This window comes from Sinohyriopsis cumingii, chromosome 19, assembly GCF_028554795.1.
Source record: "Sinohyriopsis cumingii isolate HCF-2022 chromosome 19, ASM2855479v2, whole genome shotgun sequence".
NCBI classification, from domain to species: Eukaryota; Metazoa; Mollusca; class Bivalvia; order Unionida; family Unionidae; genus Sinohyriopsis; species Sinohyriopsis cumingii.
Window position 1 is genome coordinate 10,919,941 of NC_142979.1, and position 119,384 is coordinate 11,039,324.

The window sequence follows — 119,384 nt, forward strand, 5'->3', positions numbered from 1 at the left end:
CAAGCGATTCACTTGTGCCTTATAATTTGAACTGGCTTAAATATTTTAAGCTTTTGCTTTTGGCGGTTATGAAATGTTTGTCAAACCACGGCTGATGTTATGTAAGCTTTCTTGGAGACGTCGCAGCTAGGTTTTGCTATCTAATGTCTTCACTGTGTTTGGTGCATCATAGTAAATATCAGAAACTGTTTCATTCATTGAGTTTATTATTGTTTATATCATTTCAAATCTTATTCACATTCTGAGATAATAGCTCTTTGGAATTTTGGATAACCCTTTACTGCATGATGACCAATTTTGACACCAACCCCTTTTACTGCGCAGTTAAATCTACAATCGATATTTGTAGGTAACAGCGTGGACGCCATTTGTAAACATGTGCTCTGCATCCCGCAGTTGCAATGTGAAATCGTCTTAAAGTTTGAAAAGTACAGTTCAAAGATGTTTGATAATATACTCGGGAATTTGCCATTCTAGAACCAGTCCAGATAAGTGTTATCAATGTTTCAGCAAAAAGAGGAACATAAGAGCAAATTTCAACCTTTGAAACGAGGCTACACGCTAAAAACAACTTACTCATATGTTATCACATCTTAAACTCGTATCCATCATTTCAGCAAAAATATATGACCACAAAGATACTACATGTGTTAATTTTCTTCTTAATCCACAAAATGACACTGTAAAGTCAATGATGACTTTACCATTCTTGTTCCTTTTATTACTTCTGGGTAGTGTGATTCAGACTTTGATTTGTGGGAATATTTCATTGTTTGTTGAGACATTTTCTAAAATTCATTTTATATACAGCTTAGCAGTTTTTTTATTTTTAATAATTCTTATGTTTGAATTTGGCACTAAGTACTGAAATAAGATATAAATATAGGGATGTTCCTACCATATTTGTCTCTAATGCACCCCACCCCCTCATTTGACCTATCTAGCATCACGTACACATGGGCCAGCTCACTAAAAAGCTTACTTAAAACTGTGCCATGTTCTATTGATCTTCATACATTACTGTTTAATTCAATGTATTCAAATGAGTGGAAGCTTATTTGTTCTTTATTTTTTAAAAGCAAATGTATTTTGTAGAGGTTTTATGAATAAACAATATATTTAGAAGATGAACAAACTTGGATTTAAGTGTGTTTATTTGTATGTAAACTTAAGGCATTCACCATAAATTCTGCTTGCTTCCATGATGCCAACAAAAATCCATGATTATACACAGTAATTCCCACGTGTCTAAAGTTTACATCAGCATGAAAATTTTGTAACACATTTGCATGTATGTATGTATGTATGTATGTATGTATGTATGTATCCTTTGGCGTCATAGGGTTGGTGTCCCCAAGTGCGGTAGCTCATTGTGTCACATCCATGGACCTCCTTCCTGCACAAAAATTCAAATTTTTATAGAAGTCATGTTGTAACTCATGGTGTCACCCCCCTGGACCTCCTTTCATCACAAAACTTCAAAAAATTTATAGACAGTCATTTTGGTGTCACCTCCTCTGATGGTGTCAACCGGTGCGATCTGCACCCCCACCCCCACCATATGATGCCACTGTATGTATGTATGTATGCACGCACGCACACATGCATGAATGTATGCATCATGCATGTGTGTGCCAATAAACATGCATAAAAATAATCATATTACTTTTACCCTCATGCTTTTTATGAACTGTTTGTCATTCTTCAGTTTTCTTTAAACTTTCAAAAACTTGAACACAGGCATTGTTATTTGGTATAATATCATCTCCAAGATATAATATTATCACTGCATTTTCTTTTAGTGTTACCATAGTAACCAAGCTATTTGGTATATTTTCAACTAATTAAATGCTAGACCAAAAAAATCCTTTTATATTTGAAATGTTTAAGAGCATGTGAGTACATCCTAGAGAATATAAGCCCCGAACATACAGCCAAAACTTAAGTGATTTTAAGGGTTCAATCTTAACACTCCACTGAAAATAAAATACCTATAGTGCCTGTATTTGAGGCAACTTGGACAATCCAAGCCAAATAATTAGAAATCTCACTTTTCTCAATCACTAATTGAAAAAATTCAAAGCATTACTGATCTGGCAAGAAAATAGAAAACTTTATATAAATGAATACTATGAATATGTAATTTTGTCATAATTTTTACAATTCTAGGCTGGATTAAGTTGCCATGGCAGCCAATCATATCATACCCTACATACTGAAATAATGTATGCCCAATACCCATCCAGTCTCCACAACAAAATTTTGCACTATACAAATATTATTGCACAAGAAGTAAACTCAAAAGGGATGTCAAATTATAAGATTAATGGATAAATCCTGTGCAAATCAGGAAGTTAAACCTCCTGAATGATGCACAGTAAAAGGGTGAAAGACAGACCTTCTTTACTCCATATATACTTATCTATATCGTTACCCCAGAGTCACTTACTGCTTTTTCCTCCTGTTTACATATGTAGTAACGGGAAAACAATGCGAATATGTATAAATTCCAATCTGTCATCTGTGTCAAAGAATGATATATTCTTTTTAAATATATACGTCATCTAAAACATAATCTATTGCTGAGGCAGAGTTGCGTTGAGTATTTAGATTTCATCTGTTGAATTACACAGCGCTGGTTGAAAATTTGATGTCCAATGTCGAGATTTTTTAGTGGATCTTCTGAATTACACGGTGGTTGTTGACATTTTGATGTCATATGTCGAGAGTTTCAATTTGGAATGTTGACTCACATTGATTCTGCTGAAAGTTACATTTCGTATGTTGAGTTTTTATTTTGTATCTTTTGAATTACACAGCGGTGGTTGGACATTTTATTGTGCTTGTCAGAATTGTTATTTTTATATGGTGGAATGATGTGTTGGTGTTAAAAGTAACATTACACAATTTCATCTTTACAAATTTAAAATAATGTCGAGTATTAAGATACACCATTCGTGTATTCAATTATGATGCGCCATTACATTTCATGCATTTGCAGTTTAAAAGTTACCATTGACAGGTCGAGAATTACTATGAATTTCTTCGCTATATGTAGCTCTCGTGAACCGACCGCGTTATTTTTAAACAAGGGGGTTGCTTCTTGTTGCTGTGAAATTCAAACGATGAAAAATAAATACTCGCCATATGAAATGAAACTTTCATCACAAACAGTTACATACAAGGTGTGAATTAGGAATTCTCGACATATGATATTGAAATTTCAAAAACAGCTGTGTAATTCAAAATATGCTCTATAAAATATCGACATAGGAAATAAAACTTTAAACCACCACTGTATAATTCAACATATAAAATCAAAAATCTCGATCTAGAAAATGGAACTTTAAGGACATGCAATTTGATCCAACACGTGATACTGTATTTCTCGACATACGACATCGAATTTTTTTCAACTGCAACTTTCTTATTGGACCAGCTTTTGTCCGCTACGGCGCCTCATACACAACACCAACATTTGCATGGTCGTAGAAGTTTTTCTCCATTATGAGTTATCTCCCTTACGTATTGATTAGCCCGTCTTCTGTTAAATTACATTCTTTAAGTAAGTCATTAACACAATCGTATTTGATAAAATACTAGTATAGGCATTCAAATCACCCGCAGTTATTATTTTATGGTCAGAATATTTCATTTTATGTTAGCTAACTCGTTTTCTATCCCTGCAAATACAATTTTTTCGAAATGCACAGAAGAGGAATCCAGTGACAAATAGAACGAAAGAAAAATTAGTTCCACTTCAGTATGCTAGCCTTAGATGATACAACTAACCAAATAATAATTTTGAGGCACTTTTTTATAGATATATTGAAATGCTTGAAGAGGGGTTCACGAACAAACAACTAATTCCCCCCCCCCATTTCTTTTAACTGATTTTGATTTAATTCTTGCAATATCAAAATTTTTGAAACCGTTAATACAAAACTTATCAGTAATTTCTGCCCACGTTTCAACAAAGCCTAGCATATTAAGTTTTCAACATAGTTAAAAAAAATCAGACCTTTTTTCTCTAGAAAGTTTCTCACTTAAGCCAGACATATTCCATATCAAACAACCTAACACAGAAGAGCAGTTATCATCCTACACATTTTGTAGGCTTCGGTCGGAGTCCTATCTTTTGTCTAAAATAAGAACATCATTTCTAACCTCATCAAATGCGTACGTGTAACCTTCTATTATTAGCATCATTTCTAACCTCATCAAATGCATACGTGTAACCTTCTATTATTAGCATCAATTCTACCCTCATAAAATACATACGTGTAACCTTCTATTATTAGCATCAATTCTACCCTCATAAGATACATACGTGTAACCGTCTATAATTAGCGTCATTTCTAACCTCATCAAATACATACGTGTAGCTGTCTATTATTAGCATAATTTCTAACCTCATCAAAGAGACAAGTATAACAGTCTATTATTAGCTTGTCATGTTTGTAAAATGTCTTTTTTCCTGCTTTTTTGTAGTTTTTCAATGTCGGAAGAGGTTGGCACGAGCTTTCTTCGCTCTGAATTGAAACTCTTCAGCTACAACAACAATAATAATAGTAATAATAATAACAATAATAATAATAATAATATTCATGACGATGATGGTGATGATGATGTTGATGATGATGATGATGATGATGATGGTAGTAGTAGTAGTAATAATAATAATAATAATATTCATGACGATGATGGTGATGATGATGATGATCATGATCATGATGATGATATGATGATGATGATGGTAGTAGTAGTAATAATAATAATAATAATAATAATGCTATTAATAACGAATCAAGATTTTTACGTAGGTTTGTTATATCCTTGTGAACAGGAATCACCATGAAATTTCAAACATTTAACAAAACTCATTTTTCTCGTATCTGCTTTTAATTTCTTAGAAATGTGGGCTCTTATGCTTTTTTCTTCTGTTAAGGAAATTTCTATTTCTCCTCTTTCTCTCTTTCATCATTCTCCTTTGTCGGGAAGAGACTCTGATGGCAATTAGCCTGGTTCGTGACACATAAAACATTCACACTGAATTTTGTCTCCGAACATCTGTCCTTTCGTTTTATAAGTTACACATAAAACATTCATGCTGACTTTTGTCTCCGAACCTCTTCGTTTCTTTCGTTTTATAAGTTACACATAAAACATTCGTGCTAACCTATGTCTACAAACCTCTTAGCTCCTTTCGTTTTATAAGTTACACATACAACATTCGTGCTGACTTTTGTCTCCGAACCTCTTCTCTCCTTTCGTTTTATAAGTTACACATACAACATTCATGCTGACTTTTGTCTCCGAACCTCTTCGTTCCTTTCGTTTTATAAGTTACACATACAACATTCGTGCTGACTTTTGTCTCCTAACCTCTTCGCTCCTTTCGTTTTATAAGTTATATATAAAACATTCGTGCTGACTTTTGTCTCCAAACCTCTTATCTCCTTTCGTTTTATAAATTACACATTAAACATTCGTGCTAACTTTTGTCTCCAAACCTCTTATCTCCTTTCGTTTTATAAATTACACATTAAACATTCGTGCTAACTTTTGTCTCCGAACATCTTCTCTCCTTTCGTTTTATAAGTTATACATAACACATTCATGCTGAAATTTGTCTCCGAACATCTCTCCTTTCGTTTTGTAAGTTACACATAAAACAAACATTCGTGCTAACTTTTGTCTCTGAACCTCTTCGCTCCTATCGTTTAATAAGTTACACATAAAACATTCATGTTGACTTTTATCTCCGAACCTCTTCTTTTCTTTCGTTTTATAAGTTACACATAAAACATTCGTGCTGGCTTTTGTCTCCGAACGTCTTCGTTCCTTTCTTTTTGTAAGTTACACATATAACATTCGTGCTGACTTTTGTCTCCGAACCTCTCCTCTCCTTTCGTCTTACAAGTTACACATGAAACATTTGTGCTGACTTTGTTTTCGAACCTCTTCGCTCCTTTCGTTTTATAAGTTGCACATAAAACATTCGTGCTGAATTTTGTCTCCGAACCTCTTCTCTCCTCTCATTTTATAAGTTACACATGAAACATTCGTGCTGACCTTTGTCTCTGAACTTATTCTCTCCTTTCGTTTTATAAGTTACACATAAAACATTCATGTTGACTTTTGTCTCCGAACCTCTTCTCTTCTTTCATAGTATAAACGATACATAAAACAGTCATTTAGACTTTTGCCTCAGAACATCTCTCTATTCGTGGTATAAGTTATACATAAAACATTTGTGCTGACTTTTGCCTCAGAAACTGTTCTCTGCTTTGGTAATCTAAGTGAATCATGAAACAATTATATCGACTCTTGCATCAGAACCTCTTTTTAGTGTAAGGGGTTAACTTTATTTAATGTTTTGTATATTCTGCGACCTAGCGTCTTTTCTCTTGACAGATCTAACAGGTATCTTCACTTTAATCTCAGGAGGAGCTACGATTTTAAACAGTCTAAAGAACTCATCCCCTGTCTGGGTCAACAACGTTTTTCATAAATTCGATAACATTTGTCTGAGACTCTGTTTTGTCGAAGAGCACATTTTGAATGATTTCTGTTCTCACTTCACGGCAGTGTTTTCCAAAATATGCTGTTATGTAGATCTCATCGATTTTATGCGCTTAACTTTTGTCCATGGTTGTGAATTGGAAACAATATGTTTAAATAGCTACATTGTACCCACGAAAGGAGGTAGTAAACACCATTTTTGCGAGGAAGAGTTCAATATCTGTCTTGTTTACAGTTAGACAGGTGTTACGATTCTTTGGTTTTATATTAAGTAACAGAAAAGAGCGAAAACCAAAAGTTTTGTACAATTCAACAGATAGTTTATTTCCTTAAATACAAAGTGAAAATTTGAAAATAACTAACAGTATTGTGAAGTAGGTTCCAAAAGGTTATTAAAGTTCTATCACAAGTCCAGATGTGTGAAGTTCCAACTGAATTCCAAAGGAATTCCAAAAATAAGTTCGAATATTGAATGTGTTGATTTGCCCATAGTCTCGAAAATGCTAACGTGCCAGTGGCCTGCTAAGGGATTTTTTATGTATCACAATGGCCTAATCCAAAAATGTTCCTGTCTGAATTAACTATAACGTCAAATTAATTTCCAATGAATAATAATTTGAATAATAAATCTACCCAAATGAAAAACTGTGAATCCAGTTGTGTTGCTGAAATCAGATATAATTCTAGAGGAATTGTGTGTTTAAAACATTTATATGAATTACTAAAGTGGTTTGGGGATTGGTAAAGACTACTTGAACTATTGCGAATTCATTCAAAAGTTTTCTGAATTGCATCATTGTTATATATTGGATATTCGGGACTACTGGAATTCATTCAGGACAATTTATATTTCTGGACTTTTGATTGAACATTTAGGAATACTGGAGATTTATTTCACAATGCTTTTTCTCTTGACGTTTCACTTTGTATTGTAGAGAAATAAACCCCTTGCCGATTTTACTTAAATAGTTGGTTTCACGTTCATTCTATCCCATAATTTAAGACCAAGAATCGTAACAATTCAATCCTTGAGAGACAGTAGGTTTCAGGACTCGTGTCACAACAAGAAATATCAATTTGAACTTACTCCCTAAACAATCTCATAGTTCGTGAACTAATGAAACCGGTATGCCGCTCTTGATCATAATCATAAACGGAGAAGGAGCGATATTATAATTGTAGAATTGTAGTAGTAGTTGTGTGTGCTTTTATTAGGACAGAATGTTTGAGTAAAAGTATTAAGATTGAAATTTTCTCTAAATTGTTTTAAGATTAAGTTTTCATTAAATTATATTGGAAGAAATTTTCCATTAAAATATACTGAGATTAATTTTATCTATTTGTGTAATACAACTGTATGCTATTTTATAAAGATCGCGCCTTACGAGCAGGTGCAGAAATCCATAAAATACATTTCGCTTGTATCTAAAGGTCAGCAATTTAGATTTGGTGGGAAGATACTGAACAGGCAAATTATTAAATCAATAATGGATGAGTTAAGCGAAATGATTCACACGGTTTCCGTGGGAAAGGTCGAGAGCCTTGCTCTGATCCGAAATGAGCGAAAACAACAACTGCTTATAAATAGAGAAGCAGACTTACGCATAATCAGTTCGTTCCACGAGTCAGAATGGCTCTGTCTTTTCCTTACAACGATTCCGTACCTCATTCCATAAGATGTAGCCGTATCTACACGGTTATGGGCTACAAGCTTTTAGAGAGCCTGAACTCTCTCTCTCTCTCTCTCTCTCTCTCTCTCTAACCATGGGCAAAGTCATTTATTAACTTATGAGTAATACCTTCTCATAGCAAGAGATGAGAAGAATGTTATGATACAAACCTTATCATAACATTTTGATTGTTTGCTGTTTGTTTGGAGGAGTATATTTGTTCTTGTTGTTGAGTATTGTAGTTGTTGTTAGTAATAAAACCCCTGCAATCTAAACCCTCTGTATACCGAAATCCCTTCAAGATCGAATTTTGATCCGGAATTTTGCCTTGTAAATAATTATCATTTTTTTACCTTCAGTAAACGATACTATTCTACTCCGAAAACGGAACTAATTTTCGGTCACAAATTTCAATTTACATCCCCCTAATCACCGAGAACCGAAACATGGTAATGTATTTCAGCTGCTTAATTTCATTAAATTTTAATATTTTTTTCCAGAAATAGCAGGTTATCCTGCGTCAAGTAAAAGACATTCACCTTACGGTTAGCAAAATACTGTAGTTGGCTGTCAAATTGTAAATAACGTAGAAAGAGCGAATATATATATATATATATATATATATATATATATATATATATATATATATATATATATATATATATATATATATATATATATATATATATATGACAATTAAGAAAGATTATGTTATTTTCTTATTATCGAACCTTGTCAGAACTTCTATTTTCATTTTGATCAGTAGAACTTTAATTTTGAAAAACAAATGCCAGGTCTTTAATAGCAAGGCAATTCGCATCAGATTTGATACCTTGACTACATAACAGACAAAACGGTATTAGAAAGGTTTGTTTACATCTATGTTAAAAAAGGAAACAGCTTTATTAAGTGTTTGCACTCTTAAACGAGCAGAGACATATGCATTGTCTGATCATTATGCTTTCTGTCATATAAACACCTTTCCTATTTGAGCATGTGAAAACTATTAACATCATTTTACTGTCATTTTTGTCTTACAATTTAAGGATGGTATGATAATGTGCATGTTCATGATGTGTGTGTGTGTGTGTATGTGTGTGTGTGTGTGTGTGCGTACAATGTCCGCAGTGTGGCAATCTATACTGATGTCCAGCACTGGGGCATCATGCCGCAGACATGTAACATCAAGTTCCATCCAGTCACATTATCCTAACACCAGGCAAACGAGTCCTAACACTAAACTCTTAATGCTGAGCACCATGCAAGGCAGTTGCAAATATCATTGTTATCAGCCTTTTGCATGACTCAAGCATTCGAGGCAGACGCCCTACCCAGTTAAACCACAGGAGCGGTTTAATGAATTTATACATCTAGTTTTAAACACACACACACACACACACACACAAATACATACATACATACATACATACATACATACATACATACATACATACATACATACATACATACACACATTCATGTCTGTCACACCATCCGTAAACCGAAAAATTCTAAAATCAGGAAAAGAAATTTTGCCTTGAGTGTTTTCGATTTGTATTATTATTATTCTTGATATCAACCATGGTGAAACATCGGTCAGAAAAAAAAATTCAAATTAGGTCTAACATTATGTTAAGTACGAATCCAGAGTATTTGTGGTGGCGGTATACCGGATAGAGAAAGTTAGTAAAACGAAGTATATTCTGATAAATACTTTTCAGTCAGATTTACATGAGACATAGTGTTTTAAATAGTTGTTCAATAAATGTACTTATTCTAAAAGTATGTTAGCATTTGTATTATTTAGCGACTCACAAGATTTGCAGGTATTGACATTTTTTTATAAAATTTCTTACTTATAAATTTTTTCTTTTTCTTAACAATATCAAAACTGAAAAAGAGAAATACACACTTTTCTTCCAAAACATGTATATCCAAATTTTGGCACCTTCCACTTTTTATTGAATACCTTTGATTCATTGCATGGAACATTGTTAAAATTATTTTATTCTTGTCTGGTTCAAAATTAAAAGAAGTTTTCTTTTTTACTGTTCCAGAAGTTCTACTTTTAAAGAAATTGAAATAAATTTTAGTAATTCAACTTTGAATGTATTGAATTTTTAAAGTATATTATCAGTGATCTCAGATAGAAAAAAAAACTCATACACTTAAGTATAAGATAACACTTGATTGTTGTCACCTACGCACAAAAGAACAAATAAAACCTTTGTTCAAAACCGAACAAAGTTACAAACAAACAAATGCGCGTTTTGCTGCATGGAGCATGGGGAGTTGACAGAGAATGACAATAATGGAAAAGTGTGCCCAGTAACCCAAATTAAATATGAATGACCACAAGGAAACCATCTAACGTATCAAAAAATGAAGTGATAATATCTTGGTACAACATAGTATTCACACACAATATATTCATAATGTTATTGTGAAGGGGCAAATTACTGGCAATCTATGAAGAACACATTAGTTTGAGACCAGAGAACAATTAATTAGATTTATGGGGACAGGTGCGTATCAAATCGCCATACTACCATGATCGGTAATGTCTTTTCGAGGGGAGAACTTAATTCTTAATTAAGCATTCGTTTATTTAGCCAACAGAAGACTGGCGAAGACAAAAGCTAACTTCGATTCCACTGTGTAAATATCGAAATTGAAAGATCGCAGAACACTGTTACTCAAACTACAAGGTCAAGTTGACCACGACTTTGGCGCCTATGGAAAAAGGCGGCAGATATATTTGATTCTGATTGGTTACGCTAAATAAGGGGCGTGTTTCCCACACTAAATTTCCTTGTTTTAATATCGCCACATCAAAAATTTTAATCAGTCTAAGCTTTACTGCAAGATAAAACAAGTGTAAAAGTCTTCAAAAGTAAATTTGGGAGAAATTCTCTCGTAAATCTGTGGTCCAAGAGGACTGTTGTTGAGGAAAACCGACAAACAAATTTGGCGGTAGAAGCGAGGAACGCTGAAAGCTCAAAGATATTTGTGACAATTCCATGTAATTTGTTGATGCCATATGTAATGCTTTTCTGAATTTATTTACTTATATTTGCATGAATCTATTTGCTACATTCGTAAATTAATTTGCTTTATGAAGCGTAACTGTGTTGAGTTTATGCATAGGAAGTCGTAAATTAATCTTTAGATAAGTTTGACGAATTGTTTGAATTTGTCGTCTTGTTTGCATAAGAATTAGGTTCTAAGAATTCCATGCATTACATTAGCGAATATGAGTTACGAGAATCCGTGTGAATTCACCAAATTTAGAAGATTTCAAGTATGATTAAGGTTGAGTGTGTATTGATTGAAATGACCTAGTAAGTCATATAATGCATCTCATTCATTCACTTGTGTAAACTGAGGCTGTCTCGGAACCGTTATGCCTCGTGTGGTGTTAATGTGTGGTGTTAATGCGTGATGAATTAGCCATTAAACTAACTAGGGTCATATGGGACATGTGAAGCCGACTGATAGCCTTAGCATCTGTTTAGCACCGATAGTCAGATACGATAACGAGACAGGGGATAATGCAAGCCCCTGTTATCATAAACAACAGAAAATTTAGGTTGTCTCTCTTTATATTTTTTTCAAAGGGAGAAAATAGCTTCTGCGACGTATTAACTATGAGACGTATCCTGCGACGTATTAATTCTGAGACGTATTCTTAAACGTATCCTGTGAGTATTATCTTTGAGACGTATCCTGTGACGTATCCTGAGACGTATAGTGAGACATACTTATCGTGAGATCCAGGTATCTGTGAATCTACGTGCTACGCATAGAGATGAGGACCGAAAGAAGCAAAACAGAGGGAGATTGAAGGAACAGCTACAGTAGAAGTGGAGTGGACCGGAGAAGCAGGTTATGCAATTGTACAAGGCATTGACTTCGATTGTTCACTCGATCCTGTGATGAACTAAATCTATCAGTAAAACAGATCGGCTACTTTATTTAAATATATTTGTGTTCTTTGTAATTCGGTGAAAGTTTTATTTCTAGAAGCAGAGTATATTCCTGATGTAATGAATTCTCACAGTTGTTTTATGTAATTGATTAAATTGTTGTTTACGTGTACGGGGGCTCGTGTTGGTCTGTTCTATATCTCTGCTCAGATCTCTGTGTATTCCACCTATAAGTTTCACCACTTGTATTTATATTTACTCGACTCGGGCAATAACATCGAGGGTGGTCAACCTCTAGATAACGAGAACCAAATTAAAGGGACACCTTGAAAGAAGGTACAATACGCCAACCCACAAACCTCTTGCAAGAAGAGGGGACCTTTTGAAAGGTTTCTATTAAGTGTACCGTGGGTACGCTTACAGTTATCTTAGGCACAACAACGTACAGTATTGATCAAATAAATTCATAATCTTGTCTTAGATACAACACTGTCCAGTATTGATCAAATATATTCATAACATTATCTTAGGTACAACAATATACAGCATTGGTTAGATATATTCATAATGTTATCTTAGGCACAACAACGTACAATATTGATCAAATATATTCATCATGTTATCTTATGTACAGCAACGTAGAATATTTGTCAAATATGTTCGTAAGGTTATCTTAGGCACAACAATGTATAGTACTGATTAAATATATTCGTAATGTTTTATTAGGCACAAGAATGTACAGTATTGGTCAAATATATTGGTAATGTTATCTTAGGCACAACAATGTATGTATTAGTCAAATATATTCGTAACGTTATCTTAGGCACAACAATGTACAGTATGATCAAATATATTCATAATGTTATCTGAAGCACAAAAATGTACAGTATCGCTCATATATATTCATAATGTTATCTTAGGCACAACGACGTACAGTATCGATCAAATATATTCATAATGTTATCTGAAGCACAAAAATGTACAGTATCGATCATATATATTCATAATGTTATCTTAGGCACAAAACGTACAGTACTGATCAAATATATTCATTATGTTATCTTAGGTACAAAAATGTACAGTATCGATCAAATATATTCATAATGGTACCTTAGGCACAACAACGTTCGGTTTCTTAAATATATTCCTAACTTTATCTTAAATATATTCCTAACTTTATAATAGGTACATAAATGTACAATATTGATCAAATATATTCACAGTGTTATCCTAGTTACAACAATGTACAGTATTGATTAAATATATTCACAATGTTATCTTATGCACAACAATTTACAGTATTGATCAAATAAATTCACAATGTTACCTTACATGCAACAATGTATATTTATTGATCAAATAATTTTCGTATTGTTATCTTAATTACAACAATGTACAGTATTGATCAAACATATTCATAGTGTTATCTTAGGCACAATAATTTACTGTATTGATCAAATATATTCATAATGTTATCTTAGGAACAACAATGTACACTATAGATCAAATGTATTTATAATGTTATCTTAGGCACAACAACGTACAGTATCGATCAAATATATTCATAATGTTATATTAGACACAACAACGTACAGTATCGATCAAATATATTCATAATGTTATATTCGACACAACAACGTACAGTTTCGATCAAATATTTTCCTAATGTTATCTAAGACACAACAACGTACAGTATTGATGAAATATATTCTTAATTCAGACGCGTGTGTACTTTATGCAACTGATAAGCACGGCAGCACAGGCAGACTGTATAATTCCATTACACTGCTTTTAATCAATAATGTGAACGGCTTCTCGTTGGTTAATAATAATAATAGTAATAATAATAATAATTAAAACAAAGCAAAAACAAAAGCAATAGTTTGGTTTGTTTCGGTCCAATGCGAGTTTATTTAGTGCCAAGTAATTGAAGAAAAGTGCCTTGCCCAAGAACACACCGTGGTAGTTCGACAAGGCTGCTCCGACTGTACGGTTCAGTCCCTTTCGGTGTTGTGTCCCAAGAAGAAGAAGAATGAGGCCTCTTTCGTTTGATCACTCTGGGTTTTTTTAAAAGGTAATGGCAAAAGAGTGAACATTTACTTTACCTATTCCGGACAATGACCCTTATTACACGAAGCCCGAAATAAGTATATCTTCTTTAACCAGGATATTGACCCAGTTCATCCTATTAATGTTTTACATTAAAATATTTCATACCGTAATCACTACCAGTAGATATCACCAAACGGCCATTTTTTCGGGGTTTCTTTCACGAAATACTATTTCCGTTAATCAGCCACCTCTTTTACGAGAACACCTTGCCATTAATCCAATGTTCAGATGGAGATGGTGGTTTTGCCTCAATTTATCTGTCTGTCTGTCTGTCGAACTCACCCATCTACCTGCCTGACTGTCTGCTTACCATGCTGTTTCTGTCTGTCTGCCTGTCTCTGTCTGTCTCTCTATCTCTCTCTCTCTCTCTCTCTCTCTCTCTCTCTCTCTCTATATATATATATATATATATATATATATATATATATATATATATATATGTGTGTGTGTGTGTGTGTGTGTGCGTGCGTGCGTGCGTGCGTGTGTGTGTGAATAGTTACTTTTTCCGTTTTTCTCATATTATTCTGACATTTCCTTTCTACAGTGATATAAATTTCGTTGCCTCTTGCCTGGCCATACTTCTCTTTGTTTTTCAGAAAGCTTGCTGTCCATTTTTGGATGACTTCCTGACCAACAAAAAAAACAACCTGTAAGGCAAAATATCTTACAGCAGTCCTGCCCGACGAAACCAGATAGTGTATGTTAAGAAATATACCAATAACCGTTGTATACTGACCGTTTCGACTTTTCGGAAGGAGATATAAGATACGAAGATGGTTATTTTCCAGTTCACATCTGACTTCCAATGTTGTATTATGATTAATTGATTTGGGACAAGGTTGGTAAATTCCAATTCACATCTGACTTCCAATGTTGTATTATGATTAATTGATTTGGGACAAGGTTGGTAAATTCCAATTCACATCTGACTTCCAATGTTGTATTATGATTAATTGATTTGGGACAAGGTTGGTAAATTCCAATTCACATCTGACTTCCAATGTTGTATTATGATTAATTGATTTGGGACAAGGGAAATTCACTTTGACCTAAATTAATTATCAGATTTGCATCACAGAGTCGATCGAAGAAATTCAGAATGGTTTCTCTGTTTTCTTTCCAGGTGTCATGTATATGATGACTTCATCACAACTATCTAGTCCATATTTTATCATGTTCTTTTTACGTAGGAAATTCGAAAGCGAATTTTTCATACCAAACTGTACCACGTTATGTTGATAAAGTCCATCTGAAGCAAAGTATACCGAAAATTCCTTTGCCCTCTCTGTGATTGGAATTTGCCAGAATCCTTTCAAAACATCAAAATTTGTGACATATTTTGCATTTACAATTTTGTCTTGATATTGTAAATTAATCTGTTTTGGTGACACTGTCCACTTCTCTGGAATCAGTACGCATACGGAAAGTATTATCTTGTTTTGGCACAAGAAAACATGGTAGAGTCCAATTACTTTTGTTTGGTTTTATGAAATCATATATCCAGCAAAACTTGAATATTTTTTCCCCAAGCATTCCAGTTTGACAGGATTCATCCTGTAGTGAAGTTGGGTCACAGGTGTAGAATCTACAATTTCAACGTCATGGTAAATTGTATTTGGTCGTATTGGAATATTTGGAAACAAAGGTACTCATATTCACTTAATAGCTGTTTAGTTCACTCTTTATAGTGGCAGGTTTTCTTGTCCAAATTGTTCAATATTTCTGAATTCCGAACTCTGGTTGCACCAAAGTCACTACAGTCCTTTTTCACGACATTGTTTAAATGTTCACTGTGTGAGACAGGTACAACTAAAGTGAGTGAATGACTGAATGATTAACAAGGATATCTCTAGCAACACACTCCTTTAACATAATTATATGGCAAAATTGTTTATGTTGATGCCTCCCTCGAGTGTTAATGATATGATTTAAGTCACTTACTTTCTTATCAATTGTATAAGGACCATAATACTTAGCCTGAAGAAGATTCTGTCGCATGGACAAGACAGCTTAAGTTCATCACCTGGCTGAAGACGCCTTTATTTTGTATTTTTGTCACACCTGAATTTCATTTATGACTGAGTAGAACAAAGATTAGTTCTTGCGACTTCACAAGGCTTTGACAACGTATATTTGAAATCAAAGACATAACCCACAAGATTAATTTATGAATCTTCAGTTACAAGAAATTTCTGTTTTAATAACTTAAATTCTCCACGGCAAAGATGTATAAACGATAACTCTAAAGATCTTAAACATAAAGAATCTTGAACTGATTCTCTAACAGCACCCAACAACGAATTAACACCCTCGTCCCAATCGTTTCTTGTATCAAGCAATACGACCGAATACTAGTTTTTAAAGTTTGAAGAAATCTTTCCAAAGCCCCTTAACTTTCAGGTTGAGAAGCAGAAGATTTAGACTGTTGGATGCCTAATTCCTGCATAACTAGGTGGAATATTTCTCACATAAAATTTTACCCTTTATAAAACTGGACAGATTTGGGAAGGCCAAAAAGTGTAAAAGCTTTCACTATGGTTTTACTTTTAATATTCGTCAATGGAATAGTCTCTGGAAATCTTGTGGATGCACGCATTATGCTCGACAATTATTGGTTGCCTGACATGGTCTGATATAAGAGACCGATACAGTATACCATTGTTCAACGAAATGATTTATCAAATGCAGGAATAGAATGCAGATGAGTCTTGGGTATCTTCTGATTGGGTTATCCTACCATTTGACAAGTGTGATATGAGATCTACAGTAATTAGAAACATCGTTTTTTTTGCCAATTAAAATGATTTAAGATCTTGAGATAAATCCTACTGACTACTAAATGACTAGACAATACAGTATCATAGGCTAGACTAAGAATTTCCTGCCGATATGTCTTAGGTACAACTATATAATAGCTCATACACCACTCGTTACCAACGGGCACGTCAATTTTGCTAATAGCCCTCTCAAACAAACATGTGATCTAATGATATTGTTCCTGTAATACAATTAGTGATTGTCTTTTGTCATCCAGATTAGAATTGAGAGAATGAATAGTAAAAAGAGCATCACTATGATCAACGGCTCTCGATGGATCAATACGAGGAGCAAAGGTGACCTCATCAAAAGACTGATTAATAATTGTGTAAATCTAGGAACAATTTTCTGATCATCATCCCCTGTCTGCGGCGGTTCGAGTCTAAGATTCAGCCAATGTGGGCATTGAGAAAGCTTACCAGTAGCTTCTCGAGGGTCGGTGGTTCTTTCCGGGGTTTTCCGGGTTCTTCCTCCACCATTAATACTGGCCGCCATGTATAGCCTATCGTGCTGAAAAATGGCGTTAAACCCCACAACAACATCTGCCTTCACAGAGTCCTAGAATGTGAGATGTGTGGTGTTACAGCTCATGTGTCAACTCTTGGAGTCTTCAAATTTGCGCCAGAGTTCTAATGTTACAGGTGGCGATGGCGGTGCAGTCTCTCGCTCTGATTTTATGCAAAGTACCAGTAGCACACTTGTCACCTCCGTCCTGGTGGACAACGGCAGGCGCGGTCCTTGTTGACAACAACAACAACAACTGATCATCATCATTGTAAGGAACTTTCTTTGACATAGCTCTAGAAGCATATCTCTAGAAGCATATGCTGGGCATAAAGCAGGGATTTGAAACTCTATATGAACTACATTATGATTCAAACAAGTTTTGTCAGTTACAAATGGATTAACCACAACCTTATCTCCAGCTAGGTTATAAACTAGTAGTAAATGAATACCCTCAATGGGCAAAGTCGTTTACACCCCTACAGTCACAGGTCCTGCGACTAAGTTTGATGACAAATTTACACAACGGAGAGGAACATTAACAAAGACACACACTACTCCCGTAATAAGAACACTTTCACTAGAAGAAGACTTCTCAGGAAAAAGGCAAAGTACTAGATAATACAATACTCTGCCAAACTCTTGTGTCTCTGAATATTTTAATAGGGAAAGGATTGATAAATCATCAACAAGTCAAGTGATACAGAACCTTCCGGTATGAACGGTTCAAAATTTTCCGTGATAAAATGCGACATTGGTTTGAGTGAGTACGAAAAAAAATATTATCTGACCTGTATGATAATGCTACACACACACACACACACACACACACACCGACAGATATATATATATATATATATATATATATATATATATATATATATATATATATATATATATATATATATATATATATATACAGGTAAATCACCGGTCAAAGTGACCCACTGACCCACGTGTTACTACCCTGTTTAAAGTAACTATATAGTTCAACTAAAATACCGCCAGGTAACTAAATGTCAAAGGTGGGTGCACTTAATTAGGTCTTGTTAGCAATCGCTGTTGAAACGTGATTGGGTGGTTTTTAAGTGTGGCAGATTGGTGAGAGGAGTGGCCGCACGGTCAATTAACATCGCAAACCACACAGGTAGGCCACTGAACCCTCTCTAATGATACTACTTTTAATCAGGGTAATAGTCAATGACTTTGAATCGTTTGTATGCAAACAATATAGGTTTTCCTCCTGTCTTAACCCGTAACAACATTTGTTATGATGCTATCTGGCGAGGGATGAAAGAAATTCACGGAAGCTGACCTGATAATGTGCTATTCCTAAAATTTCTGACTCGATATCAGGAAAAACAAAATTAAATAAAATACAAGTTAACGCTGGATTGTCGTATAAATAAATAAAAATAACAAGATCTTTATTTGACATTGGTCATGGCAAAAACACCCACCCAAACTAGTGGTTAAATACAAACACATTAAGAGAACGAATGAGAATTTGGATACATGAACATAGGCAATTATCAGAGAAAGGCAAGTATCAAAGAAAGACAACTATCAAAGAAAGGCAATTACCAGAGAAAGGCAATTATCAGAGAAAGGCAAGTATCAAAGAAAGATAACTATCAAAGAAAGGCAATTATCAGAGAAAGGCAATTATCAGAGAAAGGCAAGTATCAAGGAAAGACAATTATCAAAGAAAGACCGTTATCAGAGAAAGTGTGCCCAGTGTAATAAATAAATATGAATGATTAAGAAGAGACCAATTAACTTATAAAGAAAACTAATTTAAAAAATAAGGTGACATTTTCTTAGGTATAACAAAGTACCAGTATTCAGTCAACATATAGAAGATTGATATTGATTTTGAATTTGTACTTGCAACTCAAATGATAAGCACGTCAGTACATACAAAATGTTTAATTGTAAGAAGCGTGGATGGCAACTTGATAGTTGTTACTACTACTACTACTAAAATAGTACTAATATAGTACTACTACTACTACTATATTATTATTATTATTATTATTATTATTATTATAGTATACTAAATTTCAACAGATAAGGTATATTGGCATAACCTTCTCTTAAATGTGGCAGTAAAGTCCTGTTTCAAGAACATGTAATTATCTGTCTGCTTTCAATGGTTAAAATGGGTCAAAGTTGATTTAATTAATTAAGTTGATATACACATTCAGGATTCTTTAATAATACTTGAATATTTTGCGTATAAAATGTATTTAACCTTGAGTCGGAAACACTTTTACGTCCTTTTTACTGATACTAAAACACATGCCGGTCATTGGTCATTGTACAATTATTGGAGCGGATGCAATTCAAGAAAATGTGACGTTTAATGCACGAAACAATGCTGTCGTTAACCCCGAGTCACTGCGTAGAAGAAAAAAATTAATAAGTTCGGGAACCGGTCAATCACGGAAATGTTAATATATGTTGACGTACAGTATTGATTTAACGAGGACACCAGTCTTAGGCCGATTTGACCGATTTGGCCCAATCAGGCTCCGCGCTCAGACCCCTCACGTTAGTAATTTTTAAAAATATATCTATAGAGAGAAAGTAATTTTGAAGCGACGGAAGAAACTTTTAAGTTCAGTATCATATAAAACTTGTTAAAACGTTTATTTCCAAATTCCGTGCCCACAGGGTCCGCGCGCAAACATGATCCAATCGGATCTCGCGTTTGAATAGGCCGTTCCTGTACCTAATGAAATGACATAAAATTAAAAATTAGTGTACATACTTATAATCAAAGCCATATCTCTCACTATCACCCACCCTTGATGTAAGCCTCTGTGTAGAAAAAAAAACCAAAAAAAAAAAAAAAACAATAGAGCATCTATATTTTTTTTTTAAAAAAATATAAATGCTCCTCATGATATGAATAGGGGTTTATATTCGGTACTGAGTGCTAGTAACTCTGTCTGTCTATGTGCGTGAGTGTCATTTGGATTTTTGACGCAGCTTTAACAATTTTTCAGGCATATCGCCACGATGTCTGCAGTGTGGCAGTTTATAGTGCATGGGGCATCATGCTGCAGCATCATGTACCCACACAGTCACATTATCATGACACCAGGCAGACCAGTCCTAACACCGAACTCTTAATGATGAGCTACTAGCGAGGCAGCTGTTAGTACCATTTTTATAAGTCTTTGGCATGACTCAGCAGCTTCCTGCATCTGGTTAGTAACTCAAGTCTTTAAAAATACAGAAATGTCATCAATAGAACATAGTCTCTATTTTTTTTTTCTTTTTTGATTGGAAAAAGGATAGGGTTTAAAGATACTTTAAAATTTTTTTTACTTTCATTGTCAGCCAATTTTGTCCCTTACTACCTTAAAAGACGTTACTGTCTTTTGGCCAATTTCTGGACTGGTTTCCACTTTTTCATCTAATTTGTGCAGTGTACATGCAAATTATGCAACGTTGATAAAATGGCAGTCTATTAGTAATTTTGTACACGTGTTCAGAAGAACAGAATCGGTAGTGGAAGCAAGGCATGGATTTTCTTTTCCTTTCAAAATTCCAATGATCAGATTGTAAGTACAATCGTGCCCGCTCAAACAGCTATGGTGAACTACTAAACAAAAAAGGACAATTGTGCCCACTTAAGTAACTAAGGTGAACTACTTTAACAAACAAGTAACATGATATATCATAGGAGGGCTTCGATTGCTATCGTTGTGAGATGATTTCAGATTTATTTTTCATCCCTAAAGGTATTTTACCTGGACACTGACGGGAAGGCATCTATATCTGTAAGTATCACCACCCCTACTACTGCTGCTGCTAAACCAGCAATAATAATAATAATAATAATAATAATGCCTCTTTGGTTAACTCAATCTTTTTTTAAAAAGGGTAATAGTAGAAGAGCGGACCTCCAGATACCAATCTACCTTACTTATCTCAGACAATGATTTTTATTTTTTAAAAAGTTAGGATGCCTTACATAACCAAGGTATTAACCCAGTTCGACTAATTTATGTTTTATATTAAACGTTCTTCTTTCTCCTTTACCGTAATAACTCTCAGATTATTTCACCTAACAAGTTACCGGAGTCCATTCCAAAAGAGCTGTGCTTATATAAATTTTCCATGAATCAGACACCTGTCTTACGTAGACGACTTTCCATTAGCTAACGGTCGAATGTTTTTTTATTTGGTTTTTGTGGAGTTTAACACCATATTTCAGCACATTGGTAAAAAGCATATATTAAAACATGTTTAGGACGAATGTTACTTAGCTTAAACTACAAAAAAAAAAAAAAAAAAAAAAAAAAAAAAAAAAAAAAAAAAACCATGATATATTGACTTTAGCAAGTAATCACAACAAAATACGTATAGGGGCAAAGTGTTTAAAACTATTTTATTAGATACTTAATATACATACGTGTCCGCCAAGCTGGTCAGCGTAAGGAAAATTGAGGATTATGATGACGTGCCGTTAAAACATACATACATACATACATACATACATACATACATACATACATACATACTTGTCTGGGGCATGATGCCCAAGTGCTAGACATCACTATAAACTGTCACACTGCAGACATCGTAGCGATATGACAAAAAAATTATTAAAGCTACGTTAACAATCCAAATCACATACATACATACATACATACATACATACATACATACATACATACACGTGCAAACAAAGTACGCTCGTACTAAAAGTCGATTTTTTAAAAATTGCTGCAATACAAACATGTATTGTGTTATATAGACCTCATGATTAAAGGATTTCTTTTCGAGGTTTTAATGTCTGTCACGTGTCTGCAGCATTTAAGATATTCAAAGGGATAAGGTCGAATACAAAAATATTCCATCACTTCGAAACCAAGAGAGTTTGAGGAATGAGACCACCTCTCAACATCTTCACCATTAGATTATTTAACAATATGTTATTTATCTGTCCCAGGTTTGAAACCAAATATTTGTAACTCCTTTTGTGTACTATCACGTACCATTCTTGAATGCTGACGTATTTACTTAAAGACGATTTCACATTGAACAATTGCATCAAACACCGAGTTTTTGGAAATTAAATCACATGAGAACTCTTGATCCTTCTTTTCCGATTGTCATCTTTATGGTATGTTGGAATAGTGTCCATATTCGTGTCTTGAAAAATATACATAGATATTTATATGTTGTCGTCTGTACACTTGCATTTTCCATCCTTTAACTGATGCTCGTTAATATTTGTTTCAATTTTTTTAAGCCTCTCTAGTAACAGCTAACATTTTTATCTGACTCCACAATGCCGTTTGTTGATTTTTTGATGGAATAATGGAAAAGACAGTTTTATTGTAAGTAGAATTCCCGTGCATTTTATGCATGCACACAAACACACATTCACATACAAACACACAAAAACAAACTACCAATGAAAACGTGAAAAAAAGAGTTTCGTGATTTGTAGTCATTATGTGATTAGATGATATTTGTTTGTAGTATTTGCGTCTTTACGACTGTTGTCTTATGTACGTTAGAAATAGGGACAACATGGGCCTCTATCCAGACTCTTGTAGTAACACTTATGTTTAGTTATAAATATAAAAAATCGGAAAATGCGAAGTAAAACTGGAAATGAATATATTAATCATGTCTTAAACTGGAAGTGATTGTGTTAATCATGTCGTAAATTCTAAAACGCAAAAAGTAAAACTGGAAATGATTGTATTAATCATGTCTTAAACTGGAAGTGATTGTGTTAATCATGTCGTAAAGTCTAAAATGCAAAAAGTAAAACTGGAAATGATTGTATTAATCATGTCTTAAACTGGAAGTAATTGTGTTAATCATGTCGTAAAGTCTAAAATGCAAAAAGTAAAACTGGAAATGATTGTATTAATCATGTCTTAAACTGGAAGTGATTGTGTTAATCATGTCGTAAAGTCTAAAATGCAAAAAGTAAAACTGGAAATGATTGTATTAATCATGTCTTAAACTGGAAGTGATTGTGTTAATCATGTCGTAAAGTCTAAAATGCAAAAAGTAAAACTGGAAATGATTGTATTAATCATGTCTTAAACTGGAAGTGATTGTGTTAATCATGTCGTAAAGTCTAAAATGCAAAAAGTAAAACTGGAAATGATTGTATTAATCATGTCTTAAACTGGAAGGGATTGTGTTAATCATGTCGTAAAGTCTTAAACGCAAAGTAAAACTGGAAATGATTACATTAATCATGTCTTAAACTGGAAGTGATTGTGTCATTCATGTCGTAAAGTCTAAAATGCAGAGTAAAACTGGAAACGATTGTATTAATAATGTCTTAAACTGGAAGGGATTGTGTTAATCATGTCGTAAGCATAATATGCAAAGTAAAACTGGAAATGATTGCATTAATTATGACGTAAGGTCTAAAATGCAAAGTAAAACTGGAAATGATTGTATTAATCATGTCTTAAACTGGAAGTGATTGTGTTAATCATGTCGTAAACAGGAGATTATTGTGTTAATCATGTCCTAAAGTCTAAAATGCAAAGTAAAACTGGAAATGATTGTGTTAATCATGTCGTTGACTATAAATGATTTTTTAATCCTGTCGTAAACTGGAAATGATTGTGTCATTCTTGTTGTCAACTGGAAATGATTGTGTTAATCATGTCGTAGTCTAAAATGCAAAGTAAAACTGGAAATGATTGTTAATTATGTCGTAGACTAGAAATGGTTGTTTTAATCATGTCGTAAACTGGAATTGATTCTATTATTCGTGTTGTAAACAGAAAATGATCGTGTTAATCATTTCGTAAAGTCTAAAATGCAAAGTGAAACTGGAAATGATTGTGTTCAAGTTGAAAACTGAATAACAGCAACTCAGTCTGTGCATAGCGATGTTATAACATTGTTTGAAAAACTAATTTTAGATAAGGAAGGCTATGACTCAGAGCACGTTTCAGCAATATAATTAAACGTTAGACTAAAGGATGACGATAGTGGTTTTGGAATATTTGTGTTACCTACGAATGTTATTAAAAAAAATAGAACATTATGCTAAAGTAACAATTTAAAAAAAGTATGCTAAAGTAACAATAATAAACAGTATACTAAGATAACAATTTAATAAACAGTTTACTAGAGTAACAATTTAAAAAAAAACAGTTTACTAAAGTAACAATTTAATAAACAGTTTACTAAAGTAACAAGTTAAAAAACATTATACTAAAGTAATACATTTTTAAAGATTCTGCAATTATTAAACAAGGACTAAACATCGACACTGTAAATAATGGAATTCTAATAGAAAAACAGGATATCAGCAAAGTGACCGAAATCAAAATAAATGTCACAAAAACAAATATTGATCCTTTTCTTGTTAGTTGCTGCAGCTGGTTTAACTTTAAACCCCATAGATGTATTGTGTTTTAAAGGCATCGATATTACCATCATTGCTTTATCTTTTTGCTTGAATTTATTTCTGATAAAAACTGCAGCTGACAGAAGCGACATGGCTAATTAGTATATGGCCTACACGTTACTCTTTAAAGACCAAGTCTATGGCCTACACGTTGCTCTTTAAAGCCCAAGTCTATGGCCTATACTTTCTTTAAAGCCCAAGTCTATGGCCTACACGTTACTCTTTAAAGCCCAAGTCTATGGCCTACACGTTACTCTTTAAAGCCCAAGTCTATGGCCTACACGTTACTCTTTAAAGCCCAAGTCTATGGCCTACACGTTACTCTTTAAAGCCCAAGTCTATGGCCTACACGTTACTCTTTAAAGCCCAAGTCTATGGCCTACACGTTACTCTTTAAAACCCAAGTCTATGGCCTACACGTTACTCTTTAAAAACCAAGTCTATGGCCTACACGTTACTCTTTCAAGCCCAAGTCTATGGCCTACACGTTACTCTTTAAAGCCCAAGTCTATGGCCTACACGTTACTCTTTAAAGCCCAAGTCATCGCTCATAAATCTATAATTAAAACCAGAACCATCAAGATTGTTATGCCCTATACACGTATATGCCATTACTTTATGATTGCACGGACAGATCATGTGTTTTATTGCCCTATACATGTATATGCCATTACTTTATGATTACACGGACAGATCATGTGATTTATTGCCTTATACATGTATATGCCATTACTCTATGATTACACGGACAGATCATGTGTTATATTGCCTTATACATGTATATGCCATTACGCTATGATTGCACGGACAGATCACGTGTTCTCAAAATGACTTGAATATGTAACTTCAGCTATTTTGTTGTAAAGAAATAAATTAAATTGCAATTTTCAGATCCGAAATCGTGATCCTGAAAATAAGTATTAAAAGAGTAAAAATAATTTTATGGGATAGGTGAAACAGCTGCAATTATTTATAATTTCACTGTATTTCACTTTTAAACAGCTAGACTGATGTATTGTATTTTATGTTGCCAGTGAACGTTGATGCAATTCAACGACTAATAGCACAATAGCATGGTACAAAGTATATTAGCCATATTGTACTTATATCCATCATTAAACTCTAAATTTTGAAATGGAGCACGAATTTAAATATATTTGTTTCCTTTTAAACTAACCGGATAGATAAGCAATTATCAACTTATGATTCCCCCCCCCCCCCGGTCTAAAAGTGCCCATAAACAAACGTCTTGTTACAAGTCAGGGGTCTTTGCTTGACCGAGCGGTGTCAAACCCTGGACTTTCCCGCTCGAAGTCATAAGTTAACCCCAAATTTCCAAAAACTTCCATACAACTTTAGTTGTAAATTAGAAAGCCCGACGTGTCCGTTCGGTGTATAAATTTTACTTTAATCAATGCAAGACTACAGATATCACAACCTGCCAAATATCTACCAACCACACATCTGCATGGTTTCTCTTCGATAGGTTTCCGTACCACCAGCAGTTCACGCCGTAGAAATTATACAACTATCCCTTAACACAGGTAACTATTTTAACTACGCCACCTTAGGCTAGTAAAACTGGTTTCTAGGCACATTTCGCAGGTACAACTGCATCACATTTGCCACCATGGCGACATAAATCGTATCTGCCGAGTCCCTTCTTATTGATTCCATTGTGTAATTTACTGGTTTCCTACCGTAAATACTGCCACTGCAGCCACACCACCTATGTACAGAACTAGATTTTAATATGGACTTTGTTATTCCAGGGACACTCATTCGGTTTGGACATGAATTCACTACTAGTGAACCATGGCAACATGAAAACTCACTAACATTTTACTCCCTTACGTTTGCTCCTAGTAACTGGCTAATTATTTCGAGCAAATGAATATTTCCATTGCACCGAATTCCAATAATCAGTCAAGTTATCACAAAAATCTAAGAATTTCTTAAAACGGGGCGCTATAACCAAATGCGCATGCTTCAAATTTATTACAGTACAGTTACTTGTCACTTGAAATGTGACTATCGTTTTATTCTTGCGCACGTTTATTGGGTATTATGCACACTCTGAGTAAACAGACACATGGACTTTTGCTTTGGTGCCGTTTCGATGAAAGTCTGTACCGTTTCGAAATTTGGGACAACCCACCCCCAACACTTGATCTGATTCGACCCTAATCCGATATATTTTCAACCGTCGAACAATAATATTTGATATGTGGGGAATACTGTATGCCCACGCATGGTTAAAGATACAATGTTTAACCTTACTTGATCCCTATACCAGTTGTCAATTACACTAATTGAAATAAAAGATCTGATTAATTTTTTTCATATGATTGCCTAGGGCAGTATCGCATTCGTGTATGCTCTGGAGTTGATGACCGATCAGACATGATGTTGTCTTTTTTATAGTAAGAGCATGAGAAGGGGAAGCAAACATCAACAAAGATCAACATTATAGTTCACTGGATACACGAGCGTGTCCACGCTTTCATTAAGCTAAAGAGAGTCGAGTTCTAAAGTTTTGCCTGCAAATTAATTGCATTTGGAATGATTGCGTTTTTAGAGATTTTGTCCATGAATTCGACTAACTTCAAAGCTTTTTACGTGCTCAGATTGGAGAGTTTTATGAAAGTGGGCCTTTGGTTTTAATTTAAGATAACAACTCATAAAATATGATTTTGACGTCACCAGTCCACTTAGTTCGACTGACGTAAGTTATCAATATGTTATGCAAATATTTTTGTAATCAAAATATGTTATAATCAAACTTTTAGGAGAGCAGTTTGTAACATTGTTATTATAAATAACACAATATATGAAATGACAAACTACTGAACATGCAAGACTTGAAATAACTCACCTATCAGGTGCGATCAATACACTAAAGCGAGGATACAGTTTTGAGTAATCATCTAGCATTCGTCATATTTGTGTGTTTAAAATCAATAAAGTAACAGCTTTCATCAAAGCGTAACACGTCTTTTATGTTTATCATTGCAAATTTCTCACCCATGAGCTATAAATTATTCACCCACGTCAATGCGTTAAATATATTTATTTCGGAAGCTACTTCATCCCATTTGGTGCAGATGGACTCGAAATCCATTGAGACACCTGATTGGCTGAAGACATACACCGACAACCCGGTGCAGCACTCTGCACCACAGCCAGTAAGTAAGTGCCTTTGCTGACAGGCAACTCACTATCCAGACATCCTTGTTACTGTGCATGCTAGTAGTGGCTAAATAGGATTTTGAGAGCATGATTTCCGATTAGGTTTAACTCTTTCTATACCACATGACATGGCCTTCATTCAATATAGTTCTTTTTTATGACTTGCCATTGGAATCTGAAGAAAACAATCCCTTGATTGCAACACGCTAGCTTCAACATCAGGATTTTCCGATGATGGTCTTTGATTTACTAATCGAATTATAAAATACCCCATCTGATAGCAGATCAAGAAATAATATCCTGTTCTATGAGCAACAAGTATAAAGTTGCCCCTAAGATTAAACCCATCAATATTTATATGTAATACAGTAAATAGTGCAGGGTCTACTTCTGTACCAGCAATAATCAAGTTAACATTTTCCTGACAATCGTACCAGCCATGAACATGATAACAGGTTCCAAACGCTCGCAAGTTTTCCTATTCATAGATTGTTTTGTGACAACATGGGGCCTTGCATACGTCGAATTCGATTTCCGTTCATGACAAGATCTCCAGTGCTTTCATCGCTGGACTGTCTAACTTCTAGTTCTGTATTCACATCGGCTTAAACGCAACCGATATTCCAGAGCCTGATTCACTGGCTCTGGATGATTTCAGCCAGATAATTCGCGATGGATCCTCACGGCTTCAGTACATCATCGCTGAAATCCACGCTGAACGTTTAGGTTTTTCAGCTCGGCTTTCAAAACTCACAAGCCCGCCATGGCCAACACTAAGAACAAACTCAGTCAAATTGGCTTTGGTGTCAAAACTGGTCACATCCATAGAGGATCCGCCCATCGGTTCGCTGCATTCGCTATTTCGTATGGGTATACCGGCATTATGTATGTTTAAGAGTTGCTTTTTTGTTACTTTTTTTCTCGAAACGTTCATTTCCATGAGTCCAACAGCGTGTATGCGGTTCAGTAAATTGTGGATGTCCACTAATTGCTGATCCACGAGTTCGGGTTTGCAATGGCAGCATTGAATTAAACAGTGGTAGACGACTCTGTTGTCGAGTGGCAAAGCCATTGTGTAAATAATCAACGACTTCATTGTGAAGCCCGAACTAGCCAAACTATAAAAAAAATGTTATTGCGTGTGCGACCGATGAGTACTTGGTCCTGTTGACCATTCCAGTTTTCCGCTTGCAGGGAATCCTGTCTCCGATTTTATTCTGCAGGAAAACGCCCCGAAGTTCCTGATTCATTTTGTCACCGTGAGTAAATCAAAACTGGCCAACGGAAGCTACTTTTCTGTTGTCATCAACGTCAATGCCACAACCGAAAACCTCAGACGGAGGGTATTTTGTAGGTCGTTACTGGTAATCGTGGGCTTTTTCCGTTCCGAGTCACCCAGGGTAATCGATGACCTTTTCTTATTTCGAGATCTGAGCGGCCGCTACAAACGCGCTATTTTGTAGTTATCCCAGATGCGTCGCCGAGGGCCCTCAATGCATAAGGTTTTGTAACAGGAGATCCGCAGCCACCACCAGCGCTTAAATCTTCGCGAGGACTAGAAATATTCCACCGCACGTTTGCATATTGCGCCACCACTGACATTTTTGAGTTCGGGTTAGCAACACCGGTATATCTCCATTTAACCTTGCCGGAGAAAGTTTTTGTGTAAGCTTACACTCATTTCTTATTTTGCTCTGTATTTTCTTATGTTGATTTTCGCAAAGTCCAATCTTAACTTTGCGATATGAAATTATTTTTAATCGTGCTGTTCAATTACGAGTTCTGAAAAAGTTTCGAGTTTGAGAAATTTACTGGTTTTCTATAGACGCTTCGATGACTCTGATCCTGCCATCAGGTCACCCTAACTACAGATAGTTATCGGAAAGTACCATGGCAGTGCATCCATTACCGTACAGTTTCAGGTTTTCCAATAGAAAGTAATAAATCTGATACAAAGTGGTGTAGTCATGATGGAGAGTCTGCAGACGAATGTGAACGTTTTCATTCCGGAATAGCTAAGACTACGGTTTGTGATATGCACGTTTGATATGATTGTATGCGAAGTCAAGTTAAATCTCTTCTGAGGGCACGTGATGGTATTTTCCAAAACAGTCACATATCATCTTACTAAAATGTTTCCAAGTTCATCCCAGCTATGTCTTGAAGCACCACAAACAGTGCTGGCTTGTGACTAAGCGTCGTAGTCGATCTCGAATCAATTGGACCTAGTCCAAACACAGATTTTTCAACCGTTCCACGTCAGTTCGTTTGAAGTTGTCAACAACTCACATTACAACGTATTTGATGATCGGTGCTGCACGCCAGGTCAGGCCCGTGAGAATATTTGAGGCTATGAACAATTCGACGACGACATCACCAAGACCATTTCCGTAATATATCCTGTAGACGGGTTTCCTATAGTTAACAACACACATGGATGTTACATGTCCAAGTTCGACCGTCATAGTTTATCTAAAATGTCAAGTCTAATGTTTCGTCAGAGTGTACCCGCAGAGGAGTAATGTGTGCCCGTCCTGGTTCACGAGGGAATAAATGTATTAATGTTCCATGAAGGATAAATAGTTGCAGTCGGAGTAAATTAAAGACCATCACCTGGGTCTGCAATTAGGGTGAACCCGACCAATAAGTAACCCTGCGTATTAGCTGTACTGCTCAGGTTGTCGAAATCTCAATTCACCTGAGTCGCCAAGACGACACTGACATTGTCTTGCACGATTTTGTACCTGGTACCGAAGGGGGGGGGGGGGTAAAATCTTGCAGAACCGGCTCGCATTTTGGAATCTCAATATCTTCCTGACAAACTTGAACAGTTGAAAAGCGACGACCACGAATATCTACTGAGTATTGTGGAGATTGTTTGAAATGGCAGAGCTGACTGTGTGCCCGTGTTCGCTACGTAGATTTTGAATTCGCTCCTGGTCACCAAAAGTGGTACACCCTCAAATCTCATCACTGATAGATTCAATATCGTACGCTTCCCGGGAATTTCAATATCATTCCAGGTGAAGCGAGCTATCCAAGTGGAGGCCACCTAATATTCGGCCAGCTGTAATACGCGCGCAACGACTATAGTGGAATCTCAATTGTGCGAGATTCCTCTGCTGTTAATTGCGTCGAGGAAACGTGAAATTTTGATTCAAACATCATCAAGGTGATGCTCGGGGATATATTTGCAACGACACTGCATGGTGAGCTTTTGATTTCGCGGAGGATTGGTTCCAAATGGGTGTTGTATTTATCATTGATGATTTCAACCAGCTCATGTTTTGAAGCACGAAATGTATCCGGATCCATGATCTCGCCGGTGAGCAACTGTTGACATATCGTCGTGGCCTCATTCATGAGGTCTGGCGCGAACGGACCCCACGAATGTTTCCATTCGAGTCACAGTTCATGTGTCTTTTGCTGGTCAAATACACTGAGATCCCTTCCACCAAAATCTTTTCCCACACATGATTTTTGTTTGCAAACTTTATCAGTTGAGTGTCTGCGTTCAGGTTCGCTTTTTGCTTCGGGTTCAGGTGCGCATGGACGAGTTATACCGTTTCTTAGTTTATGTGCTTTCCCGCCTGTCCTTGTACCATAAATTCTTCATAAGATTTCTGACTTTTGTACAATGTCTTCAGTGCCAAATTCATAAAGCTTGCATATATAGGCTTGTGGTCATCCAGTAATCTGTCTGAATAATCACTTGTGCCATAATTTGTTCATCCCTTAATCATCGTCCGTTGCTGGTATTCTAATAAGATCTTGCTCCAATTTTGTGTTCTGTAAAAATATGTCATGTATGGGATGTTCAAGAACCTACTAACGACCTTCATCGGTAACAGTTGCGATGATTCTATCATTGACTTGCACGCGATGGTATGGTGGTGGAATATTTACAAATGCTTCTCCAAAGACTTCGCAGAGTACTTGGGTGCCTTTTGCAATGTCACCACTAGTTTCATCTAAGTCTTCTTTGAATCTCTCCATTTGCTCTGGCAAGCGTTCAATGGTCGACGTGGTTTCTCTATTAGCTTTTAAATGTTTGGCTTTCTTGACAGTTAGACCATGTTCTTTATTTGTTACCTTGATCTCGGCGGTAGTTTCTGAGATTTGCCTCACATGTTCCTCGGTTTTGAGCATGGGTTTTATCAGCAACTCAAAATTTGTTCGATGTCCACTGTGACCTGTGAGTCATTCCCGTGCCGATTGTTTCGACGCAAGCATATCTTTACTAATTTTGTGAATATATATTTTATCGCGGAGAAGTTTCAGGTTTTCGCTGACGCGCCTGCAGCGTCGGTCAACTGTCTCTGCCATGGCATCACTGGGTGGTTTTGTCATTACAGACATCACTTGATGGTAAATGACAGGAGGCTTTGGTCAAGTCGATCATAAAGAAACTATAATGGTACTGGTTGGCTTCCGCGAACATAATCTAAAACTCATCCCAGGAGTGGTTAGCGGTACACCAGGTCCAATTAATATTTCCGCTGTCGTACACGTCAACCCCACGAAATATCCACTTTTTGCAGTTGTCCCCGATCACTTGGGGCACGTTCTCCTACCGCTGTGTGACGTAGATCACGTCTGCGTTCTTGTGACGCCCCCGAGCAAACATCTTGCGGGATATTGTTTTATTTTATTGTGACCATGTAAGTAATGTGGTGGCTGTACACACGTAAAATCCCTTTGTGATATGGCCGCAAACTTTGCAATGTTTGCTTTCACTGACCTGGAAATGGAACATTTACCACAACATCATTTGATTAGCTGTTAATTGTAATACTGCTGAACAAGTCTTTCTGTGTGTGGAATGGTCCGTACTGGACTTGTCACCCCTGGGAATCCTAATATGACGGGAATGGTGCTCTGAGTTCAACTTGGAGTAATATATGTATGCACTATACAGGAAAATTAAGAGTTGTCTTAGCCGTATTTCATTTGACTAAGAAGGTGTCAATAGATGACCAATGCATCGTCATACTGTGCATTGTATGTCCATGCTAATAAGACTTATGCTTGAATGTATGTTTAAAAGAACATGTATTGTCAATCTACGATATATTCGGAAATTTCAAAATGTCACATGTATCTCGATTCTTAACACGATTTAGTCCCTAGGACGCGAATCGAGGAGTACCGATTAAATCCACAGGATCTGCATCGAGGGATAGAGGTGAGCACTGTCTTGCCAGTCATTTGTGGTCGACCTTTAATTTTCGCGTTGTTGTTGTTGTTGTAGGGCTTAACGCCATTTTTCAGCACACGATAGGCTATGCATGGCGGCCAATATTAATGGTGGAGGAAGAACCCGGAAAACCCCGGGAAGAACCACCGACCCACGAGAAGCTACTGGCAAGCTTTCTCTTATACCCACATTGGCCGAATCCTAGACTCGAACCCACGCAGACAGAGGTGAGATGGCAGTGATCCGTAACGGAGAGCTCTTTAGACCACTCGGCCATAATTTTCGCGTAAGAGACGACCTGTGAATATTTTGTTTATTTTTGAGCTAGGATTAATTTTTTTTTAAAAAATTTATAATTTAAGATTATTTTGGGAATGTTTTTCTTTAAAAAAAAATAATATAGTAGGTTGTTTGTCTATAAATATGACGAAGAATATTCAAGCTATTTGATGGCAAGAATTACTTTTTTTTAAAAATACTTCCCCCCCTCCCCAAACAGACATTTAAATCATCGGTTCCTTTTTATTGAAAAAAATCCCAGATTTTCCTCACTGATTATACTGGGTATTTAAACAAAATTAAGTCTTTCTCATAGGTATTGTTAAAATATCTTGTATCTCCCTTTGTTTGGGTGTATGATTAATTAGTGTAATTTGGATTAAAGAGCATACAGCTTGACCTTACTTCGGATTTCACCTATCAAAAAACTGATAGCCCCGCTTTGTTTATAATCACTTGCTGGATTTCAGAGGTAAATTGTAAAAACGAATAGAGCTGATAACTTTCTTTTTTTACATTATATATATATATATATATATATATATATATATATATATATATATATATATATATATATATATATATATATATATATATTTGCAATTCATTCATTGCACTTTCATAAACTGGTATTGTCTTGTCTGGCAAAATTCGTTTTCCCTATCTCAATAACTGCAAAATATAGTTGATTTTTTTTATCGTATGGGAGCAGTCATTTTGGTTAGTTGAGTACTTATTTTATGTACAGTTTCCACAAGTACACTATCTTAATAAATTGTATCCACAGTACAGGAATGTAACATAGAGGCATGCCAACATTCTCTTCTTCACTGAACATGTTGCATCTGCAAACAACTTCACTTTACACTCGTCACTCTCTCATATACGCATAACAGTGTAAGGGAGACAACTTGCAATATCTCTATATATCAGATTTCTTGTTTCGTATTAGTACCATGTCAGTTATTTAAAAAGTAATAAGAACAACTTTTTAAAAAAATCTTTAAAATTTGTTTATCGACTGCAGTTTCAACAATTTATAATGGAAACATAAAATGGCAAAGAGAAAAACGTCGTCTGTGCAATACATTAATACTAGAAATGATTCACCGTCAAAAATGGACACCAGTGATGTATTAAAACGTCCACACTTCTTATTTGGAAAAATGAAAAAAAAAAAACATCTCGTCCATCAGTTTTTCACAGCCTTGCAGATGCCAATGCCACAAAGAACCATGAAAGAAGTCCGTGATGCTTTGCGGTAAGCTATAAAAAATTAAAATAATAAAAATATATCTTCTTTCCGTCATGTTTTAATACTGCCACGAGAAAACCAGAATGCATTCGTTTCGTCATAATAACGGTGCTTGCATGTGACTAGAGCTGAGCTACATGTTCTCTTCGAGAGGTAATGAAGCATGTGCATTGATATTTTAGACATGGAGATTTCCTTATGTCCAAAAACAGAATTACGCTAAACAAGAACAGGCACTATAAATACAATTTTTTTTAAAAAATTCTGACCGTTGCGTTATCCCGCACTGCGCGTCATCAAACGACTAGAGTGACAGAAATAGATTACCTTATCTACGTCACAAACATTTTTAAAAACCAAATCACACAATTAATTGAAGTATAGATCATTTTCTTGTTGGATATACACTGTCAAACAAATAGGTAAGACCGCTAGTTCTTCTGATACCCTAAGCCCAATGTATCAAAATGGTGTACTATGATAGATGACTAATTGTTATCTCAGTATGTCATTACCCACGGTTGGATCGTTTGTCGATGTAAACTGGACCCAGTCAGATTTTGTTTTAATTACCTTCCTAATAAAAAGACCCTCAGCTAATCATTCATTCGGAACCATTTGCAATGTTTTTCCCACTTCAGTGGTGAAATATGTCCTGGTGGAAAGTAGGTATCAGTTATATGTTTGTACCTGCAAAAATACAATTAAACATCATGCAATCCAACGCTTTCTTGCTAGAAGCTATATTTGCAGCAACAGCAAACAACCCTACCCAAACAGCAATAATTTGTGAGCTTGAGCACTAAATAGAAACTGCATTATCTTTCAGGCATGGACATTATTTTATGTCATTTGACTTGCCAGTCTGCGTATTTAATAAGTTATGTCCCTTTCACGCACAAATCTCCAATGTTGTCAGGCAATATTGTAAGAAATTGGCTTAATAAATAAATAAATAAATCGATATAGATTTAAATCTCAAAAGCTTATATAACAACCTGTGTTAAAATTATCAAAGCGATAACTCTTCCACAAATCTTTATAAATGAAAACCAGTTATTTTTTCACGTAATGCCTTTCGATGATGAGTCAAGGATGGTGTGCGGTATACATACATACATACATACATACATACATACATGTATGCTATGGATAATTGCATTTTAAACTTGATCTTGTCCAAAATCAGGTTCATTTTCTACCTGACCTGAATCATTGACTTTTTTTATTATGTAAGCAACTAATAGAAAGTTAAACAAAATTCTCTATGAGTATTGGCTAACTATTAGGATTATTACATATTACCTTTGTCTGAGTCAAGGACATTATGTTATACTTTCTAATTAAAACTAAGATTTTATCCTGTAAACATGTGGAACCTTCCAAAATGAAATTTTTCATGCGGTAGTAGTTTGTGTGTGTTTTTATTTTAAATTATTCATTCGCGCTTTAACATATTGAGGCAGAATCATTGTTATGTCCAAAATTGCATTTGGGTTGGAATTTATTTATGCAAATTTAATCACTGGAAATACAAAGTGCTCATCGAAAACTAACATTCTTGGATATAGAGACCCGAATTTATAGTGACATTTGAAAAAAGGATATTTTCTTGGATATTGTTATTGTGATTCAATAAAAGACTGTTGGCACATCACAACGCCACAGGCAATCACAGCCACATCAATAATTGCAGCGTTGTTTTTTTTTTGTGGATTATCACTAAACTTTATTCAGAACTTTAATGTTTAGTATTTGTGTCATTATTCAAGGATTAATTGGGATTTAATTCGCAATACCGTGTGTTCCATTTTTGCATTTTCACTTTGTATTATAGGGAAATAATTGTTTGGTTGAATTTTAGAAAGCTTGCTACTTCTCACTCTTTTTTATTACTTGTGTTTTTTACTGAACGAATTGGTCAGGGGTTTAGCTATAATGGACACATTAAAGCAACATTTTGATAATATCCAGCCATACCAAAAGAAATCACATAAGTTTCTTCTTACTAATAGCCAGAGGGAATTCAGACATAGCCTTAATTTCATCTTGCATTGGTTTTATTTCACCGTGTCCCACATGATACCCTAAGCATGTAACACAAACGTAATCTTTACTTAAATTAATTGTCAAATTGGCATCGCTGAGTCGATCAAAGAATTTCAGACTGGTTCCCAAGTGTTCTTTTCATGTATCGCTGTGGATTATGATGCCATCTATACAGTGGAGTCACCTGGGTTGGTGTCACAAGAGCGGTAACTCCCATGGACCTCCTTCCTGAAAAAATTCAAACGTTTATAGACAGATATGTGCGGTAACTCATGGTGTCACTCCCATGGACCTCTTTCCTGCACAAAAATTCAAAATATTTGTTGAGTCATTTTGGTGTCACCCCTTCTGATGGTGTCACCTGGTGTGGTCCGCACCCCCGCTCCTCCCTAGTGATGATACTGCATCGATGTAATCGTCACAATGACCTATACCAGATGTTATCATGTTCATGAAATGTTGGAAAGTACTGCGATAATATTTCATCCCAAATGGTGTACCATATCGAATTATGATTGTTCAGTTTCGTTTGCTCTTTCCGAAAGTGGAATTTGCCAATGTCTTCTCGAAAGGTCAAACGTCCGGACATATTTGCATGCTAATTCTGTCAATGCTGACATCAATTCTGGTTATTGGAAATGAATATGTCTTGGTGACACTGTTTACATTTATTTAATCAGTACACACGCAGAAAGTATTATCTGGTTTCAGCACTAGAACACATTGTCAACTCGAATTACATTTATCTGGTTCGATGAAGTCATTCTCCAGCAAATAATACACTTCTTTCTTCAAGAAGTCTTGTTTAAGAGGATTCGTCCTGTAAGTATATTGTTTCACTGGTTTAGAGGCTACAATTTGAACATCATGGTAGATTTGGTTTGATCCTGTTTGATTACCTGGAAGCAGGTGTTCATATTCTCTTAATAGCTGTTTTAAATCACTCTTCTATTGTGGCAGCAGACGCTAAATTTGCTGGTCCAGATTGTTCAATATTTCTGAATTATAAAGACTGGTTACATCACAATCGCTACAGTCTGAGTTCACCTCCTTGTTTAAGCCTCGTTGTGTGGGACGGATACTAAAAAATTCACTAAATAAATTGCAGGGCTATCTTTATCAACATACTCATTTTGTATCTTAACATGACAAAAATGTTTCTGTTTGGACGAAAAGGAGTATTGTCAATGTAATTTATGTTACTTTTTTCTAACTTTATACGAACCATGGTATCTAAACTGAAGAGGATCATGAACCGATTCCCTGACTGGAAACAACAACAAATGAACACTCTTATGCCATTCTTTTCTTGTACTTCTGTGAAGGCCAAAATATGTGGAAAATTCTTTAGCAAAGTTTTAACTATGGTCTCAGTTTTAGAGGAATCTTGTGGAAACAAATATCATCGTCAACAAGAATTGGTTACCTAACTTGGTCTTGGGTAATGGACCGACACAGAGTAACATGTTCCTACTAAATAATGTGTCCAAAACTGCAGGAACAGGTTGCAGGTGAGCCTTAGGTATCTTCTTATTTAGTTTCCCTATCATTTGAAAAAGTATGTTTAGAAACATCCCTTAAAATAAAAACGAGCCAAGATCTTGTGATAATTCTTACTCATTCCTAAATGACCAGACAATTGTGTATTCATGGGTTAGACTAAGAATTTCCTGTCAATATGACTTAGTAACAAACATTTGATAACTTACTAACCACTCGTCACCAGCAGGTACCTCAATTGGCCTCCAGTTCCTCGTAAGGACCCAATTTTTCACATATAACAAGTTGTACTTGTGTGACTTCAGTGTTGCTAATAGCCCTCGCAAACATACAGGAGTTCGCAGTATCTTGTTCCTGCGAGACAACTAGTGATTATCTTTTGTAAGATAGAGCCTGCGTGAAGGCGGACCTGATTAGAATAGGAGTATCACTGTGATCAATACCTCTTGATTGAAACTTGAAATAAAAGTGACCTAATTAAGAGTCATTAGTATGTTGCCTAGACTTCAAAATATCAATCAGAAATAACGTGCCCTTTTTTCTTATAATAAGTGCACGTAGGAAGAGATAAGGATTTCTGATCAATCTTACCAGAAATTTGATTTCTAATAGTTGAATTATAATTACAAATGACATTATATAAAGTAGAGATATCAATAACAATATTCCTTGTTTATCCCATTGGATATCGTCAGTCGAACAACTTATAGTTTATGGTTTTTATCCTTATGGTTAGAGTCAATCGAACCCATTTTAGCTTCAAAATTAGGAAAATCTGATATCCTGACTAATTTGCTAGATCAGCGAGGGGGATATATAGCATAATATTGACAAAGATGTATTGTGAATTTGTTCTTCAGATATTTCGCGACTACGGGGCTATACAACAAAGTGAAGTTATTTTACGCCCGTCTTCACGCAGGCTCTGTTCCAGATTTAAAAGCAAATCAAATACTAGAATAAACTGCCTCAGTTAATACCGAATGAATGAAGAGCGATTTCCATTCTGAATAAATAAGCAGCCAATTGGAATTCAAGTCCTGCAATAGGACAGTTTGTTCTAGCTCAAAAGACGGCAATGAATAATCTTATTGATTGGGACTTTCCCGTATATATTCTTAAATTGTCTTTTACAGGGTGGCCTTTCTTTCATGTGTGCTTCTTTAGTGGCCTTGGTCTGATTATAATGTGTGTGTGTAAGTGAGCGTGCGTGCGTGCGTGCGTGTTTGTGAAAGATAGAGTCATTATTCAGTCTTCGTTAACATGAAAGTTAATCGAGATTACAACTGACACATTATTCAACAAGGGCTAAATTCAAATTTATATATTTGAAACTCTAAGGTCTCTCTGAACATTTTCGCATTTTGACACCGCCTTAATTTTGAAGATAGAGGGCATGAGCCTTAAAAGTGCGAGCCTTATGTTTTTAAATTCAGATATAAACTAAATCGGCAATCTGTTTCGTATGTACCTTGAGTCAGGCTTGAAAATGGATTGGGTTGTTTGGTGACTGCCTGTCAACGTTATGCTAGCATTGGAGATCAAATGCATAATTTGGGCTGCAAATGAACAGCCGACTTCGTTTATGTAATTTTGAATGTATGCTACAGCGGTAAATATATCGTAATAGAGACGACTAATGGGTTAATAAAAGCATGCCAATTTGTTATAAATACCAGTGAATATTAAGCATGCATTAGGTCCGTACTGAGTGTTTGAGCTGACTTGCAACAGGAAAATATTCAAAATAGCTACTTACAGTCAAAAATGGACAGTTTTCAAAAGGCCTGGGGTAGTGTTGGTTCAGTTTAAAAGATGTCAGTTTAAGAGGAATACATTAATTTAGATGTGACAAGTATGATTTCTTCAAAAACCATTAGTTTTAATTTGTCTTTTAACGTAGACTCATTCTCATTTTTCTGCAATCTGTCTTAGTTCGATGAAATTTAGAAAAGAATATGCCAATAAGACATTATGCTATCCATCACAGAAAGTTAGGTTATACAAGCGCTTTAATTGCCATACAAAACAAGTGTTGCAGCTCGAAAAATTAAAATTAAAAACTTTAGCTAGATCCTATTAGATCTTTTGTTCTCTAATCAAATATTTTAACAATTATCTCATACAAGATCTCGCTGATACATTTATGTCATACAAGATCTCATGGAAAAAATTATCCCATTCAAGATCTCACTGACAAATCCTATATGAGATTTGTGGATATTACGTTTAGACGCATTCATAAAGACGTATTAATAAAGACGTATCCATAAAGACATATTCGTAAAGAGGTATTCATAAAGACGTATTCATAAAGAGTATCCATAAAGACGTATTCGTAAAGATGTATTCGTAAAGAGGTATTCATAAAGACGTATCCATAAAGACGTATTCGTAAAGTGGTATTCATAAAGACGTATTCATAAAGACGTATTTGTATAGAGGTATTCATAAAGACGTATTCATAAAGACGTATCCATAAAGACGCATTCGTAAAGAGGTATTCATAAAGACGTATTCATAAAGACGTATCCATAAAGACGTATTCGTAAAGAGGTATTCATAAAGACGTATTCATAAAGGCGTATCCATAAAGACGTATTCGTAAAGAGGTATTCATAAAGACGTATTCATAAATACATATTCATAAATGTACGATTAAACTGTGATGTGTTTGAACTGCTCGCAACCAGGCATCAAATTCTATCAGAGAGAAATGCAATATACCCTATCACTCTTCACTGGTCGTCGACAATGATTAGATCGCCAAATATCCCATACGGCAAAGAAACGACCGTCTTCACCATTGGGAACCGAATATGTCATCGAATTACTGGAAATCTTATGAACTATAATATAGAGACTGCCTTGAGGAAATTTCGTCCGCACGATATGAGTGGGCCAGTATAACGACATGGTTCGTCTATACGATATTGGTGGGCCAATATAACGACGTAGTTGTCTGTACGTTACGAGTGGGGCAATATAACGACATAGTTCGTATGTACGATATGAGTAGGGTTTCATGACGACATTATAACGACATAGTTCGTCTGTACTATATGAGTGGGGCAATGTAACGACATAATTCGTCTATACAATATGAGTGGGGCAATATAACGACATAATTCGTCTGAACGATATGAGTGGGGAAATATAACCACATAGTTCGTCTGTACTATATGAGTGCGGCAATATAACGACATAGCTCGTCTGTACGATATGAGTGGGTCAATATTACAACATTGTTCGTCTGTACGATATAAGTGGGGCATTATACTGACATAGTTCGTCGGTACTATAAAAGTGGGGCATTATGACGACACAGTTCGTCTGCACGATATGAGTGGGTCAATATAACAACATTGTTCGTCTGTACGATATGAGTGGGGCATTCTAACGACGTAGTTCGTCTGTACGATATGAGTAGGGCATTATAATGACATGGTTCGGCGGTAGTATAAAAGTGGGGCATTATAACGACACAGTTCATCTGCACCATTCAGTGTAACGACATAGTTCGTCTATACGATATGAGTGGGGCAGTATAACGACATATTTCGTCCGTACGATATGAGTGGCCAATATAACTACATATCTCGAGCTCAGTCTGAAATTTCGAGCTCTCAGAATGTTATTGCATTTATGTCGAATTGCTAAGACTGCTAATGATAAATGTGCAAACTAATTCAACATTTATCACTATGGCGTGTGTGTGTGGGTTCGTGCCTGCGTGTGTGTGTGATTGTAAGTATGTGTGTGTGAGAGAGAGAGAGAGAGAGAGAGAGGAGAAAACCCGTACTTTTCTGGTCACGGGCCCAACTAATCCAACGCGTTTCTACCTTGCAAAGACTCATTCATCCTACATCGTGTCTAACATGGAATCTGAATATGCTTCATGTACATGCGTAGAAACCATTGTATTGTTTATCTTATTCAATATTTTTAGAATTGAAACATTGCTTTCATCATGATTAAAAATATAACAGTCTAAGAACGAAATTCAATAATTAAAAAAAAAGATTGTATCGCCTAAAACAGTTGTTTAATTCCTTTCCACAGAAATACTAGGATGCAGCCAGTTGACAAACTTTAAAGGTATTATCAGTTGAATATATAACCTTTACCATCCTCTATCATATCTCCATTTGTGCTTTTTATTTATCAGTGGAATCTAAAATCTTTAACGTCCTCTTTAATATATTCATTTTGTGCCAGTTTTCGTGTCTGAAAGTTATATTCATGTGCCATTATTTCTACGATGCCAATGAGCATTTTGCGCTGTTGTGATTTTTAGAAAATAAATACATGTAACAGCAGAGGATGAACAATATTCTTGATGTGGGTTTACTCTACCTTTTCCTGAACATTACGCGTATTTAAAAAAGAAATATCATAATAAAAGTACGTACGATTTACAAAGTGAGCACACTAGAAAACCTGAGTGAAATTACGGAATGCTGATTCAAAACCAGACACTAGATTAGGCTAATGGTGTTATCGTACAGCAATAACTCACTTACAAACCTGAGTACAATTTCGAACAGACTCTCTGACACATTTCAGAGCGGATCACGATTACATGTGCAAGCCAATTTGGTTTTTAACCTAGATCTACAAAATGTAATTATGACTTGAAAGTCAGACAGTAATGTCTTTTCCATTTCGACCCTTGTGAGTAAATTCAATTTCTAGTTGAACAATGTGACTTCAAATCAACAACACAAATATTTCTTTTTTCCTACACAGACTGATAGGCATGCATTTTAAGAAAGATATACATACATACATACATACATACATACATACATACATATGATGTACGTACGTACGTACAGACAGGTAGACATATGCAGCCAGCAAATGAAATATAGCTAAATATATTTTCTAGATTGAACAAAAATGGACGGGAAGCGATATGTTTTAATTCTAATAAATATATAACTATAAACGTAGGTTTTCCTTTGTGAACAAAAACGTCTTTAGGCTCCTGTTTAGACTAAAATGTCTTTAGGTTCCTGTGTGGACTAAATTGTATTTAGGTTTTTGTGTGGACTAAATTGTCTTGATGTTCTTGTCCGGACTAATTTGTCTTTAGGTTCTTGTCTGGACTAATTTGTCTTTAGGTTCTTGTGTGGACTAAATTGTATTTAGGTTCTTGTGTGGACTAAATTGTCTTTAGGTTCTTGTCTGGACTAAATTGTCTTTAAATTCCTGTGTGGACTAAATTGTATTTAGGTTCTTGTGTGGACTAAAATGTATTTAGGTTCCTGTGTGGACTAAATTGTATTTAGGTTCTTGTGTGGACTAAATTATCTTGAGGTTCCTGTGTGGACTAAATGGTCTTTAGGTTCCTGTGTAGACTAAATTGTCTTTAGATTCCTGTATGGACTAAATTTCTTTTAGGTTCATGTCTGGACTAAATTATCTTTAGGTTCCTGTGTGGACTGTAATGTATTTAGGTTCATGTGTTGACTAAATTGTCTTTAGTTTCCTGTATAGACTAAATTATCTTTAGTTTCCTGTGTGGACTAATTTTTCTTTAGGTTCTTGTGTGGACTAACTTGTCTTTAGGTTCCTGTATATACTAAATTGTCGTTAGTTTCCTGATTGAACGAAATATATTTAGGATCCTGTGTGGACTAAATTGTCTTTAGCTTTATGTGTGAGCTAAAATGTGGACCACAATGTCTTTAGGTTCATCTGGTTTGTCCGTCCAGCTTTCAAAAGCATAGTCTGTAACAAGAAGCCAGATGCCTAAAAGCAGCTAATGAAACAGAAAGAGTATCCCAGTGTACATCGTAAGTTCACATCAAGACCGAGAAGAAACAAATTTAAAAAGATAATGTCGAACGTACTTAATATGGCTTGAGTTTATGGCTTACCTTTATTTCCAAGTACCTGAACACGGCAGACCTTCTTACTGAATGGTTATTTATCGTGCTAAAACTCCATAAAATACTCTAAAGGAAACGAAGGGATGAACCATTTCGTTTTTCTTTTTGATGGAGCGCCACCTAGTTCTTGTGTTGGACTGTTATGTAGTTTCGTGCAGACTAAAAGCAGCTAAACTGGGCAAAGACTGCTCACTCCGAAGATCGAGAATTTATGTATTTGTTCAGCGTGAGAAAGAAAAGACTGGTGGATTTGCGATTACGCTAGGTTTAAGAGATTTCTTGGCCTTCTCACTTCTTATTGTGAGTGGCAATGTGGGGTTTAATCAGGGGCTCGCACGGGCAACAATTATAGGTAGTCATACGTATATCTGCCTGATGCTGGAGATATATGTGGGACTGGACAAGCCTCCTCAAACGAAGCGATGAAAGAAAATCATTGACTGTCAGATATCAGTCAAGCACTAGCAAGCATAATCCTTGAGATGAGTAAAATCAACAACACTTTCACCGTATTGAATACAAAAATCGACCAAATAAACGCTACATGCGATAACTTGAAAATTACTACCTCTGATTTGAAGGTAAACATTGATGCTCGAAAAGACATCTATAATTTAAAATGTACAAATAAAACACTGAGAGAGAGAGAGAGATAATAATAAGACAAACGCAGAACCAATTGGACAAACCTGAAGAACATTTTGCCAAAAGAATTTGCTTTTACGATGGAATTCAGGGCCCCGAGAACGAAAATTTGGATGGTGCGAATCCATGGTGACTTGCCATTGACATAGAGCATGCACACATATTGCCGTCCAGAGACAATAAGCCTGACCAAACCATCATGGCCAAATTTTATAGTTACAAGGACAGGTAAAACTAGCTGCGGAAAGCCCATGAAAACCGTGGGAGAATTTTGCCAAATTGGGCATTTGAGGACTTTTTAGAAAGTGCGAGTTATCAGGAAGGCATTAATTCCATATGTAAATGGAGAGAAAAAAAACAACATTTTTGCATTTCTGAAATATGATTTAAAAAAGATTGATGGTTCGATATATACATATGACGAGAATAGATAGTCGTGACCTGCTACATGTTGGTAAACAAAGTGCATGTGATTTTCCTCAGGCAGGTGGCAAGTGCAAGGCCGGGAGCATAGGAATGGTGTCCGAGGTCGACCACGCTTACCCACGAAACATAAATGTCACGTCTCCATTGGCTAATAGGGCCAGGAGCGGAGTAATGGACTGTGAAAGGGATGAAAATATATAGGACGTCGGCCGATGCCTATCTAAAGCTGACAAGGAAACTTCTGGTGCACCATTCACATGAAACATTGATATTTTATCATGAAGCATTGAAGGTCTTTCAAAATCCTGGCAGTTGCGTAATTTTCTTCAGTAATATTCTGAATTCGACATTGTGGGTTTATGTGAAAAAATGGGGGAGTATTAAGGATGAATTTGATAACATTCTTTTAATGGATATCAACATTTTGATAGCTTAAGAACAAAGCGTTATGTTAGAGGTAGAAACAGCTGCTGTCTCTTAATTTGTTAAAGATAAGGTACTGAAATCTGATGGTTTGAGACTTGTATTTCGTGGACTCGATAAATGTGTAATTATACATTTGAATGCAAAGTGTTACATATTGCTCAAGACACGATTCTATGTAGTGTACATGTTTCTCCAGAAGGAGCTCCTGTATATGACCAGACGTCAACAGAAAGATGGTCCTAAGTTATTTCAATCATAATTAGCGAAGGTAAGATCACTTCCTCCAGATCCGCTACTGCTTTTATCAGGCGTTTCTTTTGCACGAATGAAGGATTTCTTAGACTTTATCCCTGATGATAACATAGAATTTGTTTTTGGTGATGTACTTATGAGAGTGATTTGTTTTCACTACCAAGATAAAACAAATATTGTAACAGATCTTACAATTTTGGAAAACAAACATTGAACGGCAGGTTGGATAATGATTTTTATGGCAATTTTATCAATTATAACTATCGAAATTCGAACGTTGTCGATTAATACGGTTGCTTCCTCTAGACATGACCACGTTATAATATACTTCCATACTGAAAAAAGAAAGCGTACATTTCCAAATAAAATGCCCCTTAAGCCTTGCTCGTAGTATTTTAGAGGACAATATAAACAATGATGATATAGCGGAAGTTTGTTCTAAACATCAAAATATATATTTTAAAAGATGAATCTAAGGAATTGTTTATGACATATTTTATTGAGAGGTTCCTACTGTTGTCTTCAGAAAAATCCAAAATATCCTTCTCTATTACATTTATTTTATACTACTTCTGATTTGTTAAAATTGGATACAGTCTCTTCTATTACAAAAGTCAACTCTACCTGCAAATGAAAATAGTAAAGGTGTCAAAACTAAGTTCTTACGATGTTTTCGAGTAATTACCTCTCTAGTGAATATTGAGTTGTATAAGCGTGAAAAATAAATTCCAGTATGTTTTTAAAGAAAGAAAATTATCAGGAGAAACAAAGAAGCTTTTTTGTTTCTGTGAGAGCATCAACAGAATGTTTGGAAGGCTCATAGATCTTACGGTAACAGGGCTTATTATGGTAACAGGGCTTATTTTAGAAAATCTAACATATCTTGATCAGAGTGATATAATTATTTTAAGAAACAGTTGTTGATGATAGTAATGATAAGAAACTGTTATGTTTTGCTAAATAACAAAACATGGTTTGGTCTAACTACTTTAATGGCTAGGTTCAACTGACTCCAAACGGAGAATACCCACGCACACTAGTTTCTCACGCTAATGTTGTTTTAAGGCATATAGGGTTACAACTGAGTGAGAGCCTGGAGCTGACCCTAGGGACATGTAACTGTCAGACCATTTGCAGCAACAGAATGTTAATACCGTATATTACCACAACTTCCCCTAAAAATGAGTTTTGAGCTTTTCTTTTAAATTCACATACTCATTTCTTATTTTCTGCACACACACACACACACACACACACATATATATATATATATATATATATATATATATATATATATATATATATATATATATATATATATATATATCAAGAGTTTCTGGTGAGTTATAAAAGTTCTACTACTTGAAGTTAAAATTAAGTTCTAGCCCTATCACACTCACAATATTCTTACACTCATGAAAACAAATATATGGTGATATATTGGCATTGTCACTTAAATCTATGCTCATATTTTTTTCTTCAATCCAGTTGTTATTGCTGCATATAAATTGATGTGATATAACAGATGTATTATTATGTTCTTAAACACTTCCACTTTCTCATATTCACAAGACACAATTTTTTTTTAATTGGGAGAAATTATCGAGTCCAAGTAACAAAATCTCTGCATCTTGCAGGCTTTTTATTAGACGTACACTCCTTGTTCGAATCTCTCCTGTCGGGTTTGGCTCATTGATGACTAATAGAGTCTTGTCATTAAGTTCAGTGACCTCCTTTTTAGTATCTTCATATGTATCAAATATCTCAGGTAATGTCTCTTTCTTTGTAACAGATGTATTCGGTTTCTCCTGTATATAGCACCATCCTGGGTTTTCACATCACACGACCTTGGAGTGCTGCATTTTCTGACGACCACAGCTGGTTCCAAAAGATCTTGTCTTCTGATTCTCACTTTGTCTCCAGAAGTCAGATTTGGAAGCTCTTTCGCTGTTCTGTCATACTGTTTCTTTTGCTGATTTTTCTTTTCACCCAGTTTCCACATTAGGTTTCTCTCTTTTATAACTTCCGGATGTAGCTGTATGTTGGTAGTAGGTAAAGTCGATCGAAGTCATCGACTCATCAGTATTTGTGCCGGAGATCCTATATCATCAATTGGTGTACTTCGATACTCCAATATCGATAAATATGGATCTTTTCCATCTCCTTTTGCCTTATTGAGAATTCCTGTCACAGTTTGAATTGTTCTTTCTGCTAAACCATTAGACTGTGGATACTTGGGACTTGACGTAGTGTGTTTGAATCCCCATTTGAATCCACCTTTTCAAGAGAACTGTGGTCCATTATCACTCCTTGCTTCTCATATAGTCTATTATCAATACATAGTTGTAATTACTCCACATAAGTAAATCCGTTCCAACCATTTCCTATGGTGCAGACAACAATGTTTCTTTTTTATTTGACTTTGTATTCCTGGCAAGTAGAACAATTCGATAATGTGTCTGCAATTTGTGCATTCATGCCAGGCCAATACATAATGTCTCTTGCTCTTTGCTTTGTTTTCGCAATGCCCATATGACTTTTGTGCAACTCTTTTATCATTTCTTTCGGAAGAGCATCTGTTATTACAATCTTATTTCCAATTAGAACTAATCCGTCCATTTCTGAAAGTTCATCTCTGCAGTTCCGAAAATTTCCGATTTCAAAAGGTACAAGATGTTTGAATCATTTATCGTAATTTGGTCATTCTTTGATCACGTTTAGTTCCAATATTTATTGATTCTAACTGTGTATCTACAATCTTTATATTTGACATGATCATGTGCACATATCACTCAATTTCACTATCCATGTTCATCTCAGATGTGTATGTCTGTATGCTCTCGACAATGTATCTGCTACAATTAACTCTTTTCCTGGACAATACGTTAAGTCAAAACTGTACTTCTGCAGTCTTAAAGACATTCTCTGAAGTCTAGCCGGTGTAGCAGATAAAGGTTTCTTGAGGATTGATTCCAGAGGTTTATGATACTATTCAACTTGTACCAAATAACACAGCAAGGAGTTCTTTCTCGATCTGTGCATACCTTGTTTCTGCATCTGTCAAAGACCTTAATGTAAATGCTAACATCGAAGTATTTCAAAACAGTTTCTTTGCATAGAAACTGTTTAATCTCTTCAAATGCATGTTTCTGTGCAGTTTCCCAAACAAACTCAGTTTCACTTTTCAAAAGTACTCTGATTGGCTCTGTCACTGTATACATATTTGGGATAAATTTCACTAGGTAGTTGACTGTACTCAGAAATCTTTAAATTCCTTTCTTCTCCGTCGGAGCGGGCATTTCTGTGATTGCTATTACCTTTTCTGGGTCAGGTTTAATACCTTATGACGTCAACATGTGTCCAACGTAGCACACTTACGTTAGTCCAAATTGGCATTTCTCCAAATTCAGTGTCAGATTTATTTCCTGGCATCTCTTTAAAACATTTTTCAGTTTTCCATCATGATCTTCCTTTGAATTTCCCCATACAATTATGTCATCTATTTCAGTCTCCACCCCAGGCAGGTTCTCAAAACACTGTGCCATACGTTTCTGGAACACTTCTTGAGCAGATTTAATACGAAAAGGCATTCCCAAGTAGCAATATCTACCAAACGGGGTGTTAAATGTTGTCAATACCTGGCTTTCCTCATCCAGGGGTATTTGCCAGTAACCATGATTGGCATCTAGTTTGGAAAAAATCCTAGCTCCAGCCATTCTTGTGATTATATCTTCAATTGTAGGAAGTTGATAATGCTCTCTTTTGATATCTTGATTCAAGTTTCTCGGATCAAGACAAATTCGTAGTTTTCCCGACTTGGGTTTTTCAGCAACTATTAATGAACTGACCCATTCTGTTGGTTCATCTACTTTACGTATTACATTTTTCCATTCCATCTCTTCCTAAGTTGATTTAAGTGGTTCTTGGAAAGCTGTAGGAACCTTCCTTGGTGGATTGATGACAGGTTTCAAACTTTTGTCAATTGCGATGTTATTTCTGTTTCAGGCATCTAAGACCTTTGAACACACTGGGATATGATTGTCCTTATTCCTGTGAACATTGCAAACTACTTATATTAAGTGCAGATCATTAGATGCTTTGAACCCAAGAATAGGCGGTTGGTTTGTTTTTGTAATATAAAAATCAAGTTCTTCATTCATGCAGTTTAATTTGCATTTACCTATGATAAATATTTTGTAAACCGAGTAGCTTATGAGACATGTCTTGGTTAGTTTTACTTCAGCGTTGTCAATGTTAATTCTTTCAAAAATGTGATTTGGAATGATGTTTACTTGCGAGTGAGTATCAATTTGAAATTAGACATCAGTACCATGAAGAGTCTGAGTGACGTAGCATTCTTTGTCACTGATTTCAGTCTTTGCCTTTGTCACTGTACCTACAAAAGATGTTTCTTCCTCTTCACTTTAGTTTTCTTTCATGCCATGCACCCGTTTTGTCTTGCAGCATTTAAAAAAATGATGCTGTTTCCGACACCTGTAGCAAGTTTTTCCATAAGGTGAACACCTACCTTTTGCATGTAATTTGCCACAATTACAACAGTTGAATAATCTTTAGTCTGATTTCATATATAACATTTCCGCTTTCTTTGGTCGTGTCATGTTCTTTTCTTTTTTCTTCATTTTCACACTATGAACTTCTGATGCAGCTGCTTCAATTTGGATACTTTGAATCTGCTTTTTGAATTCTTCGTCTGCTCTACAGATAGGAAGTGATTTTTGTAATGTCAGTTGATCTTCTCGTAAAAGTCTTTCTTTTACTTTTTCAGAATTAGTCCCGCAGACAATTTTATCTCTAATCATTTCATCCTCTAGATTTTCAAATTTGCAGTTCTTTGCAATCAGTTTAAGTTCAGTTGCATATTGGCCAATGGTTTCATTCTATTTTTTTATTCTTTTATTGATTCTGTGCCTTTCTATTGTAATGTTCTGCTTCGGACTGCAATAGTCCTCAAACTTCTTGATAAGTGGAGCAATGTATTCAGCTTCACTGGCTTCAAATGTAAATGTGTTGTAAATGCCTCTACCATCCTGACCAATAATATATAGGAAATCACTGGATTTTTCTTTGTCTTCTTTACCTGCAAGCACAACATCTAAGTAAATCTGGACAGTCTGCTTCCACCTCCTCCAAGTTTCTGCTAGATGGTGGGAATTAAAGTCCATTTCAGGAGGCTGATTGAGTTTTTCCATGGTGTCACAATTAACACATACTCTTGTGCATCCAAATTTTAGTATTGTTATGGAGATATACTTCTTAATGGTATAAATCCAGCTTATTCCAAAATTTTCACTTCTGATACCATGCTATGTTCTGCTAAATAACACAAGACAAAGGTTTGCTCTAACTACTTTAATTGCTAGTTTCAACTGACTCCAAACGGAGAATACCCACGCACACTAATTCTCACGCTAATGTTATCAAAAGGCATATAGGGTTACAACTGCGTGAGACACTGGAGTTGACCTGAGGTGACCTGTTACTGTCAGTCCATTTGTAGCAACAGAATGTTAATACTGTATATTACCAATAGAACATCTATTGCAAATTCATTATGCAGATTGTGGTATTCTAAATGACCCGAATTTGATGAGAAATTGCACAGTGTACTTTTGATTAAATTTGGAAAGGCTTGCGGTCAAGAAGAGATAGGAATTTACTTTATCAAGTGCATTCTTCCGCTTATCACACCATTGGCAGTAATACTTTCTAACACAGTATTTGATACTGGCAGTTCCTAGTTCTTGGAGAGAGGGTATTATATGGTTACGATATAAAAACGGTCGTTAGGATGATCCTAATAATTTCAGAGGTATATCATAGATTCGTGCTATACGCAAGAATTTTATCTATATTTGAACCAAGAATTTATAAGAATGAACTGAAGTTAATTGCATTATTGATGAAACAAAAACTGGGTTTCGGCGGAGATATTTCCGCTACTACCAACATATTCACTACACACACACACCACACTAATAATAGCACAGTGATTCTTCTTCAGAACTACCAGATATCGCCCAATATCAGCACGAGTGCCTTGATTTCAGGGACAATTTTTTTTACTTAGAGCAAGGAATATTACCAGAAAATGCTCGTCGCGCAAAGGTTATTCCGTATGAAGCAAGTCAGCATGAACTTAACAATGGTGTCTCACATCATTTTTTCCAGCCTCGAGCAAAACACAAAAGTTCCTCAGATCAACTCACAAAACAAGTTGCTCTACCAACAAATTTGTGATACGATGTCCTTCTGTCTTATCACGATTCAAAAGCAGGTGGTTGTCATTTAGGTGTCCAAAGAACATATCAAGCTATCAAACAAAAATACTATTGGCCTAAAATGTATCAAAATGTGTATGACTACATTACATCATGCTCTCAATGTCAACTCATTAAACGGGTCACAAATGCTCGAAAGGCCCCATTGCACCCATTGCCTCCGGAAGATGTATTTTCTCGGTGGCACATGGACATTTTGTGCGAGCCAAAAAAGTAAGGAAGGTTACCAGTATATCGTATTGGTGACAGACAGTTTGTCACATTAGTGTGAAGCCTTTCCTTTGCGTTCTCAGACAGCAACGGAAATCGCGAGTGTTTTCTAGAACGAAATCTTCACACGTTATGGTGCACCGCGAACACTTGTCAGTGATCGTGGACGAAATTTTATGTCTCAAATTGTCCTTTGCAGTCTGTAACACGTCACCATACCAGTTCATATCACCCTCAAACCACGGCTGCGTGTGAGCGTTTGAATAGCACAATAAATTAATCGTTACGGGCCTACTGTAGTAAACACCAAGATGATTGGCCGTCGCTATTGTTCAGCATAATGATGGCATTGCGAATCAACCCAGCATTTAACTCAACTGGCTATTCACCTTATTACATAGTCTTTGGGACAGAAATGACTTTACCTTTAGATGTGTCTCTTACACCTCGAGAGACAGTCCAGAAACAAACACAACAATACATAGATCAGTTAATTCAAAAATTAAAAATAGTTCAAGAACTAACTAAAGCAAACACCCGCGAAGCGCAAAACACAACCAAACAGACGTTCGATCAGAAAACGAAGGAACTGTCCTTTCGCGTTGCAGATTATGCCCACCTACAATTCTCTCATATACTCGTAGGGTTATCAAAAAATCTTTACCCCGATGGGAGGGTTCGTATTACATTATTCAATTAGGTCCGAATAACACCTACAGATTACGCCGTTTTTCCGAAATGAAGAAATGAAATCACTTGTACACGCCAACAGACTTAAGCATTATAAAGATCCTAGGGATTATCGACCTTCAACACCGGATGCAGTCGACATAGTCCCTCAGTCGACTCATTCACCCGGTCAACACACAGTTACTTGGAGCATATGGTAACTCCATTCAAAGTGCAAATACGTGCATTTGTATGTGATACAAATAAAATACATTTGGAGTATTACGCTATATCAATGATATACCACTCATTGTATAATGTTTTCATTAAATGGAAATTCGGCAAGCTTCGTTTCCTTTTAATGAAAAATGTATACATCTCGTGGTATATCATTGATGCAGCGTACATACTATATATAGCCATTCACTTACCGGCGAGCATATTAAAGCGAGTGGAAATTATAATTAAAGCGAAATGACCAACCAGCAAGAAGTAATTCAAACATTAAAATGTGTTACAGTTGATCTAAGTCAGTGTTATCATTTAAATAACATTGCTACTGACCATACAATTATTTCAATCCTCCATTTATATTTTCCACTTTCTGTTGTTCCGTTTGACTACCAGATCATTTTTTTCAAATGATATAATAGATATAATTAGTTCCATGAAATCAAGAAATCGGGACAAGAATATTTTTCAAGCTATTTGGGATCCCGGATATTTGTTTGTACCACACACACAAACACACACACACACACACACACGTGCACTCACCTACAAATGAAAATGAAATGCTCGTTCCCAAAATGCCACACGTTTACCACAACTCTCACACTCTAGAATGGTTGTCATCACTTGACATTTATATGACTTATCAGTATGCAATTCTAAGTCGCAGATTGGTTTTGCAGGTTTCGTAAATCGATGAGGTTCCAGATACCTAGTACACAAATGATTCATATCTCTAATTACTACACTCTTTTAGACGAAAATAACCTTAGATAACATCTTATTAAGAGGACAATGTAAGAAACTAACCCATTCTGCCATAAAGTTCGTCTGATACGATTCAGTATGATGACTGCACCTAATAACTGGATAATTAATCGGTTTGAGAAGAATACTTCCTAACTCTGATTACCTATAATCAAACAATTAGTCACTAAAATATATGGAATCTATAAACGATGATGTATATATAAAGTGCAGATACCCTCATGACGAATGACGGCTTATTTTTTCTTTTTCCTATAATAAAAGTGATTTCTTATGAATGGTAATCCATCTCTCTCTCTCTCTCTCTCTTGGTCTACCAATCTATAAATAATATATATATATATATATATATATATATATATATATATATATATATATATATATATATATATATATATATATATATATATATATATAACTGGTATAAAAATAAAATTTAATCAGTCTATTTTTTAAATAATATACGTGAATTTTAACAAATAAATATTAAACTGTATGTAAAAATTGTTGTACTAATGATCAAACTTCACCATTTCCACATTGCCTTACAAGTTATGATACTTAATATGCCTTAATAGTTTTTTTTTGTGTGCCTGTAAATGGCCGAATAGAACCTGATAAACATACTTCTAGGAACCTCATATATTTTTGGGATGAACAGCCAATTTAGTATATGCCCATTCCTTCACATTTCTGAGTGTCACTGTGTCAAGTTTAATTTTTGTTTCCTGTGACTGTACCTTGATGGTTTTTTTTTTTATAAATCTCCATATCTAGCACATACTAACCTTATTTACCAACATCGTACTGATCTATAAGAGTAAGTGAAACATGTTATATCTTTTCAGGTCTAGCCTGGTGTCTGGAACAAGATGGAATTACTGGTTTTGAAGCTCTCCAGTAGTCAAGTGGTGATACCAATGTCTTATTGGGAAGTATCCAGTATACTTGCCTAGAGTTACCAGTGTTAATTCAAACTACCACACCGGTGGCTAAGTGGTTAGAGCGTCCGCCTCGGATGCGGGAGGTCGTGGGTTCGATCCCCGGCCGAGTCATACCAAAGACTTACAAAAATGGTACTAACAGCTGCCTCGCTTGGCGCTCAGCATTAAGAGGTTAGTGTTAGGACTGGTCGGCCCGGTGTCAGGATAATGTGACTGGGTGGGACATCATGCTACATGTCTGCGGCATGATGCCCCAGTGCTAGAAATCACTATAAACTGCCACACTGCAGACATCGTAGCGATATGACTGAAAATTTGTTAAAGCTACGTTAAAAATCAAATCACATCACCACACTGGACTTGTATTTCCTATTCCAGTGTTGCCTTTTGTGGTTATTGAGATTGAAATGCATTGCATTTTTTTCCTATAAAAGAAGGTACTGGTTCCATCAAAATTGGACATTAAAGTGCGCTATTAATTACAATAACAGTTGTATTTTCCGGTCTACAAGTCGATGCGGAGTATAAGTCGAATTCACTAATTTTGTTAATTTTCCATCCTTCGTTCATGTATAAGTCGATTCGGAGTATAAGACGAGGCCAAGTCAATAACTTGGTTTCGTATTTTACACTAGGAACTTCGGGTTTCATGAATATTAATAGTATCACTGTATGATATTCCATATTGCCGGCAATCGTGAAATTGCATCACCGATGATAGCATGCTTGTAATTTTACCCCTGTACAAGGTACTGCTATATTCTGTGAGATAAGTTGTATGATTTGTATGGGGATATTTATATGAATGATCATAGCAGAAAAGATTGATCAAAACACACCGAACTCATTAAAATGGGCCAGTACTATAATAATGAAAACAATGCCCACGGTTAAATTCATTATTTACATCCAGAGAATATCTGTTTTTCCTTTGGATCCTAATTTACTTGATATTAAAAACGGGTAGCGTAATTGATGCAGATTAATGATAAAGAACAATGGGGTACCGGAATTACGTTAATTAGTATCGGTAGCTAAAGCCAATATTAGGGTTTAAACAATTGCGGCAACTGGCTTTGATTGTTGTTGGAAACCAAATACCAATTTATCAACTACCAGCATAATCAAAGAGAAACACTGAAACGACAGCTGGTTAAAAATGAATATAGGTGGTGTGTTGACATTACAATTTGCTTTAAACTTAAATGCGAAACTAAATATGGTTCATTGCTGATCTATGAGTAGTCCATCTATATATATCCGATTTTAGTTTAGTTTAAACCATATTTTTTGGAGAAACATTGTCAAATACAATTATAAACATATGATTTGGGGGATTCAGTAGAAAGCATAATCTACGGTTTTTATAAATAATCATAGAACGCTCGAGTTAATATGAATTACTTCCCTTTGTAGGATCAATAAGATCAATTAAAAAGCTTTGCCGGTAATAGCTCACCTGTGTCCAACAGTATACTGAAAAACCAAATATCAATAAACCAGTTGCTAAGAATCAGGAAGAATGTGGCATCGTCAAAAAGGATGAATAAAACAAAGTTATTTCATATATGTTTTAGGAACAAACAATATGCTTTGAATTAGTAAAGTACACTATAGAGCATAGACCATAAGTGTGCTATGCGGCCCAGTGATTTTTTTTATAACCGGTAATTGTTTTCTTTTATTTTATGTTTGACAAATAAGAAAACACATGCAGAATGCAAACTAAATAATGACAAAACTTATAAATATAATTGCAGTCATATTAGTTTATAACAATTTATTGACATAGTAATTTAACAAGAATTTGTACTTCTATGTTACCTGTCTTCCATTATGCCGATTATAGAGCAATTTTAATAGAATACCGGGTACCTTAATCCATATGTAAGTCGATGCAGTTTCAATGACATAATCCATATCTAAGTCGATTATGCGCATAAGACGATGACCTGACTTTCAAGTCAAAAGGTATCGACTAATAGGCCGGAAAAATACGGTAAATGTGGAACATAGCTCATGTCATTGGTTTTCAAGTGTGTACAACTATACACATCTGAACAAGTATATTGCAATTTGCTAAAAACAATCACCGTGAGCTATCTTGTTTAACCACTCCTGGACAAGATGTTATAAATTGTACAAGATGTTATAAATTGTACAAGCTGCCACTTGTTTTAAATACCAATGATTAGTCACCTTTGCTGTTTCATGTTTGTCAATTTCTATTTTAAAGTTTACATGAAAATTACATTTTACGTTAAATCTAGTCTTCTAAATTTAAATGTTTATTTGGACTTTCATTAAAATGCGATTTTTCAACGTTTTTATCTTTTAAACATATTTATCAGTTAGAACGTATGTTTAGTTAAATTAAGTTTATTCGGCATAGAAAAATTTCTATAGTTAAGGATGAAAGACTTAATTTAGTTTTGGCGTCTCAAGAGCACTTGGCCTAAAATACTTGCACCATGAACAACATCAACACTACACACTTTCTGACAGCTGTCACACACATCGCTTGCCATGGAATGCAAAAGGATTTCGTGAGTAAAGCTGAAATACGTGTTACATGCAAATATAAAACTTTGACTAAAATTGGCCATAAGTAAGTTGGCCTGATAGGAATCCATTGATGCTGTTCGTGGCAACGATTAGTGTTAAATGTTTGGGTATTCGGTTGAGCGTTACAGTCGTATAAATATATTTTTAATTTCTATATATAGTGGCAGATCTTTCATCGAAAATAGAACATATTTGTAATTGTATCTTTCGTGGTATGATTATGTGTTCTGTTTTGTATTCTTTTATCTATCGATTTTTGCGAACAGTTATTATTGGTTCTTTTTGACGTTATTTGTATTGTTTGCGGGTGTTTGTATACAACTGTAGCTGTTTGGAAAATATTTACTGTGTTTGCGAAATAAATGTTATTGCTTGTTCTCGAACGTGTGCTTGCGATGATCTATCCATTGGAACGGAAAACATTTTGGAAAATGAGACTATATCGATATGCGGAATGGAATATGTATTTTGTTGTTTCTAGTAGACCAGACAAAAACGCAAATATTGTGACTGCGTCTATAACAGCTTGGCGGTGGCAGCATCTTCGGTTGTTTCTATCAGACTGTATAAAACTCCCATTTTTGTTCTCGAATGTGGATCGTTCTTTGATAGATTTTGTTCGGCGTTATCACTTTGTAGATTGTATACTTGTTTCTAGTAGACCTTTGTCGCAGGCGTTATTTGTAGATTGTATACTTGTTTCTGATAAAACGGACAAAAACCTGTTGCTCTTGGTTGTTTTTCTGATTAGTAGACTCTGTCGTTGTTGCTGGTATACATCGTTTTGTGGGTTTGTTTTCGATGGTCTCGATTTTTTGTTCTCGTGGTTCTTGTATTTCGAGACGCAAAAAATATACATAGTTGTTTGCGTACAAATACACTTTTACGGACTTTCGTTGTTGTTGCTGCTGTTGTTGTGCTATTTTGTAGATTGTATAGTTTTATCCTAGGACTTTAGGACAGGATCATGGCGGTTGGGGTTGGAAACCGTTGACCTAGATCAGTAACCTAGTATGTAGTCTCAACGAAATGCCCGTCCCGATGGCTGCTTTGTATTATCTGGCACACCTGAACTTGCAACTGATCAAATTTTGAATATATTTAAGTTGTTTAAAACATACATTAACGATAAGAGGCGTTTAAACAAATGTTTTATTTCCTTCGATTCTAAATATAAAGGGATTCTTGTTATAATCGATATTACTCTTCCTGAGACTGTACAATGACTAATTGATAGTGATACACGTGCAATACATAGTAAATACAAGTCCTTCCCAAGTTTGATAACATCATTGTTTCCTTGCCATTGATATCTATATTTTCCCCCTTTCCCGAAAGTTTATCCTTTATTTATCAGAATGCCTAATTTGTTGTTGCTTTCTTCTGCTTGATTAATTTATACCAATATATTTGCATGTGCAAAGGCTTATCAAATGTTTTAAGAGCAGGTAACTCGTCCCCCTTTTAAATCATTTGAGATTAAATATGTTTCAGCATATCAGTAATCGAAATTTCAAACCACAAAAATTACTACTACTCACCATTAATCGATATGATTCACTATTTCTAGCCTGAATGACCTCAAACAATAAAAATTACAACTCCCAGTTACTCGGTTTGATTCGCTTCTTCCAGCCTGAACGAACTGAGAATTGATACTTCCTTAAATGGTTTCTATATTAAAGCAAATCATATGTTTGTTGGAAAAGTTTTTTTTACCTGTTAAGTGATTCACCGGACATAGTTATGATCTCTCTCTCTCTTTCTCTCTCTCTCTCTCTCTCTCTCTCTCTCTCTCTCTCTCTCTCTCTCTCTCAGGGACCCGAGTAGCCGATTGGTCTAAAGCGCTCACCGCTACGGATCACTGCCGTCTCAACTCTGTCTGCGTGGGTTCGAGTCTCGGGCTCGGCCAATGTGGGTACGTGAGTAAGCTTGCCAGTAGCTTCTCTTGGGTTGATGGTTCTTTCCTCAGTTTTTTCCGGGTTCTTCCTCCACGATTGATACTGGCCGCCATGTATAGCCTATATTGTGCTGAAAAATGGCGTTAAACCCTACAACAACAACAACTCTTATCTCTCTCACGCACACATACACCGTAATTTTAATAGGTTTTTGCACCCTTCTCGCTGATTCATTATTTCTCTTTTATCCACCAACGCGAGGAGTACTCTGCTACACAGCTCGCTCAGAATCACTGACGTCATTAATCAATATTACACTTGGTAATGGCCATCTTTGGAATACCAGGTACTTGTACCCCACGGCCTGGCCATGACGTAACACTTAATAATACCGGGGAAAAAACATACGAGAAAGCCGATAAAATACTGAAAATCTCTTCTCACTCTGTTGTAAAAATAATCCATTATACGAGGACAATTAAATGGAACACACATCTATGTATAAAATATAAAAATAGGGTGAATATATCTTAAAAAATAGTTACGAAACTTTGCAGTGGCAATGTACTGCACAGACAGTAATAAAATATGCTCTCTCTCTCTCTCTCTCTCTCTCTCATCTACGTAATCTTCGGTCGAAAATGAAATACATGTGTACCAGATTTACACCACTGGAATCCGACGATGTCTCTAGACCTATAATAGGAAGACGCACAGACCAACATACCAATGGGGAGAGAGTGGAATGGAGAATGAATACAATTTTATGGTCATTGGGCTAGGGAAAGGGGCCAATAATTAGGACTTTTAAAAGCATAATACCGACTTAGATCAACTGGAAATACCTTTTCATTTTTTTAAATTTCTTGTTAGTTCGCCGTCACGCTTAGTCTATATTCCCATTCCTTTCGTTTCGTCACCGGAGATGGAATGGCTGAGCATTAGCTGTTCGAGAAGCTAGACGTGCAATGTTAGTAGTGTTCTACTACACATAAACCAGCATTCCTGTTTATGTCACAAGTGTCTTTAGTAAATTTAATTAATATGGATGAAAATAGAAACTTAAAAAAGAAGTAAATTATCGATTGCCAAAAAAAGAATTTTGTAGCGGACACACTTGGCAGAGATGCGAAGAATCCAAGCCCTCTGTAAATGCCATTTTCTGTAGTCCATCTTAACTCCGCTGGAAACGCAAATACGTGTATTTGCAAGTGGAACAATGAAACATATGTAAAGTATGTGCGCTGTGTCGTTGATAAACCTCTCGTTGTATATGTTTTACATTAAAAAGAATCGAGTCTTGAATTGTTTTCTTTTCAAGAAACATTTCTATATCTCGTGGTATATAAATGATGCAGCGTATATACTTACATATTTCTGTTATTATTTATTTTAAAACGCAACGTGCTAGATATCATCATATAACCTAAATACAATTAAATATTTACCTGATACATATCAAGCCGATGGTGTAGGAGATTGTACAGCACCAGATGCTGAAATGAAACAGTTTGTTGTGGGTTTTAAAGGCCGGCGTTCTACTATAGAAATGGAGCAGATTTCATTGAGGCTAGTCTGAACTAATACGTCATCGCTGAGGCTCAGTCTGAAATAATATGTCAGTACTGAGGTTAGTCTAAACTAATACGTCATCGCTGAGGCTCAGTCTGAACTAATATGTCAGTATTGAGGTTAGTCCGAACTAATACGTCATCGCTGAGGCTCAGTCTGAACTAATATGTCAGTATTGAGGTTCAGTCTTAATACGTCATCGCAGAGGCCCAGTCTGAAATAATATGTCAGTATTGAGGTTAGTCTGAACTAATACGTCATCGCTGAGGCTCAGTCTGAAATAATATTTCAGTATTGAGGTTCAGTCTTAACTAACACGTCATCGAGAAATTCTTGCTACTTCTTGGAATGCTTGGTTCGTGTTAATCGCCAATAAATATCAATAACCTGCAGAGGAAGGTTAACTAGTGCCCAGTCAACACCTTGTTTCATACTTGCATTTACATTTTCATAATCACCATCTTTTACCCAATCATTATTCATGGGTTCCATTACATGTTACTCGTTTCATACCAAACGGCTAGTGTAAACGTCAGGCGTTTCACCATTTTAATTTTACGGTGCGTAAGTACTCAATCCTAGTTGTAGACAAGAAGGCGGGGCACAAATAGATTTTTTTTATTGGTTCAAATCTGTACTCCCAGAAAATGTCTGACATTTTGGACTGAGTATTAGTCTATCATTGGTTTTTTCTTCTTCTCATGTTACGTTTTACGATCCACAGTCTAACCTTATTGATTTTCAGTGTTCTATCAAATATAATGTAGTTTATTTGAATTTCACGTAAATACTATTTGCCTGTTTCTATTGATACGAATTCTGTGGCTAATGAAAAGTTCATGTGCAAAAAGGAATCAGTAGTGGCATGCACGTGTAGAAAGAGTAGTCATGCATTTCCGATTACGGAGAAGATCAGGGTAAATCAAATGCCACTTGACTGTCTTACAAACTGCAGACTTCTTTAGTTATATGCTGCTTTCATATCCGAGACACAATGACAAGAAATCAGTCTACCACGTAGCCAATCACTGGCGGTCCATACAGCAACAGAGTACTTGTAAGAGGCAAGATCTGAAGCTTCCATTTGACACGTCCTCTTCCATAGAAAGTTTGCTTCCTTCTGGTGGCTTCGTCTTGGACAAAAGAGGATTTGTTTCTTTCTGAGCTCGATCTAAAAGTATACAATTTCTTTTACTTAATTTGGGTTTGAAAAACGTATTCCCCCGCAGTAGACTCGACATGTATCCCCCTCCACATTAAAGAATTTCTGGCAAAGCATGAACAATTCCTTTCATGGCATACTAATCAAATCTGATTATCTACATACCAACTTTTACTTCAAATTTTATTTGTGTGCCTATTGTTTTTCAATTTCTTTCTGCATTTAGCTAACAAGGTTTACATGAAAAGAGTATACAATTCCTATATTGGCCAGAAAATCTAATTAGGTCATTCTTATGTCTATCTATAAGTTTTGTCATTTTATCCTTGATAGAGTGTGTGTGTGTGTGTGTGTGTGTGTGTGTGTGTAGGTGATCTGGATTTTTAACGTAGCTTTAACAATTTTTCAGTCATATCGCTACGATTTCTGCAGTGTGACAGTTTATGGTGATGTCTAGCACTGGGGCATCATGCCGCAGACATGTAGCATGATGTCCCACCCAGTCACATTATCCTGACCAGTCCTAATACTAACCTCTTAATGCTGAGCGCCTAGCGAGGCAGCTGTTAGTACCATTTTTATCAGTCTTTGGTATGACTCGGCCTACCGCATACGAGGTGGACGCTCTAACCACTAGGTCACCGGAGCGGTTTCCTTGACTGTAAATTGTAGTGATTATATATAGCAAAAATTTCATGCATGGGTTCTTTGTTAAGATATTAGGAAAGTAAGATTGCGTTTGATCTGTACATAGATGCTTACGAAAGGGGTTACGGTTACTAATAATAATATTAGTAGTAAAAATGATAACAAGTTTGGAGTTGTTTCCCATTGGACAGGTCGGTCAGGTGGATTCTTTGAAGAATTAAGCTATGTCTCATTGGACGGATTAGGTCGTGTGAGTTTTGTACGATGTTGGACATTTGCAATTTGTCACGTGGTAGTAGGTTCTTGTTTTCGTTTTTACGCCTCTATTTAAATAGTTAAGGCTAGACAACTTTCTCATTCTTATTTCTTGTGTTCCTGTTCTAACATCAAGTCTGCAGACATAGTGTATGTTGTATTTAGATATTATTTGAGAGGAAACATTTGGTTGAATTATTCAGTGGAAAGAGAAAGTGCTCACAGGACTAAAATGAAATTCTGGGACCATTGTGAATTATTCAGAGGAGTTCTGGACAGTGTCATATTGATACATTATGACTGTCAGCAGATCTGTACATTCGAAGATCTGAAAATCAATCGGAACATTCGATTCCGTTGGACTTGAATAGAACTTTATAAGGTTTAGTTTGAATTCAATTGATAATACTGTAGGTTCCTGTTATGGTTTAGATAACAAGCTTTATGTCCCAGTCCGAAATGTTAAAGAATGCGAATCAATTGAAAACTTGCCGTAATGACCTGATATATAAACAAATCATTTGTATATGCATACAGAAAGGTTCACGAAAATTAATTTCTCTATTTCAGGTGTGTATTGCTTAATTTCTCTGACAACATTTGTTTCAAATAAGACTAATTTCAGAAAGATCAAGCTGTGTAAAAAAAGAAATATTATTTCAGTGATATAGACGATGGTTCAGTATAGTGCAACTTTCATTAAAATATACACACAAATATTTACGAGTTTTATTATTCGAGGTACAGAACAAACATAGCCAAAATCGAAAATTCCCATCATGCTTTACTTCTTTCAAAATTATAATCAGGATTGATTTATATAATTTTTGGAAATCACAAACCAGCACTTATTTCGAATAATGACCATTATGAGAAATATGAATTAAATCAGCTAATTTTAAACTATTAAAAGACTGGTAAATTGTTTAAGGAAACAATGTATGTATGTGTATATGTGTGTGCGTTTGTGTGTGTGTGTGTGTGTGTGTGTGTGTGTGTACTAACCAGGAGAACTTGGGACTTCGTAAGATGACTCTTTCTTTCTTTGAAACTTTTTTTGTTCGAGTCCGGATAAATTAGTTGTATTAGCCTCTTCCTGCACAAAAAAGAAAATAAAAGGTAGGTCAGTTTAAAAGTTCCTGCTTATAGTCACTATTAAGTAGGCGCGTGTCTTTATTTTATCAATATTGAAGGTGAATCTGAAAATATTTGTGCGGATGTTATTTGTTGGGCTTTGTCAATAAGATATTTAAAGGTTGTAGAGAAAATATGATAACTGATTGAATGAAAATGTCAGTGAATAAAGTTAGATGTTTATTACAAACCACATTAAAACCAGTCTGATGGATTTGAAGATAAATCTACGCACTGCCATTATATATATGTATAATGGCTTCCTCATCGATTGCATTACTTTTTTGTATTTTCATAATTAACTTTGAAATGGAAGACTGCCAATACAAACAAAACAACAAATAAACAACAAGTAAAGAAAGACAGACTAATAAAGTAAGATAGAAAACTCACAATAGTTTACTTATGTCATACGATGACATCGTTTTGATTTACAGTTCGCTTATGTTATACGATGACATCATACTTGAAATTATTAAGGTTAATTAACCCGTAGAAGAAAATATTAAAAGCATTTCAAAATATAGTACATATATATTTTTATCTAATTTAAAATGATTACATAGTTTCAAGAAATCACAAGATAGAATGCGTTTGACATTATAAGAAAGGATCACACAATGGTCTGTATGTTATTAGAACAAGTTAGTTTATGATGCTGCATTTTCATCATCAGCAAAGAAAATCGAAATATGTTTTTAGTAAAACATGTATTTTCTGGAAGACTAAATTGTGTTACCACAGTAAGTGAAGGTAAATCTAGTTCGTATTATGAGGTATCACGCTGATTTGTACTCATTCAATAACCACCTCATTTTTTTTTCAATGGGCTAATACATCTAATACACATTTTGAAAGATGTTTTAACAAATATACACCCAGTTAGAAAGACGATATCGCATAAACTTTTATCAAATTACAAAAGTCATCTCATTTAAGGAACAAAACGCTAGACAAATTATCTATACACTTTTAAAAAGCTAGCTAATAAAATTGCAGCAACATCTAAGGCACGGGATAAATTTATTTAGAATTTGGAAATTGTCTGCATTTTATCATAAAGCAATTAGTATTCTATGAATGTCAATGGTAGTACAAGGACACATTATCAGATCCATATTCTAAATGAATGCCAATTGTAGTACAAGGACGCATTATCAGATCCATTTTCTAAATGAATGTCAAAGGTAGTACAAGGACGCATTATCAAATCCATTTTCTAAATGAATGCCAATGGTAGTACAAGGACGCATTATCAAATCCATTTTCTAAATGAATGTCAATGGTAGTACAAGGATGCATTATCAAATCCATTTTCTAAATGAATGTCAAAGGTAGTACAAGGACGCATTATCAAATCCATTTTCCAAATGAATGTCAATGGTAGTACAAGGACGCATTATCAAATCCATTTTCTAAATGAATGTCAATGGTAGTACAAGGACGCATTATCAAATCCATTTTCTAAATGAATGTCAATGGTAGTACAAGGACGCATTATCAGATCCATTTTCTAAATGAATGTCAGTGGTAGTACAAGGTCACATTATCAGATCCATATTCTAAATGAATGTCAATGGTAGTACAAGGACACATTATCAGATCCATATTCTAAATGAATGTCAATGGTAGTACAAGGACGCATTATCAGATCCATATTCTAAATGAATGCCAATTGTAGTACAAGGACGCATTATCAAATCCATTTTCTAAATGAATGCCAATGGTAGTACAAGGACGCATTATCAGATCCATTTTCTAAATGAATGTCAATGGTAGTACAAGGATGCATTATCAAATCCATTTTCTAAATGAATGTCAATGGTAGTACAAGGACGCATTATCAGATCCATATTCTAAATGAATGTCAATGGTAGTACAAGGACACATTATCAGATCCATATTCTAAATGAATGTCAATGGTAGTACAAGGACGCATTATCAGATCCATATTCTAAATGAATGTCAATGGTAGTACAAGGACACATTATCAGATCCATATTCTAAATGAATGCCAATTGTAGTACAAGGACGCATTATCAAATCCATTTTCTAAATGAATGCCAATGGTAGTACAAGGACGCATTATCAAATCCATTTTCTAAATGAATGTCAATGGTAGTACAAGGATGCATTATCAAATCCATTTTCTAAATAAATGTCAAAGGTAGTACAAGGACGCATTATCAAATCCATTTTCTAAATGAATGTCAATGGTAGTACAAGGATGCATTATCATTTCCATATTCTAAATGAATGCCAATGGTAGTACAAGGATGCATTATCAAATCCATTTTCTAAATGAATGTCAAAGGTAGTACAAGGACGCATTATCAAATCCATTTTCTAAATGAATGTCAATGGTAGTACAAGGATGCATTATCAAATCCATTTTCTAAATAAATGTCAAAGGTAGTACAAGGACGCATTATCAAATCCATTTTCTAAATGAATGTCAATGGTAGTACAAGGATGCATTATCATTTCCATATTCTAAATGAATGCCAATGGTAGTACAAGGATGCATTATCAAATCCATTTTCTAAATGAATGTCAAAGGTAGTACAAGGACGCATTATCAAATCCATTTTCTAAATGAATGTCAATGGTAGTACAAGGATGCATTATCAAATCCATTTTCTAAATGAATGCCAATTGTAGTACAAGGACGCATTATCATATCCATATTCTAAATGAATGTCAGTGGTAGTACAAGGACGCATTATCATATCCATATTCTAAATGAATGTCAGTGGTAGTACAAGGACGCATTATCAGATCCATATTCTAAATGAATGTCAAAGGTAGTACAAGGATGCATTATCAGATCCATATTCTAAATGAATGTCAAAGGTAGTACAAGGATGCATTATCAGATCCATATTCTAAATGAATGTCAGTGGTATTACGAGGACACATTATCAGATCCATATTCTAAATGAATGTCAACGGTAGTACAAGAACTTGGACGCATTACGCGTATCTGGCTGTAAAATTAATTTTCGAAATACAAAATTATATCATCTGTTTACATCAACTACTTGAAACTCGGTTTGCAAGAGGTAAAGAAAAATGGCATGATTCATATTTAACGTGTATTTGTTTATGCACCGCAAGGGACTTAGTAAGATTAGTAAATAAGTTATGCGTACAAATTACTCATAAACATGTACATATCTCTTAAGATATATAGTTATGCATTTGTATATAGTTTTTGTTCGCATTTTCCGGAAAATGTTTCGATTGAATGTCCTATCAGGTTCAAAACAATTCTCCACTGATCTGTCAATGAACTTTTCAATTACAATAAAAAGCCATGACAAATGGACTTTAAGATTCTGTGCTTACGGAGTTTGTAGTGTTGTAACTTTCACTCTTTGCTACCTGACTAACCTACCCCGTTACAACAACGTCATTTCAATGCTTTTTTCGGGGTGGTGGATATAAATTTCAATTGCCTTGATAATGCATACATTTCTCCTAGCGTTTGTACGTCAATGGGTCGATATTGTCACTGGTCTCTAAAGATGGGCTAGGGAAAGGGGCCAATAATTAGGACTTTTAAAAATATGGTTAATTCTGAATAGTTTTGTTTAATTTTCTGAAGTACATTTAATTCAGTATAGCACTAACTCTATTTGCATCTTATTCATACCATTGTTCCAATATTACCTGTACGACTGGTATCCAATTTCATCTGTATTTATAGGTATCCAGTGATACATGTACGACTGGTAACCAAATCTACAGATACACTCTTGAATAAAGCAGTGAATCATTAGATCAAAAAATATAATGTTTTGTCTATATATATATATATATATATATATATATATATATATATATATATATATATATATATATGTTTACATGCATGTATGTATGTGCTCATCTATACAATTGCATCCATTTATTCTCGCATACATCAATTAATGCAGTTATGTATGTATGCATGTATGTCTGTATGTATGTATGTATGTATGTATGCATGCATGCATGCATGCATGTATGTATGTATGTATGTATGCATGTATGCATGTATGTATGTATGCATGTATGTCTGTATGTATGTATGTATGTATGTATGTATGTATGTATGTATGCATGTATGTATGTATGCATGTATGTCTGTATGTATGTATGTATGTATGGATGCATGCATGCATGCATGCATGCATGTATGTATGTATGTATGTATGTATGTATGTATGTATGTTTGAAATAGTGTTTCAGAAAATGCAACTCACCGCAAGGAACTTGTTATTCAGTTCAATTTCAGACTCTGAAAAACGATGAGACTATTAAATATGCTTGTTAACAACATCCAGTCATATGTGTAATTTTGTGTTAGTGCATTCCAATGGCATGGGTAAACTTCAATGACATGGGTAATTATGTGTTATACACTTCAATGACATGGGTAATTATGTGTTATACACTTCAATGACATGGGTAATTATGTGTTATACACTTCAATGACATGGTTAATTTTGTGTTATTCACTTCAATGACATGGGTAATTATGTGTTATACACTTCAGTGACATGGGTAATTAGGTGTTATTCACTTTGATGAGATGGGTAATTATACGTTATACACTTTAATGACATGGGTAATTCTGTGCTAACTCACTCCAGTGATATGGATAATTCTGTGCTAGCACATTCCAGTGACGTGGGTAATTCTGTGCTAGCACATTCCAGTGACGTGGGTATGACATCGATAATATTGTGTTAGTCTTGTTCAGTAAATTTGTAATTGGAGATTACAGGATGTAACCAAAAGAACGTAAAGAATTTGAAGATAATCGGATGACATAATTTTCTTTCCCTTTGATAATACGAAAATTTTAAATATATACGAATATATGGCGTACAATATTAAGTTTCAATAACAAAAAACCTAAATTATTGAATAGTCTAAGTGAATACTGTCTTGGTTCCACAGTGTGTTTTGTGTTTGTCTGTGTGTGTGATTTGGATTTTTGATGTAGGTTTAACGATTTTTCAGTCATATCACTACGATGTCTGCAGTGTGACATTTTGAAGTGATGTCTAGCACTGGGGCATCATGCTACAGACATGTAGCATTATGTCCCACCCAGTCACATTATCCTGACATCAGGCCGACCAGTCCTAACAGTGACCTCATAATGCTGAGCGCCTACCATTTTTATAAGTCTCTGGTATGACTCGACCTGGGTTCGAACCCGAGACCTCCCGCATTCGAGGCGGATGCTCTAACCACTAGGCCACCGTAGCGGTCTGGTTCAACAGTAGGTGAAAGACGAGAATAAGGAAACTAGAGAAGTTTTAAATGGAGAAATCCTCAGCTAAAATGTGTCAACATTGTGTAGAAAGTTGAAAAAAAATTGGGAGGAAAGAAAGAAGAGGAATAAATAAATAAATTAATAAATAAATTAATAAATAAATAAATGAAACGGAACAAAATAGCGAGATTCAATGTGGACATTCCTCCTTTTAGAGCAAACCGTTGCGGAAGCGATGACGAATGATTTGGAAAAATAGGGGAAATCGCTGTTTACAGCTGCTATTCATGACCCATGGAAATGCATGCGTCATAGAAATATATATTTGACTTTTCAATATATTTATAACCGGCCTGGATACACAATGATTATCTTTATACGGAAACGTTGTATCACCACACGGGAAGATATTTAAAGTTAAATTACCATGTGGTGTGAGGGATTCACACAGGAAGATATTTAAAGTTAAACTATCATGTGGTGTGAGGGACTCACACAGGAAGATATTTAAAGTTAAATTACCATGTGGTGTGAGGGACTCACACAGGAAGATATTTAAAGTTAAATTACCATGTGGTGTGAGGGACTCACACAGGAAGATATTTAAAGTTAAATTACCATGTGGTGTGAGGGACTCACACAGGAAGATATTTGAAGTTAAATTACCAACGGGTTGTGAGGGACTCACACAGGAAGATATTTGAAGTTAAATTACCATGTGGTGTGAGGGACTCACACACACAGTAAGATACGTTGTTCTGCTGATAAACGCAAGAAAGGAAGAGGTTATATCAATCTGGCTTGGTTAGATATTGCCCTCAAGTGACGGCAGTCGAGGCGCCACATTGTGCAAGAGCTTGTGTGTACTTTTTATATATCCACATCTGCAAAGAGGTGACGTTATTATATCCTTTGCAAATAAATGGGATTAAGTGAACTCCAATTTGTTCCAAGTACGGTATGAATAATTGGAAATTCCCTTATCCCTCAATCAAAGTGTCTGGGAACGATTGTCGCGAGCATTTATTATGCTCTGAAGTCTGTTTTTGACAAGTCTCAAAAGATAATATTTTCCAGTAACAAATAGCCGAATACAAAAACCAGTTGTAATAAGACTTTGTTCTAGCGTGTTCTAACTGAATAGTGTTTAAATTCCGTACGTTACAGCAAGTAATATCATTGACAACTGGTGGAATCGGATATGTGAGATAAGCAGGGCTTCAACCCGTTGCCATTTTATCAAATAAGGTATAAATCTGCGTTTTTGTCGTCTGGATTCAAGACTACTACATTTGATTTCTCGAAGTATCCCATCAATAGATACTAATTATTCTGCACCAATTAAAATTCTGTCTGACTTATTTTGTATTTCTCCGAATTCGCTTTTCTCGAGTAAAGTGCAGTTGTTCCAAACTATATTACCATATTGTGGAATGGATCATACAATTTCAATTCTTGATCTTGTCTTATTTTATAGTGTCTAATTTTTGTGTCATAAACTTTAATTGGAGAGAAATACTTAAGATAATATACATAACAAGTAAAGGTAAATATCTGCATAAAGGAAAGGCAATATAAGTATAAAAGTACAGCAAAATACGTATAAAAGGAAAGGAAATATGTGTCTAAATGGAAAGGTAAAATGCGTACAAAGGAAAGGCAAGGGTATTCCCTTTTAAAATTTCCTTTATAAATGCTACTTAACCAAAAATCACAGTTTAAGTCACTGGAAACTTGAATTTCTTTGAAAGGTGTCAGAACAAAAGATTTATTTTGACTTTGAATTGGTTGTACTTAGAGAAGAAACGATTTTGAAATCGTATGCCATCAGTAAAAAGGGGAACTAAAAGAGAAATGGTACCGAGGTCCAGTTGACACGAGGTTAATTTTCGTGAAACTTAGGTTAATATTGCAAAATGCAAAATCTTTTAGCTTCGTATGCATTACATCTGATCAAATTCAACAGGTATTTTTAATTTCAATAAAATTCCAAGTTTTCAATATTCTGAATGAAATTCTGGTTAATTAGTGACCATTAATCATCTGGAAATTGAGTTACATCCATGCTAACGATAAGAAAGTACTTAAGTAGCAATCATTATATTTCTGGGAATTTAGTTACATCCATGCCACCGTTAATGAAGAACTTAAGTAGCAATCATTACATTTCTGGGAATTTAGTTACATCCATGCCACCGTTAAGGAAATACTTAAGTAGCAATCATTACATTTCTGGGAATTTAATTATATTTAGTCCATTCTACGGATAAGGAAATATTTTATCACTGTGCCTAACGATCTAGATTTGAACATGTTCTTAACGTGAGCACTTAGCAAAACGCTCTGCATTGGGATTCGAATGAGATAAAATGTGAAGGCAATACGGACAGGAGAATAGAGTATGATAACGACATTCTCGTTGTATACCATTAAATACCGTTGTATCCCATTATACCCAGCTGCATCCTATTATAACCCGTTGTGTCCCATTGTACACCGTTGTATCCCTTTATACCCCATTATACCGCGTTGTATCCCCTTGACAAAAATATATTGGTATGCAACTCTATAATATATTAGTATGCAACTCTATAATAGCACTTGTATTTTGTTGTAGTTGGCAATAGTCATTATAAAAAAAAACAAGTAAAGGCTTAGACGAGTCTGCTAAATCTTGGTGGGGATTTTTGTGTCTTTCTTGTGGGTGGGTGGGTAGGTGTGTCTGGAAGTGACCAATTGTTTGTATCCTTGTTGAAGTCTAAGCTTGCATTTGAACAATACTTCAATCAAGAATTTTCATTAGGGAAGAAGACAGGCTTTAATTGAAGTAGAGCTGGAATACAACGGGAGAATTCGATTAATCGTGGCGATTGTAGTTGACTTAAATTGTTTCTATGGTATCCTTACAATCAGCTTTGGATATTGCAAACCTCGAGGATGGAAAGTGGACATAAAATACAGAATCATGTGATTATTCCAGAATTAAAATGGGATTAGTGTTGTTTTCCTTTCTTTCTTTCAGTAAACCTAGATTAGTTTTATTAACGCATCATCTGGGCTTTTGCATGAATTTTTAATGATTCAGTGTTATTTGTGTCGATTTCTGTTGACTTATGGCAAGTTTCTAATATATTCGATCCTCGAGTGGGTATCTCAATCGGAGCGCTGCATTATAATCTTTTTTGTGACTCTTAACTCACACTAGTGTGTACATATTCCTGGAGGTAAAGAAATAGCGGGTTTAACAGGAAAATCATAAATGACAAAGCAATAATAGGAACACAAAATGGCAAATTTGAGTGGATGCCACGAGCGTATTTAATCTCCTCTATGTGCAGGAAGCAATATTACGTCTGAAGAGCTCTTGAAATATTATTTAAATTTGTTAGAACCAGTCTGACCAGAAAACCTTTTTTTCCCGCGCAATATGTACAAAATTAGTCAAGTACATACCTATATGTCAACAAAAAGTGAGAAGGAAAGGAGATATAAGGTAGAGAAAAATAAAATGGATAAGGATGGTTAGAAAGTGTTAGCTTAATTGAGATATGCTTCGCTTAAAATACGATCGATATATATATATATATATATATATATATATATATATATATATATATATATATATATATATATATATATATATATATATATATATATATATATATATTGTAAATCAGATCCATTTTTATTGTATGAAATAGTACTTTGTCCTTTCTCACATATGTTTAGGCTTGAAAGACTACAACTATCTTTGGTCGAACCATTAATAATCTTTAAGCTGTGTTTCAAAACCTCGGTTCCTGTTCTTTTTTTTAAATCATCATATTTGTCTCATGTACATACTGCGTTTGAAAGAACAAAGCACGAGATTACAGGCGTCAATTTCAGAGAAGACAAAAATGAAATAAGTGGTATTGTCTTGTCTGAAACTGATGTCTGTCATATCGTAATGCTTGTCGTTAAACAATGGACTATAAAACGCTTAAAATACGCTAACACGAGATTTAAAATACTCGGTTTGGTCGTGTCCCTGTCAGCAGTGTGCCAGGGTGCAAATTCTATCAGACAGCAGTAACTGTGTGACATTTCGTTCTCCTTGCTTTACATTAGCGCACGAAAAAAAAAATAAACATCCTGGGGTAATGGGTTTAGCATGAAAACTATAGCTATCCAAGCAGTGATGTAGCCGGTTTAGAGATTTTGAAAGGATGTCCAGAGAATTTTAATCCTCTCTACCAGAGTCAAGTAATAATATGTTTAAAAATATTTGCTTTTAGTTAACTAAAGAAAACCCCGCATATTGTAGGAGCTTTTGAAATATAATTAGACTTCATTTAAATCGATAACCCTATAAGTGTCAACTGTTTGGGCTATATTGATCCCAATAAAGTATTCAAATACCACGGAGCTGATCCATATACGTTCATTTACATATGCATGTCTTTGTGTGCGCGTGTGTCAGTGTGCGATATACAGATACAGGTGTGTATGTGTGTGATCTATTGATGAAGTTGTATCTCTGTGTGATATATAGATACATATTATGAGCCAATATTTTGATACTAAGACAGTTTGGCATTACAGTATTTTTTTCCTGTTGGAAAAAGTTATACATCATCTGTACATCAACATCCCCTGGCCTTTACATTTTTATTGACAAAAGTGAAATAACAGGCATGTTACAACTTAAGTTACTCGTGAATAACTTAGCTTGTTTTCAGAGTTCGAAGATTAATAGACCATAAACAACAGACTACCTAGTCAATGAAAAGAATTAAAGTTGTTCATGCTTAACATTAGACTTTAAATCCCATGTCGAGTTTTAGCGATGTGAGTCTAACATAGTCTAACACAATCTAACAGAGAAAACTCACTCTCATTTTAACCGATGAAATTTCCAATTATTTCTTTCTGTAAGTGAAAGTATAATACAACAGATCATATGGTTGATTTTACGAATTTCTTATTACGATTGTTGCTGGTTGGTTTTTCACACATTATTATTCATAACATGCCGAGGAAATAGGAGCTAAGTGCCTTTCAGCACGACACCTGTACCGCTCCGGTGGCCTAGTGGTTAGAACGTCCGCCTCGGATGCGGGAGGTCGTGGGTTCGATCCTCGGCCGAGTCATACCAGAGACTTACAAAAATGGTACTAACAGCTGCCTTGCTTGGCGTTCAGCATTAAGAGGTTAGTGTTAGGACTGGTCGGCCTGGTGTCAGGATAATGTGACTGGGTGGAACATCATGCTACATGTCTGCAGCATGATGACGCAGTGCTAGACATCACTATAAACTGCCACATTGAAGACATCGTAGCGACATGACTGAAAAATTGTTAAAGCTACGTTAAAAATCAAAATCACAAATCACAGCACGACACCTTGTGTCTGGGCGGGTATCGTACCTCGTCTCCGTTTTAATAAAGAGCTCTGTTCTAGAACAAGGGTCGGCAACCTATGGCACGTGTGCCATAAGGTGGCGCGTCTAAAGGTTTTATGTGGCAAGCAAAGGGCAGACATAAATCTCGAAATAACAGTGTCACTCTCTTACTAGTGGCACGCGCTCGTTCATTTTGTAATTAATCCGGGGAAAAAGTGGCAGGCTATGTAAATTAGGTTGCCGAGTCCTGCTCTGGATGCTGGATAGTATTATGCAATTCTAAACGTAATGCCGCAAAACATAACGATACACATTTCTTTTATATTGCCCCAAAGATATGTTCCCCCTCTTCGTTTAATAAGTATATTCCAAACAAGAAAGAAAATAACAAAAAAAAAATGTGGCTCTCTGAAATATACTGTCGATTTGGAGTGAGCTTAGCATCGTCTGACTTAGCAAATGTGAATTGTACAACTCTCCAACGACCGTCGTTGTAGGCCACCATATCGTGTTTTAAATAAAACAAAATACTCAAAGTTCTTGATATTTCGCAAAACAAGACAAGTTATAAAAATATTTAAATAGTCTGCATACAAGTGTATTCAACATCTTGTGATAAAATAAGTTACTTACAATCCGATTTTGCAGCTTATCACGTGTCCTATCGAATGCACGCGTTTTTATTATTCCTTTAATAGAAACGTTGCATCCCTAATGACCTAAAGAAACATTGTTGATTACTGTCTGCTCCACTTTGTCCTTTTTACAGATATGATCATAACTTTACACGAGTTATTCTGCGACCTTTTTAAGTTAGTTCTAAAACAGATTATACAGCATGCAAGTTGTATCGCAGTTGCGTAGGAAATTGTATGAAAAGTGACCATCTTGTGGATCGAAAAGTGATTGTGCTTGGAAGAGAAAACTTGGATTCGCTCGTTCATACAGCATGAAAGGCCATGTTAGGTCACAATGGCTTTAGATGACTGGTTTAATTGGTGTTGTTTACTCATGAGAAGAGAGGAAATCTGCGCGTCCACGGATGCTAAAGAAGCGTAGCGAATTATCACCATTGGCTTGCGAACATGAATTTGATCATGATCAGAAGAAAAAAGTAAGCAGCAGAAAAGACAAAGGAATTGTATCTTAATCCCCAATATATATATATATATATATATATATATATATATATATATATATATATATATATATATATATATATATATATATATATATATATATATATATATATATATATATATTATCAGTGGACGTGGTTAAGACAAGTTCTAGCCTATTAAGTATTGCCTCTTCACTAGATGATGCTATTTCGTCTTCAGGTCGTGTCATGAGCGAGTTGTCTGTTGGAATGTTTGTGCGCTGTGCATGTATATGCGATTAGTCGATTGTTAAGTGAACTATATATAATGTTAGGTCGTTAATTACAGTATGTTCCACACAAAATAAATATGATAATTCACTGGAGTGAAATATGGTAAATATTTTCACTGCCGCGACGATATGACCAAGCCATCGGAGCTAGTTCTTGACGCGTACGTGGTATGGTCGCCTCGCATGTAAAACGAACCAAATTCAAATCTAATATTGCGCACATACTTTTTAATTTTTTTAAAGTGCTGTTTAACCGTGAATTAAGAAGAAGAATTATGTTACTACTGATATGTTCTGTGCGAAAAGACCCAAATCACGACAGAACATAAACGGTAGGTTGTTGATGTTATTTTGAGGGATGCATAGACCCGTAATATATATTGCTTGCCTATTCGTTGGAGCATAATATAACAAGAAAATTTGCTTGTCCTGAGTGAATAACGGCTATGTTTCATCTCGTGGGTGAAAAACTAAAGTATTTTCGCTCATGGCTTCATTGTTGTTATGCATTTATGATGCATTGATCTGCAATATCACTGATGCAATTAGACTTACGTAGTGACAACAACAACTACAACAACACAAGAATGAGATATCGGCAATCTACGAATGCTTCGAAAAGCAGGAAAATTCTTCTTTGGGTAATGGCAATATCCTGTCGTCAAATCTAATCAAATCACTGGCACACACTCCACAGCACAGATCATACGTATCGACCAATGCCTCATGCTGTTCAATCAGCAATGCCATCTTTGATCAGCACACTGCTGTAATGAAACCTGAACAATTATGTGTGGCCGGTTTTTCGCCGTCCTGCTGCGGCATTCGATGTCTCAGACAAGTTAATTTAATTATCACATTCACGTATTTACAACTGTATAGCTTTATTTCGTTCAAAGCGGAGCCTAGAAAATTCAAGTCGCATTCATCTCTTGCCATAATGATTAAAATTTTATTTAAATTACGCAGTTTGTGGCAGTTAGTGACACTAAGTAATGAAAAATTCATAAATCGTAATTTTAGTGACAGAAAGACATTTATCCGAAAGCTATGATAAGTTTGAAAAAGCACGTGCATTTAAGTTTCTTCTTTGACAGAAAGCTCAACCCATTTTTTCGTCCTTGAAAATTCGGTTTTGGATTTGACTTCACGGGAACTGTTGCTTTCGGAAAAAAGGTTTCTCTCTTGGTGTAAAAAGATAACTAGTATGCGAGTCAGAAATAAGGCTGGTAAGGAAATAAACACCTCATCTGAAGAATCGTTTATATTCTGGTCTAGCGAGATAAGTATAATCTGATTATTGCCTTTCCGTGATAGATGGTTTGATGAAAGATATATTAACGTTTAATTTATATTTCTATATTGTTTATTGTTGTTAGCAACATTCTACGTGAACCGTTAAACGGCAATTTGTACATGTGTGCCATTTTGGAAAATATGTTTATTATGAAGTTGGCATTTCATGTTCATCTAAGGTTTATAAATAACCAAGCTGAAATAAGGTAATTCAGTAACCTGTACTCATTTAAACGTTACTACCCTGCTTTACTTGGTATGTATTAATTTCTGATAGTCAGCACCGTCAGATTTAGTGAATCACCTATGGCCATAACGGAAAACAATCAATAGCTATGGTATAAGCATAATGGAAAACACTAGCTCTGGTATAAGCATAATGGAAAACAACCAATAATTATGGTATAAGCATAATGGCAAACAATTGTTCTGGTATAAGCATAATGGAAAACAATATCTCTGGTATAAGCATAATGGAAAACAACCAACAGTTCTGATATAAGCATAATGGCGAACAATTGTTCTGGTATAAGCATGCTGGAAAGCAATAGCTCTGGTACAAGCAAAATGGAAAAATATAGTTCTGGTATAAGCATAATGTAAAACAATTGCTCTGATATAAGCATACTGGAAAACAATCAATAGCTCTGGCATAAGCAAAATGGAAAAATATAGTTCTGGTATAAGCATAATGTAAAACAATAGCTCTGATATAAGCATACTGGAAAACAATCAATAGCTCTGGCATAAGCAAAATGGAAAAATATAGTTCTGGTATAAGCATAATGTAAAACAATAGCTCTGATATAAGCATACTGGAAAACAAACAATAGCTCTGATATAAGCATAACGGAAAACAATGAATAGCACAGGTATAAGCAGAGTAAAATAATTTTCACTGTAAATGCTTGTCATGAACAAATATTGTTGGTGAGTGTACAAACTTTGTGCTATTCTGGGGATCTTTAAAAATGAAGATTAATTAGGCATTTATATTATCCTAGTCATCTCGATATTTTGTTGCTGTTTAATTGTTGTTGTTGTTGTCGTTGCTTTTTATGTTTTTTTCCCTCGCGTCCTTTGATATAGTTAATATATCTGAATGGACGCCTCAATAAAAGCTACTTCTAATATTGGGAATGTATTATTTAAAATTTTATGTAAAAATTACTTACAACCTTCTTGAGTCCTTGACAATATAAAGAGATTTTAAATAAAATATAATGGTATACATTAATATAAAATGTGGACATAACTCCATGAGTTTTCAAAAAGCATCACCATGCTGAAGGAAATAGTCTTCGGACTTAAAAATTTACTTGAGCATCGCCTTCAGTACATTATGCTAAGATCAGACAATTCTTCGTCCTGGTAATTACCCATGATGTTTTCAGGATTTGACAGGATTGGGCTGATTCTAATGTCACGACATTACCGTATTGTTTTTATTGATACAACATGACTGTATGGATTTTAATGACACGACATCACCGTATACATTTTAATGATACGACATGACCGTATGTATTTTAGTGATACGACATCACCGTATGGGTTTTAATGATACGACATCACCTTATGGATTTTAATGGTATGGCATCCTCGTATGCTTCCATAATGGGCATATTAATTACGTGCATAAGAAAATATTCCCCAGTATTTATTGAATATAAAAGCGTAAGCAGTTCATACTGATCAAAGGAAATACATAGGAAATTAGGAAATGTCTAATAGCGTAGTTTTTAAGATTATATATATATATATATATATATATATATATATATATATATATATATATATATATATATATATATATATATATATATATATATATATATATATATATATATAGAGAGAGAGAGAGAGAGAGAGAGAGAGAGAGAGACAGACAGACAGACAGACAGACAGACAGACAGAGAGACAAAGAGAGACAGAGAGAGAGACAGAGACAGATATATAGTAGATAGATAGATACGAGTACTTGATATGTTGTCGTTTGTGTAATGTAACATTGCATGTTGGATTTGACCTTGTCCAAAATCAATTTTATTTCCTACTTCACCAAAAGCATTGCTCTTTTTAGATTCTGTAAAAAAACTAATACATAGTTAAAGAGTTTCCCTGTGAGCATAGTTTAGCTATTGTGATTATTATTTTTGCCTGAGTCAAGGACGTTGTGTTTATCACATTTGATATTTTAATAATGACTATCTTGTAAACATCAGGAACCTTCTAGAAGGTTATTTTCCATTAGGTAATAGTTTTGCTTTAAATAAAATGCTAATTGTAACCTGAGGTCAAGCAGAATACTACATAATCTTGTTTATCTAGAAATTATTAATTTATGCTTTAAGATCTGAGCAGAATCATTTGTATTATTATTGTGTCCAGTAGTCCGTTTGGGCTGGAATTTTAATTATTCAATTATTTATTCACTGGAAATTAAAATAAATTGCTCAAAAGGAAAGAGAAAAAAAATTCTTAGAAATTGAGACAAGAATTTATAGTGAAATGTCAGAATAAGGGTATATTCTTCCATTACATTATTGTAATCCAACAAAAGACTTTTGGCACATCACCACCACACAGGCCATCGCATACACATCAGCACTTCCATCGTTGGATTTAATTTGGATTTCCATTAAAGTTTTCTACGAAATGATTTGACTTACATAAATCTACATTGGAAGACGTGTATACAACATCGGCTGATATACTAATCACATTATTGTTTTTTAAGAAGGCGGTTATAACTGATTGTACATTGTATAAGATACGGGTTTCATTACGACAGACTGTATGTTGTATTAGATATGGATTTCATTACGATAGACTGTATATTGTATTACACGTGGAGTTCATTTCGACAGACTGTACACTGTATTAGATATGGAGTTGATTATGACGTACTGTAACATTTTATTAGATGCGTTCATTAAGACGCACCGTACATTTTATTAGATGTTGCAATCTTTATGAGAGACTTACACTTTATTTCATGTGACGATAATAATGACAAATTGTACATTTTATTACATGTGGTGTTCATATTGATAGACTATATATTGTATTAAATGTAGCATTCATTAAAACGGACTGTACATTTGATTAGATGTTGTATTCTTTATCAAAGACCGCTTTATTACATGTGGGGATTATAATGAGAAACTGTAAATGTTATTACATTTGGCGTTATTAATGACAGATCGTACATTTTATTTGACATGGTTTTCGTAATAAGACTGTAAATTTTATTTCATGGGGCGTTGTTAATGACAGACCGTACATTGTATTTGACGTGGCTTTCGTATTGACAAACTGTAAATTTTATTACATGTGGCGTTATTAATGACAGACTGTACATTGTATTACATGTGGCGTTATTAATGACAGACCGTACATTGTATTACATGTGGCGTTATTAATGACAGACCGTACATTGTATTACATGTGGCGTTATTAATGATAGACCGTACATTGTATTACATGTGGCGTTGTCAATGACAGACGGTACATTGTATTTGACATGGCTTTCGTAATGAGAAATACATTTTATTAAATGTGACTTTCATAATGATCTCTAACAAATTCCTCGCTTGGCGTTCAGCGTTAAGAGGTTAGTGTTAGGACTGGTCGGCATGATGTCACAATAATGTGACTGGGTGGGACATGATGCTACATGTCTGCGGCATGATGCCCCAATGCTAGACATCACTATAAACTGACACACCGCAGACATCGTAGCGATATGACTGAAAAATGTTTAGAGCTACCTTAAAAATCCAAATCACACACACACACACACACACACACACAATCACACACACACACAATCACACATACACATTCTGCAATTCTAATCGAACGCAAGATTATACAGCCTAATAGCCTTTACTGACATGCACATATTTAAATCTTGTATAGAGAATAAAGAAGAATTAAAAAATTATTTTAAAAAAAAAAAATTTTAGAAAAAAATTCGAAAAGCCAAGAACTACGCTGAATCATAAATATATCACAGTGAAATTTAGCAAGACCGAAAACCGATGGTACCAGTGACACATCGATTTGAAGGGTTTTCGTTTTACTGACGTTCTCAAATTTCAGTTTAATTATAACAATGTATGTATATTACCTAGTGCTTTATCTTATCTTTTAACACTATATCGATCTGGTTTCTTTTGATAATTAAGTGTTACAAATGTTTTTCATACTCATGCATTTGTACTTTAATGTAACGTTACATAATTTGATAAAACATGTTGCTAGTTGGCAGATATGAAGGAACATTGTTAACAATTGTTATTTTCCTGGTCTTAATCAACATTGGTAAAGTCAGGGCGTGAGTCGTTTTTAGTTCTAAAGTCACATTATTGACGATCACTTTGGGATACAGTATCTGACATAGACGATCAACAACTGAATAAAAATATATTTAGATTTGAAAAACTGCTCGTTCTATGTAACAAAAAAATATTTAACTTTGACAGCTGTCACTTTAGCAAGTCTAAAGACTACCGATTACCCTATGGCTGACAGCGGCCATAGTCTGTGCCTGGGTTTTCTGTATGGTACTCATGGTCCTAAACTACTTGCGCACCCTATGCTAACCTAGTAACTGGGATCTGGCAGGTAAATTGGCCACGTCTTGAGGAAGTAGTATAGCAAGTGATATAGGTCCCGCTCTGCCGAGGGCATTATGCGATGGCAGAACAGGTCTTATGTGGCTTGCATTAAGATCGCACTTTAAAGCGAGTACAGACGGTAAGTTTGCATTGAGAGATCATCTAAGTGGTAAACCAGTTACATACCAGTTATTTGAAGGACTTTATAATTTTCTTTAAAAAAAATAAAAACCACTTACAGGCCAGCCAGTTAATTGAAGGACTTGACAATTTGCTCAGGTCCAAAAATGTGGAATTGTAATTTACATGAGTTAGAACCTAACTGTCACTATTCACTTAACCAGTTAAACAATTCACATAAAATAAAGACATACAATTTCTTAAGTTAATCAAACTTGGCTTCTCATAAATTTTATTTGCATAAAAAACCCAGTATGAATAAGCACGCCTATTGGAGTATTATTCAATAAAGTTTACTCGAACGTGACTGATTCTCGAACAGTTATTTCTGTCATAACTGAAAATGAATATGTTTAATATAAACTGACAGAATCAGTGTGCCAGTCACAGCCTCTTACGCAATGTCTTTCATGATGCGTTCATAATAATATTAGTTTAACATTAATAAGCGTGGAAATAATGTGTATAATCGTGAATACGTTAACTGTTAATTAAATGGGATCGAAATATATATTGATTTCATTATAGGTCTCTTAGGCTTCCAAAAGTTGTCACGTCAATTTTTATTTGAATCTGAAATATTTGCCACATGGGGATATATTCCGACAGAGTTCTAACTTAAGCCTAAAGGAGTACACTGAAAGCAATTTAATTAATTTTAGTTAATTGTAAAATAACACAGTAAAATTGCCCTATTGGGTTTGCTTGTTCCTTGTGCGCAAAAACAATTACAACCTAAAACTTGTTAAATATAAATCTCAATTGAGTTAAATTCTCCAATTAGATATCAAACTTAAGACATCCACTGCTTAACAACATTTGAAATATGGAACTTCAGATTCACTCGGATTGAAGCTAAGGAATATTATTTTAGGATTTCCAATAGTTTTGTTCAACAAATACCCTTGAAAGCCACGGTCTGTACAAATGTCACTGTCATTTTCATTTATTAATTCTTCATATTACTGTTTCAAGCTATGTAGTACTATTACATGCCACATATTACTGTTACATGCTAGACAATACTTTTACATGGTATTGTTACCTGCTACATAATAGTGTTACGTTCTACATAATGCTGTCACATGCTACATAATTTTGTTACATGCTACATAGTACTATTACATGGTAGGCAATACTGTTACACGCTACATAACATTCTTACATGCTCCATAATGTTGTAGAACTGATACATGATACAGAGTACTGTTACATGCTACATAGAACTGATACATGCTACATTAAACTTGTACATGCTATATAATACAGTTACATGCTACATATAACTGGTACATGCTATATAATAATCTTATATGCTACACAGAACTGTTACATGCTACATTAAACTTGTACATGCTATATAATACAGTTACATGCTACATATAACTGGTACATGCTATATAATAATGCTATATGCTACACGGAACTGGTACATGCTATATATAAATGTTACATGTTACATAGAACTGGTACATGCTATTAAGTAATGTTAACATTAAACTTGTACATGCTCTATAATACAGTTACACGCTACATATAACTGATACATGCTATATAATAATGCTATATGCTACACAGAACTGGTACATGCTATATAATACTGTTACATGCTACATAGAACAGGTACATGCTACCGAATAGTGTTACATGCTTTTCACAATACAAGATTCCTCGTTGTGCCGGAAGTCTCTTGATTGTGTGTGCCTACAGAAGTTGTACCCGCAGAAAGAAAAATGAGCACTTTATGAGATAGAAAAATGGAAACTGCATTACCTCTAAGGCATGATTTTTCTTTTCTTTTACCGATAAAATTTACGAGAATCCGTTCGCGTCTCTATGAAGATATTTTCCCTTAATATGTTTAGATAAACGATAGACACATTGAGATCCTTTGCTGAATAGGACTTGCTTTTAGTCAGATAGGGTAAAATAGTTAACAAAAATGGCAAATATGCAATCTGTGAGAGTGTGAGTGAGGCGAATTTACGAAAAGTGGGTGGGGGTGGGGGTTTGAGGTGGGTCTGTATGTGATGAGGGTGAGATTAATCTTCTAAATTTGGGATATAATAAAATATATATTTCATCTTGTGTCCACGCACTAAAATATTACTTTTTCTTTTACCACAAGATGAACTATATTCGGTATTAAGGTAAGAAAAGAGAACATCCTCTATTATTTGTGAGAATACATTACAACAGGATAGTCTAAAGCAGTGGTTCCCAAACTTTCTCGAGCCACCGCCCCCTTGGTTATCCTCAGCGCCCCCTACCATACCCCGTAAAAAGCATTATTCATCATCAGCACCCACTCGGTAATCCCGCCGTCCTCCAGGTGGCGGTACCGCCCACTTTGGGAACGACTGGTCTAAAGTCATTCAATACAATCCTCGTAGATAATAAAATATCGATAACAGAGCAACAATCAGTAACATAAAATACTGTACTTAAAGCTATATGTATCGACATACATGCATGCAAACATACATACATACATACATACATACATACATACATGCGTACGTACGTACGTAAGTACGTACATACGTACATACACACATACATACATACATACATTTACTATTATACATGCTTAAATTCCAAAGTTCAATCGAGCCGTTGAGTGTATTGATTTTTGTCCCATATAATTCATCCAACAATACCAGTTTTGCAAATACAGGGTTATAACGGAAACTACAATTCTGTTAGCATGTCTTAATTGCTATTCCGCCCCTGAAAGCATTCTGTCCAATATTCCCTGTATAACCAAGGGGATTTATAATTAGAACAGTTTTTTTCTTCTTTTTTTTGGGGGGGGGGGGCGGGGGGATTTAGCTTGTAGGATTAAAAACACTTATCTACTTCCAAGTGTCTTGCTAATATTATTGAAATTCACATTAACACACTCTTTGGTTTCTATGTACAGTCTTTCTAGACATCATTTTTTCCAAGTCAGGGTGCAGTTCTGAATTATTCAACAATCGTTTCCATCCTTGAACCATAACATCAATTAAACACCATAGCATTTCTTCAGTTTAAATAAATTGCTGTCATTGGTGTGTTTAATACTATGGTTTGTTTGTGACAATAACACTTTTAAGATGATAAACACGGCAATAAAATGCCTCCCTCGGCCAGTATAGATCAAATGAAACATCACTTACATCGATTGATGCAAAAGTTCAGTTATTATATTGTAAACGATATTTAATTAATATATCGCGCGAATACCACTCTGTACAGTATAACAGCAATTTTTGTGTAAACATATCCTGTAGATTGGAAGTACTCCTTGGTTGAAATTGGAGTTTTGGAGACTTAGACAAGCAGCCTTCAGTCCATTTCTTTGACGTACTGATCCTGAAGGGTCTTACTTAAAACTTATATTCCTGAGCCATTAAAATATATTGAAACGTTTCATTAAAAGTTATTTCGAGACTTGAGAGGACGTAATGAACCAATTCCTTTATTTAAGTCAACAAAACGTATTACCCTGACTTTACCCTTTTTTCCTGAACTTGTTACAGCCCGTACATTAGGCAAAATTTAGAATCCTGAATGCCATACAATGGTATCGAAATGCAACAATAATCATCATTTATTAGTGGAAGATATATAGGTTTGGTTTGTACGAATCTAAGGGTTTTACGGATCTATGATATGAAACTAAGTAACAGAAAGAAGCAAAACCAACAAGTTTAATAAAGACAACAAATAATTTAGTTCTATAAGTTTTAAAGTGAAAAAGTGTGACGAAATTGTACTATTGTGAATTAAGTCCCAAAATAATCCTAAATGTTCTATCAATAGTCAAGTATAAAAATTCCGAATGAATTCCAAGTCTTGAATATGCTGATGTATCGATAGTCTTGATGTATCCCAATAATATAATCCCGAATATCTTTGAATAAATTCACCATAATCCCGAAGTAGTTTTTGGCCAAAATGTTTATGAGCACTTTGTAATTCTAATGAATAATTTAAACAAATTATATCAGAACACAAATTGAAATGATTACAGATATTGAACTTAAAACATAAAATGAATACTCCTTTTTACCTCAACTTCATATAAAAAAACATAAGAGACAATAATATGATCAGGATGTGGGTCACAAGTTCGCTTCCAGAACATTCTTAAGTTTGTAAATAAGGCTAGACATTGAACTAAAATATCAGTAAACAAGTTATATATCATCTCTATCCTCAATCGTAGTTAAATGCCAGGCAAACAATATAGATTAAATATACATAACAGGGAGAATTTAGTAAATTTACTTCCAAGATAGATTTTGTGGTAACTTATCCGTTAAAATTCAATAATGCCTGAGGCGATACGTGAGGAAGATTCATTGATTTACAAATGAATATAATAACTAGACATGAAGAGATGCACTAAATTTTTTTTTTACTAAAGGAACCATATATTTTTATATGGTGTGGGGCCATCATGGAAAATAAGCTTGAGGAAACAAAAGACTGAGGCATACGTTCTCTTAACAACATTGATTGTATTTCAGAAAACGTTCACGGTGAATTTATTACGAAGTAATATACTTTTAATATCGATTAATCTCAACGTTAATGAATATCCCGTGGAAGCCAGATTATGTTGAACGAAAAATAACCATCACTTCTGATTTGAGTGATCTGTGGATGGAAGAAGCCGGTTCAGCCTTAGACATGAGTAAGTGCATGTGGTGAACCTTTCTGGAGTCATGACTTCTATTGGGTTCTGTTCGATTTAGTTGCTAGAGCTAATTTGTATCCACTGTGGAACTATGTTTGTGTGTAGGTACACAAAATATGACCGAACATAATCAGTAAACAGCTTACATTACAATACACATCTGCTACTTAAATATTGTAAGTTAGACAAAGAGCACGTGCATACAATCAAAAGAAAAATTGCCTGTTCAGAGTGAATAGTTTATATATTTTTTCTCGTGGGTAAAAATAATCCTCTAGTATTTCACTCGGGGCCTCGGTACTACGTTTGTGCCCTGCGGACAGTTTGCGAAAAGCGAAGCAGCGGTGTGGTTAGCGTGCCTGACTTATGGTCAAAATGGTACTGGTTCGAATCCTACCATCGGACCAGTCTGCTGTGGTGTGTCCTTGATGAAGGCGTGTTACTTAAACTGCCTTGGCACTAAATAACCTACTTGTGTTGCTGTGCCGTAAAGCACCATCCGAAACCAATCCAAACCATTTTAAAAGCACCAGTATAACTTAGGAATCACTGACTCCATACAACTGACAAATTTTGAAATTGTAAAACAATGTCGATAACCAGGGTTAGTTATTATATAATGCTGGCAAATCTTTAATGTGTGAGCAGTCATGTCTGATGCTCCTACAACTAAGTGCTTGTCAGCATGCAACATAAAGGAACAAATCTCATCATGGCCGTACGAATAAAAAATTTTCAAGATTGTTAGTTAGGGTTTCAGTGTGTACATAAAAGAAATAGATACTTAAAAAATATGCTTCAAAAGGGATAAACTTCAAAAGCAAACTTTAAATTTAAAAAAAAAATATTATCTCATTGATCATTGTAATATGCATGCTGACTAGGTTTCTCATCGATGACAATTTACTACAAAATAAAACAATACAAAACATAGGTCAGCTTCTAAAGCTTCATTCAGTTATGAACAATGTCAGTTATATAGAACCGCTCAGGTGGCCTAGTAGTTAGAGCGTCCACCTCGGATGCGGGAGGTCGTGGGTTCGATCCCCGGTCGAGTCATACCAAAGATTTACAAAAATGGTACTAACAGCTGCCTCGCATGGCGCTCAGCAGTAAGAGGTTAGTGTTAGGACTGGTCGGCCTGATGTCAGGATAATGTGACTGGGTGGGACATCATGCACATGTCTGCGACATGATGCCCCAGTGCTCTGCATCACTAAAAACTGCGACAATGCAGACATCGTAGCGATATGACTGAACCATTGTTAAAACTACGTTAAAAATCTAAATCACACACACACACACACACACACACACACACACACTCAGTTATATAGGCTTTATCCCCTTCATTTTCTGCAGTATCCTTATGCCTATCTACGTAATGCCACTGACTTGTTGTTGGGATATCTTTTAAAAAATTTGCGTTTTCGTCCCTTTTGGGGATCACCCGGGATGCGTTTTACAGATTTGTGAACCACTTAGAGGAAACAGACAATTTGTTATGGCCTGTGATGACACAAAGCTGTTGGTAATGTTTCCAACCTGAAATTACAATCATACATTTCAATTTGATCAGTGTGAAAGCAAACGTCTATCACAAGATCGTTGTCATTCCAATGGGAAACCGTGAAATTCTCCTCATATTTCTTTTTTTTTTTTGTTCTAATACATAATTTTTCCGTTATGCATATGTCAGGCACCACAACTACATCAATATTTAATCAAGCCAAGCTCTCCTTTATCTTCTACTTCTATTTAAAAGATAGTGGTCTCTTCGGTTTGGATGTCCCATCTGCTATATAATAATTTGGATATGTGGCAAATGCACAGGTTTTCTATGTTTCCAATACACGGGTTTTCTATGTTTCCAATACACAGGTTTTCTATGTTTCCAATACACGGGTTTTCTATGTTTCCAATACACAGGTTTTCTATGTTTCCAATACACGGGTTTACATTTCAAAATCAAGTTTAAATAACACCTTTGTGAAGCTAATTCAATAAAAGCAAATAGTCCTGGGAAAATATTCAACCCGAATCAATTCCGAGTCGGAAATTAATTTTCCGGTGTCTTTGTAGATTTGTTGATCAAAGATCGATCGATCAGCTGAAATTAGAGTTTTATCCATGAATTCTATGGAGACGGTGAAACTAGACAACCTAAGCGTTTGACTTAACTTTGAGCAGGTCTTTGACCCTTGCAAGGAAGTGAGGTTTGACGGACTTAACACTGGGAAGATCTTTTACCCTTGCAAGGAAGGGCAGGTTGACGGAACCCACGGCATCTGAATAAATAAAATCCCATCTGTAACATAACAATTTTTTGTTTCGTTTTCCCAAGAGAATTTGTTTTGGAATTTGTAGGGTGGTTAAAACCATTAAAGAAACTATGAAAGCAAATATGCATTTTAGACAGCTATAAAGTACAGGGACCCTGTTTCAACCAAATAAGCATCAGATGTTGTTCTGATTTCAATGCTAGTGCTTACTCAACGTTAGTTTGTCTGGTATTTTTGTAGACTTTTTATGTTGTTGCGTGTTAATTGTTGCCGTCAATATCCCATTACAAGTAAACTCTTCACAGTGGACTTTAAGAAAACAAAAACCATAACAGGCAAGGCCTTCCGTTGTTTTGCATGATACATTAGTATCAGAGTAAGAGATCGCCATGCTGAAGACAGGTCTCCACAGTACACCCCCGACCCCAAAATATTCGTTGAACTTCCATATATTATCCTAGAAACAAAATCACAGGAATCTTCATTTTATGTAAGCCGGACGGAGTTTTTTTGTAAGTTTAGCAATTAGTTTAATGATTAAAGTTAGGTTGATTGCAAATAAAACATACACTCTAGTAGTTAACATACTCTCCAGTTAACATACAATCCAGCAAGTAACATATACTCCAGTAGGTAACATACACTCCAGTAGTTAACGTACACTCCAGCAGGTAATGTACATTCCAGTAGGTATCGTACACTTCAGTGGGTAACATACACTCCAGTAGGTAACATGCACTCTGGTAGGTAAAACATACAATCCAGCAGGTAAGCGTATACTCAAGCAGGTAAGCGTACACTCAAGCAGGTAAGCGTACAATGAGTCAGGTAAAATATGCATTACAGCAGGTAAACATACATTCCAGGAGGTAAACATTCACTCCAGTCGGTAAACATACACTCGAGCAGGTAAAACGTACACTCGAGTAGGTAACAATACTCCAGCAGGTAAAACGTACACTCCAGCAGGTAAAACGTACACTCCAGCAGGTAAGCTTACACTCAAGCAGATAAGCAATTGAAGTAAAAGATTATGTCTAGCTAACCATTACGAAAGTACAATATATCTGTAATACAAGAATAATTTTCCATCAAATATTTGAATGTGTTGCACATAATATAGATTTTCTCCTGGAGTTTCACGTGTCAGCAGTTGCACAGCAAAAACTGTATTTAATTGTTAAGAAACTGAAGACGAACTTATTCCTATTTTGGGAATAGTACACTATTATTAAATGGGGTTCTGCCATAAACCTTGTAATAGGTCTACAAATAATTGTAGTGACCTCAGCCTGGTAGTAACGAGTCGAGGCAAAGCTTTTAGAAAACATTAGTTTAATACTAATTTTATTTTCTTACTTTGCAGACAAAATTTTACCACAGAAACATTTTTATTTCATGAGAACCACTTATTCGGGTATTATCAGAACATATCATTTAATGATATGACAAGCTTTATAAAGAAATGCGTAACTGAATTGTGTAGGGCCTATGCGACTCTTTCTATTTAAGACAGACTTACACAAAGCCTTTGCAACTCGAACTGCTATTTAAGACAGACTCACATAGATACTTTGGAACTCGAACTACTTTCTAATTAAGACAGACTCTCATAGATACTTTGGAACTCGAACTACTTTCTGTTTAAGAGAGAGCTACAGAGAATCTATGCAAATCGAATTACTTTCTATTTATGACAGACTTACATAGAGTCTTGGGAACTCGAACTACTTTCTATTTATGACAAACTTGCATAGAGACTTTGGAACTCGAACTACTTTCTATTTATGACAAACTTAGAGTTTGGAACTCGAACTACTTTCTATTTATGACAAACTTACATAGAGACTTTGGAATTCGAACTACTTAATGTTTCAGACAGAGTTAGAGCCAGCCCATGCGACTCGAACTACTTTCTATGTTCAACAGATTTACATAGGGTCTATGCGACTCGAACTACTTTCTGACAGAGCTTCAAAGGCCCTTGTTTTGAAGCCCTGTATAAGGCTTTGTTTATACCCTGTACTGTCCTAGTTTGGTATCAATTTACTGTTTTCACTCCATTACACTGCCCTAGTTTGGTATCAATTTACTGTTTTCACTCCATTACACTGCCCTAGTTTGGTATCAATTTACTGTTTTCACTCCATTACACTGCCCTAGTTTGGTATGAATTTACTGTTTTCACTCCATTACACTGTCCTAGTTTGGTATGAATTTACTGTTTTCACTCCATTACACTGCCCTAGTTTGGTATGAATTTACTGTTTTCACTCCATTACACTGCCCTAGTTTGGTATCAATTTACTGTTTTCACTCCATTACACTGTCCTAGTTTGGTATGAATGTATTGTATTCACTGCATTAGACTGTCCTAGTTTGATTAAAATTTACTATTTTCAATGAATTACACTTTCCAACTCTTTAATGAATTTACTGTCATTACACTGTCCATGTTTGAAATGAATTTACTGTTTTCATTGCCTTACACTGTCCATGTTTGAAATGAATTTACTGTTTTCATTGCATTACACTGTCCAAGTTTGATATGAATTTATTGTTTTCAGGGGATTACACATTCCTAGTTTGAAATGAATTTACTGTTTTCAGTGGATTACACTTTCCTAGTTTTTTTTATGAATTTACTGTCATTACACTGTCCTAGTTTGAAATGAATTTACTGTTTTCATTGCATTACACTGTCCAAGTTTGATATGAATTTATTGTTTTCAGTGGACTACACTTTTCTAGTTTTTTATGAATTTACTGTCATTACACTGTCCTAGTATGAAATGAATTTACTGTTTTCATTGCATTACACTGTCCTAGCTTGGTATGAATTTACTATTTCATTCAATAACGCTGTCCTTGTTTGATATGAATTTACTGTTTTCAGTGGATTACATTTTACTAGTTTGATATGAATTTACTGTTTTCAGTGGATTACATTGTCCTAGATTGGTATAAATGTACTGTTTTAAGTGGATTACACGGTCTTAGTTTGGTATAAATGTACTGTTTTCAGTGCATAACACTGTCTTAGTTTGGTATAAATGTACTGTTTTCAGTGGATTACACTGTCTTAGTTCGGTATAAATTCACTGTTTTCAGTGCATTACACTGTCATGGTTTGGTATGAAATTACTGTTTCAATACATTCCACTGCCTCACTTTGATTTGAACTTGCAACATTCACTGCATTACACTGTCTTACTCTGGTATGAATTTACTGTTTTCAGTGGATTACACTGTTTTAGTTTGGTATTCATTGTTTTCAATGGATTACACTGTCCTAGTTTGGTATGAATTTACTGTTTTTAGTGCGTTACCCTGTCTTAGTTTGGTATAAATGTACTGTTTTCAGTGGATTACACTGTCCTAGTTTGGTATGAATTTACTGTTTTCAATGGATTACACTGTCCTAGTTTGGTATGAATTTACTGTTTTTAGTGCATTACCCTGTCTTAGTTTGGTATGAATTTACTCTTTTCAGTACATTACCCTGTCTTAGTTTGGTATAAATGTACTGTTTTCAGTGGATTACACTGTCTTAGTTTGGTATAAATTCACTGTTTTCAGTGCATTACACTGTCATGGTTTGGTATGAATTTACTGTTTTCAATACATTCCACTGCCTTGCTTTGGTTTGAACTTACAACATTCACTGCATTAGACTGTCTTACTCTGGTATGAATTTACTGTCTTCAGTGGATTACACTGTCTTAGTTTGGTATTCATTGTTTTCAATGGATTACACTTAGTTTGGTATAAATGTACTGTTTTCAGTGCATGCATAACACTGTCTTAGTTTGGTATAAATGTACTGTTTTCAGTGGATTACACTGTCTTAGTTTGGTATAAATTCACTGTTTTCAGTGCATAACACTGTCCTAGTTTGGTATAAATGTACTGTTTTCAAATCCAGCTCCAGGCCTTCACGAGTGGGGGAACCTGTCTAAACTGACTGGGGAAGGGATGACAGGCGAGAATCTGGCGCCTCAAAACCAGATGCTTCGGGCAGATGGGGCTCGTTAACCTTGGGTGGTCACCCATCTAGGAGAAGGTAAACTCCGATTCAAACCTTCGCTGCCTTGAGACTATACCCTCTCGTGGGAAAGGCTAAGGGAGTAAACCCCAACAGAAAATCCGGAGACGGAGTCCCTAAGGCGACTTGGCATTGATTTCAGTGTCATCTCGGCAACTCCTGCGACGCAGCTGGTGCCATGCCGTATCGGCTTGTCCTTTCACTTGGATCCATCAGCTGCGTGGAGAGGGGGAATCATCTGCATGGGCAACAGTTGATTCTCCATATCACCCTGCCCAGGCTTGCGCCCTGGAGAGGACACTCCAGCTTTGCTCCATAGCGTCGACACAACAGCAGCAGTTTACCGGTTATAAGTCACCGCTCGATTGGCGTAGAGCCAGACGCCAGGGGTTGCTTCTGACCGTGGGAGAGACCAACATGTTTCACTGGACAGCTACCGCCCGCCTCAAACTGGGCAGCCCCCAGCCAATAAGGTGCCGTCCCGCCACAGTTCGCCTGCCTTTCTGGGTGCTTAAGGATTAAGGTACGCGAGTACCTGACAAGCGGACTGCAACTTCTGCACCAAGAAATAACAAAATAAAAATAAAAAGAAGACTTCAATCCTCAAGCTAGGTACCTGGAATGTCCGGACCATGCTGACTGGGCTTTCAGATGATCTCCAGACAATCAGTGATATTCGTAAGACTTCAGTCATCAACGACGAACTTGCAAGGCTCCAGGTCGACATCGCCTCACTACAGGAGACACAACTACCAGATTCTGGGTCCCTCAGAGAAAAGAACTACACATTCTTCTGGCAAGGAAAGAGTGCAGATGAAGCCAGAGAGATTGGTGTTGGATTCGCTGTCAGAAACACTCTGCTGGGGATGATAGAACCCTGCCAAAAAGGAAATGAAGGACTGCTATCCCTCCGCCTCCACACTTCAAACGGGCCTGTCAACCTGATCAGCGTTTACGCTCCCACATTAAGATCCTCCACAGATTCCAAGGATGAGTTTTATGATGAGTTACACTCGCTCATCAACAAAATTCCCAAGGAAGAGAACTTGATTTTAATGGGCGACTTCAATGCTAGGGTGGGTGCCGATCATGACTCTTGGCCCTCCTGTCTTGGCAAGTTTGGCGTTGGGAAGATGAATGAGAATGGGCAGCGCTTTCTAGAGATGTGCTTGTACCACGAACTCAGCATCACCAATTCATTCTTTCAGACAAAGCCACAGCACAAAGTGTCTTGGAGGCATCCACGGTCTAAACACTGGCACCAGCTGGACTTATCATTACAAGACGGTCAGCCATGAAGGGTGTGCTTCTTACCCGTACCTTCCACAGTACTGACTGCGACACCGACCACTCGCTGGTGTGCTGAAAAATGAAGCTTCAGCCAAAGAAGATCCACCGCTCTAGGCAAGAGGGTCAACCACGCATTGATGTGAGCAAGACATCATATCCAGACAAGGCTGAGGAATTCACCTATGCTCTTTCCAAGACGTTTGACTCAGAACCCCCCAACGGCAGTGCCAAAGAAAGATGGGATCACATCAGAGAGACGGTATACAGCACAGCCACACGGATCTTTGGTAAGAAGCAATCAAAGAACAATGACTGGTTTGAGGCTAACTCTGCCACACTCATGCCAGCCATAGAAGAGCGTCGCAGTGCTCACTTGCAATACAAGCGATCCCCCTGTCAGAAGACACTACAGGCATACAGGTCTACCTGAAGCAAACTGCAGAGATTAGCACGGCAGTGTGCCAATGAATACTGGCTTCAGCTCTGTCAGAGTATCCAGTCAGCAGCAGATATTGGAAACATCAGAGGCATGTACGATGGCATAAAGAAAACAATGGGTCCCACGAAGAAACTGACAGCACCACTGAAGTCTGCCACAGGCGATACCATCCACAACAAAGGGCAAGCAGAAGGAGCGTTGGGTGAAATACTACTCCGAACTGTACTCCAAAGAGAACCACGTGACCAATGATGCCCTCAACGCCTTTGAAAACCTCCCTCTCATGACCGAATTGGATGAGAAACCTACTGTAGACGAACTAAAGAAGGCCTTAGAGAAACTGTCCCTAGGTAAAGCCCCAGGGAAGGATGGCGTCACAGCAGAACTCATCAAGTGTGGATGTAGCGTGCTGCTCACACACCTGCAGTGCTGAGACGAGGGTGCAGTGCCTCAGGACATGAGAGATGCTAACATCATAACCCTGTACAAGAACAAGGGCGACAGAAGCGACTTCAACAACTACAGGGGCATATCACTTCTCAGCATCGTGGGTAAAGTTTTCGCACGCGTCATCCTAAACAGACTGCAGACGCTTGCTGACAGAGTCTACCCAGGGTGGCAGTGCGGGTTCCGCGCAGAGAGGTCCACAGTCGACATGATCTTCTCTGTCAGGCAGCTGCAGGAAAAATGCAGAGAACAACGCAGACCCCTCTTCATGGCCTTTATAGACCTCACCAAGTCATTCGATCTGGTCAGCAGAGACGGACTCTTCACAATCCTGGCGAAAATTGGTTGCCCTCCAAAGCTGCTAAGCATGATCCAGTCCTTCCACGATGACATGAAAGGCACAGTGCAGTACGATGGCTCAACATCCGACCCCTTTGACATCCGCAGTGGAGTTAAACAGGGCTGTGTCCTTGCCCCCACACTCTTCGGCATCTTCTTCTCAGTCCTGCTAAAGCACGCCTTTGGGACGTCCACAGAAGGGATTTACCTGCACACACGATCAGACGGCAGACTGTTCAACCTGTCACGACTGAAGGCAAAGAGCCTGATGGCCCGCTTTGCTAAAGCATGTGATGAGTTTGGGTTAACCATAAGCCTAAAGAAAACAAACGTGATGGTTCAGGACGCGGACCCCCCAAGCATCATCATCAACAACTACGAACTTGAGGTGGTGAGTCAGTTCATGTACATCGGCTCTACCATTACCAACAACCTCTCGCTCGATGCTGAGCTCAACAAGCGGATCGGAAAGGCATCAACAACTCTCTCGAGGTTGTCGCAGAGAGTGTGGAACAACAGCATGCTGACCATGAACACTAAGATCACCGTGTACCGTGCATGCGTGCTAAGCACTCTACTTGTACGCCAGTGAAACCTGGACTCTGTACGCCTCACAAGAGAAAAGACTGAGCGCCTTTCACATGCGATGCCTCCGACGCATACCCGGGATCACCTGGAGCGATGGAGTAACAAACAACGAGGTGCTCGAGCGTGCCAAGATTCCCAGCATGATCACACTCCTCCGCCAACGCTGCACCAACGGCTGGGCCATGTACGTCGGATGGTTGACGGACGGATCCCCAAAGACATTCTTTATTCGGAACTCGCCTCTGGCAAAAGGTCGATCGGACGGCCACATCTCCGCTTCAAGGATGTCTGTAAGCATGACATGAAAGCCTTTGATATCGATGTCAACACCTGGGAAGAGCTCGCTCTAGACAGATCAAGCTGGCGACATGCTCTGATCACTGGTCTGAAAGCCGGAGAGGACAAGCAACGCTTGCTAGCTGATGAAAGACGATCGCAGAGGAAGAATCAGCAGCTCCAACCAACACTTGACACAACCTTCAAATGCAGCAAGTGCAGCAGGGATTGCCACTCCCGCATTGGACTACTTAGCCACAGCAGACGCTGCACAACCACCAACCGGGACATCTCTCATGGGCGCAGTTCCATCGTCTCTCGAGACTAACGGATACACTGTTTTCAGTGCATAACACTGTCTTAGTTTGGTATAAATGTACTGTTTTCAGTGCATAACACTGTCTTAGTTTGGTATAAATTCACTGTTTTCAGTGCATAACACTGTCCTAGTTTGGTATAAATGTACTGTTTTCAGTGCATAACACTGTCATAGTTTAGTATGAATTTACTGTTTTCAATGCATTACACTGTCATAGTGTGGTATGAATATTTTCAATGGGTTGCACTGTCCTAGTTTGATTCGAATTTACTGTTTTCAATGCATAACATGTTATTAATTAATAAAGGTTGCATATCGTTCGCCTCTAATTTCTATAATTCCTTTCTACTTAGAAATGTTATGGTCGTAATGTGACCTATCTAGGTTTCAAAAATGTATTGTCAAATTATGTAGCTGCCTAAGATTTGGGAAAGAATTATTCTACCCTCGGTCCTATATGGATGTGAACTGTGGTCAGGTATCACAAACTCGAATATAGAAGAACTTGAATTATGCCAGAGATATGCAGCGCTACGTATGCAAGCTTTCGATAAATATTCGCCTACGGAGGCAACGAGTAGTACCTTAGGACTCTGGTCAATGGAAGCATACATAGATAGGATGAAATTGCTCTTTTTCAACCGATTGTGTAAGGGCGATTGGACTTTTATCTGGAAAAAGATTTCATCATGCGCCTATGTCAGTATCTGAACAACCCGCTAAAACAGACGGGATTTATACCTGATATTGACAGAATAACTAAGAAATATGGTATAGGAAGTGTTCTTTTAGACTATGCAGCAAGAGTACAAACTGAAGAAAAACTCGTCTGGAATCAACATATTATTGATATTATTCAAAACCGCGAAGAAACTACCCGGAGAGCAAATATGGAACTAAGGGGTGATTTAATTCACTTCAGAAACATTCATTTGGACTTAAAACCAAGTAGTATATGGTTTCTTGGGCGTAAATTTCCACCCATGTTATGGCCTCTCTCTGAAGTAATGAAACTATATATCATGCCTGTTGGTAAAGTTATGGTATGCAAACTCTGTGGAAAAGAGACTGACGACAGAGCGAAACATCTAATTTTAGGCTGCGAAATGCTGCTTGAGGAACGAAACGTTTTCTTTGAGAGAGTGATTGACTCTTTAGAAGTGAGAGACGGGGTTAACTTATTCAATCAAGAAGACGATATATTGTTGGAGACACTTCTTGGAAGCAGGGTTGACTGCATGTCGTCTATTGATGATGACGTGTCAGATAGGCTGATGTTGGTGACCGCAAACAGCATAGCTTCATTCTACAATAAAATGTGTGCCCTACTATCAACTAACATGCCCTAACATGATATTAAAAGTAAGTAGTAAATTAACAATAAATATAAACAATTAAAGGCCAAAGTCTTCTTGTCAAATCCGCAAATTTTGTTGTATGACAGCTGTTTGTGTGTGTGTTTATGTATTTGTTTATGTATTTGTTTATGTTTATTTCCAAGAGATTTCTATATTTTTTTCTGTATTTATATATCTCATTTTGTAAATGCATTAGTTGACGATTTATATATCATGCTTGAGTTCTCGTCTATGATGTGTCTCATAATCCTATGATATGCATATGTATCTTAGCAACCTGATATACTCTTTGTTGAAGAGGTAACTAAGTCATTTAGACAGTCAGTCATAGATAAATGCATGCACGCACGCATACGCGCAAACAAGTATATATATGCATAAATACATGCGTCATATGAAGAAAAAAAAAACTACATATAGAATTACACTGTTATAAGCTTTTCATTTCATTTTCGTTACTATCTCGAACTTAATGTTAAGCACATAGCACTATAGTCGTATTAACTTTTCGAAATATTATCATCATCAAGCAACTGTTAAAAGATTAGTGCCTTGCTCCGCCAAATGACTGCAGATTTGCATATTTGCAGGCATTTGAGATATTTCGTTCTGTCAATACGGTAGCTGACACAGTATTATTATTGTATTTTTGTCAATTTTCTGTTTTATTTTATGATCTTGTATTATCATGAATTTGTTTATTCTGATGTAATCTCTTTTTTTAGAGGAAATGAAGTCAGTCAGTCAGTCAGTCAGTCAGTCAGTCATACATACATACATACATACTGCAGCTGCTTATGCGCCATTGTATGTAAACACTATGTGCTGAGTAATTAACACCTTGTTTAATCTATACGGGATTAGACCTATACTCATTTATACTGGATTAGACCTATACTCATCTATACTAGATTACATCTATACTCATCTATACTGGATTAGATCTATACTTATCTATTCTAAATTATACCTATGTTCATCTATATTCTCTCAGCGACGGAGAATGTAAGTTTTAAATAATATATTAACAAGTCCTTACTTTCGCATTTCATGAGTAGGCTAATGACATTCCAGAGACTGGGTGTTTGCATGAGTGGGTTAATAGTATTCCAGAGAACTGGTGTTTTTATGAGTGGGCTAATAGTATTCCAGGGACTGGGTGTTTTCATGATTGGGCTAAGGTATTCCAGGAACTGAGTGTTTGCATCAGTGGGCTAATGGTATTCCAGGGACTGACTGTTTGTATGAATGTACTAATGATATTTCAGGGACTGGGTGTTTGCATGACTGGGATAATGGCATTACAGTGACTGAGTGTTTGCATGAGTGAGCCAATGGTATTCCAGGGACTGAGTGTTTGCATGAGTGGGCTAAATGGTATTCCAGGGACCGAGTATTTGCATGCATGAGTGGGCTAATGCTATTCTAGGGACTGACTGTTCGCATGAAAGGGTTCGTGATATTTCAGGGACTGCGTGTTTGCATGAGTGGGCTAATGATATTCCAGGGACTTAGTATTTGCATGAGTGGGCTAATGGTATTTCAGGGACTGTATTTTTTTTTATACATAATTGATAAGAGTTTGCTATCATCTGTGAACTTAATCACAAAGATTAAACAAGAAGACAGCAGGGAATCACAGAACATATATTGTGGATATTAAACTTGTATGGAATAGATATAATAAGCTATTATAGGAGTGAAGTGAAGTCATTATATTGTCTCGTGGCAAAACAAAATAATTCCACCTCACGAGTGAAATATTTCCTTACGTCTATTAAAATACGTATTTTTTCTTCTTATTAATATATTTTAAGGCAAAACCTGTCGATTTCCATTGATATTTTTCTGCGTTCTGTGCCACTACGATTAACGGCTGTATTACTACATCGATAAAATGAAGTTCCCAAATTTTACAATAATTTTGGGACGGCAACTTTTTATCAATTTAGCTTGTAAAAATAATTCTTTACATTCTGGTCAAAATAATGACTATTCATACGAAAATGAAGATTTCTTATTCTTTTCTTTTGCTTACATATTTCTTGTGATGACTGGCAGTGCACAGTGTTGGGGTGGGTGGGTGGGGGTGGAGGTAATGTAGAAACATGACAGAGCGGTCATATCCGACAGATGTCAGAGCCTAACATCTTTAAACAAAAGATTGTGACGACTGTATGTATACTTGTAGAGGGTTTTGTTCTACATTTTGTTTATTTCTGCATCAAATGTAAATTTTGGCGTTGCCTTGGCAAGCTTGCAGTCTAATTTGATTGAAAACTCTGCATCAGAATTTTGATTCCCGTTTAATTTTGGTTTGCAGTCAACAGTCATCAGTGTCTAATTTCTCCATCGTTTTCATACATGATTATAACTGTGATGGGAATTAAACAATTTTATTACAATGTTTTATCAAGAATTGTATTATTGTTCCTACAAATGTGTACTGTTTATCTAGAGTGTGATAAGTATAGGCCTACCATATCGAATGGATGACACAATATAAAATGACAACAGGTTATATAGATTCAGTTAATGACAATGTGCATTATTTATGTAAAATACTAATCATAAAATGTTAATGACAGGAGTGTTACTATTGTTGTTTAAGAGTTTACTTACAGGGTCTACGGCCCTGACACATGTTTAGATATGTTCATCCTGAGAGACAGAGAGAGAGAGAGAAAAGAAACGAAAAATGAAGAAAAATGAAAAGGCCTAAACAATACATGTTTGAATAACATACATAAGAGCAGAAATATTTGTTAAACGGGAAAATAAAGTAGTAGAAAAAGTAATATCGCCACAATGGCGATAAAAGTGGCATCACGCATATCTTGATATAATTTTTCCACATGGATATAATAATCATCTTATTATAAAATATATAATAAAATAGAATTGCACACGTATGCCGTACAAATATATATTCCTTAACATCAATTTATTCTTTAACTTCGATATATGCCTTAACATAAATGTATACCTTAACATGAATGCATGCCTATTATAACAGCAGATGTCGATCACTGGAGAAAGTGATAAATAAAAGCAAAGATTGGTCATATATATATATATATATATATATATATATATATATATATATATATATATATATATATATATAACTGTCCTCAAATGGGCTCGAATATTTCTAATTAATGCTCGAACAATTCTAATAAATACTTGAATAAATCTGATTAGTACTTAAATAATTCTAATTAACACTGGGTGAAGCGTACCTTTATTTCTGTTTTCGCCATCCGCAGAGGTGCCTCTATAGTCTTTTGGAAACTCTGACAAATAAAGCTGTATTGCTCCTTCTATTATATTTTTCACAAATGCCTCAATTAATTCCATCTTTTGATAATTTGGCCGGTCATCATCATCACTGCATATGATTTCATCGAACTTGGCCCATTTATCCGTTCCCTTTTTGTTTTCTTCTGAACTTTTGTTCGTGTCTTCTCTTCTCGTTTTCAACCAAGATGTGTATGTGGATTCCTCCATTATGATTAATTACTGCGTTTTACGCTTTTAGATGTTTAGGGAGTCTTTCTGTTTTCAATAGAACGCACCATGCATCAATCTCGAGTGCATTTCTGTTACTGCCAAAATGTCTACTTGAAAGAAATGTAATTGTTAGATAAAATTGCAATGAACACAAGTTGATATTTCATCTCCAATACTATTTCTTCCATCCTTGAACAAGAAAAGAAACAATTCAGGCTTCGTAGTTATAACAAATATCTTTTTGAATAAATCCAATTCGTATTGTTCGGTTCCTCTTCGCTTTATTTACCTTTGCATCAATAGCAATCACACCTGCAAATAAAGAATGTATGAGCAGAAACTGAGAATGAATCCATTGATCAACTTCGTGACGGCCCCATAGTTGCAACTGAAACCACTGTCATACTGTGTCGCATCTCTGAAAATTGAGGCAGTATTGAAAATGCAAGATTGATCGTTAATGACACTACAAAATTTGATAGTAAACAGTCAGTGGGCATGGGCTCTGTCACAACAGTTTGCCGGTCGATACGTTGGCTGATGGCACGAAACCTATAAGTCTTAACGATAGGCATTCCTCATCTGCTAATTTATTGAAAACTTAGACTAGTTCAATGCTATTTTTTATGCCGAATAAAATTGAAGTAAAGCGGATTTGAGTGATACATTGGCTCTCTTTCATTCGAATATGGCTGACAGCATTGAAATAACAAGGATTTCAACGTCCAAAGACGAAAAAGAATTTGTGTATTAAAGGACATATTCTATCTATGTCATGTGACTCGCTATCACATCCAACCCATCTGTAAGTTACGTCACTGAGACAAATTAGGTGAAACAAAAAAATAAAGACTGCACCGTCAAGACCTGGACGGCCAATCGTTGCCAAAAAACATAGACGCGGCCATTATGCTGCTTAGTTATGTAAAATACTATACGTTTAAACTCCGATAATTCAATGTTTTCATTTACTGTTCTTTTATATATTTACTGAATCAATAGCTGATGTAAATTAGATTTAATAAATAATAATATATAGGCACTCAATCATTAGAATGGACACAATGGACATGGCTTGCAGGTGCGTCATCCTGTCAAATTATCTCACCTGACAAACGTTTCACATCTCTTGTCTGACACTAGCAAACGGAAATTATATTAATTGTAAGTTCGGTTATCAGAGTCGCGGATTCACTCCAGCAATAAATAAATTCAATTCAAAATCATATGCAAAAAAATTTATTTTCTGTACCATGTGTATGGGCATAGGTTTTGTGTTCTGAACAATATTTTTTGTTTGATGGAGAAAGAACGTCAGCTGTTATTGAGGCAGCAGTCATTTGTTCGAGCAAAAAGTCAAATTTGTAATGGATTATAAAGAGTCGAACGTTTAAACAAAGCAATTATTTGTCTTTATGTATGTCCATTGTATCTGTCTGTATAGAAAACTCTTTTGAGGTTTATAATGTATAAGATCCGTTTCCAAAATATCTGAGAATAGCTCCATACTTCTGACCACACTTTGCATAATCACACTGAAACAAACCCTGAACCACCGCACACAAAAATAAAACAAATCCCCAATATTCTTACATCAAGCAAGAAACCCTTACCCTAAAATAATAATTCAGCATGTCTCCGTTATTATAACTCGAACACTTCCTCTTAAAAGCAGTTTGCTGTTGTCCGGGCTAATAGTAATTAGAATCTTGTAAAAAGGTTTTTACGACAAGCATAATTAAATAGCAGCAGGTTAAAAATGCATTTGGAATCCTTGTTTGGCTTAGTTAGACCTGATGTTTTACGACACTTCAGCACGAGTAGATTTTTTAGTACCAGTCATTTGGAGCAAAGTGCCTTGCCTAACGGTGATACATGGTAGCGGACCCGTGCTGATCCAGTGAATGGTCGGATTGGAAAGCGCGCCCTTTCGGTCAAATATATAAAAAAGTAGGGTTGTTAGGAGATGTGGCATTTGAGAAATGGTGAACGATGCTGATTAAATAACAAGAAGGGAACGTCGGATCATTGCTGGACATGGTTGACGTTTGCTTAAGAACGGTAACAGGAAAGGAGGTTGTACGGTTGTACAGTTTGTTGTTGTTGTATGGTTTAACGCCATTTTTTAGCACACGATATGCTATACATGGAGGCCAGTATTAATGGCGGAGGAAGAACCCGGGGAAAACCCAGGAAAGAACCACCAACCCACGAGAAGTTACTGGCAAGCTTTCTCACATACCCACATTAGCCGAATCTGAGACTCGAACCCATGCAGACAGAGGTGAGATGGCCGTGATCCGTAACGGAGAGCGCTTTAGACCACTCGGCCACTCGGGGCCCCTGTACAGTGTGTGTGTGTGTGTGTGTGTGTTCTAAACAAAATTGAATACTTTTAACTAATCGTCCTTATAAATGCTAGCTGCCGTATCATTGTGATATTGTTGTTGTCTGAGTTTGATAATATTTTTGTTGACTTCTGCTACTGGAGATCAGGAAGCAAACTGAACTCATACTGGACAAAAGTGATGAGGAGGGATCAGGATGCAAGAATGTTTTGCTTGGAAAATATTGCACAGTGTAATCAGATTTTATATATATTACATAGATAATCTCAACTCCGGCGGTAATGGATTTTAACTTGAAAAAGGCCGCCGTGTTGCCAAAACGTAGTGTGTAATAATAAGCGTAATTGTTACATTGATTTTCAAGTCTCTATTTTACAACTTTTAATGGATCATCATCGTCGTTGTCATCATCACCGTCATCATCATCCTAAAATGCGTGCATCAGAACTTGGAATGATGGCAACTGGGAGTGGTCGGTTTAAAGTTAAAAGAAATAGTAGAAACAAGGTTTCTTACATTATACTGAATGTGTCCATGACCAGTTGAAAGGATTTCGGTGTGTTCTGGTTGATCGGGTTCTCAGAGAGGCTATTTCACATAATAACAGATTGGAGTAAGAAGCTGGTCTTGTAAACAGATGAGGTTGTTTGGAACTGTGGGTATTTTACATGATGACAGATTGGGATAAGAAGGTGATCTTGTAGACAGATGAGGTTGTTTGGAACTATGGGTATTTCACATGATGACAGATTGGGATAAGAAGGTGGTCTTGTAGACAGATGAGGTTGTTTGGAACTGTGGGAATTTCACATGATGACATATTGGGATAAGAAGGTGGTCTTGTAGACAGATGAGGTTGTTTGGAACTGTGGGTATTCCACATAATGACAGATTGTTTACGAGGCTGGTCTTGTAGATATATGAGGTTGTTTGGAACTTTGGGTATTCCACATTATGCTCTCTAGTCATAGTTGAAGTAGTTGCAAGGTTTGACTGGCAGGTATCGCAGCTGGCTGTTGGGTAATCCGGCACAGAATGGTTACTCTGGATTGTTCTTTTCCTTCAGACGCTCCCACCCCAGCTCTTTTCAACATTTAAGTTGCACTGCGTATCCGCTGTCACTGATGCTTAACAAATCTGGCTGATGTAAGTTTCTGTAATAATAGAAGCCTATTCAGGTCTGAAAGGAGGTTGGGAGTCTTGTTCCTTTGCATGTGGAGGCCTGTTTCCTATAATGAGCCTCCAGCAAGTCATGGTTGAATTGCCTTTTTGGATGATTTTATCTACGGGCTTATCCAGGACATGACACTAGAGATGATGATTCGAATATATCTCTCACTACTTGTCCAGGAATAGTATAGTTGATGAGAACTGGGCAGTGCTTCTTGGTGATCCTTAACTCACCACATATATCTGGATGAAGTCAAACTGACATTTAGATTTCCTCTTTTGGAGATGGTCAGGGTACTTCTGAATGAAAGTACATTCCTCAGTCGAACTGGTGATTTTGTACAAGAGACGTTTGTCCCCAAAAAAGCAGATTGTAGATGATGTAACACATTGGAAGATCACTGATATATTACAGGAATAGAAGTGGACCTAAAAGTGTGCCTTGAAGGAAGTTAATGTGACTGGTGTGAATGTAAACTGTGAATGTAAACTTGATATCGTATATAACAGCTTCTTGTGGGTGGTTTGAGGGGGGGGGGGTCCTCAACTTAGCTAATCGTATTGTTCCTTAGACCATCGTGACGAAGGTTCATTAAGAGGCGATGTTTTGTTGTCGAAAATCTTGAACAGATCCAATATCAGTCTACTGGTTTTATCCAAGCCCTATGCTAGGCCCTTATAGAGATGACATGTACACTAGGTTACATTTGTTTCCGAAATCCAAGTTGGCAGTAGTTAAATAAATTGTAATATTTGAAGTGTAATATGAGGTGTCTACGATGTGTTCCATTGTTACAAAAGATGGAAGCCAGGGATATCAGCATATTCTGCTAATGTGGAACAGTTTCCTTTCTTGAAGATTGGTTAACTAGGGTGCACTGGTATTTATTGCTTGATATGCTGGGCTTTCCAATTTATAGAGTATTCTTGTTGGCTTTGTTTGGTTCCCTCATTATCGCGCTGAAATTAAAATCAGTGACGACGTTCTAGTCGTCACTAGTGCAAGGAGTGGCACAGCATCAGCAATGTTTGGGAAGATACTGATAAGTGTACTACGTTCTCTAGCTGCGAAATCAACGATTGTGTTCTTACCTAACTCGCTTTTCAGATGGAGGTGTTGCTCTATAACGGGTGTTCCATACTGAATACTGGTGATCATGCTGTTCGTTAATTTATATCTGGGAAGCTGAAGTTATAAAATTTTCAAGCCTGAACGTGCGATATATTTTTTATCTGAGTCTAATAGTACTGTCTCAATAAAGATATATTTGGCAGGCCACATTTACAGCAAGTGAAGACAGTGTCAGAGCTTGAATACAGAAAATATACATCATACGTCATGGTAATGCAGTAAACAGGGAAACATGTTTCACATTCGTTGCAACAGAGAGCTTTCTGGCTCGAGGGACAACTTTTGTGGCAAATCAATGGCATATGTGCATCAATCATAGAAATATATGCAGTAATCATAGGAATATATGCAGTAATCATAAGAGTATCTGCAGTAATCATATGAATATATGCAGTAATCATAGGAATATATGCATCAATCATAGGAATATATGCAATAATCATAGGAATATATGCATCAATCATAGGAATATATGCAGTAATCATAGGAATATAGGCAGTAATCATAAGAGTATCTGCAGTAATCATAGGAATATATGCAGTAATCATAGGAATATATGCATTAATCATAGAACTATGAGCAGCATCGTAGGAACATATGCAGAAGAATACATATTCCAACGCATAGGATCAAGAGTTGCATACCAATAATTATATTCTCATATCATACGTAACACTTTCACTAACTCACAGACATTATTGAAACGTATGTTATTTTGTAATATATTGTAAAATATTGATTTGGCTCCATTAATGGTCATTGCCGATGTAGCGTGTTGAAAATCTATAAATTATTGTCAGTTGACAATCGACCATGACCGCAAGTATATGATTATTGATATTTTAATAATGATTACACTACATTGCTGATAGGCAAAGCGGCTTTTAACGATTCCAGGCTTTGATTGTCAAGATCATCAACGTCATCGCGAAAAGACCCGCACAACAAGACTATACGAGTGACTAGACATAACATGTTTTATATTGTTCTCGGTACGTGGACTCTAATAAAACTTGAAAATATGCATACCTTGATGGACAAAGAGAAAGATGACATAACCTCCAGTGCACACAAATGCGGTAGTTGAAACCGAAATATAAAGCCGATTGTAAAGTACGTAAGCAATCGAGATTTACTAGTCACCTCTTATACTTTCACCATCAAGTGACAGCTATGGGATTATGGTGTTTTCAATTAACGCGGTCGCTGACCATTTGTGAATAAATGACCAGTTTCAAAGAAATTACTATCAATCGCTACCAGAATTAAAAGACAAAACATTTATCTCTAAATAACAAATACAAATATTAATAACAAAAATTGACGTTCTCTCCAAGAATCCAGGAATTTAGTTTAGGACTAAGAAAATTTTACATTCCAATAAATTTGCAACATCTTTATTATATACCGTAAACTTCCTAAACTGACCAGCTTTTAAAGCGAGCATCCACATCAGACTGGCGAAATGTTCAAAAAGCTGAAAAGGACAACAAATAAGGTATGATATCGCTCTGTATAAACACCTGTCAAATGCCAATATGGTAATGAGACTCGAGACAGGTACAACCTTAAGATGCACGTGAGTGCTATGCACCAAGAAATAAGACTACACGGAAATGAAAACATGAACACTCGTCAGAGAGACTATAGCATGGAGAACCACGATAACTATCTACCAAAGGATCGAACTTGCAACCTCCCAAGTAAGGATATACTGGTGGTGATAGTTAAGTTAAACAGACTGGAAAGCAAAATAGACTGTCTGATGAATGAGATATTCACGGCTAATTAAACATATCGAGGAAATTAACCAAGTGTTAAATAACTTACTCTGTGAGATACACTGGTTCAGACAGTACTTCACCAATAAGGAGAGATGTGAGGCAACCAGGGACAAATCATCAGCATGTCAGTTGATTGGTCTATCGACAAATCAGTTTTACAATTCTCTCTCTCTCTCTCTCTCTCTCTCTCTCTCTCTCTCTCACACACACAATGTCTGTCACAGAACAAGTTTTTATCCTTGTGGTAGTTTACAAGTATGAAAATGGAGCAGTTTGCGGGATCCAGATATCCAACATCGAAAAGATTAATTAAAAAAAACTGCGTATTTAGGTACGTATCTGTGTGCTCGTTACACGAAGGTACACATAAATAGATCTCGATGTACACAGAAATAGATCCCGATGCACACATAAATAGATCTCGAGGTACACATAAATGAATATCGATATCTGTCACACAATACGTATCTCTCTCCAACCGTTAACGTCTTTACAGCACATCAGGAATTATAAGCTAACATAATTGTGAAATAGTATTTGCAATCCCTCTATGCCTTCATCTGTAATCATAAAGGGCGACTCTAACTACATTTAAAATTGGTACATATCTTGTTAATCACTTACATGTCTAGATAAAATACCAAAGAAAAAGGTAAATTTGTTAGGTATGTAGGTAAAGTGGTTGAATCACGTTAAAGTTAAAACTCTTCAGTAAGTATAGCGATCCAAGCGTGATTTGATAAAGCAACCATATTTATAATCTCTCACCAATGAATTAAGGGGTGGGGTGTTTTGCCCGATGTCTGACCACAGGCGATAGCTATGTCAATTGCTGTTGCATATAGTTAATATTCGTCTTTAGTATATCCCTTTCCTTGTGGAAAATGTCAGTGGCATTAAAAGTATTCAAGGTAAGGGTACAATACTATAATCTTGATTAAATTGGAGAAGATATTGTACGCTTTTGAATGATAACAAACGTATACATGTGTGTGTGTGTGTGTGTGTGTGTGTGTGTGTGTAGAGGTGTGAGTGTGTGTCAGAAAAAGTGACATGTGCCGGTTGATAAATAGACCAAAATCAACTGGATGTCAGGATGTCCTTAATTTGTTCATCCGTTATTCCCACAACGGCTTTCGCAACAGTCATGAGCGCCCTTTATGTGGATCAACGAGGATGAACATATTACTGATATTCTGTTGAATTACACAAAATATCTCAACATTGTGTACATATTGTCACCTTTATCAGCAAACATTTGTGATGGATGTAGATTATATTCATAGATTACATGTAATATTGTCAACATAAAGACTGTAATTTTCACAAATTCCTTTTTAACTTGCAATGATTCGATAGGTACAGATACATATAGGGTTTCAGTCTACGACTACTTACTAATTCCGTTGAATCCTTATTTTTGTTCAGCTTTACATCTTGTATTTCATGGCGTCGCGAATTTGTTTACGTCGTGTAGAGCTAGACGCGTTCTGATTGGTTATTTGGCATGACGTCATTCATGTGTCAAGTCAAAATCCATGCACTGAAGTAAAAATTCATTATAGCATTACTCTTGATGTCTATCTACGAACAATCTAATCTCGATCCAAAATGTTCTTATTCGTACCATAATAAGCAATTAACTCCTGACGTTTTATTTCGTACAGTTATTATACTCCTACGAAAAATCAATATTATCGTTATATTTTCTTAAGAGTTAAATAGTTAATTTTTATATTTCTCGAGCAAACTTTTGCCAACACAAGAACTATATTGCATCCATTCAATGCCAGTCTCGAGATTTTGTCATAATTACATGTTTTTTAAATAAATGTTTGCAATACGTGTAATTTACTTTGTTGGCATTGAGAAAACCGTCTTGAGAATGTTTCTTGTCGAAACCACGTGATAACGTGAGCGAGATCAATCAGCATTCAGTTCATGCAGGGTGCTGATTTTTGTAACCCGTCACTGTGCTGCAGTTAACTTTTCGGCAATTATTTGTTACAGAATGACGATATTTTACGTTGTCTTATTTGTTTAATGTGTATTTTCTTTAATTCGTGTCATCACCACCACTACCACCACCTCACATGCTTCGTTATGTTTGCAAGGACGGCATTGTTTTGAGAATTCTTTGTTAATGAGTTCGACGTGGTAGCTTCCTATTTCATTGGCCCGAAACGGAGAACTTTGGTTGCCTTCGTTGAGTATGTGTAAACATCAGAGGTTCCCGGAGAGTGTGGAGTGGATAAAATAGTTCCCAGTCCATCCGGATTTCAGACGGACAATATGTATGCCGTCAGTCGTCTGTTTCTTTTAAGATATAAATTCGGTTGAAAATCTTTACTGTTTGGGAATTTAACAACTATGACAAATTTTAATCAGGTAAAATAATTTCATTTTTACTTACTTATAATAATTTATTATAATTCTAAATTTTGGGGTTTGCGAAGGTTTCGGATTAATCCAGATTTTGAGTCACAGAGAAATTCTAACTTGTCTAAAATAACTCTAAGAAATAATATTAATAAAAATAAATAATTAAAGAAATATGTATTATTTTTCTTTATTAATATTTATAAATTTGGTTGGACAGGATTTGAGTATTTTCTAAGTAAATTAAATTCCAGTGTTCCATATTTTCGTTTGCCCAGATTTTGCAATCTCTGAAAACCTAACTGTTTAGCGTTTTCATATAAGAAGGCAGTACAAGTATGCACATAGTGGATTGCACCCTTGATTAATTAAATAATATTTAGAATCAGTTAATTGACCTCAGACAGTTATCTTCGATTAACCAACTCAATTCAGATTTGACGTAATACATTTGTAGTTTCATTGACATCGGGTATCCAATTATATAATATCATTAATTATATAATATCATTTATCGGTTACCATAATGTTATAAATAGTGTTTCGACATATTCCCGTCACTGGCACATATCGGAATTCATCTGGGTTTTTCGTTGCTTTTTATTACATCAAATTTGAATTATAAATAGTTTTATTTATGTTAGTACATTTATTTTTATATCTCCAGTACACCATTCATGTCAGTTCCTGGTTGATGAGTAGAGAAAACAAAAGCTTTAGTTGTATAAAACATTAAGACATATAAAGAAAATTTGGAAACTCGGTTTCCTGTGTATCAGGAAAAAGCTATTTTATATTTTCTTATCCGTTTAATACATGTTAACAGACAGGGAAAATAAGGTAATGCTAATTTTAGTTGAATCATACATTATTTTCCAATATCAACATTCGCAGAATCTGGAGGGTTTTTGTTTTAGCCTAATCTCAGAGGGCAAGGGTTTCAACACAACTGGAAGATATGCCTAACGTTGACATCAGAAAAAAACTTGTCATTCTTAACTAAAAAACAACTTTGGAATTTCCAGATGCAATTTAACTTTTCCACAGTGAAGGCGACTATCCGTCACGTTGGTCTGACGTCATCCGTTTCCAGGGCAGTGCGTCCGATCAGTTGTGAAGTAATCACTTGACGAATCGTAGACAATAATATACGTCTCTTATCAGAAACGCGGCAAATATTAGATGTTTGACGGGTAAAGATGTCAGTCTGATTTAAAATCAAGATTTTTTTGTCATAAGTAGATCAAACAGATAACGAGCCATGTTCTAGTGACCTTTGGATTTCCAGGTTCACTTATTTTCTTAAAATTTCGAAGAAAGCGTTGTATTCTTCGTTAAGGAAGGATTATCGGTTGAAAACCTTTGTTCCCAATGACCTTTTTTACCTTCGTGAATGTGAAAGTTGTAATTTTATTGATTTCGGAGAAAGCGCTGCATTCTTCGTTAAGGAATGATTATGGTTTGAAAACGTTTTGTTCCCAGTGACCTTTTTCACTTTCATGAATGTGAAAGTTGTAATTTTATTGATTTCGGAGAAAGCGTTGCATTCTTTGTTATGGAATGATTATCGTTTGAAAACATTTTGTTCCAAATGACTTTTTCAATTTCATGAATGTGAAAGTTGTAATTTTATTGACTTCAGAGAAAGCGTTGCATTCTTTGTTAAGGAATGATTATGGTTTGAAAACGTTTTGTTCCCAGTGACCTTTTTCACTTACATGAATGTGAAAGCTGTAATTTTATTGATTTCGGAGAAAGCGTTGCATTCTTTGTTAAGGAATGATTATCGTTTGAAAACATTTTGTTCTTAATGACCTTTTTCAATTTCATGAATGTGAAAGTTGTAATTTTATTGACTTCAGAGATAGCGTTGCATTCTTCGTTAAGGAATGATTATGGTTTGAAAACGTTTTGTTCCCAGTGACCTTTTTCACTTTCATGAATGTGAAAGTTGTAATTTTACTGATAAATCAAAATGTCAACACAACATTATCTTGTATCAGATATCCGTTATGACGAAGATGATACATAATTTAATCAGATAAGCGATCTTTATAAAGTTCTTCTGTGTCGGAAATTGCATTTAAGCAGGTAAAACAATAGAACATAGTCCATTACCTGTCTTACATTTAAAAATAATAGACTGCTACACAGATCGGAGGTAAGATATAAAGATTGATTGCTAATTTAATGTCTTTGACCAATCCCAATTTTTTACCATACATTTCAATTTAGTTGTCATCTTTAAATCGCTTTTGCCAAATAATATATTTACCACTGCACCATGACCATGGAATTTGATATATACATAACATCGCTTTTAAAGCGTTTGTATAAAGTAAACTGATATACAAGGACTGTTGATATATCAAACTGTGATCCGCCCATAGCGCATTAATACGCATAAATATTGTTTCCACAGAAAGCTATTGCTTCTATATTCTAGATCAGTGATTAATTTCTATCGGTTAATCGTTAACGACGTAACAAAATAACGAGTAAAAATAATAATCCCTGTCTCTTAACTGAATTAAATAAGAAACACGCTTTCATCAAAATTCCCTTTGCTCTCTCTCTCTCTCTCTCTCTCTCTCTGGACCATCGTAGCGGCATACCGGCTACAAGTCTTGAATATATACATCATAATCTGTTATAAGTTGGGATGTTGCCTTCTTAATGCTTGTTCAGTTTATTGATTGTATAATTGAAATGACGTGAAAGAAACGATTTTAAGTTAATACTAAAACCATGTCTTATATTTATAACTTGGCTCTAATTTAGGTTGAAATCAACTAAAATGGTCTGGGGGTGATTTATTGTTTCTTATGAAGAATGAAGGAAAAACGCTTTGTGTGACTTCCGATAAATTAGTTTCCATGGCTGCTTCATTGCCACTGGAAACAACTTTCGGGATTTGTTCTTAACACGCGTTAACGCTTTAAGGCAAATGTGGTAAAGAAAAATGATCTGTATTTAACATTTTAATTAATAATAAAGCCCCTTGCATTGCAATTTTGAGCAAGCGCTGGCAAATACATAACTGAGTTGAAATATTTCTATGTAAGTGTTAAATTATCATTCCTGATAGAGAGTGACACTTTAGCATAAATGATTGTCCACGCAAGTGCGGACATCCCTTTGACCAATACAAACGTATGGCATTATGGGAAATGTTCTTGTTCCCCTCCCACACACGCACACTTTTAGAAAAGTATTTTCAGTCGTTGCCTCGTCACTCGTTTTTCACCCAGTCGATGAATTATGCAACATATAATTCATGAAATTCTTTTCCTTCAGTAGTATATGTTGATCGCTTCCTGTGACTTTCTTACCAAGAGTGCAATCTTGCTGTTAGCCTTTCAGCCCGAGACCAGTCCTTTTTCACGTCGGATCAAGGGAAAGTCAAGTTGCCAGTCTGTAAAGGCTGCATTAAGATGCATTATTTGCTAAAAATAAAATCGGGAAAATGCAATGTTTTTTAATTCTTTTTTGTGGAGGGAAGGGCATCTAGGTCTTAAAGACATTTGTAATACATTTACTGGCTGTAATAGTGTCGAGGACATGGGGGTTATGTAATTTTGACCACAGCGAGCAGCAGAGGGGGCGAATCGGACATTTTGTCCAATCGTTATTTGGCTTAATTATTACTTTCTGCACTCAACGATCTAGTGTCGTCAGCGCCTGGTAAAAAAAAAAACGACGACGTCGTTGGGGGATCGTCGCGTCGTCATTTGGTTTAATTAACACCTTCTGCGCGCCGATCCCCAGTGTCGTCAGCGTCCGGTAAGCACATCGACGACCGCGTCGATGTCATCGCCCCCTCTGCTGCTAAGTGGTTATTTACAATGAAAATTATTTACAACTAACCGAATATTTGGTCAAGTCCGATACGATATCGTGTCCGAGGATCATGTAAATTTATCGTTATGAATCCATGTGGGGTCGACTGAGCATGACTAAAAAAGTTTCGAAAAACATTAAAGTCCATGTCACCGCCGCACCATGTCTGCCAAATATTTCGTAGCGTGTGTGTATCAACGCCGTTGAATACAGCAAGAATATTGCAGTTATCTCTGATTACTTTTGGAATCTGAGTGTATCGTTGAGTGACATATATCACGTCAGTGTTTTTATGCCTGCCTCTGGAAAATATCCTAGCTGGGTTCTTTTGATTGTCTAACATAACATCATCGTACACGACTAGATTGTTAACGTCGCCATCAATATCATCAATACCCGGTGCATCATTGATATCCGTAATAAACTCAATAACATTCTTTTTAGCGATCGCTGATGCATTCTCGTTGAAATCTTTCAACACCTCGTAGCATCGTTGATCATCTACGCTAGGAGCAACCAAATACAACTTATCCCACTTCATCCATCTCATTATTAAATTGAGTAACAATTGCGTCTTGCCGGATCCAGATGGTCCGATGATAATCATCCGGATCGAGTTTGGTAACGCTGCAACATGCTTAACTGGTTCTCTTGTTTTAGTCGCCGAAAAATCAATTATATTCATATCTCTATACATAAATTATGGATCTATATTGTGTGAAGTGTAGAGTGCGTACTGGCACAAATGATATGACAACCGTTACGACAAGAAATAACAGATCGGCGCTTACTGGTAAGTGTGTACAATGCGGTACAAAGAAATTTAGATTTATTTCTATTAGACCCGGAGATGTTTTAAAAAAAAGCGAGGAGGTGACATCGCAGCCAAATTGGCAAAACTCCCCGGAACACCGTGGGCAAAGTATCCAGGAGAAAAACACCTCCCAGGATATAACTACTGTGGCCCCGGAACACGATTAGATATTAGACTCGATGATCAAAATCAGCCCAAACCCGGTGAGTATCCAATAAACGCTATCGATAAGGCGTGTCATGCTCATGATGTTGCTTACAAAAGTAGCGATCTGCAACAGCGTCATATCGCGGATGTAAAATTAATTCACGCGCTAAATGCTATTCCTGATAAATCCGTCAAAGAAAAATTGGCCTCATGGTTGGTAAAATCGGCTATGAAAGGTAAATTAATGATTGGCGCTGGTAATTAATAACAATCATCCAAGAAAAACGATGGATTCCATCTATTATTCTCCGAGAGGATACTGGAAGGGGAAGGCCGCAATTGGTAAGCTTGCAAGCGCTGCAAAGGTAACAAAGACCACTGCGGCTAATTGGTTATCCAAACAGGCTATATGGCAAATCTATCTACCACCGCCTAAACAAATCAACTTCTCGCGCTTTGATGTCAGCGTACCTAATGAAGTTCATCAGGCTGATATACTATTTCTGCCGCATGACAACGGTTACAAATACGCGCTAACCGTAGTTGATGTTGCGAGTCGATACAAACAAGCGGAACCATTGAAAACAAAGTCAGCAACTGAAGTAGCCGATGCGTTTGAGCGGATTTATCGAAGAGGTCCTCTGCGCTGGCCAAATCTATTACAAGTTGATCCTGGTAGTGAATTTCGCGGCGCTGTTTTATCAACGCTGAAACATCATAGCGTCGCGATACGACGAGGTCATACTGCGCTACATCGTGATCAGGCAATTGTTGAACGATTCAATCGGACTCTCGCTGAACGGTTATTTGGATATCAATACGCGAAGGAATTCATCCAAGAAAAACGATCTCGTGAATGGGTTAAAAGGTTGCCAGGTGTAATTGCAGCGTTAAATAACGAGATTACCCGAGTAATCAACATGAAGCCCAGCGACGCGATTAAATACGAGTATATACCCGGAAAATTAAAAATAAATAGCGTTTCTAAGCCGATTCTTGGCGATGTCACTGTTAGATATCTATATGAACCAGGAGAGCTTGAAGGCGGTAAAAAAAGGGCTACCGATCCTATTTGGAGTGTTACCACACATAACATATCAACGATAACACGATCAACTGGTAGACCACCGATCTATAGACTGGATTCAACTGCTCCTCAGCGCGGATTTACACGCGAGCAACTACAAGTGATACCTAACGATACTCAATTACCCCCGCGTGGTCTTAACTAGCGCCGTTGCGTCTATTACACTCAAGACAGGTCAACCTCACATTGTTTTTGACATGACCGAGACTGTTATCGATCCTATCCACGGTAAATTGGCGAGTGTCTTTATCCGAATAACGCCAACTCATTATACAATTGCAACTCGCGCAGTGATTATTCTGTTGTTGTCGTAGCGAGATTATTAATTCGGCATCAATATCAAAACGCCGCTGTTTTTTTTTATCCTGTTGGCGGTAACCCGAGAGTTTTCTATCAATGACGCTTGCATCGATGGTGACTTTGTCGCCGGCTTCGTCGGTGGCTTCGTCAATAACAATTCTTCGAAGCTGATTTATCCTTCGTACTCTGGACACTGCAAGATAGACTAGATTCGACCATTCGATGCGATTATCAACTATCCAAACAATTGTGTCCGTGATGGTTAGTCCCTGCGAGGAATGTATTGTTGTTGCGTATCCTAGCGTCCACGGGGATTTATCAGCACATAGCGCGTCCTCGACGACGCTGATATCAACGAGCACGATATCATTCAGCACGAGAATTTGTTTTTCTGTCCGGCCTGGAATTTCAACTTCAATGTTCTGCCGCCGTGTGTCCGCGGGTCTATAACATAACGGCACTGGACGCGTTGGAAACTTTTCCTTATGCAACGTAAACAACTTCCGCTGAAGTGTGTCTCTGACTATCTTTCTACTCGCTACAATCAAATCGTTTGGTCTCCATGTTTCCCAGAATTCATTTAACGGCGTTTCCGGAATCACCTCGCGAATTATTTCACATTGAATTCTATCCGGCTGTAATCTGATTAATTTCTTAACCTCGCGCAGTTGTTCATCAAGTGCTCGGTAATCAGTATCGGTTTCTTCATAATAGTCCACAAAACCCCTTAACCAATCATGTGGACCCTCGCCGACAAATGGTGGTGGTTGGCCATGGTCCCCACACATGATTACCGCTGTATTCGCGCGCAGCAACCACTCAAGAAACATTTGTAAAGTATCTAACGAAACAGTACATATCTCATCCCAGATGATAATGTCGGGAATAAATTTTTCACCCATTCGATCAGGAGTCCACTCACCGCCGCTGTATCGAAAGAAGCTGTGATAAGTAACGGCGTCAACATTTCGTTGTTTTATCTCTCGCGCTAGTCTATGAGTCGGTGTAAGCACGATTATACTTGCCCGCGTTCGAAATAATTCAATTGCCCGAGTCGTCTTTCCTGACCCGCCACAGCAGCTTAAATAAACCGTCTTGTGTCTACAAATTGGATCAGAACACGATGGTGCATTAGACCATTCTGACAATTTATCACCGCGTAAGTAGTTGTTCTCAACGGTGACATCTGCTGACGGGGAATAATCGCGTCGTATTTCATTTTTAATTCTCCATGTACCCCAACTCTCGTCCGGACTAGTAAACTCGGCTACGTTTCCCTTATACGCTACGTCAACATAAAACGAATCAACGGCTACTCTAACCGCGGTATCGGGGAATCTATTTATCATCGAGAATAAATTGATAGCGGCATATCCCAGCATAGACGCCCTCAAATGTGGATACGCCGGGCTGTCTCCATCGCTGTAGGTAACAACTGTACCCAACCTCGTTCCATTGGACAAGAAAGCTGTTTTGCAGTTCACGTATCTATTTTTTGCCACTGTGTCCTTGATTACGAAATCATATTCTGCGTCATCTATAATCAGCCGTGAGCAATATCGTTTGTAGTCGTGGTTTTTTCCACCTTGTGTGAACTTACCAATTATTCTTCTACCGAGATCTTTTGCCTCGCGGTTTCGTTGGTTAAATATCCTCCTGGACCATTCGATGATATATTCCTCGTCGGCATCAATGTTTTTTCTGGACTCGTCAATTATGCTATCTAGACGCTCCGGTTCTGGTAACCAGACTTCAGTCTGTGCCCGGTATGATATAATCGCGTCACTGACAATCAACGAAACTAGCATGCTACAATCAATCATATACCGTAGCAGCGCTATTGGCAGCCATCTCTTTTCAGCCATGTGTCTACCGATCCAAATATAGCAACAGCGATGGAGTCCTGCCGCGAATTCAAATGATACTATGCGAGCGAATCCGGTTAAATCAAAATCAGGCAGTGGTCCATTAATAGCAACACGAGTCATTTCATGACTGGGGTGTCCAAATCGTCTAAAGTACTCAGCGGCGGATCCATACCCGAGAAAACTCGCTGGATAACAGGCAACCATATCAACCGAGATCATAGCGTCGCGGTTGTATTCAGTGTTCCATAGTCCACCGTGATAGTATTCCAAACAACTGGATTGTACATCCGGTAGAAATTCCCTGCGCGTTGGTCTCCACGCATTTTTCCTTGCTGCAACATGAGCTACA

At 36.0% G+C, this 119,384-nt stretch overlaps 1 protein-coding gene across 1 annotated transcript; it reads right to left on the reverse strand.

Annotated features, from left to right (window-relative positions):
- Nucleotides 1-61,842: 61,842 nt before the first annotated feature.
- Nucleotides 61,843-110,074, reverse strand: LOC149775124 (uncharacterized). Its single transcript, XM_089943326.1, has 5 exons — nucleotides 109,999-110,074; nucleotides 101,896-102,478; nucleotides 68,686-68,720; nucleotides 64,310-64,400; nucleotides 61,843-62,410 (listed from the first exon to the last, which is right to left on the reverse strand). The coding sequence occupies exons 2-5, from the start codon at nucleotides 102,161-102,163 to the stop codon at nucleotides 62,265-62,267; spliced, it is 540 nt and encodes a 179-aa protein (XP_089799452.1). The 5' UTR covers nucleotides 102,164-102,478; nucleotides 109,999-110,074; the 3' UTR covers nucleotides 61,843-62,264.
- Nucleotides 110,075-119,384: the final 9,310 nt, after the last annotated feature.

Excerpts from the sequence above, each read along its gene's own strand:
- LOC149775124 (XM_089943326.1), bottom strand. The coding sequence starts at position 102,163 with ATGGAGGAATCCACATACACATCTTGGTTGAAAACGAGAAGAGAAGAC. Across the intron at positions 68,721-101,895 it reads TGGCGAAAACAGAAATAAAG|AGTCTGAAATTGAACTGAAT; the intron begins GTACGCTTCACC and ends ATCGTTTTTCAG. Across the intron at positions 64,401-68,685 it reads TGAATAACAAGTTCCTTGCG|GAAGAGGCTAATACAACTAA; the intron begins GTGAGTTGCATT and ends TTTTTTGTGCAG.